General features: G+C 43.7%; 1 protein-coding gene across 1 annotated transcript; it reads left to right on the top strand.

The window, feature by feature from the left end:
- The first annotated feature begins 73,312 nt into the window (after positions 1–73,312).
- Positions 73,313–126,311, top strand: LOC129324893 (cholesterol 24-hydroxylase-like). The gene is made up of 15 exons (XM_054972334.1): positions 73,313–73,449; positions 75,566–75,643; positions 79,611–79,692; positions 91,682–91,755; positions 93,152–93,238; positions 97,906–98,044; positions 98,706–98,816; positions 104,372–104,528; positions 110,052–110,114; positions 114,551–114,623; positions 116,269–116,353; positions 117,839–117,949; positions 118,666–118,754; positions 121,990–122,056; positions 126,063–126,311. The coding sequence occupies exons 1-15, from the start codon at positions 73,313–73,315 to the stop codon at positions 126,213–126,215; spliced, it is 1,506 nt and encodes a 501-aa protein (XP_054828309.1). The 3' UTR covers positions 126,216–126,311.
- The last annotated feature ends 17,868 nt before the right edge of the window (positions 126,312–144,179 follow it).

Here is a 144,179-nt window from a genome sequence, read left to right as displayed (position 1 = left end):
AGATAATTAAAGTAGAAGAAGTTTTATACATTCCTGATTTAAAGGCAAACCTACTAAGCGTACCTGTACTATCACAAAAAGGATTTTCTATACACTTTGGGAATAACAAATGTACAGTTTCTCGCGAAGGAGAGATATATTCCACAGGTAGTCTCAGAAATGGAGTCTTTGAATTGGACTGCCAAGAAGAAAAGGCCTACAGGGCAACAACAGCTACCACAAAAGGAGAACCAATTGAACTCTGGCATAGAGGATTTGCACATCGTGATATGCAAGCCATAAAGGAGCTGCAGTCTAAGGACTTGGTAACAGGTATTAATTTAAGTGCATGTGGCAATAATGATGAATTATGTGTTTGTTGTATAAAGGGAAAGGCAACTCGACCTTCAATTCCCAAACAAAGCCAAAGGTGCTCAAGGCAACCACTTGAACTAATCCATACTGATTTATGTGGTCCTATTAAATCAGCATCAACAGGAAATAACCTTTATATATTGTCTTTCATTGATGACTTCTCAAGATATACAGTGTGCTATTTGCTGACAGAAAAATCGCAGACTGAGCAGAAACTGCGTGATTATGTTTCCATGGTGTCTAACAAGTTCAACAGGAAACCTCGAGCTTTTCAAAGCGACAATGGCGGTGAGTACATTTCTCATGCCGCACAGATATTTCTTAGGGAAAATGGAATTCAACATAGATTCACTGTTCCTTATAACCCCGAACAGAATGGGGTAGCGGAGCGTAAAAATCGTTCTATCATGAATATGGTCAGATGTATGCTAATTGATTCAGAACTTCCCTACAGACACTGGGGAGAAGCGGCCATGACTGCAATCTACTTACAAAACAGATTGCCCACTAAAGCTACAAACAAAACTCCTTATGAGTTACAGCATAATAGGAAGCCAAACATAGAACATCTTAGAGTATTTGGATGCAAAGCATATGCGCATATACCAGAAGAAAGAAGATCCAAACTAGAACCCAGAGCCTTAGAAGGCATCTTTGTAGGATATGCTCCAGGATGTAAGGGATATAGGATTTTAAACCCAGAAACTAACAGTGTTACTACAAGCAGAGTTGTGCAATTTGATGAGCGACAGAGGAGCGACCAGAATGCTGCTACACGTGACCCTTCAGAGGGAGAGGATGATGACAGCCAGCTGCTGCTGTATCAGCCAGATGACATCGCTACGCAAATGCGACCAGATATCCAACCTGGTGATGAGGCAATGGGTGCAGCCACTGAACAGATGCAACCAGAAGCCCGACCAGGTGAGAGAATAAAGGTGGAAATTCCCAGGCCAGTAGATGTGCCTGAGGAGCCAGAGCCCACTGCAGAGGCAGAGGTGATTCAGGACCTTAGGCGCTCTCAGTGCATCAACAGAGGAGTTCCAGCCGAGAGACTGACCTACCTTGCAAGGTCATCGCCACCACAAGAACCAACTTCATGGGCCGAAGTTCAACAAATGCCTGAACCAGAAGCAAAGAAATGGAAGGAAGCAGCACAAGAGGAAATAGATGCTCTACACAAGAATAAAACATGGACTCTCACAAAACTACCTAAGGGTAAGAATGTTATTGGATGTAAATGGGTTTTTAAAGCTAAGAAAAATGAGAATGGTGCAGTTGAGAGATACAAAGCTAGATTAGTAGCCAAAGGATATTCTCAGATTTATGGAACTGATTATGATCAAACTTTTGCACCAGTTGTAAAATATTCCACAATCAGGATGCTTTTAAGCATAGCAGGTTCTAGAAACATGCAAACAGAACACCTGGATATAAAGACTGCATTTTTACATGGTGAAATTGAGGAAGAATTGTATATGAGTCAACCTCCAGGTTTCATAGATGAACAGAATAAACACTTAGTATGCAAACTTCAGAAAGAACTTTATGGTCTTAAGCAAGCTGCCAAATCTTGGAATGATAAACTGACCAAAATGTTACTTGATCTAGATTTTAAACGAGGCAAAGCTGACCTCTTGTCTTTACAGTAGATACAAGAATGGGAGATGGACTTTTATTTTGTCTTATGTTGATGATCTTATCCTTTGTTATGAAAATTCAAGTGATTGTGCTGAAATTATATCTCATCTAAACAAGGAAGTTGAGGTGAAACGCTTGGGCAATGCTAATTTTTATTTGGGGATCCAGATCGAGAGAGAACCAGATGGCAGTTACCTTCTCAGCCAAAGACAAAAGATACTAGAACTACTGGAAAGTTTTGGACTAGAAAATGCCAATCCAATGCCTACACCAATAGAAGTAGGTTTTCTGAAAGAAAAGGAACCAAATGAGCCTCTACCAGAGAACAACGGGTACAGAACTGCCATAGGCAAGCTTCTTTACCTAGCAATGGCAACAAGACCTGACATTGCAACCGCTGTAGGTATTCTATCCAGGAGGGTAAGTAAACCCACTGTGAATGATTGGACCAGAGTAAAAAGAGCAATGAGATATTTAAAGGGTACTGCAGATTCTAAAATAAGGCTGCCAGCTAGTAAAAATCCCACACTATTGGGATATGCTGATGCAGATTGGGCTAAAGATAATTCAGACTGGAAATCCACTACTGGTTATGTGTTTTTCTATGGGAATGGACCTGTAACTTGGGCCAGTCGTAAACAAGAGATTGTGGCCCTTTCATCCACTGAAGCAGAACTTGTGTCAGCTTCAGAAGCATGCAAAGATTTACAAATGCTTTTAATGTTACTTAAAGATTTTGGCATTACAGAACCTTTACCAGTTAATATGCTAGAAGATAACCAGAGCTGTATAGTCCTTTCTCTTTTAGAAGGAAATACTCCATGTACAAGACATATTGGGACGCGACAGCAGTTCATGAAGGAACTTCAAGCACAAAGAATTGTGAAGCTGCACTACTGTCCCACTGAAGAAATTACAGCGGACATCTTTACCAAACCGCTGCCCAGAGACAAGTACCAAGGTCTGCGAAGCGACCTGAACGTTGTGAATGCTGATGACATTCTGAGTCGAGAGGGAGTGTTGGAATAGGCGACTCAGCCTGCCTTTGGACACTGGGGGGCGCTGCATGTCTCTTTGAATGTAATATATACTTCTAGCAATCTGCCACTCTCTTGTCTAAGGTGGGAACGCCTACTGACTCCTCCTCTCTTGCCTCTATGCCTCTTGGGAGATTTCACACCTTCCCTCATGCTCTTCCAAGAGAAAAGATGTAAAGCCACCATGCTCCTCATGGAGCCCTTCTCTTTGTCCACAAACCTGCACCTACAACCTCGCTGCCTAGTTTCAGGCCGTGGTATTAGACTAGAAAATGTAACTCTTTAGAATAGGATCTTTCCCTTGTTATTACCAGAAGATATTGCTATGGAGAAATCTGCTACAATAAACTGTAAGTTCTATCTTTCTATGAATTTTGTCTGAGGATTAATTAATGCACATTTGTGAGGGTTTAAACGCTTCTGACTAAATAACTCTGCTATATTACTCTGCTAAGTTACTAAACTAAATATATAAAATACATAATCTCTAACACAAAAGGCTACAGAAGGAAGGCTGGCCAGACAGTTCACCCACACCTCAACCACAGCCATAGGCCTGGTGGAACATCTCCATTTTACAAGCCCGGCAGAACTAACAGATCCTGCAGGGCCTGGAAAAGGCTGGGTAACTCTTAATCTGGTTGTAAGTGTGCTTTTAAGAGACTCTGAACTCCTCTTCAGAATTTCCTTTTACCCTTCTGGCAAAAGATACACCTGTAATGTCTTTAAGTTGTTCTGGGACTTGGTACCAAGTACATAGTCTTAGAGAACCTTGCCTTTCTGTGGAGAAATGTATTTTATTTTGAGGACTGGGCTCTGCACAACCCCCACACTTTGTTTTTAAAAGTGTTTTTTTCTCTCAGAACAGAAGACAGGCTGGAGAAGTGTAGTTTCAGCTGGGGCTGAGAAGAGTGGCTTATCCAAGGCCACCCGCAGAGTTCATGGCAGTAGTGGGAGTTAAACCAGCATAGCGCTGGCTCAGAGCTTAGCCCCTTAACTGCTATGCTACCACAGCTCTCTTTTGGGTTTTGTTAGCTCATCTTCAAGCAAGTTTTCGTCCCACTTTGGATTATTTTTTCACTGGAATCTCTTTAATTTCTCTGACCTTTTCCAGATTTCTTCTTCTTGCAAAACTTTCTCATTTTCTTTGCAGTCTTTCCAAGAGAAGTTTGAGAAGTAGAGATAACTATCTCCCCTAACGGACTTAATTGTTATGCAAAGGCTGAAAAATAAAGAATTTAAAAGACAAAGACCTAAAAGCAGAAAACATTTACTAAAAAGTGGAGTGTTAAAGTGTGACTTTTAAATCGGGTAAGAGTTAAAAAGAGCAAAAAGAAAGATTTGTTTTGCATACCTGTGGTCGGGGAGATAGCGACGCAAAGGGGAGGATCATGGGAAACAGTGGAAAGCTCGCGAGAAGAGATCTGTTTACAATACCAGTGAGGAACGGACAGAGCAGCAAGAGGCAGGTCAGGAAGAAGCAGAAGGAAAACAACATGGAGAAGAGGAAGTGGAAAGCCCGTCATTTAGACCATAGAGAGGAAAGGATATGACGTCACTACCATAGAGAAAGATCGCCTGACATTTTGAAGTCAGAAAGAAGTGTAAATCGCCATTTTGTGTGAGGGCAGACTCATTGACTATACTATAAAGAAAAAACGCCCGACATTTTGGAAAAAGGAAAAAACTTTTTTATTTTGTTTGTACCTTTTGAAACTTATTGGACTTAAGCTAAGTAAGTGAGTTAAGAGTTACAAAGTGAAAATGGAGTTAAGAAAGAGAGCAGACTCATGGGGTGCAAAAGTAAGCCCAATGACTTCAAAAAGGGAGAAAGTTAAGGACTGGCAAACTGCCATTGAGAATCTTGATAAAAAAATAACAGAAGGTAACAAAGAGACCCAAGAAATGGTTAAGCAATTACAACAGAATTTAATGAAGGAAATTAGAGAAACTATTAAAGCAGAAGTGGCGGAGATGAAGTAAAAATGGATGAGTTAAGAATGGAGCAACAAGTTACACAACAAAAGGTACAAGATGTAGAGAAGAAGACAGAGGGATTAAAAACAGATATGACGGGCATTTGTGAGAAAATGGTAATGATGGAATGTAAAGCAACGGAAAAACAACTGTGTTTTAGGGGCATTCCGGAGAAAATGGGTGGATCAGCCCTGAAGCAAATTGCAGAAATAATAGCAGAATTCCTGGACCAAAAGGAAGATGAGGTGATGCCGTATTTGGATATAGCATATAGAGTCAACTCAAAGTACGCGCTGCAAAACGATTTGCTGAGAGAGATAATTGTCCAGTTAACTACAAAGAGAATGAAGGAAGAAATTATTAGAAAGCACTTTGAGTCCCCACTGGAAATTGATGGGACACGGATTCGGATAATGAAAGAAGTACCGAGGAAAGTGCTACAGGAGTGGAAAAAATATAGAGATTTGACGCAGAAATTGAAGGCAGCAGATATTAGGTATAGATGGGAGCTACCTGAAGGTTTGAGTTTTGAATTTCAATCTGCGAGACACGTGATTAAGAGAAAATACGCAATGGATGTGTTTTTGATGGACAATGAAAAGGACTTGCCCAGTACAAGTAAATCTTAAATATGGAGTACAAATTAATATCATGGAATGTTAATGGACTTAATTCTCCCTCTAAATGAAAAGCAATAACTCATTGGCTGGCCAAACAAAAATGTAATATGATTTGTTTACAAGAAACCCATATAAGGGATCAGGATGTGAAATATTTATTAAATCAGAAATTGGGGAAACAGTTTGTTGCGGCAACAAAGAAAAAAAAGAGGGGAATTGTGATTTATATTAAAGAAGAATTGCAACCTAAATTGATAGCCTGTGATAAAGAAGGTAGATACCTGGCAGTAGAATTTCAGTGTAATGCTAAGTGAGCGCTTATACTTGGAATTTATGCGCCAAATGGATCAAAAGAACAATTTTTTAAGGAATTAATGTGTCAAATGGAACAATGGACTTATGAACAAATAATTTTAACAGGGGATTTGAATGGCGTTGTGGATTTACAAATGGACAAAAGAATGGGAGAGACAAGAAAAATAAAGAAATGAGACTTAAAGAAATTCAAGGAAAAATAATGCAAATAGAACAGCAATTGAAGAAAAGACCAGGTAAAAAGAAATTGTTATATGAGATCAAATTATTACAGGAACAAATAAAAACAATGGGAAATAAAGAGGTGGAATGGGAATTGAAAAGACTGAAGCAAAAGTCATTTGAAGGAGCTAATAAACCAGGAAAATACTTAGCATGGCAATTGAAAAAGAAAAGAGAGAAAAGAGTAATAAGTAAAATAAATGAAGATGGAAAAGAGTGATATGATCAAAATTTAATTGAAAGAGCATTTTACAAATATTATGCGAAACTATATCAGAAAAAGCCAGTGGACTGTAAAAAAATAAAGGAGTATTTTGATAAGCTGAATATACCAAGTGTGCCTATGAAATTGAAAGAGAAGTTGAATGCTGAAATTACAACAATGGAAATTTTGGAAGCAATACAAACTACTAAAGTGGGTAAGGCACCAGGACCGGATGGACTTAACAGCAAAATTTTACAAGGTAATGGCTGAAGACTTAAAGCAGTTGATGCAGAAAGTAATGAATTAACAATTTTTTTATTGGATGGGTTAACATATACAAATCATAATACCTAATATCAATCTCCATCGCATTATATTATTCCCCCCCATTCCCCCCCTTTTTCATAGACTTCCAACAGTTTTCCATTCCCTTCATATCCATTACATCACATTACATCTCTATCTCCTATAATAGTAATTTCTATAATATTAGTTTCTACATTATCCTGTATAATATATAGCATAACATATCCATCTTCCTCTACATTACATAGCTATCTCCTAAACTTAATACAATTTATCCTTTATAATATAAACTTCTAATTTATATATTATATATTATATATAATATAGTGTATGCTATAACATACCACTATCTACAACATTTAAGCCTGCTTTCTACTCTTATTATTAAATTCTAATTTATAATATGTAATATAGTACCTTATTTTAACCTCTAAATAAAATAAAGACCTATCTTTCCCTTAACAATTATCCAAAGACCACATCTTCCCTTTCATGTCCCACTTTTTTCCCACAAAATTCTTGAGTTTCTCCGAACTCATAATGTATTCCTCTGTATCTTGTTCTTTAAGCTTCCTTGTGAGCTTATCCATTTCTGCCATATTTAATAGCTTCAAAATCCAATCTTCTACCAATGGTATTTCTTGTGTCTTCCACAACTGTGCATATAATATTCTAGCCGCAGTAATCATATAAAAAACCAATACTCTGTCCATTCTATCAAATTCTTCCAGGTTCATACATAATAATAACAATTCTGGGTTTTTAACAACATTTTTCTGTAAAATCTCTGACATAACTTCTACCATTTCCTCCCAGAACTGTTTAGCTTTTTCACAAGTTCACCACATATGATAAAATGAACCTTCATATTTCTTACACTTCCAACACTTGTCTGACATTTGACTATTACCATTGGCTAACTTTTTTGGTGTTAAATACCATCTATACATCATTTTATAAACATTTTCTCTTATAGTGGTACACGTTGATATTTTCATAGTATTTTCCCACAACCTCTCCCAAGCTTCCATCGGTATATCTTTATTACAGTTTATTGCCCATTTTACCATTTGCACTTTAACTACCTCATCTTCAGTAAACCATTTCAACAAAATCTTATATACTTTAGATATCATTTTTTCCCCTCTTGATGTAGACACTCTTCTAACTCCGAGTTTTCCATCCTAAATCCTACTTTTCTTCGGTCTGTATCATACAAATCTTTTATCTGTCTATATTGAAACCAACCATACTGAAATAACAACTCTTCATTAGTTTTGATAGTATATACATTCTGATCCACTCTAAGAAGTTCTTTATATGTCAACCACTTCTCCCGCTCATACTCGGTCTTTGGGTTCACAACTTCTGCTGGAATAATCCACATAGGAATCTTCTCTTCTAGGTATTTCTTGTATTTTGTCCAAACCGCAAATAAGCTCCATCTCACAAAATGGTATAGAAACATAGCATCAGCTTTAGTCTTTCCATACCACAAGTACGCGTGCCACCCAAAAAGTTTATTATATCCTTCCAGAGTCAATAGTTTATGGTTTTTCAGTAACATCCATTCTTTCAACCATACCAAACATATAGCCTCATGATATAATTTTAAATTTGGTAATTGTAGTCCACCTCTTTCCTTGGCATCATATAATACCTTCATCTTCACTCTAGGTTTTTTCCCTGCCCACACAAAACTCAACATCTTTCTTTGCCATTTTTCAAATTGCTTATTGTCTTTCACAATTGGTATTGTTTGCATTAAAAACATAACCCTCAGCAACACATTCATCTTAATAACAGCAATACGTCCCAGCCATGACAAATTCATCTTGTTCCAATTCAACATGTCCTTATCAATTTGTTGCCATAGCTTATCATAATTATTCTTGAATAAATCAATATTTTTGAAGTCAACTCAATACCTAGATATTTTGTTTTGTGAACTACCTCACAATTCGTTATCTCCATTAGTTCTTGTTGTTGTTGTTTAGACATATTTTTACATAATATTTTAGATTTGTCTTTATTAATATAAAATCCTGCCAGATCTCCAAATTCTTTTATTTTCTCCGTCAGTCTTGACATATTTTGAATAGGATCTTCAATTATAACCATCACATCATCTGCAAAAGCTCTAACTTTGTAGGAAAGACTCTTAATTTTCAAACCTTTTATCATGTCATCATCCCGTATTTGTCTAAGTAGAATTTCCAACACCATCACAAATAACAATGGAGAAAGTGGACATCCTTGTCTCGTTCCTTTTCTTATCTCCAACTTTTTTGTTATATCACAATTTACAACTACAGCTGCAGATTGATTCTTATATATAGACTTCACTGCTTGAGTAAACATTTCTCCCATTTGCATCTTTTCCATCGTGGCAATCATAAAATCCCAATTCAAGTTGTCAAACGCTTTTTCTGCATCCACAAAAAAGAATCCAACTTCCTTCCCTGGATTCTTATCATAATACTCTATAGCATTCAAAACTACTCTTAAATTGTCTTTTATTTGTCTATCCGGCAAAAAGCCCGCTTGTTCTTCTGCAATAAATTCCACCAACCAGGTTTTGAGTCTTTCAGCCAAAATTCTGGCAAAAATCTTATAGTCATTGTTGGTTAACGATATCGGTCTGTAATTTTTAACATTCGTTAAGTCCTGTGTTTCTTTCGGTATCAATGTAATGTTGGCTTCATTCCATGTTTCCGGTATCTCTTGTCCTCTCAAATTGCATTCATTACTTTTTGCATCAGCTGCTTTAATTCATCAGCCACTACTTTATAAAATTTAGCTGTAAGTCCATCTGGTCCTGGCGCCTTCCCCACTTTCGTGCCTTGTATCGCATCCATGATTTCCATTACTGTAATTGGGGCATTCAACTTGTCTTTCAGTATCTTAGGCACTGTTGGCAAACTCAATTTATGAAAATATTCCTCTATTAATCTTTTATCCACAGATTTTTTCTGATATAATCTCGCATAATATTTGTAAAATGCTCTCTGAATTAAGGTTTGATCCAATAACTCTTTTCCATCTTCAATTATTTTACTTATTATTTTCTTCTCTCTTTTTTTCTTCAGCTGCCAAGCTAAATATTTCCCCGGTTTATTGGCTCCTTCAAATGACTTTTGTTTCAGTTTTTTCAATTCCCATTCCATCTCCTTATTTTCCATCACTTTTATTTGTTCCTGTAGTATTTTAATTTCATATTGCAATTTCTTTTTGCCTGGTCTTTTCCTTAATTGCTGTTCTTTTTGCGCTATTTTTTCTTGAATTTCCTTCATTTTCATTTCTTTATTTTTCTTATCTCTTGCATTTAAATCTATAAGCACTCCTCGCATAACCGCTTTATACGTATCCCAAACTTTATGGATTGACACCCCTTGATCCACATTATATTGAATAAAGCATTTAGTCTCTTTTTTGAGAACCTCTATATTCACCTGACTACTCAGAAGGTCTTCATTTATTCTCCATCTTAATTTTTTCCTCTTCATCCCAAATCTCCATAACATAGGATTATGATCTGAACTAATTTTGGACAAAATGTCAGTTTCTTTTGTACAAACGACCAACTCTTTTGATGCCCAGATCATATCTATTCTCGATAATGATTGATGACTTGCCGAAAAAAACGTGTATTGCTTAGCCTTAGGATTATATTTTCTCCAAACGTCCTCTAATTCTTCTTGCCTTTGCAACTCAAAAAAAGACTTCGGCAATTTTCCCACTTTGTTTTTACTCGAACATGTTTTTTTTAACTATTTGTAAATCCACCACTCCATTAAAATCCCCTGCCACCACCACTTGATCACATGTCACTTGTCCCAGCTGAATCATAATTTCATTAAAAAATTGTTCTTTTGCTCCGTTTGGCGCATAAATTCCCAAAATTAATACTTTTTTTGCATTACACACAAACTCCACTGCCAAGTATCTACCATCCTTATCAGTAGCAATCAATTTAGGTTGCAGTTCTTCTTTAATATAAATTACAATTCCCCTCTTTTTTTGCTTTGTTGCTGCTACAAATTGTTTTCCCAATTTTTTATTTTGTAGATATTTAACATCTTGATCTCTTATATGGGTTTCTTGCAGGCAAATCATATTACATCTTTGCTTGGCTAGCCAATGAAATATTGCTTTTCATTTTGAGGGTGAATTAAGTCCATTTACATTCCATGATAATAATTTGTACTCCATAATTACAGCCTAGTTGCTTTAGGTAAGTCCTTTTCTTGTTCTAACAAAAACACTTCCATTGCATGCCTTGATTTGATCACTTGTCTTGTGGATTGGAACTCAAAGCTCAAGCCTTCTGGTATTTCCCGTCTATATCTTATGTTCATAGTTTTCAGTTTTTGCGTTAGATCTCTGTATTTCTTTCTCTCTAGCAAAACTCTCCTTGGTAGCTCCTTCATGATTCTGATCTGTGTCCCTTCAAGTACTAATGGGGATTCAAAATGTTTTCTGATAATCTCCTCCTTCATTCTCTTTGTAGTCAGCTGGACAATAATATCTCTTGGTAAATCCTTTTGCTGTGCATACTTTGAATTTACTCTGTAGGCTATATCCAGATTAGCTAACACCTCTTCTTTCTCTTTGTTTAAAAATTCTGCAGTTATTTCTGTGATAAGTTTCAAGGTTGATTCAGCCATTTCCCCCAAAACTCCTCTAAATCGAAGTTGTTTTTCCATTGCTTTACATTCCATCATAACCACCTTATCACTCAACACTGATGTTTCTACTTTTAAACTTTCCATCTTCGTTTCCACCTCTTGTACCTTCTGTTGTGTAACTTGAAGCTCCATTCTTATCTCTTCAATACTTTTCGCCGGCTCAGCAACTTCTGATCTTATAGCCTCTTTAATATCCTTCAATAAATTTTGCTGTGACTCTTGAATTTGCTTTTGTGACTCCTGCACCATTTCTTGTGTTTTTTGTATGGTTTTTTGTATAGTTTCATTTATTTCTTTATTGCCCTCTGTTACTTTCTTATCTAAGTTCTCAATCACTGTCTGCCAGTCTTTGTCTTTATCTTTTTTTGCCATTGCTGGGCTTGCCTTGGCACCCCACAAATCCGCTCTCTTTCTCAGCTCCGTCTTCTTATCTGTCTCTTTTTACTCTTGTATCAAACTTTAATTCAATAATGCCCCCCCAAAAAAACAAAAAAAGAAATTTACCACGTTCATAATGTCGGGCGTTTTTTCTCTATGGTACAGCCTACAGTAAAATCTTCAGCTTTTCCTACTCAAAATGGCAAATTTCACTTCCTTTTCAAAATGTCAGGCATTTTTTCTCTTAAGATATAGTCTATAATGAAGTCTTCCAGCTTTCCCACTTTCAAGATGGCAAACTTCCTTTTCCTCTCCAGATCCTCTGTCCCCTGTTGTTTTCCTTCTGCTGCTCCCCCAACAAGTTTCCTGCCCTTCTATCTGTGGCTCACTGCTATTACAAACAGACTACTTCTCGCAATCTTTCTGCCGCTTCCCACACTCCTTCCCTTCACATCGTTATCTCACAAACTGCAAGTATGCAAAACAAAAAGTTCTTTTCACTCTTTTTCAACTCTTTAGTTCAAATGATTCACAAATTTCCACTCCCCACCACTTTTTAAATTCTGCCACTTTAGGTATCTGTCTCTTTAAATTAGTAAACTTTGATCTTTATGTAGTAATCAAGCCCATTAGGGGAGATAGCAATCTTTACTTCTTTCATTCTTCTTGGGTTGTACTCACTGTTTCTTTTGATTAATTCTACTTAAAGTCTGTTTCTGAAGCTTGGGTACAACGGTCCTGTGCCAATTAAATGACTCCAAAATCTGCTGCAGAGATAATAGCCGCCCTTCTACGAGGGGACCTCAAGCCAGAAAGGGAATCCTTTATTCAGAACCCCCCCTCTGGTGAGATCACACACTCTTGGGGCTGTAAAAGCATTCCTGCCTGATTTCTGCCTGAAATCAGGGGGCTGCAGGTGATCAAAGCACCTCACCAGCCAAAAAACAGCACCTCGGATGATCCAGCTCCCTGGATCACTTCAGATCTGCCATAATCCGAAACTTCCAAAAGTAATGAATGCAATATTGGAAGGACAAGAGGTACCAGAAACATGGAATGATGCTAATATTACATTGATACCAAAATAAACTTTGGATTTAAGTAATGTTAAAAATTATAGACCGATATCATTAACTAATAACAATTGCAAGATTTTTGCAAAGATATTGGTGGAAAGACTTAAATTATGGTTGGTGGAATTTATAGCAGAGGAACAAGCTGGGTTTTTGCCTGATTGACAAATTAAAGACAATTTGAGAGTAGTATTGAATGCTATTGAATATTATGATAAAAATCCAGGAAAGCAAGTAGTTTCTTATTTGTTGAAGCGAAAAAAGTGTTTGATAATTTGAATTGGGATTTTATATTTGCAACGATGGAAAAAATGCAGATGGGAGAGAAATTTATACAAGCGATAAAAGCAATCTACAAAAATCTAACTGCTAATATAATTGTTAACTCTGAGACAACAAAAAAATTGGAGATAAGAAAAGGAACAAGACAAGGATGTCCACTACCCCACTGCTGTTTGTAATGGTATTGGAAGTTCTGCTTAGACAAATACGAGAAGATGAGACGATAAAAGGACTGAGGACGAAAGGGTTCTCATATAAAGTTCGAGCTTTTGCAGATGATGTGATGGTTATAGTAGAAGACCCTATTCAGAATATGCCAAGACTAATGGAATGAATAAAGAAGTTTGGAGATTTAGCAGGATTTTATATAAATAAAGAAAAATCCAAAATACTGTGTAAAAATATGACCAAACAACAGCTGCAAGAATTGGTGGATAATATAGAATGTGAAGCAGTTCATAAAGTTAAATACTTAGGTATAGAGGTGACAGCTAAAAATACTGATTTGCTAAAGAACAATTATGATAAACTATGGCAACAAATAGATAAGGATATGGTGAAATGGAATAAGATGAATTTGTCATGGTTAGGGCGTATTGCTGTGATTAAGATGAATGTACTTCCAAGGATAATGTTTTTACTACAAACAATACCAATTGTTAAAGACAATAAGCAATTTGAAAAATGGCAAAGAAAGATTTTGAAATTTGTTTGGGCTGGGAAAAAACCTAGAGTAAAAATGAAGGTAATGTATGATGCTAGAGAAAGAGGTAGACTGTAGTTACCGAACTTAAAACTATACCATGAAGCTATATATTTGGTCTGGTTGAAGGAATGGATGGTGTTGAAAAATCATAAACTCTTGGCCTTAGAAGGCTATAATAAACTTTTTGGATGGCATGCATACTTATGGTATGATAAGGTGAAAGCAGACGGTATGTTCTTACATCATTTTGTAAGACGAAGTTTATTTGCGGTATGGACAAAATATAAGAAATATTTGGAAGAGAAAACTCCAATGTGGATTATACCCGCAGAAGTTGTGAATCCAAAAACGGAATATGAGGGGGAAGAGTGGCTGATTTATAAAGAAATTCTTGAAATTAGTCAGAATGGGCATGTTCTTAAAAAGAATGATGAATTGCCATTTCAATATGGTTGGTTCCAATGTAGACGAATAAAAGATTTGTATGATGTGGATCGCAGAAAAGCAGGTTTTAGGATGGTAAACTCAGAATTAGAAGAATGTTTACTCCAAGGAGGGGAAAAGATGATTTCTAAAGTTTATAAGATTTTGTTGAAATGGTTCACAGAAGAGGAAGTTGTGAAAGTTCAAATGGTTAAATGGGCAATAAATTGTAATAGAGATATACTGATGGAAGCTTGGGAAAAGTTGTGGAAAAATACAATTAAGATTTCAGCATGTACCACTGTGAGAGAGAATGTATATAAAATGATGTATAGATGGTATCTAATGCCAAAGAAATTAGCCAACGGTAATAGCCGAATGTCAGATAAATGTTGGAAATGCAAGAAACATGAAGGTTCATTTTATCATATGTGGTGGACATGTGAAAAAGCTAAACAGTTCTGGGAGGAAATTACAGAGGTTATGTCAGATGTTTTACAGAAAAATGTGATTAGAACACCAGAATTGTTGTTATTATGTATGAACCTAGAAGTGTTTGACAAAATGGATAGAGTAATGGTGTTTTATATGATTACTGTGGCTAGAATGTTTTATGCTCAACTATGGAAGACTCAAGAGATACCATCAGTGGAAGATTGGATTCTGAAAATATTGAACATGGCAGAAATGGACAAACTAACGAGAAAATTGAAAGAACAAGATACATTGGAATATGTTTTGAGTTGGAAGAAACTTAAGAATTATGTGGAAAAAAGTGGGACATGAAGGGTAAAATGTGGTCTTTGGATAGCTGTTAAAGAGGGGAAGATAGATCTTTACTTGATATTAGTTAGAGATTGAATTATGATATTGTATAGCTGAGACTGATATAGTATATTTTATAGTAATGTGGAAATCTAAATAAGAGATGTATTATAAAATTAGTAGATATAGATGTGCTATAGTACATTAAGTATATGGATATGTTATAATCATAATAGGTTATGGTATACTATATATTATAATATAGAAATAGGTGTTAATAAAATAGGAGATAGGGAAGTAGTATATATAAGGGGAATGGAAAACTGTTGGAAGTCAACTGAAAAGGGGTGGGGAATGGGTGGGATTATTATAATGTGATGGATATTGAAGTTATGTATTGTGATTGGTGTATTTTGACCCATCCAATAATTTTTTTTTTAAAAGGACTTTCAACTGACACTGGCCCAACATTCCACCAGCTCTCATTGGCTGTTTCCCAGGAGACGCAGAGCTGAAATTATTCCTGTCACAACCTGTCTGAGATTCTAGAGAGCCACTGCCAGTCAGATTAGACAGTTCTGCCCCTGATAAAAAAATAGTCTGACTCAGAGCCAAAACACACGAGAAGAAATACCTAGGTTCAGCACGTGTTCTCTTACCTCAAGGTTTGCCGGGATCTGTAGGCGTCCTGGAAGCTTAAAGTTTAGCATTTACAGAGCAGCAGGAAGGGAAATACAGGCGCCTGTATTTCCCTTCCCCTTCCTGCTGCTCTGTAAATGCTAAACTTTAAGCTTCCAGGACGCCTACAGATCCCGGCAAACCTTGAGGTAAGAGAACACGTGCTGAACCTAGGTATTTCTTCTTGTGTGTTTTGGCTCTTTGTATAAGTTAATTCCATGAGTTCATGTCAGACAATGATGGAACAGCCACTAGGGGCACAGGAGATGTAATGAGAAGATTATCCAAGGACACTGGCCCTCAAATTCAGTTTCTACAGAGAATCTGAGCTACCAGCCTACTACCATAATCATTAGATCAGTGTTTCTCAACCTGTGAGTGCAGGTCTCAAACCCTGTAAATGTGGGTCATAGGCTTTTGCAGTTTTATTGATTTGGGCATGTGGTGTTTCTTTTGTTTTTTTCTTTTTAAGTGGGTCACAATACCAAGAAAACTGGGGCTTGGGGAGTCATCATACCAAAAAAGTTGAGAACCCCACTTCCTTAGATGATAATGAGTGATTTTGAAAGGAAGAGGAACTAAGCTTGAGAAGCCGCATACCATAATCTCTAGAAACCCTTTGAAGGCCCAGGTTATGTTGTTGGCATGCTTTCCTCCCTAATAATGAGGGCTAACTCCTATCTATCTATCCATCTTTACCTTTGCAAGAAACTACGTGAGCTGATATTCTTCTTGGCATAAAATTTGCAGATACGTAAACAAAGCAAAGCCAAGTAGTGGAATATATATCAGCCCCTACCTCACCCTACCCCATGAATTCCAATCTCTGAGCAATCTTCTGATTTTTCTCAATATTGTCAGTTGGGTTTTGACTTAGAACTGAACACTCTGTATTTTTATTTATTTATATTTCAATTTATATACCGCCCATCCCCAGGGGCTCTGGGTGGTGAACAGTTAAAAATCGATAAAAACAAGAACACAACAAAACTAAAATCAATATACAAACAATGAAACAAATTAACAAAGTGCAGTGGTGGGGAGAACCCTCCCCCACCCCAAAGATGGGAGGCCGACATGGCACCGCCCCCTTCAACCACCGAACGCCTGGCAGAACAGCTCCGTCTTACAGGCCCGGCGGAACGATAATATGTCCTGCTGGGCCTGGGTCTCCATTGACAGAGTGTTCCACCAGGCTGGGGCCAGGACTGAAAAGGCCCTGGCCCTGGTTGAAGCGAGGCAGGCTTCCTTAGGGCCGGGGACCACAAGTAAACATTTATTCGCTGATCGAAGCGATCTCCCGGGAACGTACAGGGAGAGGCGGTCATCTCCCTGTACGACCAAACACCTTTCCCACATGAAGTGACTATGATCATGGAAGGAGTTTCAGAGGCACACATCCCTACTTTTGAGGTCAGTGCAGCCTTTCTTCTTATGAATTCTTTCCCTATACAGCCGCTGCATTCTTGTGTGTGTGTTATGTGTCTTTGAGTTGCTTCAAACTTAAGGCAACCCTATGAATTAACGGCCTCCAAAATGGCAGCCTTACAAAGCCATTTAATAAAAAAGAGTCAAATGGAGGGAGGATCACTTTTAATTGGTAAAATGTTAGAAGTGTTTTATGACCCTGACCCAAAGCAAGGTCCTGTGTAGCTGGCATTTCTCTTTAAATACACTGGGGAGAGCCATCCACATTTTCTTTTGCCCTCAGTCTGAGCTGCTTATTGACTGCTCATATCTGTATGCCTGCTTGCCTCCAGTCCACAAGCCTTGGCCTGATGTTGGCCAAGAGTTCATATACAGTACATAACTCTTAACAGGAATGGCAGACCAGAACCAATGGGTTGAAATTAAATCAAAAGAGCTTTAGGCTAAACATTAGGAAGAACTTCCTGACAGAGCAGTCCCTCAGTGGAACAGGCTTCCTCAGGAGGTGGTGGGCTCTCCTTCTTTGGGGTTATTTTAAGCAGAACCTAGATGGCCATCTGACAGCAATGCTGATTCTGTGAATCTAAGCAGATCATGAGAGGGAGGTCAGGAAGGGTTATATCAGTGCTTAGTTCTCGTGGCCCCTTCTTATCCGCCCAGGATAATGCCAATTGCCACTTTGGGGTCAGGAAGCAATTTTCTCCAGGCCAGTTTGGCTAGGGATCCTGACAGAGTTTTGTCATCTTGTGGTCACTGGGGTCACTGGGGTATGGGGGGAGGTAGTTGTGAATTTCCCGCATTGTGCAGGGGATTGGACTAGATGACCCTGGAGGTCCCTTCCAACTCTGATTCTGAGCCCCTCTGTACACATGCCCTGGATTCTTAAGCTGTATCTGGCAGTGGTCCCATGCCTCATTTCAGGCTGACAGATGTGACATTTCTAGGGGGAAGGGCTGTAGCTCAGTGGGAGAGCATCTGCTTTGCTTGCTGAAGTTCCCAGGTTCAATACCCAGCGTCTCCAGTTAAAAGGATCATGAACCCATCCCTACCTCATGTCCCAAATAAGTTACTTGGTTCAAACCTATCTGGCACTTTTTTGCCTTTAAGGTAAATCCAGCTTCCTTGATTCTCTCCAGCACCTGGTGAAGATAGTCCAAATGCTGCTCCCAGGTTTGAGAACACAGCCACATCATCCAAATAGGCCACAGCAAACCCTTCCAGCCCTCTCAAAAGGTTATTAATAGCCCTCTGGAAGGTTGCTGGGGCATTTCTGAGCTCAAATGTAAGTACATTAAATTAATACAGCCCTTTGTGAGTCACAAAGGCAGACCGTTCCTTGGCCTGGTCATCAAGCTTCAGCTGCCAGTAACCTCGGGTGATGTCCAAGGTGGAGATGTACCTTGCTGGAGCCAACTGGTCAAGCAGGTTGTCAATGCAAGGCATTGGATATTGATCAGGCCTTGTTATCTTGTTTAGTTTCCAGTAGTCAACACTGTCTAGCAGAGCCCCTTTAAGTCCATTGCCTGTATTGGTTCAGGCTTCTAAGTTTCCACAGGCCCAGTTCTAGCTTAGCATCCTGGGAGCAGAATGTCTGGCTCAGCTAATTAACTGCACCTGCAAGCTGTTGCCGAGAGAGGGGGCCTTGAGAAACAAGGGAGTCTTATCCCAGTTCCCGCCTAGCAACACGGATTGCACGCACCTCTGATTGGCTAGGAATCTGAGAGGGGAAGGTTGGCTCCTCTCAGCCCAGAGATTGCTCGAGACTTTTTTTCCAGCAGATGAGGGAGATATTTTGCTCTATGCCAGGCCTGACGACCAGACCTGCCTGGTATAGTTTAAGGAGTATGTTAATGACTATAAGCCTCAAGTTTTCCTCAGAGAAATGTTAGTCAGCTATAGTTAATATAGACAAGCGTTATTTTTTTTAAATGCCCTTTGCTTGTGCCTGAGTAGAGTGATTCCTGCTACTTGCATACATTCTTTCTGAGGTAATAAATACCTTTTATGTAAGCCTTGTGTCTGTGAGTGTCTGACCAAGTGTGTGCAGAGTCCCCCAGGTTGGAAAAGAACCCAAAGACTGATGAGTCTCAACAGGAGGGGTAAGGGCTATTCTTCCAGGAAGCCTGCTAGGGGTTTGAATGGCTGTAAGCAGCACTTGAAACGGCAGGCGGGAGGTACCCCTTGGACCCCTGTACCTGGATAAACACAAAACCAGATCTCTCAATTCGGTTTACTCACAAGCACCACCGGCGATGCCCAGGCGCTTTCGAAAGGCCTGATGATTCCTGAGGTCAGCATCTCTTCTAGCTCCCTCTTGATGGTTTGCCTCTGGGTTTGGGGAACTCTGCGAGCTCTTTCAGCCACGGGTGACTCATCTCCTGTGAAGATGGAATGTTTTGCAATCGCAGAGCAACCTGGTCAAGAAGAGAATTGATCTGCAAACTCACCACACAGTCGCCTAGCCTCTTCCCACTGGTCCTTAGACATTAAGAGAGAGTAGGTGAGCTCTTCAACCCCACCATCACTGGGAAGTCCCACACACATGTCCTCAGGACTCCCAAATTCCTCTGTCAGCTCTGGGATAAGATGTCAAGCAATAATTTCCCAAGAATGATAGGGCTTCAAGGAGTTTGCATGATAAACCCGGGGAGGAAGGTCTGTGTCTGGTGACTGGACTACATATTTCACCTCCCACATGCGGTCCTTGATCTGGCAAGGCCCCTCCCAGGAAGCATCCATTTTAGTACTCTTTATAGGCTTCAGCACCATAACTAAGTCACCAGCTTAGTAAACCCGTGCCCTGGCCTTTTTATCATACCAGGTTTTCTGTCTACATTGGGTTTTTGCAGCTGATTATGAGCTAGTGTTAAAACTTCTTTTAGGTAGTTCTGAAGCTTGTCCACAAAGTTCAAAACATTAGTCTCTGGGGAAGGTAGGGAACCCTCCCAGTGGTGTTTCACCAATTCCAAAGGTCCGTGGACTTACCTTCCATAGACCAGTTCAAACGGGGAGAATCCCAAGCTGGGGTGTGGAACTGCCTGGTAGGCAAAAAGGAGCTGAAGCAAAGCCAAGTCCCAGTTGTTGGAATGGGTGGTTACAAACTTCTTAATCATCTCCTGGAGGGTCCCACTGAACCTTTCCACCAACCCATTTGATTGGTGATGATAAGGGAGAGTCACTAAGTGCTGAACCCTGTGGCTGCGCCACAGCTTCTCCATCACCCCCAAAAGAAAATTGGTCCCAGCATCTGTGAGAACCTCTAGGGGCCAACCCACCCTTGCAAATATATCTGTCAAGGCTTGGCAAATAGTGTTGGCATTGATACGGCTAAGAGCCACAGCTTCTGGCCAGCAAGTTGCAAAGTCTACAATAGTCAATATATATTGTTTTCCCCTCGGGATTTTATTTGGCAAGGGCCCAACACTTCAACAGCCACTCTCTTGAAAGGGGTGCCAATCACAGGTAGAGGCTGAAGTGCGGCTTTACCCTTCTCTAGGGCCCTCCCCACAGTCTGTCATACCTCGCAGGACTGGACAAACCTGGCAATGTCCTTGCCCATCCCCTCCCAATAAAACTGCTGTCTCAGCCGGTCTTTGGTTCTTTTTACTCCTGAATGGCTGCCGGGGTGATCATGGGCGAAGCTCATGAGTCAGAGGTGATATTGGACCATTACCACCAACTGACGATGCAGCCTCCATCCACTCTGGTCACCTGGTAGAAGGGACTCACGATGCAGCAGGCCTCTGTCCATCATGAACCGGGATCAGGTGACTGCACTGAGGGGAAGGTCCCTCTTTGCCTGTTCACAGGCTTCCTTGAGACTTGTGTCTTCCTCTCGCTCCTTCTGAAAAGCAGCTGAGGGCACTGGAGGAGACGCTACCTCTTTAGGTGTTTCCACAACATCTGGAGGAGTCAGTGGTGCAGATTCAGCTGGCTGCAGTGTCGTGGCCCAGTTTGAGAGCGAGGTCTCCTCTGGAGGAGAGGAGCCTCATGTAGCCAGCCAGGACTCCTCAGGAGAAGAGGAGTTCTGTGTAGCCAGCCCTAGCCCTGACTCAGCAGAAGCCGGCAATCAGGAGCAACAGCTGCTGGCTGATCAGAGCTTACAGCCAGCAGCTGAGACACCAGCACCCTCTAACCCCAGTACCACAGGGAAAGCTCAGCCAGGGACATCCCAGGCTATGGGTGCAGTGCAGCCAAGGACCTCCACACCCCCCAGGTTCACAAACGCCCAAAGAATGCCGCAGACAGCGCCAGAGACTGGAACTGCAGGAGAGATGGCGCAGTGCTCACCTCCTGAGCCAACGCCAGCTGCTGGAGAGCGACTATGAGTAGCATCAGGATGGAGCCCCAACAGCTGGCTGAAAACCATGCCTGGCTATAAAAGCCAGTCTGGAGGAACTGCCAGGTGTGGAAGGAATGTGTTGACTACCTGCAACCACTCTGTGTTCTGTGTGCCTTGCTCGTGCCTGCTTTTGGACCTGATGCTATCAGTAACCGATCTTGGACTGTACTTGACCTAGCTCTTGGACTCTGGACTCACTCCTGGAGTTATCTCGTGCTCTGATCACCGTTCTGACTTGGCTCTTGCTCCTGGAACTCCCCATTGGACTTGGTGATGAGGTTTGGACTTGAACCACCCTGCTTGGGCTGGCCCAGCCCGTGACAGATTGCTTCCACCAAAACTTCCCGGCATGGACGTGGCAACGCCCACCCCGGGGAGCCTGGCAATGCTGCAGGACCAGGTACTGCAATTAACCCAAGCACTGGTGACTTTGCAGCAGCAGATTGCTACTCTCCTTGTTGCCCCTGCTGCACCTCTGCCTGCAAAATGCCCAGTGAAGCCTCCTGACGGTTTTGAGGGCAATGTGGAGGAATTCCCAGCGTTTCTTGCCCAGTGCCAGCTGTATATTAAACTCTGGGCCAGAGACTTTCCCACGGATAAAATCAAAGTTTGCTCCATCCTAAATTTGTTAAAGAGGCAGGCAGCTAGATGGGCCACGCCCTTGTTACTGGCCAAATCCCCTCTGCTGGGGGATTTTCCAAACTTTGTGGCTCACATTACCGCTGCGTTTGTGAACCCCCTGAAAGCTGTCAAAGCAAACCAGAAAATATGTGCCCTCACCCAGGGGGAGGGGACTGTGGCCCAATATACCACTGAATTCCAGTTACTGCCCCAGGACTTGGACTGGAACGAATCGGCCTTAGTTGACCAGTACTTGGAAGTGCTGTCTGACGCAGTATTGGACGAAGTGGCCCAATCCAAACGACCAGGAGAACTGGAAGCGCTCATTCTCCTAGGCCTCTGTATCGATTGCTGACTGGAGAGCCAGAGACGAACGCGTGTGCTAAGCCATCCGCCTCCGCCCCAGATCTTGCCCGAGAGGACAGCTGAACCCGCACCATTTGCCGTGCCATGTACCTGCCTGCCTCCAGAGGAAAAGGAGAGGCATCACGCCCACAACCTCTGCCATTATGCTGATGGCTGCCCTGCCAAAAGAAGGACCCTAGCTATAGGCCGGGAGCAGAAGCCCACTAAACAACTTGTAGGAACGGCCAAGGCCTCTGGTGATCCTCCCGAACCTTTCCTGGTGCCAGTAAAGCTGTGACTGCCCGACAGCTGATGGCTATTTGTGTATGCTATGATAGACTCAGGGGCATCCCGCTGCTTCATGGATGCCAAGTTCGCTGCACAGCACCGGATTCCCTTGCGGGCAAAGAAAACTCCCACCATAGTGGAGGCCATTGATGGGCAGCCACTGTGTTCTGGGCCAGTGGTCAAGGAGACCCAGGACCTCCTCTTGCAGATCCAGTGTCACCGTGAGCGGCTCTGCTTTGATGTTGTAGGCATCCCCCATTTTCCGCTGGTCTTGGAACTTTCCCGGCTTTGCTGCCGTGTTCCGGATATTCGGTGGGGCCAGTTGGACCTTCGCTTCCAGGAACCATGCCCACACAAAAATCCATGCCCGGGTCCAATGGCAGCTGCTGCACCGGAGGCCTCTGCACTGCCGGAGGAATATGCAGATTTTGGAGATGTGTTTGAGGAAAAAGGAGCAGACCAACTCCCCCCTCATTGGCCATATGATTGCATCATTGTCTTGATTCTCGGCACCCCTCTGCCAGTGGGACGCCTGTACTCGTTGTCAGAGCCCGAGTTGGCTGCACTCTAGGACTTTCTCACCACCAATCTGCGGCAAGCGTTCATCTGCCCCTCTACCTTGCCTACCTCTGCCCTAGTCCTCTTCGTCAAAAAGAAAAGTGGAGAACTCCGGCTTTGCAATGATTACCGGGCCCTGAACAGAATCTCCATCCGAGACCGGTATCCACTGCCTCTGATCTCCGACCTCTTGGAGCAATTCAAGAGAGCCCAGATCTACAGCGAGCTGGATCTTCGGGGAGCCTACAACTGGTGCGTATCCGAGAAGGTGATGAATGGAAAACCACCTTCAGTATCAGATATGGACAATACGAGTACCCTTTGGCCTGACTAACGTGCCAGCAGTGTTTTAGAGGTTGATGAATGACATCTTTTGTGACCTCCTGGATCAGTTTGTCATCATTTATTTGGATGATATATTAATTTATTCCCGAGACCCATCTCAACACACCTGGCACGTACGCATGGTGCTGCAAAGACTCGGGCAGCATGCCTGTTTGCTAAGCTGGAAAAATGTGCGTTCCACCTACCTACCATAGAATTTCTTGGCCATGTGATCTCGCCCAGGGAAATCCAAATGGACCCAGCTAAGGTCGAAGCTGTACAGACCTGGCAAGCCCCCTGTTCTCGGAAGGATGTGCAGTGATTTCTGGGATTTGCCAACTATTACTGGCAATTCATTCCCCAGTTTGCATCCATAGCTGTCTCTCTCACTCAATTTCTCTGGCCTCGAGAACCTTTCCATTGGAAGACAGCAAGGCATTCCAGACCTTGAAGGCACGCATCATCACGCTACCGGTACTACGATACCCAGATCCCCAGCTACCCTTTTTAGTCGAGGCAGATGCCTCCAGCACTGCCATTGGAGTGGTGCTCTCACAACGTGCAACCCCCTCCAGCATTCCACAACCCTATGCCAACTACTCTCACCAGCTTACCCCTGCAGAAGGGAACTATACCATCTGGGAGAGGGAGCTGCTGGTGATAAAGGCAGCCTTTGAGGTTTGGCGGCATCATCTGGAGGGGGCTCGGCACCCAGTCCAAGTGCTCACCGACCACCAAAACCTCGAACACCTCCAAACTACCCACCGTCTCAACCAGAGACAGATTCGCTGGTCGTTGTTTTTCTCCTGCTTTGATTTCAGGATCACATATGCCCCCAGTTCCCAGAATAAGAAAGCCGATGCTCTGTCCCGAAAACCAGAGTACAACTCATCCCCCGGCCTGGAACAACCTCCAATGACCATCCTGGCTCCAGAAACTTTCGCCAGCACGCAACCCTCCCAGGGGCTGGTTGAGGAGATACAGGTTCAGCAATTACTGGACCCAGTTGCCCAGAAATACCTCCAGAACATCCAGGAGTCTCACCAGCCCCAGGCGGATGGATTCACAGAAGAAGAGGGGCTACTGACCCACCGAGGCCAGATTTATGTACCACCAGGCTCGCTGCGAACGCAAGTCCTGCAACTGATTCCAGACCCGCTGGGCACTTCGGCCGCCACAAGACAACCCATCTATTGACCCGTGACTTCTGGTGGCCCCAGGTGCAATCAGATGTGGCCCGGTATGTGGCAGCCTGTGAAACGTGTAGGCAGGCCAAGGATCCCCCGGCAAACCCTCTGGTCTTCTGCATCCGCTACCCACACCCACTGGCTGTGGAGGACTATTTCCATAGATTTCATCACAGATCTACCCTGCTCCAAAGGCCATACCTGCATCCTGGTGGTGGTGGACTTATTCACAAAAATGGCCCATTTCATTCCCTGTTCTGGACCCCCCACTGCTCGGGATACCGCACACCTGTACCTTCAGCAGGTCTTTTGAATCCACGGGCAATCGGATCATGTAATTTCCGATCAGGGAGTTCAATTCACCACGCGGTTCTGGTGGGCACTGCACTCCCTTTCCGGCACCCAAGTTCACTTATCCTCAGCACACCATCCCCAATCCAATGGGCAAACGGAGTGCACTAATGCAACCCTGGAGCAGTATCTGAGATGCTATACAAACCATCAACAGGATGACTGGCTAGCCCTACTGCCTTTGGCCAAGTTCGCATATAATAATACAGTGCATTCCTCCATCCAGCAGACCCCCTTCATGGCAAACTATGGCCATCACCCTAACTTCTTCCCTAGCACGGCACCCTCATCAGGAATCCCAGCCACTGACAATCGCCTCCAGGAACTCCAGTCCATGCATGAACTGTTGCGGGAGCAACTACAGCTCGCCAAGGAAACTTACGAGGCTGCAGACCGGAAACAGCAACCTGGCCACCCCCTGACTGTGGGTGATCAGGTCTGGTTATCTACCCACCATATCCGCAGCCAGAGGCCCTCTAAAAAACTGGATGCTCGGTTTCTTGGATCCTTTGTGATCATGGACCAGATTAACCCCGTAGCCTATTGCCTGTAATTACCGCCAACCCTACCGATTCATCCTGTGTTTCATCTGTCCCTTCTAGTCCTGGCTTCACCCCCAGACCCGCATCATCCTGGGCCACCCCCCCCTGCCTGCGATCACCATTGAGGGGCAAGAGGAATATGAGGTCGCCCGGATCCTAGACACCCATCGCCGGCAGGGGAAGGTGCAGTACTTGGTGGACTGGAAGGGGTACGGGCTGGAAGACCACTCTTGGGAGCCTGCTGAGAATATCCACGCCCCCCGCCTCGTCCGGCAATTCCAACAGGCCTATCCTCAAAAACCTGGGCCACCCAGGCCGCAGAGGAAGGGGGCCTTGGGAGGGGGGATGGTGTCATGGCCCAGTCTGAGAGCAAGGTCTCCTCTGGAGAAGAGGAGTTCTGTGTAGCCAGCCCTAGCCCTGACTCAGCAGAAGCCGGCAATCAGGAGCAACTGCTGCTGTCTTATCAGAGCTTACAGCCAGCAGCTGAGACACCAGCACCCACCAGCACAGGGGAAGCTCAGCCAGGGACATCCCAGGCTACGGGTGCAGCACAGCCAAGGACCTCCACCCCCCCCAGGTTCACCCACACCCAAAGAACGCCGCAGACAGCACCAGAGACTGGAACTGCAGGAGAGACGGCGCAGCGCTTGCCTCCTGAGCCAATGCCAGCTGCTGGAGAGTGACGATGAGTAGCCCCAGCAGCTGGCTGAAAACCACGCCAGGCTATAAAAGCCAGTCTGGAGGAACTGCCAGGCATGGAAGCAATGTATCGACTACCTGCAACCACTCCGTGTTCCATGTAGCTTGCTCATGCCTGCTTTTGGACCTGACACTATCGGTAACCGACCTTGTACTGTACCTGACCTAGCTCTTGGACTCTGGACTCACTCCTTGAGTTATCTCGTGCTATGACCACCATTTTGACTTGGCTCTTGCTCCTGGAACTCCCCATTGGAGGTGGTGTTGAGGTTTGGATTTGAACCACCCTGCTTGGGCTGGCCCAGCCCGTGACATGCACTTTCTTAGTCTGGTTGCGGGTTAACACCCCTACGTAGTTTCCGGCACATCTGCCAAGTTCCTCTGGAACGTCTGCAAAGTCTTTCAGAAACTATGTGTACACATCTCCCTCTTGGTCAGCCTCAGGTTCTGCAGACTGTAGCTCGTGTTCTTTTGGTTCCTGGAGCACATGCTCTGCTAAGTCTTCTCCCACAAACATGGCCACTGGGGTATAATTGTGCAACTTTCCAAAGTCCATTCCAACCGTCATAGGTAATCGTTACCTGGACGACGGGCAGCACAGTACCTTCTGCTTCATGCAGGCACCTTACCCTCCTTTCTTCTCCCGGGAGGAGGTACTTGGGATCGATAAGAGAGAGATGGATGGTAGTCAGGAGAGAAGCAGTACCTTGCCAAGCAGCAACTTCACAGCCATCCACCATTATCTTCTTCCAGTGGTGCTGGGGAATATACTCGGGATCAAATGCAGGCGAAGTAGTCTGAGGCCTCTCTGGGATCATGTGGTGCATGTCAGTCCTGACCTTGGGGCACTGATTCTGAAAGTGGCCCAACTGGTTGCACGTAAAACACCGTGGCACCTCCTTCTCCACCGTGGGCAACTTCCCACTAGCACTTGGGAAAACAGGTTGCTGTTGTTGGGATGGCTGTACTTTTTCTTCTGGCTGCTTTCTGGACTGGGGTGGGGATTTAGGAGACTCCCTCTTATGACAGTCCTGATGAATGCTGTACCTCTGCCCTCCATAGGCTTCAGCCAGTCGCTCCGCCCACTGGCCTGCTTCTTGAAGGGTAGAAGGACTCTTGTCCACAAGTGGGCATCGAATGTGCTCGGGAAGAAGATTCAGGAACTGGTCAATGCACATCAGAGCCTTGACATCAGCCAGGGTCTTGGCTTCTGCAATTTCCACCCACAAGTCATAGGCTTTTCCCAGTATGTGTATTAACTGTGGGTAGGACTCTTTACCTTCAAGCCTGATCTCTCTGAAGCACTTTTGGGGCCCTTCCTTGGTGAATCCCTCTCTCTCAGTCTTTGCTTGAACAGATTGTAATCTGTTCTCTCTTCGCCTTCCATCTGGCTGGATACTGAAGCCAGGACACCACTCAAGTGCGATCTCAGCTTTTCCATGTACTGCTCTGGGGGGACCTTGTAGTCAATGCAGACTTGTTCAAAATTCTGCAGGAAGGCCTCAATGTCCTCTCCTTCCTTGTACAAGGGATACTTCCGACAGTCCTCTTTCACTGGGGCCTCTGGAGGAGGCAGACCCTTTGCGAGTTTAGCCATCTCAAGCTCATGCCTCATTCTCTCTGTTTCCAGCTTCACTTTCTCTTTTTTGAGCTCCAAGTGAGCTTGATTCTCTTCTTTCTCAAGCTTCATTTTCTCTTTTTCGAGCTCCAAGCGAGTTTGGTTCTCTTTCTCTAGCTCAAGGTCTGCTTGCTTAAGTTGCAGCTGAAGATACAAGACCTCTTTCTGGGGAGAAATAATAGAAGTTATGTCAGATATTTTACAGAAAATTGTGAATAAATCCCCAGAATTGATGCTATTGTGTATGAACCTAGAAGAATTTGATAAAATGGACAGAATAATGGTGTTTTATATGATTACTGCGGCTAGGATGTGTTATGCACAACTATGAAAGACTCAAGAAATACCATCAGTGGAAGACTGGATTTTGAAAGTAATGAATATAGCAGAAATGGACAAGTTAACAAGGAAGTTAAAAGAACAAGATACTTTGGACTATGTTATGAATTGGGAGAAATTTAGGAATTATGTGGGAAAAAAGTGGGACATGAAAGAAAAAATGTGGTCTTTGGATAATTGTTAGAAGAGGAGAATAGATCTTTACTCGTTTGCAATTAGTGATGGAAATATGATAGTATATGTTAAGAAGAATATAGTAATACTGAAATCAATATTAGAAATCTATTTGGAATATGATAGATAGAGATGAGTATATTATGGTTATATTATATTAGAGGTTAGGTTATGTTATATTATATAGTATACATTATAATGTAGAAATACTTAAGTTTATATAGTAGGAGATAGTGATTTAGTATAAATGAAGGGAATGGAAAACTGTTGGAAGTCAACTGAAAAGGGGCGGGGGATGAGTGGGAATAATGTAACGTGATGGTTGTTAAAAAGTTTGTATGGTGATTTATATATATTGACCCATCCAATAAAAATTCTTTTTTAAAAAAATGAAGATACAAGACCTCTTCACTCGGGGGCTCCATTGTTCTGGCTGTCTCTTCCTTCTCAGACATGGGCCCAGCAGCCCTTGCTTGGGTCTTACTTCTAGGAACAGGCGCGTCCTCTGATTTTGTCTTCCCAGTTCGGAGGAGCATGCACTACCTATTCTAGCCTCACTATCTGGTTGATCTGACAGCTAAAACATAAACAAAAACCCCTTTCACCACACCTTTCTGAGACCTTTACTTGGTCTCGCAAGCACCTTCAGCAAATGTGGCTTCCTTAAGCCAAAAGCAAAAAAAAAAAAGTGTTTTTTTTCCTTCAAAGCCAATTGTCACTCTGCCTTACCAGGGTCCAAAATTAGTCCATCCGACCGCTGCCACCATGTCATGCCTCAGGTGGGGTGAGCCACCTTACGCTGCCACCACTCTGGGATTTAGGGTCCCTTGGGAAGGCCCAGAGTACCCTCCCAACCCTTCTGACCTCGGTGGCTTGGCCAATAAACAGGCATGAGGACGCAGCAGAGTAACAACAAACAAAAGGATTTATTTACAAGGAGGTCAGTTAATATCAAACAAACAAAGAAGCAAGCAAGGTGCATTAGCAAAAATAGATGAGTGAAAGTAAAATAAACAAAAGACCCTAGCATGACTGAATCCACTGTCCCTCTGTCTGCTAGGCCTGTCTTCTCACCCTACCTGGATGAGGGCCTCTCTCCCTAACAGAAATCTCCTGTGACCTGCTCTCTAGGAGAAAGAACGCAGGCTTTTTTCCTTCCAAACTTATATAGTACTAGCCCCCTGTGTTCTGATTGGCCAAAAAGGGTGCCAAAATGGCCCAGGGGCTCCTGGGAATTGTAAGCAGGCCTACTCCCACTGCTAACAGGCTTCTGAGGCCTTGCTAGGCCTTCCTGGCACAGCCAGATCATGACAGTGATATAAACAGGGCTCATTTCAAGGGGGAACGCACTAGAACAGTGTTCTGGCAGTTCCCCCAAGTCAGGTGGCCCTGCCCACCTGACTTTAGGGCCATTTAGGCCTTGATTGGGGCCAAAATGGCCCGAATCTGGGCCAAAACAGCCTGGATTTGGTTGGTGCCGGACGGGGGAACCCGGCACTGACCCGATCCCATCTGTTTCATCCCTGATCTGAGCTGAAACGGGCCCATAATGGCCATTTGGGGCCATTTGGGGCCTATTTCAACCTGGATAAGGGCCAAAACAGCCTGGATTGGGTTGATGCCAGGTGAGGGAAGCCTCCACTGCCCAGCACCAACCTGGTCCTGGCCATTTCAGGCTCGATCTGGGCCAAAATGGGCCCAAAATAGCCATTTTCAGCCCTTTTGGGTTCAGGTTTGGCCCAGATCGGGGCCAAAATGGGTCAAAAATGGCCATTTCTGGCCAGTTTAGGCACATTTCGGCCTGGATAAGGGCCAAAATGGCCTGGATTGGGGCGGAAATGGCCTGGATCAGGTTGGTGCCGGGTGGGGGAAGCCTCCTCCACCTGACACCAACCCAGTCCCATCCATTTCAGCCCCCAAACGGGCCCAAAATGGCTATTTTTGGCCATTTTGGCCCATTTTGGGGCCGAAGGTGCCCAGGTTGGGGCCAAAATGGCCGTGATCGGGATGGTGCCCCACAGTGGAAGCCTCCCCCACCCAGCACCAACCTGCTCCCATCCGTTTCTGCCTTGGTCCGGGCCAAAACAGGACCAAAATGTCCATTTGGGGGCATTTTGGGCCCATTTCGGCCAGGATCGGGGCCAGGATCGGGGCTGAATGGGCCCGGATCAGTTCAATGTCGGGAGGGGGAAGCCTCCTCTGCCTGGCAGCAACCTGCCTCCAGTCATTTTGGCTCTGATCCTGTCCCAACAGGGCCATTTTCCGCCCTTTGGGGCCCGGATCAGGGCCAAAACAACCCAGACTGGGTCAGTGCCAGGCCAGGGGAGTGTTCCTCCGCCCGGCTCTGACCTGATCCGGGCTGTTTTGGCCCTGATCAGGGCCTAAAAGGCCCGAAGTGGCCACTTTTGGCCATTTGGGGCCATTTTCTGCTGGGATTGGTACAGAAATTGTCAGGATTTGATTGGTGCCCTGCGGGGGAAACCTCCCCCTCCTGGCACCAACCCAATCCCAGCCATTTCAGCCCTGATCCAGGCCCAAAACAGGCTATAGATGGCCATTTTTGAATATTTTTACCTCATTCCCGCTGGGATCGGGGCCAGAACTGCCAGGATCAGGGCAGTGCTTGTTGGGGGAATCTGCCCCTGCCCGCCACTGACATGGTCCTGGCTGTTTTGGCCCTGATTGTGGCCCAAATGGGGTCCAAATGGCCATTTCTGACCATTTGGGCCTGTTTCGGCTGGATCAGGACCATAACTGCCAGGATTGGGTCGGTGCCTGGTGGGGAACCCCTCCCCTTCCCAGTACTGACCCAATATGGGCCCTTTGGGGCCTGATCCAGGCCAAAACCTGCCCAAAAGGGCCATCTTGAGCCATTTTGGGCCTGTTTCGGCCTGGATTGGAGCAAAACGGACCCTGATCGGGCCACTGCTAGGTGGGGGAACACCCCCCCATCTGGCAGCAGCCAATTCCCATCCATTTCAGCCCAATCAAGGGGTGTTGCATATGCTAACAAGGTATGCTAATGAGTTCCTGCAGCTCTTTTTCTATGAAATGACCCTTGGATATAAAAGACCTCCACGAAAGACACAGAAGTGCTGCTGCTGCCAGTCTGGGTAGACAACACTGAACCTTGGTTGTTGTGGGTTTTCCGAGCTGTATTGCCGTGGTCTTGGCATTGTAGTTCCTGACGTTTCGCCAGCAGCTGTGGCTGGCATCTTCAGAGGTGTAGCACCAAAAGACAGAGATCTCTCAGTGTCACAGTGTGGAAAAGGTGTTGGCAGGTCATTTATTTAACGTCAGGAACTACAATGCCAAGACCACGGCAATACAGCCCGGAAAACCCACCACAACCATCGTTCTCCAGCAGTGAAAGCCTTCGACAATACAACACTGAACCTGATCGGCCCATACTCTGAGAAGGTTTGGGAAGGTGGTGCTAGGGGACTATAGCTCAACCACTTAACCTCTGGCCTCGGCGGGCCCCCAAGGTTCCATTTTATCCCCTAAGCTCTTTAACATCTACATGAAACTGCTGGGTAGGGTTGCCAGCTCCATGCTGGGAAAGTCCTGGAGATTTGAGGGTGGTGTTTGGAGAGGGTATGGGCATCAGCAGATTATAATGCCATAGAGAACACCCTCCAAAGCATCCATTTTCTCCAGGGGTATTGATCTGTTGTATGTTCAGTTGTAATTCCAGGAGTTCTGCAGTCCCCACCTGGAGGTTGGCTACTTACTGCTGGGTGATGTCATCTGGCCATTTGGGCTGGGTTGCCAGGCTGGCAATGGGTGGGAGAGCTGGGGGCAGGAACAAGAGGGCATGTAAATGACAGCACTAGCATCACTACATCACTTCCAGGTACAACTCAAAAGTGACAAAGGGTACCTTTAGGATTCATTGGAAACCATAGATTTAGATGAGGTTACTACAGTGAGCACTATGTGGGGCTGCCCTTGGGAAGTGTTTGGAAATTTCAATTGGTGCAGAAGGCTGCCATCAGGATGTTGAACTGGACCATATCACTCCAGTCTTGGCCCATCTATACCGGCTCCCAGGTTGTTTCCAGACACAATTCAAAGTGCTGGTGCTTCCTTGAAAGCCAGATACGGTTTGGGACCAACATACTTAAAGGACTGCCTACTCCCTTATGAACCTACCCAACCACTGAAGTCATCTTCAGTTCAGAGGCCCTGCTTCAAGTGCCACCACCTTCTGAGATCAGGTGGCTGCCAATCTGGGAGAGGGCCTTTTCAGTAATCACACCAAAAGTCTTTCTCTCTCTCCCTAGGAAGATTTTCCTATCCCCTTCTCTTGCTATATTCTGCCAGTGGGTGAAGACTTTGTTTTGTTTGGCATTCCCTGTGTAACCCTCTCGTCCTGTCTGAACAATTGTTATGTCTTTGTATGCCTCTGATTTTACTTGTTTTAGTGTTGTGGGTTTTTTTTAGGTTAGTATGATTTTACTTGTTTTAGTGCTGTGTTTTTTTTAGATTGGTATGATTTTTTTTTAAAAAATGTGATTTTATTATGTATGTTTTAATTTGTTAACTGACCTGACTTGAATAGCCCAAACAAGCCTGACCTTGTCAGATCTCAGAAGCTAAGCATGGTCGAACTTAGTTAGTAATTGGATGCAAGATGAAATGACAAACCACCTTTTTTACTCTCTTGTCTTTTCAATCCCAACAGGGGTTGCCATGAGTCAGCTGTGACTTGACAGCACTTACCACTATTGCCAACCTTGCTGGCACTTATGAAGGCAGAAAGGCGGGGTATAAACATTATAAATAAATAGTAAAATATTATTCATTTAGTACATGCCAGGGAATAGAAAAATGGTGAAAAAGGTTCAGGAAAGCTTGAGGCTGATACGTCGTACTGGGAAGGAGTGTATCGAGCAGAGGTGCAAGGCCATCCAGAATGGAGAGGAGACCCCTATGGATATTCTTACTCTGATCTTGAAGAATGCAGGTAGGAGAATTCCTGTGGAAGGCAACCAGTAATTGTTCTGTGTCGTACTGAACGTAAAATGCAAAGTATTTTACTGGTCCAAACTATAAGATTGTGAATTTGGCCTACAAGTTAAGGAAAACCTTGACTATAAGAGTAGTTTCCATTCAAACAGGATACTCAAGGAAGTCATGGACCGTTCTTACCAGGAGGCACAGAAGAAGAGATTGGACTTAAACATCAGAGTTGTTTTAGACATTTTGGCTGTCTGTGATCTACTGGATCTGTTCTTTAATTAGAGTGAGGGAGATAAGTCTGGCAATGTTGTGGGCTGGACTTAGTGGAATTCCAGACCCAAAAATGGGGCTGAAGAAGATTCTTGGTGGTCCATAGGTGGGCAAGTTCCACTATGCTGTTAGGCGGTGTCAGGTGGTTATCTGAAGCAACGGGTTTTAGACTTTGTTAAAGGCTGTAGATCTATGCACACTTCTTAGGGAAATACAACCTTCTCATAGTCTGACAATCTTCTACTAACCGACTTAAAACATTGGTCCCTACAATTACTGGTACTGCTGCTTTAGGCTGTTGGTCAGGACAGACGAGAGCAAGAATCTGATGTGTTTTGTCACTTCCACAGTGCTGTTTATCAAATTTTACAGATACACATATATATCCTAAATAAGGAACCTCCTGCCCACCTGCTCCTGCGACCTGGAGTACATTCTGCAAGGGCTGCAGCAAAACATGAGAGAGGTGTTGGGAATAAAATTCTTTTGTTATGCAAGTAACTTGAGATCCTATGTCAACAAGACATTCACACTGCACTCCTTCTACATAAATAGGAGAATAACACGGATCTCCTACTAATTCTTTTAATATCTGGTCCACACCCAGCTCAGTTGATGTAATAGCTGCAATCCTCTTTTGAGTCTCAGCCTGTTTGACATCTATTTTCCTCCTATTACTGGAAAGTTATCTTGTTTGCACTAATTCTGGATTACATGGGGAAGTACACTCAATTTGAGAATGTCCATCCTGACCACACTGATAGCAAAAATACCATTCACTTAATTGCTTCTTCATTGGAGCCTGAGTAGAGCGATGGGATAAAGGTGGTGTATTTTTCATAGGACAGTTAGCTTCCATTTTAGTATCCTGTATTTGGGCTTCTGGTCTGGAGAAAATGGAGATCTGATGTTGTTCAGCTGAGCTCGACAATCAGGGGCTTCTGTTTAGGCAGGTCAGGCACATATAGATACCTGCCGCCACTCTTCTTCAGGTGGAAGAAGAGCTGGAATGCTACAAGCCCTAGAGAGTGTGTGACTTCCACACATGGATTTTCTCCATGTCTTGAGGTCTGCTCTGAGACGGGGGGGCTTCATCCACTACAGAGCCCTTTTTGAGCCAGGATCTGGCATAAGATCTACATAATCCAGGCTTCTTTAAAAGAATTTGAACTACATTGATCGTAAGAAGCAGCACTGAAACCCACAAGGAGCAAAGCAAGGTAAAGATGGCTATCTGACTTTTTGGGACTAAAGTAACAAAAAAGAACATTAAAAAGTGGGAGTAACTTACTGATATTGCTGTAACCTGCTTGCTTGAAGAATTGTTTGGAGAAAGAGTGGAGATTTTGCATGGAATTTGGAGGTTTTGAAGAGGAAAACAAGATTGTTTATGCATGCCTGTGGTTTCTGAGTGCTGATAAGAATTGAGCTGGATGGGAGGGGCACTGAGGAGAGAGCAATCAGAAGACATCGCGAGACTGAGAAAACCACAGAGAAACATGAATTGGTGCCTAGAGAGGATTCGGAGGCCGGAAATTAACAGGAAGTGAATAGCAGCCATTTTGGGAGTGGAAAAGAAGAACCATAGAGAGCTACCATAGAGTTTTCGCATCAGACATTTTGGGAAGGTGATTTTTGAACTTTGGTAAAAGAAAAGAAAAAGAAACAAATAAAAATTAAAATATTGCAGCGATTTAACTTGCAAGTTAATAACTGATTGAATTTATATGAAAATAAAAGGATTGGTGTTGCTGATTGAAAACCTATTATAACAACAGAACTCAGAAGTAGGGCTGCGACTTGAAGCGGATCCAAGGCTAGTCTAAGAATGGCAAAGAAACTAGAAAAAGAAAAACAGGAGTGGCAAGCAGCTATGGAAGTTTTGGAAAAAAGAATGTTAGAAGGCATGCAAAAAATGAAGGAAACTCAAACTGAAAAAATAATTAAAAGCATGAAAGAACTAATGCAAGCAGAGATGACAGAAGTAAGAAAGGAGCTGGGTGAAATGAAAAAAGAACTACAGGCAACAATGCAGAAAATACAAGAAGTGGAACAAAAGACCATGAATCTGAGTGGTGAGAACCAACAGTTTCAAGATCGTATGATATTGATGGAATGCAAAGCAACAGAGACCCACCTGAGACTGAGAGGAGTGGCAGAATCTCTAAATGAAAATGTACAAGAACAAATCGTGAGAGCTTTGGCAAAGCTTTTAGGAAAACAGCCAGAAGAGAGAGAAGACAAATCTGACCTTATTTACAGAGTAAATTCTGCTTATGCTCAACAAAAAAATTTGCCAAGAGACATAATTATACAACTATCAACCAAGAAACGTAGAGAAGAGATCCTGAGGGAACACTATAAAGACCCACTGAAAACTGAAGGGAAGAAAATTAGAATTATGAAAGAACTTCCCAGGAAAGTACTCCAAGATAGAAAGAAATACAGAGAATTGACAGAGAAATCGAGATCAAAGAGCATCAGGTACAGATGGGAACTTCCAGAAGGTTTAAGCTTCAACTTCCAGGCTACAAAAGTTAATATCAAGACAAAGGAGCAGATGATAAGGTTTTTGTTTGACAGCCAAAAAGACTTTGGAGAATTTGGTAAAGAGTAAAATACTATGGAGTACAAATTAATTTCTTGGAATGTGAATGGTCTTAATTCACCCCAGAAGCGTAAATCAGTTTTTCATTGGCTAAGGAAACAAAAATGTAATATAATTTGTTTGCAAGAAACTCATATCAAAGAACAAGACTTTAGGTTTTTAAAAAATGGATTTTGAGGAGAAGAATTTTTTTCATCAGCAAAACAAAAGAAGAGAGGAATTGTGATTTATGTAAAGAAAGAATTGGAACCCAAAATGGCCTTTAGAGACAAGGAAGGAAGATTTGTAGCGGTTGAAATTATGCTGAATTTTAAGAAGACTTTGGTTTTGGGCATCTATGCACCTAATGGTGCCAAAGACGTTTATTTTAAGGAACTAAATCAGAATTTAGACAAAGTGACTTATGACCAGATAATGTTGATGGGAGACTTTAATAGGACTGTAAATTTGCAATTAGATAAAGAGTAAAAAAGGATTCAAAGTAAAGAAGGGAAATTACCAAGATCTTTTTTTGATTTAGTAAAACAAGAAAATTTAGAGGATGTTTGGAGGAAATGGAACCCTAAAACAAAAGACTTTACTTTTTATTCAGCAAGACATCAATCCTTTTCAAGGATAGACATGATCTGGACAACAAAAGACATTAGTTTACTAACCAAAAAAATTGAAATTATGCCCAGAGTGAGCTCTGACCATAATCCGTTAATGTGGAAGGGTTCAATGGGTTACAAGAAATTTAGATGGAGACTAAATGAAGATTTATTTCAGAGGCAAATTAATGTGGACTATATTCAGAAGGAAACCAATTTTTTCTTTCAACTCAATATTGGTAAAGAGGTACCAATACAAACAGTATGGGATGCGTACAAAGCGGTGATCAGGGGTAACCTGATTACGATAAATAGCAAAGAAAAGAAAAACAGGGAAAAGAAATTTCAGGAAATCCAGGAGAAAATAGCCAAGAAAGAATAAGATTTAAGGAAGAGACCAGGAAAAAAGAAAATTATACGGGATATTAAAATGTTGCAGGAACAATTGAGTGGTTTTGCAAACAAGGAAGTAGAATGGAATTTTTAAAAATTGCAGCAAAAATCTTTTGAAGGGACTAACAAGCCAGGGAAATTTTTAGCCTGGCAACTGAAGAAAAAAAGAGAGAGAAAAATAATTGGTAGAATTTTGGAGAAAGGGAAAGAAGTTATAGACCACCAAGGAATAAAAAGAGCTTTCTATAAGTATTACGCTAAACTATTCCAGAAAAAGTTAATTGACAAAGAAGATATTGATCTTTATTTGGATAAGGTTACCTAAGATTTCAGACTATATGAAGACAGTTTTGAATACTCCAATTACAGAGGAGGAAATTTTAAATTCCATTGATTCAATGAAATTGGGTAAGGTGCCAGGCCCAGATGGGATTTCAGCTAAATTTTATAAAGTTCTGTAAAAGGACTTGGTGCCGGTTTTACAAGTTTTGATGAATGATATTATGAAAATGGAAATACCAAATTCATGGAATGAAGCTAATATTTCGCTGATCCCCAAGGAGGTACAAGACCTAACCGATGTTAAAAATTACAGACCCATCTCCCTCTTAAATAATGACTACAAGATTTTTGCGAAAGTTATGGCTGAAAGATTGTCAGTGATGGGCCGTATATCTGTGGTGAAAATGAATGTATTACCAAGGGTAATGTTTTTACTGCAAGCAATCCCAATTGTTAAAGAGGTGAAACAATTTGATAAGTTGCAAAGGAAACTCTTAAACTTTGTTTGGGTGGGCAAAAAACCAAGGGTTAAGATGAAAGTACTGTGTGATGCAAAAGAAAGAGGTGGTTTGCAAATGCCAAATTTGAGATTATATCACGAAGTGATTTGTTTGACATGGTTAAGAGACTGGGTGAATCTATCTAATTGTAAGTTGCTAACTTTGGAAGTGCACAACAATATTATTGGTTGGCATGCTAAAATGGATGGTATGTTTTTACATCATTATATAAGAAAAAATATTTTCTCTGTATGGTTGAAATATAAAAATTTTTTGGAAGAAAGAAGACCTTCGTGGATTGTTCCTGCAAAAGTTATAAAACCGCATTCAGAATATCAAGGGAAGGAATGGTTAACTTACAAAGACTTGTTGTTAATGCATGGAGATATAGTTAAAATGAAGAGAGAAGAGGACTTAACCTTTAAATATGGTTGGCTACAATACTGACAAATTAAAGACTTATATGAATCAGATAAAAAGAAATTTGGTTTTAGAAAGGAAAATTCAGAAATGGAAGAACTGTTATTAGGAAATGATAGAAAAATGATTTCGAAATTTTATAAACTATTACTGAAATGGTATACAGAAGATGAAGTGGTTAAGGTTCAAATGGTGAAATGGGCATTGTATTTTAATAAAGAGATTACAATGGAATCATGGGAGTATTTATGGAAAAATGCTTTGAAAATATCTACATGTATTAATTTGAAGGAGAATTGTTATAAAATGATGTATAGATGGTATTTAACGCTGAAAAAATTGGCAAATATGAATAATGTTATGTCAAATAAGTGTTTGAAATGTCAGGAGCATGAAGGTTCTTTTTACCATATGTGGTGGACTTGTGACAAGGCAAAACAATTTTGGTCTTCTATTTATGTTGAAATATTAAAAGTTTTGAAGTGTAATTTGCAGAAAAATCCTGAAATGTTTTTGTTAGGACTTAATATGGAAACTGTAAATATGGAGGATAGAACACTATTATGGTACATGATTATAGCCACAAGACTGTTGTATGCGCAATATTGGAAGCAAGATAAGATACCAGAAGTTGATGAATGGATACAAAAACTTCTGCACATGGTAGAAATGGACAAACTAACCAGAAAGCTAAGAGAACAAAGTTTAAATGAGTTTTTGATGGACTGGAAAAAATTTAAAGATTATTTGGAAAAGAATTGGGATGTAAAGGACCAACTGTGGTCCATGGACAACTTTTGACAAGCATTATGTAATCTGCTGAATTTTATATTGACTGTAACTTTATCTTAGAAGAATATGAGAAATAATAGAACTGGAGGGAATATTATGGGAACTAAATGGTATGTATAGGTGCTGTTGGAGGTCAGAAGGGAGGGGAGGGGAAGGGTGGGTTGGGATGAAATATGTATTTTGTAGGAGAAAGAGATATTGAAGTGATTATGTTTTTCAATCCAATTTTATCCAATAAAAATGTTTTAAACATTTTAGTATCCTGTATTTGACTGTCCACTTGTTTGACAAATGCACTCTCAAGACAAGCTAATCTGCTACTTTAGGGAGGCAACATCTTCTTTCTCTTCCATACTATCTTCCTCAGTGCTCTTAGGCTGCACTGATTGGCAGAAACTATTATGTACCTTAGAGGATGATCTACCCAACTGTTTTGCTTTTCTGCATGCTTTAGCTTCATTTTCTTGTTCCATAGACCAAATTTTATACAATATCTTTGAATAAGAGAGAGAGGTTTTTTCTCCATTACTTAAACAATCCCTCAAATGGAGTTGCATAATAAGAACTTCATCCCAGTATCCACAGATAAATTGTTTTATCAGGGGCAAATCACTTTTGTCCCGCCAATCCTCTCCCTTCTCTACTATTTTCCTCCAGCAGCAATTCAGTCTATATAAATATTCTGAGGACTTTTCTGCATTCTTTTGATAAGTCTCCAAAAACTGTGCGTATAAATCATCTGCAGTTGCAATACCCCCAAAAGTGTCCTCTAGTTCTGCTAAGCAATTCTGTACTGTGGCACAATTTCCTGCATATAAAGCATATAAAGCTACATTCAGAGCAGGAGGCAATAGGCTCTCCGATAATTTGTGCTTCTTCCCAATGGCAGATATCTCAGAATCCTCTAATAAGTGTTGGATTTGCCATCTCCATGTATCAAAATCTAGTTCTCTTACAGGTTTTAGCATTTTCCCAGAAAAACATCTTAATCTATAAGAAGAATGCTTGGCGGAATGTTGGACAAGTGACAGTTGAAAAGTCAATTGGACAGCAGTCGGAGAGCCAAGCTGCAAGACCAGGATGCCCACATTTCCCATCAAAACTTGAGGGAAGCTGGCAAGTGTCCAACCTGTGTCATTTGTCACTTGTAGCTTGGCCCTTTGTTACTTAAGGAACATTCCAAATCTGCATCAGACACCATTGACAATACTCCACTCAGCCTAACAGAGCAATCTGGATCGAATGTGTACAGTTTACACAGTTCCATTATAGCTGAGATAATACTGCAAGTTGCTTAAGAATAGTAAAATATATAAATGCTAAGATCACAAGGCAGCACTGTCCCATGTTTGGGCACCAAAATATTTCTGTAACCTGTTTTGTTCAAGGAGCAATACCAAATAAATAGATATATCTGATTTAAGAACTGGGAGACTTCATGTCTATGACAGCGTGATCCCACCTTGTGACACTTGCGTTTATAAAAGATAACAATGAACAAACTTGAAAAACAAATCTTATTTGGAACAATACAATAATAAAGTATATATAACAACAATCATGTAACAAAACGGGCCTGCTTTACTCAAGCAGGCCCAGGTCTCAGTCTTTCCGACTTCTGTATGGTGGTCAGTCCCTTGAATTGCAGCAACTTGTTGCTGTGCTCTGCATTGGGATGCCATCTGTTCTTCACAGGAGTCCTAAAACATTAATAGAGAGTTCATACAAAGGACTGCTTCTGAGGAGAGAATGCTTCTCCCTGCAGTTTCAGGCCCTCCAGTCTCTCAAAGAAAACTGTGGCTTTTTTTCCTTATAAGGAATACCCTAACACTTTATCTCCCTCTAGTAGACAAGGGTTACACAAGCATGCATAAATGACACCCAATCTAGTTAGCTCTCAGAATATAAACTGGGTAAGGCCCTGGTTAGTGCTTGGATTGGAAACCAAGGAAGTCCAGGGTTATACAGAGGCAAGCAATGGTAAATCATTTATGTTCGTCTCTTGCTTTGAAAATCCTATGAGGTAGTCGTGGGGTGGCTGTAACTCGATAGCACACATACTCTTAGGAAATGTGTGTGGCACCTCTCCAGACTCCTAGGTAGCTTACAGGATATTATCAAATGATAAAAACAGCAAAGAAGTCATTTAAACCAACAAACCGTTAAAACCAGCCATTAAAAACATAGCAGTTCCTTATTGTTTCCTCAGAACCTGGTAGGCATGGATGCTTTGGTGCAGTAGGGATGGGTCTGATTTGGAAAGGGCTATTTCTTGTGCGGCAGTAGACTCATCACTGGATGGGAGGACAGGACAGAAGATGGCAACTGCCTGGGAGTGAATGACTGAGAAATTAATATTCACCGAAAAAGAAAAATTTAAGAATGTAAGAGCCCTAGTGGACCAGTTCAGTGGCCCATCTAGTCCAGCATCCTGTCTAACACAGTGGCCGAGTACTCTGGAGGGTCAACAACTGGGTTTATAGGCCAAGGCCTTCCCTTGATGTTGCCCGTACTCAGAGATTTACTGCTTCTGATTTGTAGAGGTTCCCTTTAGTTACAATGACTAGTAGTCACTAATGGCCCGTGAATTTCTGTAATCCCTTCTGCTTTTTAAAGATCCGCTCTTTAATGGCTTCTGTTTCATCATCCTTCCCTTATACACTGTTCTTTGCGGTGCTCTTTCAAAATGTGTGTCCTAAGAAACTGTCTAACTGCCACTAGACGGCGAACAAATGCTACTCTGCTTAGGAGTAGACATAGGCACGAACAGGAAAAAAAATCCGAACATGGTGTTCGTTGTTAGTTGCCATCCACGAACAATGAACAATGAACATCGACGAACATGACCTGTTCACGAACATGTTCATTGTTCATTGTTTGTGGGGGCCAGCAGGCTCTCCTCAAGCCATCAAGATCCCTACCACACCACTGCCAGAAACCCTACCTGAGCAGGCAGCAGGAAATGTACCAATAATAAATAATAGCTTGGCCCCAGAGCCTGGCAGCAGCCCTGGAACTTGAAGGGGTAGAATCCCTACCACACCACTCCCAGAAACCTTACCTGAGCAGGCACCAGGAAAGGTACGAATAATAAATAATAGCTTGACCCGGAGCCTGGCAGCAGCCCTGGGACTTGAAGAGGTAGATCCCTATCCTACCACACACAAAGAAAATTCAAGCTCCAATGCACTCTCCCTGTCTCTCTCGCAAAATGCCAACAGCAACTTTCTCTCCCTCACTGTCTGCAAAAGCAGAGCTGGGAGCCCCCCTCCCCCCTGCTCTTTGCTTCCTTGTAACAAATTTGGAGCTCCACACTTGAAAGGAAGACCTGCCTATCAAGCTAAATTGGGCTTAGATTGGGGTTTCCAGGGCAACAGCAGGAGTTCAGACAGAGTTCAGGCAGTCCCTGCCTCCGGTTGCCAAGACAATTGATTGTAGGTGCCAGACTGTCTGACTTGACAAACAGCGAAGAACCAGGCTTGCAACGAACACCTGTTCATTTAGAGTTCATTTAGAATGGGGCCTCATGAACTGCTTGTTTGTGAACAGCTGATTCATGGCTTTTTTAAGTTCGTATTGCTGTTCGTGCCCATCTCTACTTAGGAGTTCACCTAGTACTTTGCCTCTTCTTCCCAACAACAGAGTTTTGAGGCATATATATAAGACTAACAGATTTATTTGTGTGGGAAGCCATGTTAGTCTGAAGTCAAAGAGCAAGATCCAGGTCCAATAGCAACTAGATTTCCAAGGTATAAGCTTTTGAGAGTCAAAGGGTCTGAGGAAAGGAAAGCTTATACTTTGGAAATCTAGTTCTTCTTTAAGATACTATTGGGCTCGGATTTTGCTCTTTAACAGATTGATTGTGAGCAGAGCCGGCCCACCCATTGAGGCCGGTGAGGCCGCCTCCTCAGGGTGCTAAGGCGCCAGAGGGGTGCCAGCCCAGGGGCAGGGGTGCACACCACAGAGCTGCCGCCACCGCCGCCAGCCAGGAGTACATGCTGGTAACGGCAGCATGGGGCAGCTGAGCGGGCAGCTTCCCATTCAGTTGCTCTGCGGGCAGCTTCCCATTCAGTTGCTCTGCGGGCCAGGCACTGTGCCTGGCCGCAGAGCAACCGAGCGGGAGGGCTGGAAGGCCCCCATGCACACACCAGCCCCTGCGTGATGACATCACCTGCAGTGACATCATTACACAGTCCAGTGCACACATGCGCACATGCACAGAAGCAGCATTAAGCTGCCTCAGGTGCCGGCGACCCTGTGAGTGACACAAGAGTATTTTGCAGTTCATATTGTGCTTAATTCATGGTTCTAGTTCTTTGGGGGGGGGTGAGATAGAAGCAAGTGAGAGGAGAGGCATGGTCTTTTTCACACACCGAAGAACAAAAATCTCTGTTCCAGCTTTTAGTGTTTTCATGCTTGCCACCTTGGGGACCCTTCACTAGGTGGAAAGGCAGCATAGAAATGGTTTAAATATAATAATTAAATAAACTCTGATAGAAGTAAGAGCTCTGTCTTAACAGGAATCCTTTGAAAATGGATGTTTAAAATGGGGACTTCCGCCCAACTGGACATGTTATTCTCTGGGGGCACAGAGTATCCTAACTGATCTACTGTCCACATAGGTGTAAACTACGGGGGGGCTGAGGGGCTCGAGCCCCCCTGGATTTGGCCAGTGGGGGCTGAGCCCCCCCTGGGCAGCCAGTGAACTACATAGGGGCTAAGGGGCTCAAGCCCCCTCAGATCTCACATGAGGGTCTCAGTTACAATAGCTGATGAAGCACAGGATTGTCCCCCCCTTCCTATTATATCATATTATAATTTCTGTAATTCTTTGGGGCTTTGTTCCTGTTTTTTGCTTGTATGTATTTGTCAGGCGGGAGGGCGCCCCCTGGTGGCAATGGTGGCGGTGGGTCAGAACGGGATGCCCCCGGCGGGTCCGTGCTGGGTCCCCGGCGGTCAGGCGGGTGGCCTGGTGGGCGGGTGCCGGGCTGGCCGATGGAGAGTGTCCACCTCGAGGCCTCAGACAGGCAGCCACCATCTGGTCTGGCGAGGCCATCCAGCAATTGGCTCCACCCGGCCAGCCGTCCCTTCAGCGTCAGGGGTGGCTCAAACGACACACTCCTCCTCGGCCCGGGGTTGAGCTCTCCTAAATACCCTTCTTCATTAGAGCCACCCCCACCCCTTCTTTCCGGTGCCCGCCCCCAATGTCATTCCCACCACCTGAGCCAGGTGCGGCCACATCCTTTGGCCCCACCTGCCCTTGCCCCATTGGCCGTTTCGCTCCTGTTCCCGCCCCTCTTCCTCCTTGCCCCTCTCCCCTCCAATGGCCTGCCCTGGGAGATGGCTGTGTGGGCTGTCCGTATGCCTGCTGCGCCCGCCTCCTCCCTTGGCCTTCTGGGGGCTGTAGGCCCGGCTAGCCCTCTGCGCCAGCGCGGACGTCCTGCCGCGGCTCGGCCTCCCAGGCAGTCACTTCTCGCCCCTCCCGCGGATTCGGCGCTCTTCCCGCGGGCACCCTGGCTGCCGGGGCCTAGGGCCTGCCCCTGCCGACGGCCTCCTCCTCCTCCTTCAGCCACGCACCGCCCGGCGTCGGGTCTCTGGCCATGGCGGGTCAGTGGCTGTGGCCGTCAGCTCCAGCTGGCTGGTGGGCCTTCCCTCCGGGCTGGCTGGCGAGCCCGCGGTGCTGCCGGCGTCCCTCCCGGCGAGACTCCCGGTTGGCTCCCAGGGCTGCAGGTGGGTGTCGGCTGGGATGAGGGCGCCGGTGGGGGTGGGGGTGGCCAAGTCCGAGGGCGCGGCGCCGCCACCCCTCGGACAGTATTAGTGTGTTTACTAAGAATTTATCATTTTTAAAGATATTGCAGTTTGTATAAACCATTTACAAATAAATGTTACAGAAGAATTAAGAGACTCTGATAGAAGATATTTGATTTTGAAAATCAGGCTCCTGTAAGGCAAGATTCAGGCTCCTGTAAGGCAAGATTTACACACTAGCAACAATATATACACCAAACAATGCAAGAGAAAGTTTTTATGAAAATGTTTTCCAATCCATTTTCAATTTTCAAGAAGATAATGATCTTCGGAGACATGAATGGGGTAATGGATCTAAGAAAAAGATGGGGGGGGGGAACAAAGAAGGCAAACTCCCCCAAAATGTGCTCTCTCTCCCCTCCTATCAAGAAACTATTTTTTGAAGTAATATCTTAAATAGTATATGGCTTCAGTGGGTTAAATGTCTAAAAGATTTTTGATCCTACAAAGGGAACACAAAGCTTACAAACTATCAACCAAGCTTGTGTGTCTTTTACACTGTGGGCGACTGAAGTGGTTTACATAAATAAAAGAAAGGACTGGAGAGCATGTGAGATTTTGACAGCCATAAATCCAGAGAGCATTTACCTCAGAAGTCTCTCCCCTCTCTTCACTTCCCCCCATCTTCTCCAAAATGTGTTTAATTATACAGAAATATTACAATTGGAAGATGCTTGTAGGATCAAAAATCTGAATATCGGAGACTATACTTTCTTTTCTAACAAACACATTCAAGGATTTATATGTGCTGGATATAAAAAACATGAGTTATTTATATTGTTTGTTGTATTATGTTTACTCTTTTTCTTTTGACATAATTATAATTGTGCTATTGTTTTTATTTTCTTTTTTTCTGTACTGCTTATATTTATAAAAATAAATTTCATATAAAAAAGAATGTATACACTGCCTTAAAATACCTTTGACTATGACACAGTAATTAGCTTAGCCCATTTTCAATGTAGGAACAGTCAGATTGCAAGACCTCTGTTGGATATAAGTGCAATATAAGTGCATGGCTACAATTTACATTCAGGGAATGTTAGAAAATTCCACTAATGCTCAGGTTTCAGAGAGGGAGAAACCAGAGAGTTAGAAAGATAGACAGGTCAGAGCATTTGTTTACTGTTTATTCCTTTACTGCCCTTTGATGTGTAGATTACTACTCAGGAGTAGAGATGGGCACGAACCTAAATACGACCCCAAAAACCCCACGAACCAGGGTGGTTCGGGGTTTGCGAACCAGGGTTTGTGGAATCTCCTTTCCAAGGAACTTCCACAAACTGTATGCTGGTTCGTTGGGTCGTATTTACAGGGGCAGTTTAAATGGCCATTTCCCCAGTTAAATGGCCATTTAAACTGCCCCTTTAAGGGCCCTGCTGCAGCAGGCCCCCCCCTCGGCTGCCTGCCAGCTGATAGTTTAAAGGGACCTGCCTGGCAGGACCCTTTAAACTGCCCAAACCCCAGTGGCCTTCCTGCCCTTCAAGAGGCTGAAAACGGCCTTCCTGCCCTTCAAATGGCTGCTGCTCCTGGGAGGAGAGGAAGGATGCTGCACTGCAGGATAAGGTAAGTTTGGGGCTGGGCTGGGGCTGGGGGGATTAGGGGGCTGGGGTTTGGGCAGTTTAAAGTGCCCTGCCAGGCAGGTCCCTTTAAACTATCAGATGGGAGGCTGCGGAGGGGAGGATCCCCCCTGCTGCCTGCCAGCTGATAGTTTAAACGAACCTGCCGCTTGCAAGGCCGGAAAGAAAGGGCCCTTTAAACTGTTAAATGCCCCTTTCCCTGCCACTGCTAAGTCCAGAAAGGGGCATTTAAACCCCATGAACCATGAACTGGTTCGTAACTGGTCCAGTTCCATGGTTTGTGAAACCCACGAATCACGAACCTTCTGGTTCGTTGTGTTTTTTTTGTTCCATGTCCATGTCTACTTATGAGGATTTCCTCCTCAGAACAGATCTGTAAGTAGGAAGCTCTCTTCACTTTCCTATCAAAGTATGGAGTTTCTATAATAAAGAACTCTGACTTCTTTTTTAAAACTAAAATTTTTCTAAAACTGCTTCCATTTAAAACTTATACACTCACACCAGCCAGCATGCTCCACCCACCCATCATCACGTTTTCTCTGCACTCAATGCTACTCTGTTAAGGACCAGTTTCTATTCCTTTTAACAGGGAAAAAAGTGAGTATCTATTTTACTTTCCAGTAACCTTATCATTACATTGTATTTTGGAAATGGAACACTGGGAAAAGGTAGGCCTTATGTTTCCTTGTTGAAATAGCTTTATTTGCTTGTTTGTGGCTTTTTTTTTTGCTGGGTGTGGGAGAACAGTTAGTTTTTTTCATGGTAATATATTGGGGGGACTACTTCAGCCACTCCTAAACTCCTCTTTCAATTTCCATTCCATGTTTAAATGGAGAGGTGGTATCTATTGCAAAAAAGGACAATTCCCAAAAATGAGTGCTCTCTCTCTGAAGCAATGAAAAGCCCTATCTGCATGAACAAGATTGGAAGGGGGTGTGTGTGCAGATCAGAGGCCTTTTAAAAATTTCTTTTTGCCCTGTGTCCAGGCTGTGATTTGGTTAATAATGTCTTTTAAGGTGGAGTTTAAGTAGTGTGCTAAGAAAGCAAGGTATATAAAATCCTAGGTAGTATAACTGTGAGTTTTCTTTGGGGTCATGACTAGCACTGTTCTGAATTGCCTCAAAATGTGCTTGTACTCACTTATAGGATATGAGTTTGAAGTGAGAAGATGGGAGTTTGCTAATACTTTGCACTCTGTACACTGCTCAGAAATCGAGTGCACGGCAACTGTTTTGTATTCTGCCCTGGTTCAGACTTCAACCATGCATTTACCAAACAAAGGCATCTGCAATGCCATAATTTAGTAAATTTCAGTACTAAGTCGTCCTTATGAATAAGGCAGAATCAAGACTCCTGTAAATGAACGTCCAGGAAAACTTTTAAAATGTTCCCTTACAGGCTTTTCTGTGTTGCCTTTCTTAGTGTCAAATTTATGACCATTAGTTTGTCCTATATACATAGTATGTATAATTATAGATCATAAAGTGACTATCCTAAGTGAATTTCGAAAACAGGACACAGCAAGAGATCACTGAGATAGCACTATAACCACTGACCAACTCCCACATTTTCCTAGGTTTAGCCCAGCTCAGGGACATTGTTAGGGGGCGTTCCCATGGGTGGCTGAGTCCTCCTAAATTTGTGCAGAGCCCCTCCCTAAATCTCCCATGGCCCCGCCTCCATAGATGGTAGCAATGGAAGCCCCTCCCTGTGATGTCATTGGCTCCTCCCTGTGATGTCACTGCCATAGCAATACCTCTGGCCCAGCCCCAGCCCCCCCCCCCGGGAAATTGGAAAGTCCACGTCCCTGACTGTCCATGTAGAATAGGGGTGCTGTAATACCCACCAGTTCAGCTCACACCCTGTTTACCAAGCAGCTGATTTTTCAGTAGACTGTTTCTCTGTTCATTGACTTCTTCCTGGCTGTTCGGCATGCTGCTTTCATTGTTTCATCCTAACAATACATCACAATTGGCTTTTTGCACATGCACGTTCTTGTACAGCTTAATGGAGTTCTACTCCACCCCCCCTGTCTTTGGCGTGCTGTTGCCCTGCACAGCAGGTGCATGTTGAAGCAGCAAAACTAGTCACAAATCATATATATTGGGCATAAATAAACGCTGTCTTACTGTCCCATTCATTGTTCATTTAGGTAGACTTCAGTGATGTTAATGGCTGCTCGTCTGTTTGGCTCAAGAGTGTTTTCAGGGATGCATTATTCACTGCTGATTCACCTGGCAACCAGCTCATGTCTGAACATCACAGCTGTACGCAGTAAATCTGAATATTGAACACTTTTGCAGCAAAATTGATGGCATCCCTGCTATGGAGAGAAGGTAGCAAAACCACTTGTGGCTTCAGCAGATAGCGATTTGACTATGGAAAATCCCTTAATTCTAACCCCCTCACCAGAAGCTTGCTCAGTATCAGAAACTAGTTCCAGGGGTGTGCCCTTTTTCAATTGACGGTTCACCTCCTGCAAGTAATCTTCAGTGTTAAGGATCACAATCCTTCCCCCTTTATCAGCTGGTTTTATAATGATACTAGAGTCATCAGCCAGACTCTGTAGTGCTACCCTTTCTGCTTTAGTCATGTTGTTCCATCTCTGCTTCTCCTTGCTCTCAAGGGTTGCAATCTCCCATTCCAATGTCTCTATATTTGCATCTTGGATATTGGGAACAAACCATGACTCAGGTTTGAAAGGTACTCTTAAAGAGGCATCTACATCAGGATGCTTAGAAAAATGTTTTTTCAACTTTATTAATCAAATTAATTTGAATATGTCAATGTGTGTTTGCCAAGCTTGATACGAAGGGGTGAGGATGAATCCCAAACCTTTATTGAGGACCCAACATTCAAGGGGACTCACAGTCATCCATGACAAGTTAAATATAAGGTCTACCGCTTCCGTTTTGGGAGCCTCGACCTAAAAAACGTTCCCTATAACTGGGCTGAGTGTCTCTATTCCTTAATAGACATGGGCATGAACAGAAAAAAACCCCGAACATGGTGTTACTTGTTCGTTGCCATCCATGAACAATGAACAACAAACATTGACGAACATGACCTGTTCACAAACATGTTCGTTGTACGTGGGGGCCAGCAGGCTCTCCCCCAGCCATCAAGATCCCTACCACACCATTCCCAGAAACTCTACCTGAGCAGGCAGCAGGAAATGTACCAATAATAAATAATAGCTTGGCCCCAGAGCCTGGCAGCAGCCCTGGAACCTGAAGGGGTAGATCCCTACCGCACCACTCCTAGAAACCTTACCTGAGCAGGCAGCCAGAAAGGTACTAGTAATAAATAATAGCTTAGCCCAGAGCCTGGTAGCAGCCCTGGAACTTGAAGAGGTAGATCCCTATCCCACCAAACACAAAGAAAATTCAAGCTCCAATACACTCTCTCTGTCTCTCTCTCAAAATGCCAACAGCAACTTTCTCTCCCTCACTGTCTGCAAAAGCAGAGCTGGGAGCCCCCCTCCCCGCTGCTCTTTGCTTCCTTGTAACAAATTTGGAACTCCAAATTTGATAGGAAGACCTGCCTATCAAGCTAAATTGGGCTTAGATTGGGGTTTCCAGGGCAACAGCAGGAGTTCAGACAGAGTTCAGGCAGTCCCTGCCTCCGGTTGCCAAGGGAATTGATTGCAAGTGCAAGATTGTCTGGCTTGATGAACAGCAATGAACAGCAACAAACAAGGCTTGCAACGACCACCTGTTCGTTTAGAATGGGGCCTCAGGAACAGCTTGTTAGCGAACAGCTGATTGGGGTGTTCATGGCTTTTTTTAGTTCGTATTGCTGTTCATGCCCATCTCTATTCCTTAATACATGAGAAGAAGAGGGTCTCTCATCCCCCGAAGTATCAGGATTGGAAGGGCCAGATGTAGAATATCATATATGATATTGCATGTCCCACCACTGGTATATAGAACTGGCAGCATAATCCCTGCAGTCACAGCAAAAAATTTTGAGTTTATTATCCCTAAGGCTAGACTTAGGGGGAGGGATTGTGTGATCCTTAACACTGAAGATTACTTGCAGGAGGTGAACCTGCTATTTATGGGTTCCTAGTGAACAAACATCCCAGAATCCACACCTTTTATCTTTTACCAAAAATTTATAACGGTGGCTTTCCACCGCAAGGTAGACCTATTCTATCAGGATCCAGCTCTATTTTGGAGCCTTTAGCCCAATACCTTGAATATTTTTTGAAACCTTTAACTAGAAAGACAACATCCTTCATCCAAGACACTGGGGAATTCATTCAAGCTATTGAGAACTTTCCTATTCCCCCACATGCAGCTCTGGTGACTATGGATGTTACTGCTTTGTATGCATCAATACTACACAAAGAGGCTCAGGATGTGGTAGAGGAGGCACTTATTTCTAATCAGATTCCTTCTGTTTCTTTTCTTATGAAGTTACTAGACATTATCTTAGAAAAGAATTATTTTTGTTTTGATGAACAGCTTTTTCCCAAACAAAAGGGGTAGCAATGGGGTGCTCAGCAGCACCCAGCATTGCAAATTTATATATGATCAGACAGGAATTTTTGTTCATCATGAATGAAGAACGCAATCCATTTTTTCATAACATCCTCTTTTTTAGGAGGTGCATTGATGACTTGTACTTTGTACATAAAGATTTTGACTCAGTGGAAGTCATGGGTGATCGGCTAAATTCTAGGAATCCCTCCATTCAATACACGTGGCAGTACAGCAAAACCAGTGTTAATTATCTAGAGGTAGTAACATATAGAAGTGAGTAGAACACCATCAACATTAGACCATTTCATACGGGTACAGATAGGAATTCATATTTACAGTATAATTCCTCTCACCCTCTTCATCTTAAATAGAACTTACCATATGGGCAGTTTTTGCGGTTCTCCAGGAATGCTTCCAGAATTAGTGATTATGAGAGGGAGAGGGATAGACTTAGTAAGGACCTGCACGATAGGGGCTACCCTATGCAGGTTTTAGAAAGGGCAGCCTTGAAAGTGTCTGAGATACCTCCAGAGACTCTTTTTGGTACCGGGGAGAGAAAGACGGATACCAGACTTCATTAGTCCGTAGACTTCACATTCTTAGCGAATAACATCTCCAACATAATTAAGAAACATTGGTACATCATTAATGACATTCCAGGTTGTGAGATTCCACCTTGTATTGGGTATAGACGCACCAGAAGACTTCGTGATTCTCTGATGTGTTCTCAGTTCAGATCAAAGTTGGCACAGAAGGGTATTATTAAGGGCCATTATAAGTGTGGCAGATACAATGTTTGTAATCTATTGCTAGCTGGTAAAGAGTTTGTAGACAACACGACTGGAAAGGCTACCCCTTTAAAAGCATGATTCTACCTGTAGCACAGCAGGGGCCATATATGTAATTATTTGTAAGTGTCCCCTATTGTACATTGGTAGTACTAGCAGACCAATCAAGGTAAGAATTCAAGAGCATATCTCCCAAATAAGAAATAAAGTAACAGAAGCACCTCTGGTTCAGCATTTTTTGGATAAGCACCATGAGCCGAGAGAGTTTAGGTTTTCTGTGCTGCAAGTTTTGAAAAACATTAAAAGTCAGGACTGGCAATGGGAACTCCTAAGGAAAGAATCATTTTGGATTTTTAAGTTGAATACAGTCACCCCTAAGGGACTTAATCAAGTGTTAGATCTATCCTGTTACTTGTGAGTTTTTTTGCCTGCCTTATGTATTGTTTTTTTAAGGCTGCTGCCTTGTATTAATGAGTTGAATTCCTTGGCTCTTTAAAGTTAGTAGGACGCAGTCCTCATTACTAGGGGTGTGCAATTCGGTTATCAGATAACCGAAAAAATACCGAAACAAACCTGTTTCGGGTTGTTTCGGGTTTTCCAAAACGTTTCATGATTCCCAAAACATTTTGGAAAACCCGAAACAGTGATTACCGAAACATTTCGGGTTGTTTCGGTAATCGTTTCGGGTACCAAGAATCGCCATTTTGTTTTTGCTAGGCGTTTGCGTTTGCAAGCGTCTAGCAAAATCCTGCTGGAAACTAAAGCTTCCTGCAGGCTCTTAGAAGAGGGGAGTGGGGGAGAAGGAGTGAGTGACTCACTCCTTCTTTCACCCCTCACCCCTCTTGCAAAGGAGGGAATCCTTTGCTTTGCAAATGCAAGGTGCATTGATAGCATTTCACTTTGCATTTGCAAAGCAATGACAGCAAGCAGAGATTCCCGCCAAAATGACCAGGTAGGGGAGGGGGAGCAGGAGGGAGGGTGACTGTAGGAGTGTGTGGGGGGTAAGGCAAGGGAGAGGGGACTTTACGAGTCACCAATCCCACTGCTGCATCCTTCTGCCAGCCAATAGATTCAAATCTTTGGCTGAGGCTGCAGCAGGGGATTTAAATTTGTGGCAAGACTTGGACAGGTCAGTTGCGACTGAAAGAGGAGAGAGACTGCACCTGGAGGACATCTGCCTGGACTTGAGGATCAACTGTGCTGGACATCCGGAGAGGAGGCCTGGTAGGAATCTTTTTTTTAATTATTGTAAATTTATTGATGCTGGGCCAATGTGCTGCTGTGGCCTGCCTCTGCAAAAAGATGTTTCAGTTTAGTCTTGGCATGGTCTGGGGGGACATTTGCAGTTTGGGCAAGAGGACAATGTTTGGGGGTGGGGGGGGTTCAATGATGCTTGTTGTGCTTGCTAGATTTAATGTTTCCTTTGTTATGCTTGAGTGTGGGCTTGATCTAATGTTTCTCAGGCCTAAAAAATGAGTGTGCCAGCTTCTGGCCTACACAGGCCAGAAGCTCTGTGTCATGGCCCAGCCTGGGCTCAGTGAGAGCGAGGACTCCTCCTCAGGAGGAGAGGGGCTTCGTGTAGCCAGCCAGGACTCCTCAGGAGAAGAGGAGCTCCATACAGCCAGCCCTGACTCAGCAGAGGCTGGTAATCAGGAGCCACAGTTGTTGGCTAATCGGAGCCTACAGCCAGCAGCTGAAGCAGAGCCATCAGTACTCTCCAGCCCCAGCACCACAGGGGAAGTGCAGCCAGGGACTTCCACAGGGGAAGCTCAGTCAGGGACTGCCAGCACCACAGGGGAAGCCCGGCCAGAGGCTTCCACCCCCCCAGGTTCACCCACACCCAAAGAACGCCGAGGACTCCTCCTCAGGAGGAGAGGGGCTTCATGTAGCCAGCCAGGACTCATCACTCTCCAGCAGCTGGCGTCGGCTCAGGAGACGAGCACTGCGCCGTCTCTCCTGCAGCTCCAGTCTCTGTGCTGTGATTAGATGATAGCTGTACACTCGGGGCAGAGTGAACTGCAGCTTAATCAGAGTGCAGAAGGAAAGGGTCCAGTCAGCCAGCCAATCTGTCTGTGTGGAAGCCAGAGTCTGTTTATGTCTGTGTGGGTGAGAGGAAAGAGTTATTCTGGAAGTAGTTTGTGTGTTTATTTTGTGTATGAAATCAGCCTATATGGCAAGTGAACTTCTGGGAACACAGAATTCTGTGTTCAGCTATTGTGGAGGGGGGGCAGCCAAAACGGCTGCCCCAGAGGTGTAGCTAAACCCAAAATGGCTTCCACAGTAAGTGAGGCCAAACACAAAATGGCTGATTCAGGATATAGTGGCAAACACTATACCTTCCTCTATGTTTTGCAAAAGAATTGCAGAGGAAGAATAAAAATAAATGAAGAAAAGCCTAGGGGGAGGAAGGGAGAAAGAGAAGGGGGAATCAAAACGAGGAAGGGCGCCAATAAAAATCTCTGCCTTACAATGGCCCTACGCACTTTCTAAAATGTTTGGCAGGCACCAGGGGGAGTACCAGCAGGCACCATGGTGCCCATGGGTGCCACATTGGGGAATCCTGAAGTAGAGGATATCTAGAGGTGACCCTGTCTATCATCTGGCAGAGCCTATCATTGCAATATCCCAGCAGTCTTTCCACAGAGTTAGCAACTGGGCTCCCAAAGTCCCTCAGCACTTCTTGGAACCTCATAGTTGTGGGGGAAGACTAACTTAAAAGGTCCACCTGGGATGATCGGTATGCCAAGCAAATGCTGCATTCTAACAGCACTCTGTGCCCCATCCAGGACATTTCTGTCTTTTAAAAAGCTTGTGTACCTAGCATTGGGATCATGAGACAGGAATGGGATTCTATTGGTATACCACTCATCCCGCTATCTAGCAGTCTTACTACCTGAGTTGGAGGAGGTGGTCTCAGAGGTAGCGTTAAAGATTCCTGGGCTCGTCGTCCTGTGGAATTTCAGCGTTCATGCCAATGCTGCCTACTTATTTGGGAGCAGCTCAAGATTTCATAGTCTCTATGATAACCATGGCCCTGTCTTAAGTTACTGATCAACTGATATGGTCAGTGTTCCTGTCAATGCTCTAATTAACCTCTGGGATGAGAAAATGACCAGAGAGATTGATACGATTGCTCCTAAATGCCCTCTCTCAAGTGCTAGAGTAGCTCCCTGGTTTACTGAGCCAGTTTGGTGTAGTGTTTAATAGACATGGGCACAAACAGCATTACGAACGCAAAAAAGCCACGAACAGCCTTTGGTTCCAGGGCTGCTGCCAGGCCCTGGTGCCAAGCTCAGTGGGCACCTCGGCTGAGGGCTCACACTGATTATTATTATTATCAGTGCCTGATCTGGTCAGGTTTCTGGGAGTGCTGGGCTAGGGCTCTAGCCCCTCCCTCTGGTTCCAGGGCTGCTGCCAGGCCCTGGTGCCAAGCTCAGTGTGCACCTCGGCTGAGGGCACACAGTGTTCTCTCCTTTTCTCTCTTCCTCAATTCTTGTTCGTTGGCAGTATGAGATTTCGGCCGGGGGCAAAGTGTGGTCATGGGGGGGAAGTACAAAGATTGCCCCAGTTGCCCCACGGGAATCAGTACTGGGCAGGGCTTTGGGGCAGCAGAGACTCCCACTCCCCAAAAATCACCTGTGGGGACTGTGGAAGAGGCCAAAGAGATCTTGCCGCTGGTGGAAGAGGAACTCTTTAAAGGGTTTGAGGAGGAGGAGGGTGAGGGATCCATGGAGGAATGGTTGGGGTTCGATGAAATAGCCAGCTCATCCCCATCTCAAACTCCTGGTGCTGCCCCTGCCTGCAGTCTACCCCTCACTCTGTCTTCCGTTTCCAGCTCCGTGGCGCAGCATGTGACCCTTCGTCCTCCGTCCCCTGGAACAGTTAGTGGGCCATGGTTCAAACTCTCTGTATAGAAGCACTTTCGGGTCCTTCCAAATGACCCCTGTGTGGTGCGGTACAGTGTGATGGCCTGGTGGGCAGGGGAAATGACCCGAAGCACCTGTCATCGACGGTCTTGACTAGGTACCTGAAGATTCACCACCCGAGCCTGTGGTCTCCGTCCTCATCCAGAAAAACATCCGGCGGGGGGAGACAGAGATCCACCAGCTCCTCTGAGCTGGGATCAGTGGGAGAGTCACCGGAATGCACCCCAAGCAAGAAGCCTTGCCCCGAGGGTGCTGCTGGTGGGAGCGGAACGGTCAGGCAGGCCGCCCTTGGGGAAGTTGTTCCATTGGGGTTGGGGATAGTGCCATTGAAAATGGTGAGGTCAAGGGCTCAGGAGGCGGGCATTCGTGTCGTGGCAGAGACGATTGCCCTGCAAGGATTCCCCCTATCCATCGTGGAGGGTGTGGGCTTCCAAAGGCCCCATGGTTCTCCATGCCATCACGGCACACAGTTGGGCGTCAAGTCCTGTTTGCCCTCTACCAGTCTGTGCGAGACATGGTGCTCATCAGCCGCAAAAGGCCAAACAGTACACTTCATGACAGACCTCTGGAGTGGCTGCCATCATGGCTACCTTGCCATCACCGCCCACTGGTGGCAACCAGAGGACCTCTGCCGTCCCAGGCCAAGAACTGGCACTCGGAAAAATGTGCCATGCTTGACACTGGGCTACAGGGTAGTTCTTCTCCAGACCCGAGGAATGGACAATGTCCATACTGGGAAGATCATCGCCACCACTGTAAAGGCGACTCTGAGGGAGTGGATGGCTGCGGGGGGGGGGAGGGTTTGTCTGTGGCTTCATGGTGATGGATGTGGGAAGCAATGTTGGCAGCCCTGAAAGAGGCATCCCTCCCGGGCCTGGTGTGCCTGGCGCACAAAATGTATCTGGTGATGAGGGACATTTTCAGGCTGGGGAGCAAGCCAAGGGTCAGCTGGTACAAGGGAATGTTGTGGACGCATAATCTGCTGGACAGCTTCCATCGCATCGCTTACCACTTCTCACGCAGCATCAACTCTTCCCGCAAGCTGTTCCAGAGGCAGGGGAAGGGGGGACCCCGAGCACCAACTCTTTCAGGACCTGCCTACCCACTGGAACTCCACCACTGACATGATATGTCATCTGGTGGACCAGAGGGCCCTGTTGCAGGACATCCTGTCATCTGTGGACATTCTGAGGAGGGGAGAGGAGCTGAGCCTCAGCTCCATGGAATGGAGAATCCTTGCCCAGATGTTCCGGATGCTGAAACCCTTTAAGGATGCTACTGAGCTCTTGTGCTCGTACAAGGTCAGCCTGGGTCAGGTCATCCCCCTGATCCACGGGCTCAACCAGTTCCTGGCCAAGGAGCTTGAGCACGAGAAAGAGCTGCTCCTCAGGGTCAGGCACTTTGTGAGGAGGATGCAGGCATGCGTGGCCATGTGCTTGCATCCTCTGCATCACGAGGTGCCGTACCAAATGGCCGCCCTCCGTGACCCCTGGATCAAGGGTAGCATCGCCTGCGGGCGGGTCAGATGCAATGCTGGAAAAAGGAGCTCCACACAGCAGTGCTCTGTTTCCAGAAAGAGAAGGCAGGACGGAGGGAACTGGGCAGGGGTGAGAGGCTGGCAGCAGAGAAGGAGGAGGAGGGGGGAGGAGGAGGGGGAGGAGGAAAGAAGAGAGCCACACCAGGAGAGACCCACCCAAACGGCCTCACTTGATCTCTGGGCCTCATCGGTGGGCTGTGTGATTGGACACAGCACAGTGGGCACGTCTTTCACAGTGGAGGATTTGGCCGGGGCCATGTTGCAAGAGTACCTTGCGGAGCCCACTGAGCCCCCCCATTCCAACCCGTTGGAGTATTGGGCAAGTAAATCTGCCGAATGGCTGGACCTGTCCATCGTGACAACCAACATCCTGCCCTGCCCTCCCTCCAGCGTGCAGAGCGAGCAGGTGTTCTCCCACCTAGGAGACTTCCTCCGTCCCCACCACACATGTCTGCACCCGGACCTGGTGGACATGTTGACCTTCATCAAGGTCAACCTCAACCTACTTGGGTATCCCTCCATGGACCTGGACCTACCTGGGCTCTGAGCCACCCCAGTCTACTATGGTTCTAGGCCAAGTTCCTGTGCAGTGGGCTCTAGCCCCCCTCAGTTCTTGGGGCTGATTCCACGGCTGGTAACCCTTTGTCCTTCTCTCCCAGACAAGTTCCCGTTCCCTCTTTCAACCTCTCCCTCTCTGGATGGCACCAATACGACCCTTCCCCACAACTTGTCATGCACATCGTGTCGTCTCCTTGACAGGGTCCTGGAAGTTCCCTCTTTCAACCTCACCTCGTCTGGATGGAACCACTATGACCCTTCCCAATGACCTCTCCTGTCCTGCCCATCCCGTTCTTTCCATGAAGGCAGGTAGGTGGGCGATGTCAGCTGCTGCCGCTCGTGTACACAAGGGACTACCATGGCACTGCTGCCGCCTTTGGGCCTTCCTGGTCCCGCTCTGCAACGCAGCTGGTGACAACCCTTTGTCCTCCTCCCCCTGACAAGTTCCCTCTTTCAACCAAGACGTTCCCTCTTTCAACCTCTCCCTCTCTGGATGGAACCAATATGACCCTTCCCAATGACCTCTCCTGTACTTCCCATCCCGTCCCTTCTGTGAAGGCAGGAAGGTGGGTGCTGTCAGTTGCCGCCACATTTTGCCATGAGGGACAGCTCAGCTGCTGTTGCAGATGTGGTTGTATGATACCGCATGGTGCCCCCTGTCCATGGCACCTTCTTCTGTCCCCTCTGAGCAGGGGGGAATGGGTCCCGTGCTGTTACTCACATCCTTTCTGTGAAGGCAGGAAGGTGGATCATGTCGTCTGCTGCAGCTGCCCCACAACTCAGTGGGTTTCTCGGCTCATGGCTCACTAATGAAGGAGTCTTTCTGGTCCTGCTCCTCGATGCGGCTGGCAACCCTTTGTCCCCCTCTCCCTGACAAGTTCCCAGACAATCTCTCTTTTATACTGTCCTTCTCTGGATGGTACCCAAACGACCCTTCCCCACGTCCTGCCCATCACGTCCTCTCCCTGACAAGTTCTCGGATGGCCCCTCTTTCAACCTCGCCCTCTGTGGATGGAACCAATATGACCCTTCCCAATGTCCTCTCCTGTCCTGACGTTCCCGTCCTTTCCGCGAAGGCAGGAAACTGGGTCATGTCAGCTGCCACTGCTGTCACATGACTCAGTGGGTTTCTTGGTTCACAGCTCGCCTATGAAGGGGCCTTCCCGGTCCTGCTCTTTCAACTCTGCCCTCTCTGGATAGAACCACTATGACCCTTCCCCACAACTTCTCTTGCCCATCTCGCCTTTTCCACGAAGGTGGGAAGGTGGGTTATGTCTGCAGCCGCCAGTAGGGATGTGTGTTTCGGCTTTCTGAATGCCGAAAGAAAGCCGAAACAAGTGTTTCGGCTTCTTTCGGGTTAGCCGAAACGTTTAGGAGAAAGCCGAAACGTTTCGGCTAGCCGAAGGAAAAAAAGCCGAAACGTTTCGGCTTCTTTCGGCTTTCTTTCAGCTTTTCAATGGGAAAATGCCTCCGTCTTCCCGGACGTCTGGGGGAGGCATTTCCCCACCAAATCAGCCCAAAATTGGTGGGGACCTTCCTCTAACCCCTCTCTAAAAACCCCCCATGTTATGGCCCCCCAAAGCAGGTCCCCCTATCCTCCCATAAGAAAGCGAAGGAGCAGCATATTGTTTTTTTTTTTAATTTTTTTATTGGAATTAGAAATATTTTGTCATTTATAACAATCAAATTACTTTAATATTCCAGTTCTAACCCCCTCCCTTTCCCCCCCCCCCCCCGTTTGTTGACTTCCAACAGTTTTCCAACCCTTTGTCTATTCTTCCCCTACTCATTTCAACTTATTTTGTCAATTAAACATATACTTTCACACTCTTCTAAGCTAGTCTATTATAACACAGTGCTAAGTCAATTTCCCTTCACTTATCAACTAACTAATACATTCCTGGCATGTTATTCAATAGTAATAATACTGGTAATATTCTCAATATCCTGTACTCTAACTTATTCATTCTAATGTCATCAATATGGGACAAACAATTTATCCCTCCCTATAACTTGAGTACTCATAAGTGATGAATACATTTATAAGTCAACCAATTTAACTTATACTCTATATGTTACTCTTTACTTCCTCTTATATCTCTTATCTTTATAACATAAAGTCAATCAATTTGACTCGTGTTCTACACATTTCTAAATATACCTATAAACACAATATACATTCGACATAAGTCAATCAATTTAACCCATGTTCTGTACATTTCTAAATATCGCTATAACCAAAAATACCTTCAGCATAAGTCAATCAATTTAACCTATATTCTATATGCTACTTCTCATTCCCCCCCTTCTTGTATTCATGAATTTTAATTCTGTTAATTCTCAATTACACCCCTATCTGCCAGCAACATAATTAATTAATTAATTTCTATTCTTATATATCACATAATAACTATTACTTAATACTGTATAGAATAATCAAATAGAATAATTGCTTAGTAATTCTTCTTTAACTCTCCTCCCCCCGGTATAGTCACTTCTCTCTTCTTTTGTTTTTCTTCAATAATTTTCAAACTGCCACAGTTCTCCTCCCACCTCCCATTTTTTCACCAAATATTGTTTCAGCTTCTCCCAATCTGTGTTAAACTGTCCTGGATCAAGGTCTCTTAGTTTTCTTGTCAGTTTATCCATCTCCGCCATGTACAGCAATTTGTGAATCCAGTCCTCGATAGTTGGCACTTCTTGTACTTTCCACTTTTGCGCATACAAAAGTCTAGCCGCTGCTGTCATGTAAAAAAGCAATGTCCTATGTTGTGCTGGAATATCTTCCATTCCCAAGTTCAGTAGCAGGAGTTCTGGGTTCTTATTAACTTGAAACTGTAAAATCTCACTTATTACTCTTATTATTTCCCCCCAGTACTGCCTGGCTACCTCACAAGTCCACCACATATGGTACAAAGATCCTTCATGCTTTTTACATTTCCAGCATTTATTAGACGTGTTCACATTCCCTAGCGCAATTTTCTTTGGTGTCAGGTACCAACGATAAATCATTTTATAGACATTCTCTTTAATGTTAGTGCATGTCGTAATCTTCAAAGTATTTTTCCACAAATATTCCCACGCCTCCATTGTTATTTCTTTATTAAAATTTATAGCCCACTTCACCATTTGCACCTTAACTACCTCTTCTTCAGTATACCATTTTAACAACACTTTATAGACCTTTGAAATTTCCTTTTTGTCTTCTTGTAAAATTACTTCCTCCAAGTCCGAGTTCTCCATTCTTATCCCTCCCTTGGCACAATCCGATTTATAAAGGTCTCTGAGCTGTCTATATTGAAACCAGTCATAGTTTGGAGACAACTCTTCTTGTGTCTTTATTCTTAATTTAGAAAATTCTATTCGTGTTATCTCCTTATACGTTAAACACTGTTGTTCATTATCAACAGTTCTCGGATCTATCGCTTCATAAGGAACCACCCAGGAGGGAATTCCTTCTTGTAGGTAATCTCTGTACTTTTTCCATATTGTGAAGAGGCTTCTCCGAATGTAATGGTGTAAAAACATAGAGTCCGCTTTTACTTTATCATACCATAAGTATGCATGCCATCCAAATATTTTTTTGTATCCCTCTAAGGCCAGCAATTTGCGATTTTTAAGCATCATCCAGTCCTTCAGCCAAACCAAGCAGATTGCCTCATAGTAAAGTCTTAGGTTGGGCAGTTGCATTCCGCCTCTCTCTTTCGCGTCCTGTAACACTTTCATTTTCACTCGAGGCTTTTTGCCTGCCCAAACAAAGTCCGATATCTTTCTCTGCCATTTCTCAAACTGCTTAGAATCCCGAATAACTGGTATTGTCTGTAACAAAAACATCACTCTTGGCAGCACATTCATCTTGACTGCTGCAATTCTTCCCAACCATGACAAATTCAATCTATTCCATTTAATCAAGTCTTGTTCTATTTGAGTCCACAATTTCTCATAATTGTTCTTAAATAGATCTATATTCTTTGCAGTCAGTTCAATTCCCAAATATTTCACCTTATTTGTTACTTCACAGTCTGTTATTTCCATAAGTTGCTGTTGTTTTTGTTTAGTCATATTTTTACACAGTATCTTTGACTTCTTTTTGTTTACAAAAAAACCTGCCAAATCTCCAAATTCTGTGATTTTTTCTATTACCCTTGGCATGTTTTCAATTGGATCTTCCACAATTAACATTATATCGTCTGCAAATGCTCTGACCTTATAGGAAAAGTCTTTTATCTTTATTCCACGGATTGCATTATCTTCTCGGATCTGTATCATCAAAATTTCCAAAACCATTATAAACAACAGTGGAGACAACGGGCAACCTTGTCTTGTACCTTTGCCTATAGTCAATTTCTTAGTCACCTCGTCATTCACCACAATTGCTGCACTCTGGTCTCTGTAGATTTCTTTTACTGCTCTGATAAATCTTTCTCCCAACTGTAGCTGTTCCATAGTGGCGAACATAAAATCCCAGTTCAAATTGTCAAATGCTTTTTCAGCGTCCACAAAGAAGAACCCAACCTCCTTATCACAACGCCTATCATAATATTCAATAGCATTTATAACTGTCCTTAAATTGTCTCTGATTTGTCTATTCGGTAAAAAACCAGCTTGTTCTTCCCCAATAACTTCAGATAGCCATCTCTTTACTCTTTCCGCTAAGATCTTCGCAAAGATCTTATAGTCATTGTTAAGTAAGGAAATAGGTCTGTAATTTTTGACGTTAGTCAAGTCCTGTCCTTCTTTAGGGATCAATGATATATTAGCTTCACTCCAAGTATCTGGAATTCTTTGGTCTCTCATAACACCATTGATCACTTCTTTTAGGAATGACACCAGTTCATTGACCATTACCTTATAAAATTTAGCTGTGAGTCCATCAGGCCCTGGCGCCTTACCCAGATTTGTTGACTGTATTGCCTTCCTTATCTCTTCCTCTGTCACTTCACTATTCAATTTATTTCTCCAATCTTCCGAGATCACTGGGAGCCTCATTTTCCCCAGATATGTCGCTATTGAATCTTTATTCACCTCTTTTTTATTATACAATTTAGCGTAAAATTTGTAGAAGGCTCTACTAATAGCAGTCTGTTCCAGATATACTTTATTATCCTCACATATTTTATTTATTGTCTTCTTCTCCTTTCTCTTCTTCAATTGCCATGTCAAATATTTCCCAGGTTTATTTGCTCCTTCAAACGACTTTTGATTCATTCTCTTCAGATTCCATTCCAGTTCTTTATTATTCATTGCTGTCAACTGTTCTTGTAAAATTTTAATGTCTTGGTAAACTTTCTTCTTCCCTGGTCTTTTCTTTAGTAGTATTTCTTTGGCTTTTATTTTCTCTGTAATCTCCTGTCTCTTCTCCTCTTGTTTTTTCCTGGCTCTTCCGTTTAAGTCCATTAGTATGCCTCTAATTACTGCCTTATAGGTATCCCATACCTTGTTGGTTGGTACTTCTCGATTCATGTTGTATTGTATGAAGAACTTAGTTTCCCTTCTCAACATCTCCAAGTTTTCTCCCTCTTGCAACAAGTCCTCATTTATTCTCCATCCTTTCCTCTTAGTTCTTTTCCCAAACTTCCACATAATTGGATTGTGATCTGAGCCTACCATAGGCATTATTTCCACCTCTTTAGTCCATAACACTAAGTCCTTTGAGGCCCAGATCATGTCGATTCATGATAAAGTAGAGTGTCTTGCGGAGAAAAATGTGAATTGTCTGCCCTTGGGATTCTGTATTCTCCATACATCTTCCAAAGTTTCCTGCTGCATTAATGCAAAAAAAGTTTTTGGTAGTAGTCCTCTTTTCTTTTGTGCAGTTGCTGATTTCTTGTCCTGCTCCAAATTTGTAACTCCATTGAAGTCTCCTGCAAGAATTATCTGGTCGTAAGAAAGTTCATCTAATTGCTTCCTCAAATCCTCGAAGAAGCTTTCTTTTGCTCCATTAGGTGCATAGATTCCAATCACCAGCACTTTCTTTAAATTCCATGTACATTCCACCGCTAAAAATCTGGCTTCTGGATCCTTAAACACTAACTTTGGCTGCAGCTCCTCTCTAATATACAAGACCACTCCCCTTTTTTTCTTTTTTGTGGCCGCTGCAAAATGAGTGCCCAATTTGCTCAGTTTTAGATATTTTACATCCTGTTTTCTAATATGAGTCTCTTGTAAACAAACAATATCACATTTCTGTTTTAATAGCCAGTGAAAAGTACTTCAACTCTTATTGGGTGAATTAAGTCCATTTACATTCCAAGATATAACCTTACATTCCATATTCATAGCCTTGTTGCTGGTAAGTCCTTTTCATTGTCCCTCATAAACTTTTCCATTTCAAATTCAGATCTGATGCGCTTTTTCACTCCTCCAAACTCAAATGCCAGTCCTTCCGGTAATTCCCATCTATACCTTATTTTCATGTCCTTCAAAATTTGGACTAAGGCTTTATATTTTTTCCGATCAAGCAACACCGATCTAGGTAACTCCTTCATAATAATCACCGTCTTGCCATCAACCTCCAATGGGTCTTGGAATTGCTTGCTCACAATCATTTCTTTCATATTTCTGGTTGTAAATTGCACAATCACGTCTCTTGGTAACTTCCTCTGGGTCGCAAATCTTGAGTTTATACGATACACCACATCTAGGATAGCCACGATTTCTTCTTCTTCCTTCCCCAGGTATCCAGCTAACACTTCAGCAACTTGCTCTTGAGCTGTCTTTCCCTCCATTTCCGGCAAACCGTGAAACCTTAGCTGCTTTTCCATATACTTGCTCTCTGCAATAGCCATTCTACCCCTCATCGTCCTCATATCTGTCTGTTGTGTGTCTGCGAGATTCTCCATCGCCTTCTCCACCACGTTAACTTTTTGCTGTGTTGCTTCCATTCCCTTTTTCATTTCTGCCAATTCACTTTTAACTGTCTCTTTAACTTCTTTGATCTCTTTCACCAGCTCCTGCTGGACCTTTAACGTTTCCGAAAATCTTTTGTCTAAATTTTCCATAGCCGTCTGCCACTCTTTTTTCGACATCGTGGGGCTTGACTTGCCTCGCTCCCACGAATCTGCTCATTTCCTTAACTCCGTGGCGCTTGGCTAAGTGTCCCTTTAATTTAATTTAATTCAAATGTCCCGGTTTCAAAAGGAAAAAAAAAGCACTTACAAAATCCAAAGTGCCGGGCGTCTTTTCTCTATGGTTTTTCTATATTTTTGTAATCCAATATGGCATACTTCCTCTTCTGCTGAAGCCCGTGCCCTTCCCTCTTCAAAGATGGCGATTGCCCTCTTCCTGTCTGCCTTAGGGCCGTCTCTCTCCAGCAGCTCTATCATAATTACGTACTTCCTGTTTCCCGTCTCCTCACAGCAGCTCTCGCGATGGTAGAAGCTTTCTCACAGTCTATTATCTCCTCACAACCACAGGTATGAACAACAATCCTCCAATTTCTCTAATTACTTCTTTTAGCTTAGTCCTTTTACTAATCTTTTTCTTGCCGAGTCTTCCTCTACTTTTAATCAAACTGTTGCAGTTTAAAAGTCCCCTTTAATGCTTCTTTACTTTAGGTAATTCATCCCGTTTCAAGAGATAGTGATCTTTACCTTTTCAAACGTCTTTCTGGGTTGTAATCACTGCTTCAAACTCAGGTTCTCTTTCACCTTCTTTCCTCCTACATGCTTGGGCATGTAGATCTTATGCCAGCCGTCACTGGCCCCAGAACTGCCGCAGAGATATAGGCCGACCTGTCTTAGGGTGGGACCTCAAGGGACGGGGGAGAGTCCGTTGCGCAGAACCCCCCCTCGCCCGAGATCAACGCGCCCTGAGGTACTTGAGCGTTCAAAGCCTGTTCTCCGCCTGAGAACAGGGGACCGCGGGCTTGTTTGCCCCCGCCGGTCACTAAAAACGGCAGCCCAGTCAGCTCTGCTCCCAGAGCTGTGTTAGACCTCCATGGATCCCAAACAGGAAGTCCCGAAGGAGCAGCATATTGTTAGCATGCTGCTGCTCATCTTCTTCATTATTTCCTATGGGGAAAAATGAAGAAGCAGGCTTCCTTTGCCAGGGGTGGCATTTTGCATGCAAAATGCCCCCTTACCCTCAGGGGCCCTTCTCCCACCCTTCCTCCCACCCCCACCAAGGCTCAGCCTGCTCCCACTTGGGGGGGGGCATTTCATGGCCTCCTCAAGTAGGTGCTCTAATCTCTACCACTGACAGCTGGGGGAGGCTTGTCTTGCCAGGGGTGGCATTTTGCATGCAAAATGCCCCCCAACCCTCTGGGGCCCTTCTCCCACCCTTCCTCCCACCCCCCACCAAGGCTCAGACTGCTCCCACTTGGGGGGGCATTTCATGGCCTCCCCAAGTAGGTGCTCTTTTCTCTACCACTGACAGCTGGGGGAGGCTTGTCTTGCCAGGGGTGGCATTTTGCATGCAAAATGCCCCCCAGCCCTCAGGGGCCCTTCTCCCACCCCTCCTCCCACCCCCCACCAAGGCTCTGCCTGCTCCCACTTGGGGAGGCCATTTCATGGCCTCCCCAAGTAGGTCCTCTCAGCCCCTAAAGTCCACCCCTTACAGCCCCACACAAACCCAATTCCCCCCCAGCTGCCACACACAGACCCAAATCCCCACATTAGCCCCTCACAGACCCAAATCCACCCCCACCTGCCCCACACCCATAACCCCAGGAACAGGCTGGCAAAAGCCAGCCCTCTCCCTTTGTTCCCTATGCTGGGAACTTCTAAACTCTCTTTCCCTGGGCAATTCTGCACAGCCCAGGGGTGCCACAATGGTGGGCACACTTCTGAGTGCCAGCTGGTCCCTGTGAAAGAGCACCTGAACCACAGACACCCTCCCTCAAATTCCCCCACCACCTACAGAGATGGCTGGCCAGCCAGCCCCATTGTTCCCTATGATGGGAACCAACTGCACAACAAAGAATAAAACACGAACAACACAAAATAAAGTTTTTTAAAAATTATTTTCTCCCTTTCAAAGTACAAGTAGGCAAAGCATTATGACACATTACACCAGCAGTCCCCCACACAGAAAAATTAACACAACTCACTTAACATCAGAGAATCACAAAACACGATTCCTGTCAAAAACACTTTATTTCTTGAACAGCTTTAGGTTACACAGCAGGGGGGCACACCTATCTTACCCAAAAATAACACAACTCACTTAACATCAGAGAATCACAAAAACACAATTCCTGTCAAAAACACTTTATTTCTTGAACAGCTTTAGGATACACAGCAGGGGGGCGCACCAAAGGGCATGATAGAAGTGTACTACACAAAATAATACAACCCACTTCACCGTTTTTGACAGCAGTTGTGTTTGTGTGATTCTCTGATGTGAAGTGAGTTGTGTTATTTTTATGTAGTACACTGCTTTCATGCCCTGTTGTGCCTTCCTACTGTGTAACCTAAAGCAGTTAAGGAAATAAAGTGCTTTTGACAGCAATGTTTTGGGGTGATTCTCTGATGTTAAGTGAGTTGTGTTATTTTTGTGTAAGATACAGCTGCCATGCCCTTTGGTGTGCTCCCCTGCTGTGTAACCTAAAGCTGTTCAAGAAATAAAGTGTTTTTGACAGGAATTGTGCTTTGTGATTCTCTGATGTTAAGTGAGTTGTGTTATTTTTCTGTGTGGGGGACTGCTGGTGTAATGTGTCATAATGCTTTGCCTACTTGTACTTTGAAAGGGAGAAAATAATTTTTAAAAAACTTTATTTTGTGTTGTTCGTGTTTTATTCTTTGTTGTGCAGTTGGTTCCCATCATAGGGAACAATGGGGCATCTCTGTAGGTGGTGGGGGAATTTGAGGGAGGGTGTCTGTGGTTCAGGTGCTCTTTCACAGGGACCAGCTGGCACTCAGAAGTGTGCCCACCATTGTGGCACCCCTGGGTTGTGCAGAATTGCCCAGGGAAAGAGAGTTTAGAAGTTCCCAGCATAGGGAACAAAGGGAGAGGGCTGGCCTTTGCCAGCCTGTTCCTGGGGTTATGGGTGTGGGGCTGCTGGGGGTGGATTTGGGTCTGTGAGGGGCCAATGTGGGGATTTCGGTCTGTGTGTGGCAGCTGGGGGGGAATTGGGTTTGTGTGGGGCTGTAGGAGGTGGACTTTGGGGGCTGAGAGGACCTACTTGGGGAGGCCATGAAATGGCCCCCCCCAAGTGGGAGCAGGCTGAGCCTTGGTGGGGGGTGGGAGGAAGGGTGGGAGAAGGGCCCCAGAGGGTTGGGGGGGCATTTTGCATGCAAAATGCCACCCCTGGCAAGACAAGCCTCCCCCAGCTGTCAGTGGTAGAGAAAAGAGCACCTACTTGGGGAGGCCATGAAATGCCCCCCCAAGTGGGAGCAGTCTGAGCCTTGGTGGGGGGTGGGAGGAAGGGTGGGAGAAGGGCCCCAGAGGGTTGGGGGTATTTTGCATGCAAAATGCCACCCCTGGCAAGACAAGCCTCCCCCAGCTGTCAGTGGTAGAGATTAGAGCACCTACTTGGGGAGGCCATGAAATGGCCCCCCCAAGTGGGAGCAGGCTGAGCCTTGGTGGGGGGTGGGAGGAGGGGTGGGAGAAGGGCCCCTGAGGGCTGGGGGGCATTTTGCATGCAAAATGCCACCCCTGGCAAGACAAGCCTCCCCCAGCTGTCAGTGGTAGAGATGAGAGCAGAGCACCTACTTGGGGAGGCCATGATTTGGCCCCCCCAAGTGGGAACAGGCTGAGCCTTGGTGGGGGGTGGGAGGAAGGGTGGGAGAAGGGCCCCTGAGGGTAAGGGGGCATTTTGCATGCAAAATGCCACCCCTGGCAAATGAAGCCTGCTTCTTCATTTTTCCCCATAGGAAATAATGAAGAAGATGAGCAGCACCATGCTAACAATATGCTGCTCCTTCGCTTTCTTATGGGAGGATAGGGGGACCTGCTTTGGGGGCCATAACATGGCCCCCAAAGTCCAATCGGTCTGAAACTTGGGGGGTTTTAGAGAGGGGTTAGAGGAAGGTCCCCACCAATTTTGGGCTGATTCGGTGGGAAAATGCCTCCCCCAGACGTCCGGGAAGACAGAGGCATTTTCCCATTGAAAAAGCCGAAAGCCGAAACAAAGCCGAAACAAAGCCGAAAGCCGAAAGCCGAAAGGGCTGGCCGTTTCGGCTTTCGGCTTATTCGAAAGAGATTCTTCTTTCGGCTTTCGGCTTTAGCCGAAATTTTTTGGCTTGCACACCCCTAGCCGCCAGTTTTGGGCACGAGGGGCAGCTCAAATGCTGTTGCTGATATGGTTGTGCTGCACAGTGCCCCCATTCCATGACACCTGCTGTCCCCTTTGAGCAGGAGGGGAATGGGTCCATCTTTCCCTTTCCATGAAGGCAGGAAGGTGTGTGCTGTCTGCTGCTGCTGCTTTTGGACACGAAGGGCAGTTCAGGAGCTGTTGCACATATGGTTGCTCAGCATGGTGCCCCCTATCCATGGCACCTGCTTTCCCTTCTGAGCAGGGGGGAATGGGTCTGACTCTCACCCTTTCCATGAAGGCAGGAAGGTGGGTGCTGTCTGCTGCTGCTGGTTTTGGGCACAAGGGGCAGCTCAGGAGCTGTCATTGATATGGTTGTGCCGCATGGTGCCCTCCATTCCCTGGGACCTGCTGTCGCCTCTGAGCAGGGGGGAATGGGTCCCATGACTCCTGTCCTTTCTGTGAAGGCAGGAAGGTGGGTGCTGTCTGCTGGTGCTGGTTTTGGGCACGGGGCAGCTCAGGAGCAGTTGCTGATATGGTTGTGCCGCACGGTGTCCCCATTCCATGGCACCTGCTGTGCCCTGTGAGCAGGGGGGAATGGGTCCCATGACTCCTGTCCTTTCCATGAAGGCAGGAAGGTGTGTGATGCGGGGGACAGCCTACACTACTTATTAGTAGTGCCCGTACTGCCTGCACAGGTAAGGTGTGGTGTGGTGTGGATTCTGTGGAACTGCCGTCTTCTGTAGGGTGTTGAATAGACTGCCATGTCTGTGACGGCAGGCTGGTGGGTGATGTGTGTGTGTGGGGGAGCCCACAGCTCCCTATGTGGGCACCTACCTGTCTGCCCACAATCCCCATTCCTAGGGGAACCTATGCCTCCCCCATGATGGGGGGGGGGAAGGCATCCTCCACTGCCTCAATGGCCAGCATATGAGCCTCCACTTCTACATGTTACGAGCAGGCCCCACCTCCCACCCTTGGTTCTTTACTTCCAACTTTCTAATGACTGGATAATGCAAATATTTATGCAATCCATCTGTCTCCATGGTATCTGTCTCTCCTGTCAATCCAATTCAGGTATTCCATGTATCCATGCATCCCTCTATCCTATACACCTATCCCATACAGCTATGCACCTGTCTGTCGAGAAACCTATCTATCCCATGTACCTAAACGTCCAATGGGTGAGAACTGTCTCTGCACCATGCGAGGTGTGGACAACAGTATTGGTCCCAATGCCATGATGTCCCCATCTGGTGGACGTATGTTGGTGTCTCTGACCTCTAAGAACTTTTCAACATGTTCTACATCCAATGTAATATACATTCACATTCTTAAATGCATGTGCACTTTAATGCATATCGGCAGTACCACCCACCCAATCCGCACCCGAATACAAGAGCATCTCTCTAAAGTACGTACTAAAAATAGAGAGGCTCCTCTAACTAAGCACTTTGAATGACATCATAGACACAAAAGAGAATTTCAATTCTCTGTCCTTGAAGTGATGAATCCGTCTGTTAATAACGATAAGATCTTACTACAGTCTGAAGCAAGATGTATTTTTAGAATGAATATTCTGACTCCAGAAGGACTCAATAATGAAACTGATTTTTCAGCATTTTTATAACATCACCGGTTCTTTATAACGTCAATGGTCTTTCAAGAGTCCACATATATATATTTTGGTGCAATGATTTTTATAATAAGTATTTTTTTTACCAAGAATATTTTTCTATATAATGTATTTTTATACAAAATATTGTAAATGGCATATACTATATATTGAATGTATTTATTTATTTATTTATTGATAATGGTCTTTCATTTTGACACTGTGGTAACCACATAATTAGACAGGTCGCTTTAAAAATTTGTTCTCTGCTCATGAGTCTAGAGATAAACACCCAATTAACTAAAGCAGTGCACCCCACACCGGTAACTGAAATGGTTGAGAAAGTGTCTGGTGAAATGACGTTGAGTGCAGATCACAGAGGCATGGACCTGCGCCTATGAGCATGGGGTGGGCAAAGGGAGAGAATAAGGCCTCCTGGCACAAGGAGAAAGGTTTCTTTGGCTGACTTGAGCTGGAAGCTGAAGGAGCTGAGAGCTGGCCCCTTGCAGGTGGTGGCCATTGACCACGTGGAGGCTGGAGGCCTGATCCAGGAAAGGTATGAGGACAAGCTGGAACTTTCTAAGACAGAGAGCCTGCCTAAACAGAAGATCTAAGTAAGGCATGTACAGTCTGAGGGATAGAGGAACTGTAAGAACTTTTTACCAGCTTCTTTTTGTTGTTGCCATGCTTAAAGTGAGGGTGAACATTTTTTCTCTTCAATTTTTTTTAAAAAAATTCTTAAATGCAGGTAGCTCTTCTCTGTATGACATAGACTCCCACTGCTCAACATGCTACCTAAAACAGGTGCCATGAGAAGGGGGTGGTCTGATGGCAATTGACTGATCCCCCCAGTGGTGCACAAGTGCCGTACACCATCCCTGCGGTAACCAGGTGCTGGAGAGCAGGAGACTGGGCACAAGGCAGGATTCAGAGTGGTAAGCCTGTCCAAGGGAATGGGGAGTTTCTGTCTTGACCCTCCCCACAGGCAATTCCCACAGTGGCCAAGTGGTGGCAGCAGGTGCAAGAGAGAAGGCGCAAAAGCCCCTCTGAGGGTTGGGGGTGGAGACTTGGACTGCCACTGGTGAATTCCAGACACCCCAGTAGGCAAGAAGGGGCAGGGGGGTGGAGACTTGGACTGCCACTGGTGAATTCCAGACACCCCAGTAGGCAAGAAGGGGCAGTGCCCATGGGTCAGTGGAGGTTGACACATCCCGAAAATAAGCGGCCCTGGACAATTTGTTACCCTCACCAACTGAATGTAGGCTACCTGTATAGACAGTTCGGGGGGGGGGGGCTAATTTATTGTCTTTATATCCCCACTTTTCTCCCCAATGAATGCTCATTCTGCCACTAAAACTCACTGGGTGATCTTGGACCAGTCATTCCCACACAGCCTAACCTACTTCACAGAGTGGCTGTTGTGAGGATAATATGGAGGCCAATATTATCAGCCTTTTAAGTTTGTTATGCAATGTTCACAATGTGCTTTCACCATGAACTCAATACATTAAAAATGAGGTACACACCTCAATGAGGTCTTTGAGATGGAATTCTGTGTTCTTGCTAAGTGCCTTGTTTCCCCTTTCTCAGGCATGCAGCAGTGCCAGTTTGGTGTAGTGGGTAGTGTCAGAATAAGATCTGAGAGAGATAATAATAATAACATTCAATTTATATATATATATATATATATATATATATATATATATATATATATATATATATATATATATACACATACCACCCTTCAGGACAACTTAACACCTACTCAGAGCAGTTTACAAAGTATGTTATTATCATCCCCACAGCAATCATCTTGTGAGGTGAGTGGGGTTGAGAGAGCTCCTAGAAGCTGTGACTGACCCAAGGTCACCCAGCTGGCTTTGAGAGGATGAGTGGGGAATCAAACCTGATTCTCCAGATTAGAGTCCTGCTGCTTTTAACAACTACACGAAACTGGCTCTCAAACTAGCCTCCATATAGTGGTACTCTTAAGAATTTTGCTTAGTCTCTGATAAAGACCAAAGAGGCTAGAGGAGGCAGCCTAGAGCATCACCCAAAAGTGACATTGCCCCCGAATTCCATGCTCAGTAAACCAAGGAGCTACTCTAGCACTTGAAAGAGGGCATTTAGGAGCAATCAGGACACTTGTGACCTGCCCCTGGTTATCATAGAGGCCATGCAATAATGCAGTTCCACATTAACTGGATCCTAGTTCCAATTTGCAAATAATAATGAAGGCAGGCTCCTTGGCATGTACCACATGGCAAATTTGTCTCTCCAGCTGCTTTGGAGTCCATGCCCTGGATTTAATGAGGCTGAAAACAAGCAGAGACCTTCATGCAGATTTCTCCCTGCCTATCTCCACCCAGTATACAAGTGCTTTCTCAAGAACTCCACCATGCCAATCTTCTTCTAGAAACAAACAAAACCTGAGAGAAACAGAGAGAGACAGACAGACACAGACGGAGACGGACCTTGGCATTGCAATGGTCAAAGGGAAGCTCCTGGCAGCTATGGAAGCACAGGAGGTGATCAGGGGTTTGCTGCACCTCTTGCTTGCTGTGGCCCTCCTGGCTCTTGTGCTTTACTGCTGCTACATAAAATATATCCACATGAAGTATGACTACATCCCTGGCCCTCCAAGGGCAAGGTAAGTAGAGCTGCAGGGTCCAATACTACTGCAAGTTACTGCATAAATATTAAGATAAAATGGAGGAAAAAGGAGCCCCATGTATACCACCCTGAGCTCCTTGCAGGAGACTGGAATAAAAATGTGATAGAAGAGTGTAAGCTCAGCCTCTTGTCTCCAATGTATGGATAATAATACTGGCCTACCTTACAGTTCTGTTGTAAAACTTACTAATAATACCTCCAGCACTTGCATGCATGGGTCCAAAGAGGATTAGCCCTCCAAATGCCTTTCCTGATTAGTGGGTGGTCTTATGCCCTGGTAGTACATATTCTAATTTTGTGGCCTACAGTTTGAGCCATGGTGTTTGCTGAGGTTTGCTGCTTCCTGCCATAGTAAGGATCCCACAGAAGGATTGCACACTTTATAAATAGCTTGTTTTGGAGCAGAGGCCATCTACCTACTCATAACTTTGGGAGAAAGACCCAGAAGTTGGTGCTGTAAAATAGCTGTTGGAATTGTTTTAGGGCCTCTTGGCCAAAGTTGTGTAATATTAAAATAACCATGTGTGACGAACAGGACTGGATCCATCTCCACCTCTCCTGAGAGGCAACCAATGGGAATGGGTAGAATGCTGGGTCAATCAGAGTTAAGAGTCTGTTGGAGGGGGAAAGAGGCTCTTGGGAGAGGCTGAGGGAGAAGGGTTTGAGACGCTGCTAAGAAAGGCAGCAGAAAGATAACTGGCTGTTAATCTGTCCTTTTACTTTGAAACCTTTCCTGTTCAGCCCCAGTATGTTTAATAGTTTAAAATCTGTTCGTTCCTATATCCCATCATGTAAATAAAGTTTATTTTTATTTTGTTTATCCCTGGATGGCCTGAAGTTGTTAGCTGAGGGGAAATAATACACACAGACAAACTCTCTGGTCATATTAGATGGGCCTAGTCTAAATGGTGGCAGCATATATTGAGGGTAGGGATCCCAGGTGCCTACCAGTTTATCAACTTGCCCACTGGTTGCTGGCGACCGGTGGGCGGTTTTGAACCACCTGGAGATTGCTCGCTACTGGTATGCACCCCGGGAATACATGTGGTGTGTGTGCACTCTCCCAGTGGACACAACAATGTCATTTCCAGAAGTGATGTCATTGTACCGGCTGCAGAAGTGCTCCGACACTTTGTTTGGGGCTGATTTTCAAAGAATCAGCCCTGTGTGGAGCGGAGGAGCACTCCTGTGGATGGCGTGATGACATCACTTCTGGAAGTGATTATCACATTGGTGCTGGAGCATGTGCATGCAAAGAACACACTCCTGGTCAGAACCATACCCCTCCCCACCTGCCACCTGGAGGGTATAAGGACGTGGGTATCCTAATTGAGAGAAAGTAACTTCTGAGTTCCCTTTTCCCCACTAGCCCTCAATTGTAGCTGGGTGAGGGGAGGTATATATAGGGAACAGAGTGCCTGTCTGGTAGAGCCTCTGGAAGAGGAAATGGGACCTTGTGAGGATTTGGGTCAGGGCTCTCTGCCTGCTGCAGTGGAAGTTAGATGATAGGTTGGGAAACCTCAAACCTCTGAAGGGAGGTTTGGGTGGTGACAAGGAGTATGAAAGATCATGTGTGTCTGTGAGCTGTGGGGTCACACGTACCTACTCACCTATATATATGCACTTGCCATACCGTGTTAATTTCCTTCATAAGAGGAAACTTGAAGGAACGTTCTAAACTCCATTACAACACCCTGCACATTCCTCCTGAAGTTCAATCTCATGCAATTCAGAATGCTTATAATGCTCCTTGTGTTATTGCTGTTTCTTTTGCTATGGTTCTTAACTGAGTAAGGTTGCCAACTGTAGCTTGAGAAATTCCTGGAGATTTGGGGGCAGTGCCAGGGGAAGCCAGAGTTTGTGGAGGGGAGCTCAGCAGGGGTGTAGAGCCAGAGTCTGCTGTCCAAAGTTGCCATTTCCTTCAGGGTGACTTCTCTCTGTAGTTTGGAGATCAGTTGTAATTCCAGAAGGACTATAAACTCCAGAAGAGCTACATTTTAGTGTAGAATTTTTAAGGGAAAGATGTAAGAGTTCCTGCTGTTTTTGAATGTTTCCTATTGTCATTTACCTTTTAATTTGTTTTTCAATTGCAGCTTTTTCCTTGGTCATGAGCCAATCCTCTTGAGAATACTTCTAAAGAATGAAGTCTTTCATGAATATTTTCAGGAGTGGTAAGTTATTTTTCATTAATAAAATAGCAATGCCAGTAAAGACACTAACCTTTTCTCTGGTAGGATGCATTAGAAGATTTTTTTAAAGTCAAATATTAGCTTTTTGGTCATGCAAGAATTGGCATGGGAGCTTTTGATTCAGTGTTTGCAGAACAGGATAGGATTGACAGATGTCAGAATTCACTTTGCGTATTCATATCAGGCTGTCTTATATTTTTGGCAATCACAGTATCAATGTAGCTATAGTTACCTTTGTTAGCTGGAAGAAAATATTATTTAAAAATATTATTTGGAGCCATGGTGAGGAAGAATTGATGGAGTTTTTAAACCATCTCAACAACATCCACCTGAACATACAATTCACAATGGAGAAAGAAATTGGGGGGAAACTCCCGTTTCTGGATACCTTGGTCATCCGCAAAGCAAACTTTCAGTTAGGTCAGAAGGTCTACAGGAAACCAACTCACACGGATCGGTACTTACACAAAAACTCCAATCACCACCCTTGACAGAAAAGAGGCATAATGAAAACATTAGTAGACCGTGCAAGACGGATATGTGAGCCGCACCTTCTCAATGAGGAAATTAATCATCTAAACCATGCACTTCGAGCAAATGGCTACTCCAGAAATGAAATCAGAAGAGCAATTAATCCCAGGATAAATCAAACAACTAAGGAAAAACAGTCTCCTACAGGAAAAGTGTTTTTGCCATATATCAAAGGAATCACGGATCAGATGGGAAAGCTTATGAAAAAGCACAACCTACAAACTGTATTCCGACCCACCAGAAATATACAATAGATACTACGATCAGCAAAAGACAGTAGAGACCCTGTCACCTCTGCAGGAGTATACCGCATACCCTGCAGCTGTGGACAAGTTTACATTGGGACCACACAGCTCAGCATCCAGACAAGAATAAAAGAACATGAAAGACACTGCAGACTTGGACAACCTGAAAAATCAGCAGTGGCTGAACATAGCCTAACTCAAACAGGACACAGTATCTCATTCCAGGAGACCAAAATACTGGACAACACGTCCAACTACTTTGTCAGATTGCACAGGGAAGCCATTGAAATTCACAAGCATAAGCAAAATTTCAACAGGAAAGAAGAGACTTTAAGAATGAATAGAGCATGGTTTCCAGTTCTGAAAAACACCAGGCTAACAAAAGACTCTACAACCCACAATAGCCCTGCAGAGAAGGTTAGCATATCAAGCACTAATCCATATGCAAAAGAACCTCCTCAGGATACAGTGAAGCATTAGCACTCCATTAGCATTCCACACCATGGGAAACCCTTACAGGATGACACAACCCAACCCGCCTTTCTGAGTAGATATAAATTACTTGCAAACATCTCCTCCACAGTTTGACACTGTGAGATCCCTGTCTTGTGGTGCTACACCTCTGAAGATGCCAGTCACAGCTGCTGGCGAAACGTCAGGAACTACAATGCCAAGACCACGGCAATACAGCCCGGAAAATCCACAACAACCATTATTTTAAGTATTTATATGTCCATCTTTCTCCCAGGCATCCTAGGATACAAGGTGGTTAGGTATGAAATCTAGAAATAACCATTACCCTAGCAGTGCAATCTGAAGAACACTTTCTAGACAGTAAAAACCACTGAGTAGACTTCAGTAGGATTTTGAGTTGACCAGTTTTAGGATTCCACTGTGTTTTGCTGATGCATACAGTCCCCTTACACTAAGGACAGTGAAGTAAAGAGCCACTGTGCAGTCAGCCAAGGATCTCAGACTGTTTCATGGAACACAGTGAAGTTATCTACTCTCAAGCTACCTCTGCTGCCCTGGGAGAATCAGTAGGGTGTGCTCAGCTACCTCCCCCAGAAGTTGTCTGAAGGTCGGTGGTTTCTACCCCAGAGCTTCAGGTCAGGAGGGAGGCCTTACTGGTCCGTGTTTTTTTGTTCAGCTTCTCTTGGGATTTCCCCATCCTTTGAACCCCACCCATATCTAGCTGTCTATTGGTCCAACATTTGCTGTGCTCTTTCAATTGCTCAGGTCTCAGCCAGTTTTCCAGGCAAGCGGCAACAATAGGATGCTTTAGAAGCAGGGCTTTTTTCTGGGAAAAGACGTGGTGGAACTCAGTGGGTTGCCAGCACAGGGGGCAACTTTTGGCAGGAGGTGGTGCCCCTGGTACCACATGTGCGCACACAAAGTGCACACATGCTCCTAGGGCCAATGACGTCACTTTGGGTCAGTTGGAACAAGGGGGGAATTTTTAAAAGTTTAAATTGTCCTCAGTGAAAATGGTCATATGGCTGGTGGCCCCGCCCCCTGATCTCCAGACAGAGGGGAGTTTAGATTGCTCTCTTTTTTTTTAATAAAATTTTATTGGTGAGAGAATAAACAAAAGAAAAAAAAATTCCCCGAATTTAACACATCCAATCTCATTATTCCTCCTGCTCTATCCCCACACCCTTTTCCTTCCCCTCCCTATTGACTTCCAACAGCTTTCCAACCCTTAACCCTTCTTATTGCTTAAATCTAATTCATTTTTATTTTCCGACCGCCTCTAGATCATCGTATCTCTTATTCTAAGCACATTCTTATTTTTTTACATAAACTCTATCAAGCATACTATCAATATAATATATATCATATCCATATAACACAACAGTATGGTATAACCAGGTTCTCAGTATCTCTTACTTTAGACATTTTCTATTTCTCTTCTTTTAAATATATATTCCATCAAATATACTATCAATATAGTATATATCACAAGACTTAGATTGTATGCTATGCCACCAATGTAGCACAGCACACAACCCAATATAGCCCAACCACGTAACATATTGTAATATAATGTCTGATTCGCTACCTTATTGTTTTATACTATATACTACACACTGTATACCTCATTAATATATCTGTTTAACCATTTTCGTTGTCCCATATGTTCAATGTAAAATTCCCTTAAATATTATATTTGCTTAGATTATAGTTACATTCCCCCTAAGTGGCAAGATCCCTTCTCTCTTCCCATTACAACGTTATTCTTTTAAAAATTTTCAAACTGCCACAGTTCTCCTTTTACATCCTATTTTTTTTCCAAAAATTGTTTCAGTTTCCCCCAGTCAACAATATATTGTCCTAGGTCAAGATCTTTAAGTTTCCTTGTCAATTTGTCCATTTCCGCCATGTACAGCAATTTATAAATCCAGTCTTCTACAGTTGGTATTTCTTGTGTCTTCCATTTTTGCGCGTACAAAAGTCTTGCCACTGCAGTCATGTAAAATAACAATGTTCTATACTGCACTGGAACTGCCTCCATTCCCAAGTTCAGTAACAACAGTTCTGGGTTCTTATTTATTTGTATTTGTAAAATTTTGTTAATTGCATCAATTATTTCACCCCAGTACTATTTGGCTACTTCACATGTCCACCACATATGATATAATGATCCTTCATGCTTTTTACATTTCCAGCATTTGTCTGACATATTAGTATTGCCTAGCGCAATTTTCTTTGGTGTTAAATACCATCTGTAAATCATTTTGTACACATTTTCTTTAATGTTCGTACAAGTTGAAATCTTCACTGTATTTTTCCATAGGTACTCCCATGCCTCCATTGTTATTTCTTTATGAAAATTTATTGCCCACTTCACCATCTGGACTTTTACTGTTTCGTCCACCGTAAACCAGGGAGTTTAGATTGCTCTCCATGCCACTCCACTGGTACGGAGGGCAATCTAAACTTTCCTCTGTCTGGAGATCAGGGGGCGGGGCCACCAGCCATGTGACCATTTTCAAGACATTCTGGAACCCCGTTCCACTGCATTCCAGCTGGAAAAAAGCCCTGTTTAAAAGAAATGGTGTTCGATCTGATTTTGGCCAAGAATGACTTCAGCATGTCTTATGTCTTGTACTTTCTTTGTTTTCTTTTAAAAACAAACCTTTAAAATATTCTTTGGCTGCTTCTCTTTGCAGGGCTGAAGAATATGGACCAATTGTGCGGTTTAACATTTTACACAGAATTGCAATATGCGTATTGAGTCCTGAGGGTGTAAAGGTATGTTATGAAAAACTGTAGAATAAGACAGCTATAACCTGGATAGCTGAGGCAAGCTCAATCTCGTCAGATATCCTAAGGTAGGCAGGGTCAGCCTTGGTTAGTAATTGGATGGGAGATCTCTAACAAAGACCAGGGTTGCAAAGGCAGGCAATGGCAAACCACCTCCGGAAAGAGAACTATAGACCTGGGTGCTGTCAGCATATTAATGACACCCAGTTCCAAATCTATGAATAATTTCTTCTAATGTGGACAAAATGATGAGAAAGTTGAGAGAACAGAATCCGGAAGAATTTTTTAATGACTGGGGGAAACTAAAACAGTATTTGGAAAAGAAGTGGGACGTAAAGGGAGAATTATGGTTGTTAGATAACTATTAATTTTGCAGAAAGGAGGAGATACTGATCTTTACAAGAGAAGAGAGGAGATAAGTTAGAAATATAATGTAACTGATAGTTTGTTGTTAGGTTTTGTTTAATCTAATATATATTATCTATTTTAGTAGTGTATTAAGACAGTTAAGAATAGAAAAGGGGATATAAGTAGTAGATTTAGACAGCGGGTTAGAAAACTGTTGAAAATCTTAGATTAAGGGGGGAGGGGAAAGGGTGGGAGAACATGGAAGTGAGGGTTTTAATTGAAAATCTGTAATATTAATTTTTACTCACCCAATAAAAAATTCATTAAAAAAAATTAATAATTTCTTCTAAGGTCTTTTGTGATAGGGTCTTAAATTCTGTTGAAATAGAAATAGGGTTCCATAAGGCTCAACCAGTGATCTCTCTAATCCAACCCTCTACCTGATAGACTTAACATGAGTGGCTTCCAAATGATATAAATTCAACACTCATGAGGGAAACAGAAAAAGAACAACAAGAACAACAAAAGTACTACTAATAATAACAACATTTGATTTATATACCACCCTTTAGGACAACTTAATATCCTCTCAGAGTGGTTTACAAACTGTGTTGTTATTATCCTCACAATAATCATCCTGTGAGGTGGGTTGGGTTGAGAGAGCTCTAAGAGAGCTGTGACTGACCCATGGTCACCCAGCTGGCTTCAAGTGGAGGAGTGAGGAATCAAACCTGGTTCTCCAGATTAGAGTCCCACCCCTCTTAACCACTACAGCAAAGAGTACCTTTTATTTGCTCCCAGGGGTAAGGGAACAAAGTGGTTCGGAAAAAAGAACAGAAATATTAACAGGCGTATCACAGACTTGCTAGGCTCATTTATTTATAAAGTTACAGTCAATAATCTAGGAGCAGGTAGTAGCCAAATTTGTATTCTTGCGATAAGGATTCTCACAGCTTAAATGTGAGCTCCTCTCAGAAACCATAAACGATTCACTAGAGATTTTGAGATGACTACTAGAGGTGTGCAACAAAAAAAGATTTGAGTTTCCTGCTTTGGAATTTCCGAAGTGGGAAAAAGAGTCAGAAATAAGCGATTTCTGAAGTGACAAGCTGCTTCAAAAATCACTTATTGACCCGCTTCGGTATGTTCTGTAAAGATTCAGAGCACACCGACAAAGTTCCTGCCCCACCACTTATTTCACCTGATAGGAGAGGGACGAGAGGGTTCCCTTCTCCTCATCCCATCTGGTGAGGGGGAGGAGGAGATTCCCTCCTCCTCCTCCCATCGGGTGAAATAAGCTGTGGGGCATAAGTTTGGCCTACACTTTACCATGTGCTGCTTGCTTCAGCTGACCAACAGGGGAGCCTCCTCCTCCACCTATCAGCTGAAACAAGCTGTGTGGGGTCTGAAAGTGCCCCTTTCCATGCCACTTGCAAGTGGCACGGAAAGGGGTGCTTTTTAAACCCTGTACGGCTTGCTTCAGCTGACAGGCAGTGGAGCTCCCTCCTCTGCCTGTCAGCTAAAGCAAGCCACGCAGGGTCTGAAAGTCCACGTCACCAAAAAGGGCGATTTCACATGCCCTGCCTCATGCATTACCTGAAGCCAATGTGGGTGTTGAAACTGACACCACAACACTCCATTTATATCCCTGCAAACAATAACTTCTCCTTCTTGGAAATCCAACAGTTTATCAAAAAATTTCTCGTAGAATTTTTCCTTGGCAGTGTTCGGTGCATAAATTGTAGCTAGAGTACTAATCTTCCCCTCTGAGTGTTTAATTTTCAATAATATATATCTTCCTTCTGAGTCTTTCATTTCTTCCATTATATTAACTTGTTGGTTCCTAACATAGACCACCACTCCTCTCTTCTTCTCTTCCGCTGATGATATGTAAACGTTACCTAGTTTTTAATTCTCTAAGATATGTTCATGCTTTTTCTTAATATGGGTTTCTTGAAGACATATTATATCTGCTTTTTGCTTCTTTAATAGATTAAATGTTGTAGATCGTTTTGATGAGGAGTTTAAGCCATTGATGTTTACTCATAGAATACTAAAGTTTCCCATATTGTTAATATGCTGCTGCTTGATCTAATTTCCCTTCCTTGTCCTCTGATGATTTGTCTCTTTGCACCTGCTAATTGTCCAATGTATGTTCAACTGCCAGTTCCTCAAGCAGTTGTTTAGCTTGTTCAGTAGTTGATATCAGTCTTCTCCTCTTTGGTAACAAAACTTCAAGAGCAAATGGAATTCTCCAGTAGTATCTTATCTCTTTCTTGCATAACAGTTGCCTCAGGGAATCAAAATATTTCCTTTTTTTCAACACGCTTTGTGGGAGATCTTTTTTTTTTTTAAAGAAATTTTTATTGGGTGAGTAAAAATTAATATTACAGATTTTCAATTAAAACCCTCACTTCCATGTTCTCCCACCCTTTTCCCTCCCCCCTTAATCTAAGACTTCCAACAGTTTTCCAACCCGCTGTCTGAATCTACTACTTATATCCCCTTTTCTATTCTTAACTGTCTTAACACACTACTAAAATAGATAATATATATTAGATTAAACAAAACCTAACATCATATCAGTTACATTATGTTTCTAACTTATCCTCTCTCTTCTCTTGTAAAGATCAGTATCTCCTCCTTTCTGCAAAATTAATAATTATCTAACAACCATAATTCTCCCTTTACGTCCCACTTCTTTTCCAAATACTGTTTTAGTTTCGCCCAGTCATTAAGAAATTCTTCCGGATTCTGTTCTCTCAACTTGCTCGTCATTTTGTCCATTTCTGCCATGTACAGCAATTTTTGTATCCAGTTTTCAATAGATGGTACTTCTTGCGTCTTCCACTTCTGAGCATATAAAATTCTTGCCGCTGTTGTCATATAGAATAATAAAGCTCTTTGTTGCCTGGGAATCTCTTCTAATTTCAGATTTAGCAACAACAGTTCTGGGTTCTTATTTATTGGAATTTGTAAAATTTCAGTCATAACTTCTGTAATATCTCCCCAGAACTGCTTTGCTACCTCACACGTCCACCACATATGATATAATGAACCTTCATGGTTTTTACATTTCCAGCACTTGACTGACATTTTGTTGTTCCCATATGCTATTTTCTTCGGCATTAGGTACCATCTATATATCATCTTATAAACATTTTCTTTAATATTGGTACAAGTCGATATCTTCAATGTATTTTTCCACAAGTATTCCCATGCCTCCATTTTTATGTCTCTATTACAATTTATGGCCCACTTCACCATCTGGACTTTAACAGTTTCATCCTCTGTATACCATTTTAACAAAATCTTATAGATTTTAGAAATCTTTTTCTTGCCTTCTTGTAGTATACTTTCTTCCAATTCAAAGTTTTTCCATTTAAATCCCGATTTTAAACTATCCTTGTCATATAAGTCTTTAATCTGTCTGTATTGGAACCATCCATAGTGAGAGGATAATTCGTCTCCTGTTTTATGTTTAATCATATTTTGCTCCATTTTCAACACCTCCTTATATGACAAACATTCCTCTCTGTTGTAAATTGTTCTTGGGTCAATAACTTCTAATGGCACCACCCACGTCGGAATACCCTCATCCAAATATTTTTTATATTTTTGCCAGACCGTGTAGAGGCTTCGTCTAATGTAATGATGCAGGAACATAGAGTCCGCTTTAATTTTATCATACCATAAGTACACATGCCAACCAAAGAGTTTCTTGTATCCTTCAAGTGTTAAGAGTTTAAGATTCTCTAACGACATCCATTCCCTGAGCCACACCAAACATATTGCTTCATGGTATAGTCTTATATTTGGTAATTGTAGTCCCCCTCTTTCTTTGGCATCACATAGCACTTTCATCTTCACTCGAGGCTTCTTTCCTGCCCATACAAAGTCCGATATTTTCCTTTGCCACTTATCAAATTGTTTATTGTCTCTTATTATTGGTATTGTTTGCAATAAAAACATAATCCGTGGTAGTACATTCATTTTAATTCCTGCTATTCTTCCCAGCCATGACAAATTCAGCTTATTCCATTTGATTAAGTCTCTGTCTATTTGTTGCCATAGCTTTTCATAATTGTTCTTGAATAAGTCAATATTTTTAGCAGTAAGTTCTATTCCTAAATATTTTCCTTTATATGTTACCTCGCAATTGGTAATTTCCATTAACTCTTCTTGTCTTTGTTTCACCATATTCTTGCACAATAGCTTAGATTTTCTTTTATTAACATAAAATCCAGCCAAATCTCCAAATTCTTTTATCTTATCCAACAATCTTGGCATGTTTTGAATTGGATCTTCTACAATAACCATTACATCATCTGCAAAGGCTCTGACTTTAAATGTAAATCCCTTAATCTTCATACCTCTTATGGCATCATCCTCTCATATCTGCATCAATAAAATTTCCAATATCATGACAAACAACAGTGGAGACAATGAACAACCCTGCCTTGTGCCCTTCCATATTTCCAATTTCTTAGTTAATTCATCATTTACTACAATTGCTGCACATTTGTGGGAGATCTTGAAAGACTTGTATTTCTGTCCCCAAAACTTTAAGCAGATTCGCTCTTTGTTTCTTCAAAATCAGGTCTCTCGTTTTCTTATGTGTAAATTTTACCAATATAATGCATGGTTTTTTAAATCTTGCCCCGAATCTTGAGTAAATCCTATATATTTGATCTATCCCTAAGCAATCTCCCTCAATCTTGAAATGATCTTGTAATAACCTTCTGAATTCCTCCTCCAAATCTTTTCCCCCTAAATCTTCAAACACAAATTGAAATGATAAATTCCGAATTCTGCTTTGTACTTCAAGAGTTTCTATCTTTTGTTCTGCTAATTCCAATTTCTGGGTTAAGCTGACTCAGTTTGAGAGTTTTATATTATTCTTTGACTATCTCAATATCCTGTGTTTTCTTCTGTACTGTTTTTTGAACTTCTCCCAGTCCTGCTGCAAATTCTTGCTTCAGAGCTGAGATGTCTTTCTTTATCTTATCATATGCAGGGCTCATTTCAAGGGGGAATGCACAGGAACGCAGTTCCGACAGTTCCCCAAAGAGGTCACATGTCAGGTGGCCCCGTCCACCTGACTCTCAGCTATTTTAGGTCCATTTTGGCCTGGATTGGGGCCAAAACGGCCTGGATTGGGCCTCTGACGGGTGGTGGATCACTCTTCCGCTCAGTAGCAGCCCAATCCTGATTATTTTGGGCCCCTTTTCAGCCCCTTTTTGCCATTTTGGGCTCAATATCAGCCCTGAATGGCCAGGATTGGGTACAAAACAGCTAGGATAGGTAATGTCAGGTGGTGTGGCATATGTAAATCAGTTATGCTAACGACACACTTCTGGTGATGGCAAGGGGTGTGGCATATGCTAATGAGTTATGCTAATGAATTATGCTAATGAGTTCCTCCTGCACTTTTTCTACGAAATGACCCCTGATCATATGTATTCTGACCTTCAAATTTAATATTTTTTTGAGTATGTTCCTCTGTTTTTTAAAGCAGATCTTCTATTTGGGATGTAACAGTTTGAGAGTATACTACTAGGTTCTGTTGGATTTTATCCATAAGATCCTGAGAATCATACTCATCCTCGCTGTCCTCCTCCTTTTTCTCTTTCTTTTTCTTAGTGGTCATTTTTTACAACCTCTTTGATCTGCTTTCTAAAAATATTTCATACAGACTTCTCATATATCCCTCAGAGGAACTTTGCGATATGACTTGTTGACTTATCTAAATTAATCTTCAGGGCTTTGACAAAATAAAAAGAGATAAACTGCAAGGGAAAGGTGTTAATTAAGAATGAACAGGAAAAAAATATCAGTATGATGTAAAAATAGTAAGAAATTAGGGCCACATGATAGAAAGAGAATAAAAATATTAAATATAGAAGGAGAGGAAAAAGAGTGAAAGAGCAGCTTAATGGAAATTATTAATGTATTAATATTATTAATCCAAATATCTTATATACATGAATATATAAGATTAATCAATTAAACCATTAGTATTTCAATTAAAAGATTAGCTTCTTATGCACTCCCATAAATATTTTTATTCTCTTAGGCTGTATCAATTGTCTTGTTCAGGAACTGGCTGTGAAAATTCTCTTGTTCACTAGATGGCAGCCATGTGATAAACAGTAAAAAAACCCTCTTCTCTCTATAAACCCAGCTGGATCAAAAAAAAATCTATTCCATTTCTGTTTTCTTCAAAGAAAGAGAAAATTAGAGCAAGAGAAGAGAACCATGGAGACAGTAAGCGGAGTGCCCAGTTTGAAGCTCATACACACAAAAGGGAAAATTTTCCAAAAAAAGAACACAGCCACATTCAGTATCTTTTCTTTCTTTTTTCTTGTAACAACACACAGTTCAGTACAGCCAGTTGTGATTCCAAAAGGGAGGAGAGCAGGGGAAGCAAAATGACAGTTGCAATATACAGTCAGATCCTGCAGGCTTTGGAGACCTTTAATTTAAATGCAAAGTTTCATATCTTCTGGTCTCTTCTATACACCATTTCTTTATCTCCCTTCTCAAAATAACTTTCTCCATCTCAGCCACCCCCATCCTCGGAGCATAATCAGCAAGAAGAAGGTAGCGAGGGGGGAGGGGTGAAGGTGATTGAAACTCTGTATTGCTAATTGTTCTTCTATTTTAATCTTGTAGTGCTTTGATCTTGTAGCACATTAAATATTTCTTAGAAAGTAATCTTCTTGATAGGGGTGGGAGGTGGGGAAAGAAGTGGAAAATAGGAGGAAAAGAAAAATAAACAATGTGAGAGCCAAGCTTATAGCTATTCCAAGCTTCTCCACTTACTCAATTCAAGCTGTTAAGAAGCCACATGAAGAATCCCACTCATTCCTTCATTTCTCCATTCGACCACCTTTCATTATTCTTGTCTGGGAGGTTTTAACTCCCCTGGCATTATAAGTAATGCCTCTGGAACGTAGAGAGTTCAGGAGCTGATGAGAGCTTCTTTTCAGCTCAGGGTCTTCCCTGGAAATCCGGTTCACTTTCAAACTTCCCGCCCCACTGCTTTTTTTCCCCATGGGAGGGAGAGGAGGGAACCCTCTTCCCCCTCCCATCGAGGGTAAAAAGTGGGGTGTGTGTGTGTGTTGAAAGTAAGCAGCACTTTTCTTGCTGTTTGCAAAGCAAACAACTAGAAAAGTGCTATGGGAGCAGCTGCTATCACTTTGCCTGAAGCTTCCCAAAGCTATATGAATTACTTCGGAAAGCTTTGATCAGGCATTTCTGAATCGGCCAGCAATGCTGGGCCCGATTTGGGAATCCCAAATCTTTCCTAATTGGGCCCGATTTGGGTTTTTTTTTCAAATCAGAATCCTGAATTGCACACCCCTGATGACTACAGTCTCTTCAAAGAAGCCTGCTTTATTCCAGAAGACAGGTTCTGAGACTTCCAAAGTCTCCTGAGAAACATTGCCTCCCAGCTAACACTCTGGAAATGTAAACCTTATCTTGACATATTTAATTGTTCAGCCTGCTTACATACATGGGAGACTATGAGACAAGATCCCTATGGTCATTTCAACAGCATGGTTTTGAATCCCACCAGTATCAGCAACTTGTAATTGGCCTTTTCTTTCAACTGAAGGAACCCACACAACCTCCCATAATTTTGGAAACTATGCTTCTTTCAAAATGTAAACCTTCCGCTCAGTTGCTGTATGTTCTTATGGTAGCAAGTGTAAAGGCTTTGAGTTTGCTGCTGTGAGGAATGTTTTGTGGTAAGAACTCAGAGATCACTGAAGCAGGAGGTTTATAAAAATAACAAAGAATATTTATTTATGTGCATTTTTGTTTTAAAATAACAAATCAGCAGCCCAGAAGAAACTCAACCATGACTAGTTACAGCCTTAGATTGTGATTTTAATTCCCTTTAATTCCTTTTAATGCTTTCAAACAGGCTTTCACTGACTAGCCACCAGGTTGGCTCCTTTCACACATAGGATTTCACTCATACTGCCTTGCTTTCCCAAGACAAAGTAAAAAATTGTATTCCAATGAAGAATTAAACACCAATTATAAGTAATCAATAAACAATACGCAAACAGTGCAAACTCAAGCCGCTGTTGTAAACCAATGAAGTAAAGTTTCCTTATGGTCAAAACAACATATTGCAATGAAGTCCACAATAGGAGAACATCCCATAGGTAAATCTCCAGGGTAAGTAGCCAACAAGTCCTTATATCAGTAAACAGGGGTCATTTCATAGAAAAAGAGCTGGAGGGATTCATTAGCATAACTTATTAGCACAACACATTAGCATATGCCACACTCCTTGACATCACCAGAAATGTGTCATTAGCGTAACTGATTTGCATATGCCACACCTCCTGACATCACCTATCCTGGCTGTTTTGGACCCAATCCTGGCCATTCAGGGCTGAAATTGGGCCCAAAATGGCAAAAGGGGGCTGAAAATGGCCAAAAAGGGGCCCAAAATGGTCAGGATCGGGCCACTGCTGAGCGGGAGAATGATCCAGCACCCGTCAGAGGCCCAATCCGGGCTGTTTCGGCCCCAATACAGGCCGAAACGGGCCCAAAATGGCCATGAGTCAGGTGGGCAGGGCCACCTGACATGTGACCTCTTTGGGGACCTGCCGGAACTGCGTTTCTACGCGTTCCCCCTCGAAATGAGCCCTGTCAGTAAATAATGTCTTGTGTATTCTTTTACAGCTGGTGTAATGAAAGCTGGGACACCCCTACGGACATAACCTGTCTGCCCAACAATCAGGTCCCTGATGGTTTCCTTCATATGTAGTGCTCTATTTGTGTCTATTCTATCGTTCCTTTCCCAAGAGTAGGATTAAGAGTACAAGGTCTGCTCATTACCAGAGATGTGCTTCACAACTCTGTCCTCTCCCAGAGGTAGAGTCAAACCACTCTGCCACAATACCAGGCAGAGCTCTACATCAACTGTCTGCTCTTTTCCTGAGGTAGCCCTGAACCCTGTCTCAAGCTAGCCTGCTTTATCACAGGCAAACATTGAGGCAGGTTTCTTCAGTCTCTCTTTCTCTGAAATTTCAGACCCTATCTGAGCTGACAGTATAACAGCTTTTCCCCTCTCACTTACTGCTCCTCCAGCCCTTCCAGGGATCCTAATTGGCTGCTAGCTGCTCCACTCACAGACCAATCAGGACTAAAAAGGATTAGTGTTTTTACTGTCAGGGGCAGGACAGCCTCCTGTCCATCATAGCATTTCATAGAGTTTGCGTTAGAAGAGGAGACTGAGAGTCTCTACAGACAAGACATCTTACATGAGGATGCTCAAGTGAAGAGAGATGCAGTGTTAGCTGGGAAAGGTAAATGACAGAGTAGAACCAGAGGAGTTAGCCATGTTAGTCTGTAGTAGCAAAATAGTAAAGAGTCCAGTAGCACCCTTTAAGACTAACCAACTTTATTGTAGCATAAGCTTTCAAGAGCCACAGCTCTCGAATGCATCTGACAAAGAGAGCTGTGGCTCTCGAAAGCTTATGCTACAATAAAATTGGTTAATCTTAAAGGTGCTACTGAACTCTTTACTATTTTGACAGAGTAGAAGGCTTCGTCACTTTCACCTCTCTACAAAGAGCCGGGAGATCCCTCCTGAGAGAGTTTATTAATTTCCCCTTCCCCCTTCTTTTCCCTGAATGCTATGTTAATTTCACCTCTGGATCGGGGAGGCAAAGAAGAAATAAATACACCCTCCGAGGATCTTTGTACAATAAACAATCTCTTACTTCCTTTCTAAATATAAACAAGTGTATACTTTGTTATTTTCTCTCCTGCGCACACACCAGTCAGCATAACCAGCTTATCATCACCTACAATCATGCTTTCACTGCAAATGATAGACCCTGCTGATTGGCCCAACTATGGAATCCTTCAATCAGGTTTCTAGGGCCAACATATGATTTATTTATCAGTTTGAATAGTAAGGGGGATGAGGTTGCACCCTGTGGATCCTCATGGAACAAACCCTGCACTGAAGACATCTCTGATAGCAACGCTTTGAGAATAATCTATAAAGAACAATTTAAACTAGTTCAAAGGTCATCCCCGATACCTACTTCAGTAAGAAGCTGCTGTAGCATAGTGGATATGTGGCTGGGCTTTGAGCCGGCATGCTGCTGGTTCGACTCACACTACTACCATGAACTCTGCAGGTGGCCTTGGTAAGCTTTCCTCTCAACCTCAGCTCCCCAGCTGTATTGTGGGGGCAATAATAACGCTGATTGTTCACTACTCTGAGAGTGGCACTAATCTATCCATAAGGATGGCATATAAGCACACTGTTGTTGTTCTTGCTGCTGCTGCTGCTGTTGTTGTCAACGAAGTAGTAGTAGTAATATGACATGAACCACTGCTGATAAATCTAGTAGGAGACGTGGCATTTGTGGGCATTCAGATACAGATCATTGACTAAGGCCACCATTGTAATCTCAGTCCCATAGCCTGGCCTGAAATTGGACTGAAAAGGGTCCAGAGTAGAGATGGGCATGAAATGAACCACGGAACAAAATTCCGGACGGAACGGCTGGTTCATTTGCAGAGAAACACGTGTTCCGTGGGACCGCGTTTTTCCTGAACAAACAAATTTTTCCAACCATTCCATGGCCGGTTTGGAGTTTCACAGACCCCCCTGCTGGTTTTGGTCCATCAGCTGAACCCAGTGAGGGATCTGTGAGACTGACAGCCCCTTTCTCCTACTGCCGTTTACAGACCCCGCACCAGTTCCAGCATGGAGTCTGTGAAACTGACAGCCCGGGAAGCAGGAAAAGAGGCAGTCAGTTTCACAGACCCCGCTGCTGAACCCAGTGTGGGGTCTGTGAAACTGACAGCCCCTCTCCTGCTGCTCTGGCAGCAGGAGAAAGAGGATGTCAGTTTCACAGACCCCACACTGGGTTCAGCTGATGGGCTGAAACTGGCGCAGGGTCTGTGAAACTGACAGTCAAAGCGGGAGGAGAAAGAGGCTGTCAGTTTCAGCAGCCGGTGCGGGGTGGTTGAAATGCCACGAACCACGAACTGGGAAAAGGTCGGAAGTTCATGGTTCGTGGAATGCTATGAACCACGAATCATGTGGTTCGGGTTTTTTGTTTCGTGCCCATGTCTAGTCCATAGCACCAGAGTTATCCAAAAAGACATGGAGTTGGCCCACCACTGGTGTCTCAATGACTTTGCTCAAAAAAGGGCAAATTTGAGACAGGGTAATAATTGGCCACCCATTTTTTCTATAGTGATATTTTTTTAAAAAAAACAGTGAGTAAATAACTGCCTCTTTAAGTTGCTAAGGGGATGTACCTTGAGTTAGTTACTGATTTATGATGGACACCAAAGTCTCATTAATGTGATTCTTAAATGATTTCAACCGCCTGAATGGGCAAGAATCCTGAGTGCAAATGGTGGCCTTTATAGATAGATCCCATTACAGTAACTGGGTCAAAATGGTCAATAAACAGGCCAGACATTGCATGAGGCATATCTTCTAAATTAAGTAAACGAATCTTGCTGTTCTATTTTAATTTTGAAAGCTGTCCATAGTACTTTCTGAGTAGGTCTATAAATAATAACAAACATTAAGTATATTTAAATGTGAACTGAGCAGAGGATTTTATTTCAGGAGTTCCTCATGTCACCCCAATGTCCAAAGGACCGAATTGTGTATGGGACAGCTGCTTATATGTTTGGTGTAAGGTAGGTATATTTAAAGGTCAGGTAGACATGATGTGTGAAATTTTTAAAACAAATTAGGGAATTTTAGGGAAGAGTTTGTGTCCAGGCCAGTTTGTCCCCATGCTACTTTTGTAACTTTTGGCTGGGATTAACCTTGCTGCTAAGTCTCTTCCCCTCCTGCTGGGAGGGTACAGGGACCTGGCAAACCTAGCGGAAATCCATCTCTCTGTAAAACTGCTTCAATAAATCCAAGCCTACAGCTAGAGGAAACCAGGAAATAGCAAAGGGATCAGATTGTAAGAGAAGAAGAGGTGGAATATATGGTTTGTTCACAGTCCTGGGTAGGCCACAATTTGGACTCCTGTTTTATAGTATTGCTTATTAGACATGGGCACAAACCAAAAAAATTTAATGAACTAGCAGTTCATGGTTTGGTGCCAATGACGATCCCAAAGTCGCAAACTGCGACAATCATTTTCCGTTGCCGAACCGGTTCACGGTTCGTGGGCCGCAGAATGGCCCTCATTGCACTTAGAGAGCCCATATTCCCAGGGAGTGTTTTGCAGGCTCTCCTACAGCCATCACCCAAGTTTGGACAAGATTGCAAAAGGGATCTTGGAGTTATACCCTCTCCAATACAAGGCCCCCAGGAAACTCCCACAAAAATCCAAGCTCAATTATACTCTCAGTCTCTCTCCCCAAAGGCTAGCAAGTGGCAAGCAAGAGCTCTGTCCCACTCCACTGCTTGCTGAAAGTGAAACCCAGCCTGGGAACCCACAGCTATTTATAAGCACAGGTCCCACTGAGCAACGCAGGAGGTTTGTCTCTGGCCGTCAGAGCTGCCTATCAGGGTTTGCAGGGATGAGATTGGAGTGCCCATGGCTACAGAACACCCCCTTCCCCCTCCCTCCCCTGGGTGTCTTCTCCCAACTTGTAACCGCTTTGCAGCTCCATGATTGGAAGGAAGACCTGCTGATCAAAGTAAGCTGGGCTTCCATTCGGGTTTCCAGGGCAACAGAAGGAGCGCAGACAGAGTTCAGGCATTCCCCCGGCTCCGTTGCCAGGGGAATTGATTGCTGACGTCTGAGTGTCTGGCTTCCCGAACCGTGGCGGAAAGGACCGAACCAGGCCTCTCCCAAATGCTGGTTCGTTGGCCATGGACAATCACGAACCGTTGGATCGCTATCGTGTGATTGCCAATTTTGTGTGTTTAAGTTCGTAATGCGGTTTGTGCCCATCTCTATTGCTTATTGTATGTATACTGCTCTCATTTCATTGTTTTTACTTGTGTACTCCATATCTGAATTTCAGTGAGAAAGGTAAACTGTAAATGAAGTAAGTAAAATAGCTAGATAAGATCAACATCTGAGGGTTGAATGGTCCCTAGAATAAGGCTGTTTTTTCTCTACTTTTTCAGAGTCGTTGGGAATGGTTTGGCAACTGATTGCGATACCAACCATTGGCACAAGCAGAGAAAAATTATGGATCCAGCTTTCAACCGAATGTGAGGCAAAAATAGATATTTTAATTGTCCATATTTAAAGTCCATTTCTAAAAGTGTTTATTCCTTCGAAGGCCCCTTGATTTCTGGAAATTATATTTAGGATTCTGGTCCTCCAAAGATTAACACCATTTCTTTACTAGATGCATCCCACTTTAGACCATTTTACAGCTATATTGCAGATGGAAACCTATCTACCTTTTTAGTGCTTCTTCTGCATTAATTGAACTAGATTTTTCGACACTTATCACATTGAATTATCTCTCTTATTGAGTGATATTAACTCTCTCCCATACTACTTACTGTCTTTGCTTGTTTCCCTCATTGTATGTAAAAGTAAATGTCTGGACTAGGTGCAAGATTTTCTCTGATCCTCAATATTGAAACAGTTGGAGAATAGGTTTCAATATTGAGGAGGTCTGGCAAGAGGAGATCTATATCCTATTTCCAAACTTGGTTAATAACTGTGTGTGGATAACAAAGGAGAAAAAATAAAAGAGAGAAGGTGGGTTTTTTATTTTGATGTAATTGATATTCCTTTGGGAAAATATTCCTATAGGGAAATATCCACCTCACCACATTCTTGGCTGTGTTGTGCAGAAACACTTTCAGCATGACATATTGTGCTTGTCCTGTTCTCTAACAGTTACATCTGTTGGCAGGAGCAGAGAAACTCATAACTCATCACATATAAAACTCACATCTCATTGCATATTGATGGCAATCCTCATAGGGAGAGCTAGTTTGCTGTAGTTGTTAAGAGCAGCAGGACTCTAATCTGGAGAGCCAGATTTTATTCCCCAGTCCTCCACTTGAAGCCAGCTGGGTGACCTTGGGTCAGTCACAGCTTCTCGGAGCTCTCTCAGCTGCACGCACCTGGGCCGTATGCAAATAGAATGTTATTATTTATTATTAAAGTGTAGTTCAGTTCATAGCCAGTGCTCACCATGCACAGGCATGGAGAACTGGGAGGAGGGGCTTTGGGGGCTGGGTGTTGGCTCTGTGGCATGATTTACCCCAACTAGAAGTAAACACAGCTGGGCCAGAAGTAATGTGATGCCACTGGTGGCAGATCAGGCGCCTCCCTCCCTTACCTGAGGATAATGAAAAGTCCTCACCTGAAGTGGTTGGGACTTCAACTGCAGATGTGGGGCTAAGGGAGGCCTCTGCAGAACTCTGGGCAGCCAGCCTCATCAGCAGTGATGAACACCTGAAGCCATAGAAAGCAATGGGCTCTGGAAGGTAATAGACTTCTGCCTCTGAGGTCAGTGTATGGGAATAAGGCACATGGGAAGAAAGCAAGAGTAAATGATGCAACCCTCCCCCTTAATCAGAGACTATTTCTTTTCATATAAGCCGGTGTTAAATGAGATCCTTTACCAGGAACATGGTCAGCAAACATGGTCAGCAATAATTCAATGTAATAAACAAGGAATCTGCCTGATCTCTTTGAGGCTACCCAATACCTATCTCTCAGTGGACGTGCCACAAAAATATCCTCTTTTTTCCTATTTCTAAATTTTATTATGCCATATGTAAAAGATGAAGGACACACACCGGAAGAGTTGGATAGGTAATGATAAATATTTTGTACTGTTACCAGAACTGCTCTTTTAAATGGGGAAATTAGCTCAGCAGTCTGGAACTAAAATTAGCGCGGATCTAACCAACATTTATGGAGGTCCCGATTCTAGACACTCTAGTGACAAAGAGGCAGACTACAAATAGATTCAATAAACACGTGTATTTACTAATAGTGTGGCATAAGCCTGAACTTGCACATACATACAAGAAAGCATACAACAACTAGGAAATGCAGAGTAAGAAATACAGAGACGGTCGCATGAGCAGGTACCCACGATGATAAGGGCGATACTTACAATCGTGAAGCGGAGCAGAGACATGACAGCGGGGTGGTCCAATGCCAGCACTGGATCCACAGACAGACAGCAAGGGGTCTGGACAGGGAAGGTGTACGCACCATATGGTCTGAGGGACCAGCTTAAATACCCCAAAACGTACCCTGGGGCTGGTGCTGTACTTGGTGGTTCTCACAGATTAAAACAAAAGCTTTAATGGGTTACTGAATGTCTTAGGTGGGCCACTTTAGGAATCTGATTGTGTTATAGTGACACCTCAGGAAGAGGGGACAAAGGAGGGAGGAGGAGATCCGAGAGTTCTAAATGGATGTTCCAACGGACAGGGCTTGTCCTGATGTCATCAGCTCTGGAATGCGGAGGTTTCTTTGAGATGCATTCTGTAAGTGCTTGGGATGGTCGGCACTTACCTTCTTCTCCAGGGTGGCTCCTAAGATATGCAGAGCGGGGCGAGGTTCTCTCGCTGTGGATATGGTGTGTCCGCTTCTCCAAAATGGCTTCCCAAAGCAGGCTTTTCCTCTAGGTTTTCTGGCTGCCAAAGAACATGGTCGCCGGCTGGGCATGGCGGGGGCTGGTTATCAGGTTGCCCGATAGCGAGGGCAGGCTCGGGGACCGGCCCGCGGGAGGCTCCAGGCGGGAACTGACCAGGGAGCGCTTGGCCAGGCTCGCTGGAGGTTTCCCCGGTAGGCGCCTGGCTGCTAACCAGCTTGGGCCCAGATGAGGCAGGCTTCCATGGAGGCAGGGAGACAGCACGTAAAACACAGTTCATAACAGGGAACAGGCGCGGTCCATGGTGGATGGCAATGCAGGCACGGGGCACACATGTAATAAAGTCCAAACACACACACACTGGGAGGTCCAGATATAGGTCTGGGCAGGGCTGCCCAGGAAGAAAGTCCTTTGTGGAGTTATCCAGACATGGAGTCAGGAAACTAACACAGTCTATTGCAGCAGCAAGGTAATTAACAAGCAGGCAGGAAACTGACACGTGTATTAGAACGCACACGTGCAGGGCAAACTGGGTGTAACAGCAACACAGGAAACTCTGGCACCGTCCATGGCAGGCCTTAAAGCAGGAGAGGGGGCCTACTTGGCAACAGTACTCTTGCTGGAAAAAGGGTGTCAGTCTTCAAATGAAGCTTCAGCCTTACTTGCTCTGGACCAATACGTGCATGGTTTATTTTATTTTACGTACAGTATTTATGAACTGTTTAACTGGGGACTGTTCACAAGGTGGCTTATAGCCACTTAAATACAAATATCGATACAAAATAGAGAAAAATAATGCAGCTACTAAATTTTTAAAAACTGTATAAGAATAGTGAGATTCTTCCTTCAGGTCCAAAAGCTTAATTAGAATTAGAAAGTGTTCTCCCATATCTATGAATAGAGATTGGGAAGGAACAAATGAAGACTTCTTAGAGGAGAATATTCCATCACTTCAGGGCTAAATGAGGCCTTAACTACACATTAAGAAGTCCTCATGTGCAATGGGTGTTTGCTGCCTCCCACACCAGCACACCAACTACCTTGAGTTTGTGACCAAAGCAGATAGGAAGATGCAGCTCTAGCCTCTCCACCCCTGCTATTTTCATATTTGCAAACCACTTGTGGAGCCACTGTTGATTACTTATGTGGCAACACATTAAGTTTCGCAACAGAGCCAAAAGCTGCTCTGCCAGACAGTTTGCAAATGCAAAAACAACACGTGGTAGGTAGAAGCTAAAGCGCGTACTCCCGGCTGGCTTTGGCTGCAAGCAGAATAAAAGCTGATATGTGTGTGGAAAGCTCCCATCGCAAGTCTGATGCAAAGTCCTTGTGTTGTTCCCTAGAAAATACAAGGACCTTGTATGTAATGTGTAGATGGATCCTGAGAAAAGTCCCTTCTCCTAGTAGATGACATCCTTCAGCTCCATGACAGTATCTGGGACCTCTCTGGCAAGTCTTGTAAGACCATAGGAGGAGGGGGCTCCCACCACAGACATTTATTTTGGCAACCCATTGTGTCAGTGTCAGAAAGAGCAGGAATACGAACTCCTCTTCAAACTACAGCAATCTGCTTAATTCTCCACTCCACTGTCTATTTGAATGTCATGAGAATAGTTTGGATTAACATACTGAGCTGATCCATATGACCAGGACACACGGCCGACAACCACTCTGGGGTTCCTTCTTACCTTTCTTGTCACCATGTCAGTCACTGGGAAAATATGCAGGAGGAGAGCAAAGAAAGTTAGGGAGTTGGGGGCAGGAACGGGAGAAGAAACTGTAATGTGTATGGGGCCTACCCAGGTATTCCTACCTATAGCACAGGGAGAAGAACAATGGGAAACTTGCTAGCCCCATCCTATTCACCAGACCTGTGTTTGTGTGTAATGGTTAGTGTATATGCATTTGTGCTTGAGTGTTTTCTCATGTGTATATAAGTATGTGAGATTTTATGCACACTTATATGTGTACGTGTGTGTCTTTTGTTCATATTGGGGTGGATGTGTCTTCCAAGGAGCCTTCCTCCTGTCTAAGGAGACTCCCTCCAGCTTAAGGGGCTCTTCCTCCAGCAGAAGAGAAACCTAAGTTGGAGGAAGTGTCCCTTAGGCTAGAGGAAGTCTTTGGACTTTGCTCTGTGTAGTGAGAGGATAGGGGTAAGATCCACCCTATTGGATGGACTTATTGTGCCTGTCTTTTATAATTACATAATATATAAGAACCTCTTTTTCACACATATAATAACTAAAGAGAATACCTAGTCCAAATGCAAAGTTCTTTCTTCAGTGACTTTTATTAATTGCCCAGTTACCTAAGCAGCTTGATGGGAGTCTTTAATGACAAAGCAGAAGACCTTATGAAGGTGTTGGAAGGAAAAGCCAATGGAGAGACAGAAGTGAATATGATGGACCTCCTGAAACGGGTAGTTCTTGACATCATTGCAAAGGTACTAAGTAGATGAATGTCCTGTTTCCACTAACACTAAAGAGTAAGAGACGTCTGTCTGTTTGTCTCTCAAAAGCTTATACCTGAAACCATCTGTCATTACGTTTATATCTTCTGCAAGGAGCTGAGGGTGGCCTACATGGCTGAGTGGTGGTTTGAACCCATATCTCCCCATCCTAGTCCATCATGTTAAGCACTATATCACACTGGCCACAGGGAAAGCCATAGCATATGGCCACTGGGCCACAGCAAAAGGGCAGCACACGGCATATATGTGGGAACCAGGGGGGAAGGGGCTGGGGTCCTTCATGCTCACCACACTGTTGAGATTTGCACATTTGGTACATTACGATAGTGTCTCTGAGGACTCTGAACGGGTAGCAGACATGCTTGGAGAACTGCAGACCTTGAGCATTGGAAGCCCCTTTGAAGGCCCCTGTTCAGCAAACAGTATCTTAAAGCTTTCCTTCCTCCTTAACACTGAAAGTTCTCAAGAGGTCAGATTGCATGTTAGATCATGTTATTTACATAGGTGCATAAAATATTGAAAGCCCAGATCATGTAGCAGTCCCCATGAATAACAGTGTATAACTACCACCTTACCTTCACCCCTGGCATTTGGTTGCTTTGATCCATCTCTACATTTTTCACAATTTTACCAGGCAGCTTTTGGACTGGAACCAAATACTGTGTGGGATGACCAGTCCCCTTTACTACGTGCATTGTCTATGACCATGAAAGCGCTAGATGTCATACGGATTCCTTTCTTTCAGGTCAGTGCCATAAACACTTGTTGTGAACACTCTCTCCCTCCCTAACCAAAGCGCAAAAGTGTATGTATGGCATGGTGGGAAAGATAAGGTCCGACAAACACCTGGAAGCATCTGGATGCATAGATAGGGAAGCAAAGGTTAAGGAGTAAAGAAAAGGAAGCCCAGAGAACATAGCGTCTCTGTTTTTCCCAGCTCAAGATACCACATCCCTGGCTAACCATTGGGTGAGCTGGGGTGGACCAGTTTCCTAGCAGTTTAATCAATTCATTTCTTCTGCCTCACTTTTCAGCTGAACTGGTCCACAAGGCAGCTTACAAAGTGCAATCATAACCAGCACTCTTTTTGTTAAAAAGAAAAGTGCCCGTACTCGTATAGAAGCTGGTGCCAATTTCCACCAACTCCTCCTTTCTTTACAAATCACTCCAGGCTCTTCCTGAGGGTCTCTTTCCTTCCCTGGTTGAGTGGGGCAGGCCAGCACACCAAAATCAGGACTTGGGAGAGCCCTGAAAAGAAAATCACCAGTGCTCAGTAACCCCGAGTACCGTCACAAAACAAGCCCCGGTTCCTTCTGATATGATTCAAATGGCAATCGGGATGCATGCATGAAATGACAAAAGGATAACAACTGTAAGCATTTCCCACACCTGCAGCACTGTTTTACAGAAGGTTTTTAAAAAAACACTTTTAGCAGCTTTCTAAATGTGAGAAGTGAGGAGGCCTGGCAGTTCTAGATGTTACCACTTGCTAAACAATAATTGTTGGGGTTGGGAAAGGGGGGAGGTGTCTTTCCTTTCTAGGAACATCCTTAGACCAAGGTTTCCCTGGAAAGCACTCAGGTAGTTGCTTGCCACGCCTCAGTACCTCCTGAGAACAGCTAGACTGATCTGCTGGGAAGCAGCCCTTCCAGCTCAGCCCTAGCAAAATAACCAAATAACAGGGTGGAAACCTTGAAAACTATCTTATAGCAAACTAGGTAACGCCCAAACAGGCTGACATGTAGGGAAGAGAGTCAGAGAAATATCCCAGAGAAATGGATGTACTAAGGAAGCCAAAAATGCCTTTATAGAAAGAAGGTAAAACACAGGGGAAAGCACACTATCATACAGCACAGTCTATCAAATAAAACAATAATGTTGAGCGAACTCAATGAAGCATACTTTACTTAAGTTGTAGAAGATTCCTCAGAGCATATACAGAGTTCCTTGTAATACCAAGATAGTGGAGGAGTCCTTAACCCCTGGCGCACTGGTCTTGGGATCTCCAGATGTTCCAAATTGGGGACAAAGAAAAGTCCAGAGCTCCCAGATATTTATGGGCAGTGGAGCCTGACCTAAGACAGTCTAGGGTTGCCAGTTCCCTGCTCCCACCTCCACCCCCTGCCTCCACTTACTTGGCTGGTGGGGAGAAAGGCAGGGGAACTCATCTCCCACGGCGCACTCCTGGGTGGCACAGCGTGCTCCTGCACGCTGCAGTGACCCAATCTAGGCCAAATTAGGCTGCTGCAGAGGGCAGCAGTGCTCCTGCATTCTGCAGCAGCCTGATTCAGGCCAAATTGGGCCCGATTTGGTCCCCTGTGGACCGCGGGAGTGCTCCAAGAGTGGCACACAGTCTACACAATGATCACTTTCCAGAAGTGACAACATCACACAGGCCGGGAGTGCGAACGCATGCACACAAGAACACATAAGTGCCAGGTCCTACAACCTTCCACCTGGGGAGGGGGGTTAGGGGGACCTGGCAACCTTAGGTCAGCCTCCTTGGTGAGATTGCCCAATCTAACCAATCCCAAGCAAAGCTCCATCTCTGATGTCAGAAACTATTTCCACCAATCAGAGAGTTACTACAGGATGACCTCACCATTTAATGGTTCTGCACTAACATGACAAAAAGGGAATCTGGCCCAAGCCAGTTGCCCTTTGTCAAAAAAGAATTAAGTTGGCCAGGTAGCTCTAATGTGGAATGGTTTATAAAGCATTATTTTCATGTAAGCTCGAAGGGTCCAAGAATCCAGACGCTCTAGGCGGCACTCCTGAGCTGTATGGAATCTTAGGGTTCTATCACAATTTTTAATGCAAACTATTTCCATATAGAACTATTTCCACATGAGTGATTTGCCTTGTATTCAATGCTGATGGGAAGTGGGGCTTTTTTCTGTGCACCACCTGGGTTTTCCTTGATCTTTTTGCAATCTTTCTCAAATCTGCTTTGCTCTAATGTTTTATGAAAGATTACAGCACACCCAGGATGGCTCTCGTGTGGGTGGGAAAGGCTGGATTTTCCTACTCCTGCCCACATAGGTCCTATTTTCCCTGTCCCAGTCCACACGCAATTATGTGCTAGGGGGCTTCTTGATTTTGTTTTAATTGACAATTGGTATATCGATATAATGGTATTAATGGTATCAATCCTAACAAAATAGAGGTGTAATGGGGGGGGCTTACCCCACAAATTAGGACATCATCTGTTCCAGATGGAGTTGCACTTCCCCTAAAGGAGCAGGTTCGTATCTTGGGCCTGCTGCTGGATCTAAGCCTCCTGATTGGAGAAGCAGGTGGCAGGTGTTGCCAGGGGTGCCTTTCACCAGCTTTGTCTGATGAGCCAGCTGTGAGCCCTTCCAGGGCAGAAAAGATCTTGCTGCTGGAGTGCATGCCATGGTAACATCCAGGGCCGGCCTGCCCATTGAGGCCGGCCTGGCAGCCGCCTCAGGGCACTAAGTCGCCAGAGGGGGTGCCAGCCCCGGGGCAGGGGTGTGTGCCACGGAGCTGCTGCCACCACTGCCACTGCCAGCTAGGAGCATGTGCTGGCGGCGGCAGCGTGGGGCAGCTGAGTGGGCAGCCTCCCGTTCAGTTGCCCTGCAGGTCAGGCACAGCCAGTGGCCAGGGTGGCCGGCTGCCCCTGGCCCACAGAGCAACTGAATGGGAGGGCTGGAAGGCCCCCCATGTGCGCACCCAGCCCTGTGTGATGACATCACACACAGTGACGTGCGTGTGAGCACACACACAGAGCTGCCTCAGGTGCCAGTGACACTGGAGCCGGCCCTGGTAACATCTAGACTGGTCTGCTGCAATGCACTCCATGTGGGATTTTTCCTAAAGAGTGTGTATAAGCTGCAGTTGGTACAGAATGCTGTGGCCAAAATGTTGCCGGGAGCGGATTGTAGGGAGCCTTTCATTCCAGTCTTGTTCCACCTAAACGGGTTTTCAGTTTGTATCCAGGCCCAATTCCAGTTGCTGATATTGGCCATTAAAGCCATATAAGGCTTGAGGCCTAAGGCCCGCCCACTACCATATGCATGTACCTAGGTTATCTTCAGAGGCCATGCGTCAGGTAGCCCGGTCATCTGAGGCTAGATGTGTGAAACTAAACATGGGCATGATTGGGGAAAAAAACCCAAACACCCTGTTCGTCATTCGGTGCCATCCATGAACAATGAACAACGAACATGGACAATCATGAACTGTTCCCGGACATGTTTGCTGTTTGTTGTTCATGGGGGCCAGAGCCCCCCCACCGCCAACCCCAACCCCCCACTTAGCCCTCCTTCCCCTCAAACCCCCTTACCTGGCCCTTTAAAGATTCCTTTAAACTATCAGCTGGCAGGCAGTAGGGGGGAATTCCCCCCTGCTGCATGCCAGCTGATAGTTTAAAGGGCCCTTTGCTGCCACGTGCAAGGGGCAGGGCCCTTTAAACACCCCACAAACTGACCTTCCCAATGTCCAATACCCACTAAATTTGCATGGGACATAGTCCTCACTGTCCTCCGAAGACCCCCCAAGTTTCAGAGAGATTGCACCTTGGGAAAGGCATGATCCACGGGTCTCTCCATTGGCTGTCATTTTCTCTTCACAGTGGCAAAAACGGGACTCTCTGCTGGAAGTACTTCAAAGGGTTAAAACCAAATGGAAAGCCGGAAGGAGTTCAGACAGAGTTGTCCCTCCTTGGCCTCAGTTGCCAAGGGGATTGATTGCAGCAGGTGCCTGAGTGTCCGGCTTTCCGAACGGCGGCCAAGTGCAATGAATAAGGCTTGCGCCTACCACCTGTTTGGCTGGAATGGCGCATCATGAACAGCTCGTTTGCAAGCAGTCGAGCGGCCTGTTCATTGGTTTTTTTTCCCGTTCATAATGCTGTTCGTGCCCATGTCTAGTGACAACCTGAGAAAGGCCTTCCTAGTTGTGGCATCAAAATTCTGGAATTTCCTCCCCAGGAAATTCTCTCCCCCCACTCTCCCAGTATCATCGTCTCCCAAACCCACAGGTGAAGACTTTTTTGTTTTGTTTCACATTCCCTCACTAACTCTCATTTGTCCATTTATCATATTTGTGTGTGTTTATGTTGATTAGAAAGATAGCATACAAATGTTGTAAATAAAATAAATATATTGGTTATGTCCACTGCCTTTTTAAAAAGAACACAGAAAGAGCACCTCCTCATAGTGCTGGGGGGGGGGGAGGGTATGGCTGCCATGGGGACTGGGGCAGGGTATGGAGAAAGCTGCCATCTGGAAACCCAGCTGCCACTCCACTGGACTGGCAGCTGCAGCGACACTGGGGCTTCCACGGGGAACTGTTGCCATGTAGAAAAGGCCACAGAGCAGTCTTCAGTATAATTGCACATTCCCAAATCCAGTGGTTTTAGAGAGGTGTAACTCTGCTTAGGACGGCAAATATATACCTTTTCCCCTCTAAATTCTCTAAGGACCACTGATCAATGTGTAAATTTAGGCACAACTAGATGTTATGCTGTCCCAGGGGACAATGCAGGGATGTCGCTGCCATTTAAAAATGCTGCAAGGGACCAGGCACCTTTGTTTCCCTCTCCTCTTGCACTTTTTCATGTGGCAAAAGAGCCCCTTGCATCCATGGAAAGGGGTGGGGGACAACATATTTAAATGGTTTGCATGGTACAGCGTTTGCTGTAGCACAGTGGTTAAATGGTTTAGCTGCGAATCAGCACTCTACTAGTTCCCACTACTACCATGAGCTCAATTGGTGGCCTTGGGTAAGCCACTCCTCTCAGCCCCAGCTCCCCTGCTGTATTGTGGGGATAATAATAACACTAAATAATAACAACACTAACTTGTTCACCACTCTGGGTGAGGCACTGATCTGTTTAGAAGAACCGTGTATAAGCGCAGTTTTTATTAGTTACTATTATTAAAATGGTGGCGGGGTCCCTGGGTTATGCCCAGGGCACCATAATATCTAGTTGTGCTCTTAGAAAGCAAGAATGCAGAATAAGGATGTCTTAAGCACAACTGATATGCATAAAGGAATGTTGAAAATGCACTTTTGCTTAGCAAGAAGTACCTTATTAAATTAGTCCAAGGTGCGCCTAGTTCCACATTCTTTGCAAAATGCAGCTAGCTAGCACAATACAACTAGCAGGCATAGTCCTGTCCTGTGGAACTTGGCTAGTGGTTCACCAGTCACCTACCTTCTGCTCTGCTCCATCTTTGCAGAAAGGCTATGGCTCTGCCAAATCCATGCTCTCCATAGTTGCAATGGCTTGATTTTATGCTGCCATGCTCATGGCAACCTCTGATATCTTTTTTTTAGTACTTTCCAAGAAACAGAAAAGTTGTGAAAGAGATTCAAGAAAGCGTGAGAGTATTACGTCAAACTGCGAAGGAGTGTATTGAAGAGAGGCTCAGGGCTCTCAGAAACGGAGAGGAAACCCCTTCGGATATTCTCACGAAAATACTGGAGAATGCAGGTAAGAGAATCTTGTTTTAGGAAGGCAGCTTGATCATTTGAATGGGTCACTTTGCAGACAGCTTTAAAGAACTGAATAGCCCTGGGTCTCTCGGTGGTGCCAATAGAACAATTTAATCACTATCAACACATATGTCATCACTTTCTCTTTTTACCAGCTGCAGTCAATGTGGTATAACAATAGACCTCCGTTTGTTTCTTATCTTTACTGGGGATATCTAGCTAGCTCCACACAGACAACAAAGCCAGCAAACCACAGATTTTTAAATTAAAAATTCCAGTGCACACTGTACATCTGGGGAAGGGGGACATACAGTAACATTCAAGAAGAGTGTGATTCTATGCATTTCAAGACAGATTAGAGAAGCTCCACACAGACAACAAAGCCAGCAAAATACACCGGGGGTGGGGAGGGAAGATATACTCACCTCAGTTTGTTCCTTATCTTTACTGAGGATGTCTAGCTAGCTATTCCATTTGCCCTTCCTCCGAGGAGTACAAGGCAGTGCTAATTTCTCCTCCACTTTGCCCTCATGGCAGCCTGGATTTGAACCCAGGTTGTACCCCCCCAAACCAAGGGACCCTCTGCCACTACTTTTGCACTCTCTCTCAAATGGAACCCTCTCCCAAAAGCGCATCAACGATATGTATTTGAAAGAGCCCTTTTGCCCACTCATTGCTGAAACTAGAAGTGATCTTTTGTATTCATGAATGACCACCAAGGTAGCAGGCAATTGCTTGACAAAATAAAAGGAGGTACCAGTCCAGGGAACGCTGGATCAGAGTAATACTACCACAGTCACCCCAAAATTTATTCTCCCCTCTTAGCAATTCCTTTTTTACACACAATTTTTCAATTATTTTATGCAAGGTGATCAGAGCCCAGAAAAATCGTATCTGTATCCTCAGCCCAGATTCTTCCTCTGCCGCTATACTTCATTTGAGTGTTACATTTGCACGACAGGTGTACATCAAACTGAAAAGAGAGCTGGTGTTCAGCCTTGCTCCACTTTTTAAAAGAACGATATGCAGCTCCTACCTCTTTTCCACGGTTCAGTCCAGATAGGAAAAAATTGTTTAAACTGAATACATTGAGGGTACTTCTAAATCTCCTCGTTCTGTTTTTTCTCTTGGCAAGTTTTATTCAGATGTAAGCTGCCTCTAAACAGGAAAGTTCCAGTTAGTCCTCTTGGCTTATAGTACTTGATAAATTTGGCCTTTAACTCCCCTTTAAAAAGCCATCTTGAGATATAAAAGCTATTATTATTATTATTATTATTATTATTATCCAAAACACAATCAACAATAAGCAGAGGTCACGTTATTATTGATTGGCCTTGCTAAGATGATACAAGTTTCTGCAGGAGACCTAAATAAGTATCAACCAGATATCAGCGTACTATGCATGCTGTTCCAAGTAGCGCCGTCTTTTGCAGTTTTGTAGGTGTTATGTCAGAAAGCTGCAGTTTTTCCATATGAACTGCAAAGTTTTTTGAGATGGTTCCAAGTGCCCTGATGACAATGGAGACTACTGTTGCATTATTCTTCCATGGACGGGTGGTTTGTAGGGATATGCAGCCCCAAAATATTTGGGTTTCCTGCTTCGGATTTACCCAAAGAGGAAAAACATTTTGGAAATAGCATAATTCCGAAGCGGCAAGCTGCTTCGGAATTATGCTATTTTACTCGCTTCGGTATGCTCCGTAAATATTCGGAGCATACCGAAGAGAGTGGGGCAACTCCCTCACCTGCACCCCCACCCCCCTGGGGTGACCCTTCCACCCCCCCCACAACCCCTCAAACCCCCTACCCACTTACCTGGTTGGAGGGAGAGCGAGAGGAACATCAGCTGGGTGGCAAGGTTGCTGCGGTCGTGGTGGTGGTGGTGGTGGCAGTGGCGGAAGCCTGGAGCCTGGAGCCCTCTGTCAACACACCAATTCCTGAGGAGCATGCTTAACCCTGCATCCCCACCACCTCTGTTTGCCCGCTGATTTGGGGGGCAATGTCGTTCTCCTGACTTTGGCGGGTGAACGGAGCACCTGGAGAGAGGGGGGATTGCAGGCTTAAGCCTGCAATCCCCAGCACCTCTGTTCGCTTAGTGATGTCGGGGAGGAGGCGCTTCTTGTCCATGACATTGCTGGGTGAACAGAGCACCCGGAGAGAGAAAGGGGGGGTTGCAGGCTTAAGCCTGCAATCCCCGCTGCCTCCGTTCACCCAGCGATGTCGGGGAGGAGGAGCTCCTCCTCCCTAACATCACCAGGCAAATGGTGAGAGAGAAAGGCTTAAGCCTGCAGGGAGAGAAAGGCTTAAGCCTGCAATCCCCACCACCTCCGTTCACCCAGCAATGTCGGGGAGGAGGAGCTACTTATCCCCAAAATCACCGGGTGAACGGAGCACCCAGGGAGAGAAGGGGGCGGGTTGCAGGCTTAAGCCTGCAATCCCTGCCACCTCTATTCACTTCACGATGTCGGAGAGGAGGAGCTCCTTGTCCTGGACATCGCGGGGAGAACGGAGCACCCGGGGAGAGAAAGGGTTTTTTTTTTTACAGGCTTAAGCCTGCAATCCCTGCTGCCTCCATTCACCCGGCGATGTTGAGGAGGAGGAGCTCCTCCTCCCCGACATCGCTGGGTGAATGGAGTGCCCGGAGAGAAAAAGGAGGGGGTTTGCAGGCTTAAAACTGTAATCCCTGCTGCATCCGTTCACCCGGTGATGTTGGGGAGGAGGAGCTCCTTCTTCCCAGCATCGCCAGGCAAATGGAGTGCCTGGAGAGAGGGGGGGTTGCAGGCTTAAGCCTGCAATCCCCGCTGCCTACGTTCGCTCGGCGATGTTGGGGAGGAGGAGCTCCTCATCCCTGACATCACCAGTCGAACGGAGCATCCAGGGAGAGAAAGGGTGGTCACAGGCTTAAGCTTGCAATCCCTGTCACCGCTATTCGGCCAGCGATGTCAGGGAGAAGGAGCTCCTCCTCCCCGACATCGCCGGGCGAACGGAGAGAAAGGGTGTGTGTGCAGGCTTAAGCCTGCAATCCCCGCCACCTCCGTTCACCCACTGATGTCAGGGCCGAGGAGCTCCTTGGCCCCAACATCGGCGGGTGAACAGAGCACCCGGCGGAGGGATGATAAGCCTGCATCCCTGCCACCTCCTTCTTCTGCCAGTGTCAGGCCGAGAAGTTTCCTGGCCCCGACAGCACAGCACCGGCACTCAGCTGCTCATTGGGGAAAGCCCCCAATGAGCAACTGATTCAGGGGTTTAAATGCTCCTTTCCCGAAGCACACACCCCTAGTGGTTTCTATTGTCAGATCTCTATATTTAATCATTTTTTCTTGTTTATTATTATTATTATTATTAAAATGTCACACAACACAATCAATAATAAATAAAAATCACATGTTATCATTGATTGGCCTTGCTGAGCTGATACAAGTTTCCACCAGAGACCTAAGTATCAGCCAGGTATCGGTGTAAAATGTACGGTGTTCCAAGTAATGTCATCTTTTGCAGTTCTGTAGGTGTTACATCAGAAAGCTGCAGTTTTCCCATATAAATTGTTTTTCGAAATAGTTCCCAGTGCCCCAATGTCAATGGAGACTACAGTTGTATTCTTCATCTGTAGTCGGGTGGTTTCTATTGCCAGATCTCTATATTTAATCATTTTTTCTTGTTCTTTTTCTTCAACTCTGGCATCTCCCAGAATTGCAATGTTAACTGGCCAAACTTTTCTATTTTTTTTCACAACTGTTATGTCTGCTGTATTATGTTCAAGGTGTCGATCCGTTTGTATTCTAAAATCCCCTAAGATCTTGGCTTGATCATTTTCTAGCACCTTTTCCACCTGATGTTTCCCTGAATTCTTTGATACTGGCAGATTATACTTTTTACTCAATGACCAATGAATCCTCTCTGCGACCCTGTCATGTCTAGCTTTGTAATCTGTCTGTGCAATTTTGCTGCATTCACAAATAAAGTGGGACACAGTTTCATCTTTTTCCTGGCAAAGTCGACATTTTGGATTTTCACTGATTTTCTGAGTTTTGGCTTTCATAACATCCGTTTGCAATGCTTGTTCTTGTGCTGCAAAGATCAGACCTTCAGTTTCTTTCTTGATTGTACCCATCTTCAACCATGTCCAAGTTAGGCTGTTGTCACTTTTTCCTTCGATGTTTTTTAGATGTTGCCCATGTAAGGGTTTGCTCTTCCAGCCATTTAATCTATTCTCAAACTGTTTCTTCTTGTATTCAGCTTTTGTTTCGGTTGTTTTAATATGTTCTGTTTTCATGTAATTTTTTTGTACTTCTACTGATGGAATCATTCAGACCTCTCTTTTCTTTCACTACCTGATGTATTTATTTATTTATTATTTATTTAATTCATTTATTTATTTGATTTTCCTTTTTTTTTCCAAGTTCAATATCTTTATTAAAAAAAATTATAACAATGAACTATTAAACTATATACAGTCATGAATTTGCAGTCATACAAGAAGTTAATACTAAAATCTGTTAATAAATACATACATCAAGATTAATAAACACATAACATGTCATAATAAGTAACAATTGAGTGCATTTTAAAGCAGTTTAGAGGGTTCTATCTGATCATATATCTGAACAAATATAAGGAGAAAGTACTTCCTGACAGTTGAAGTGGTTCCTCAGTGCAGCAAGTTTCCTTGGGAGATGGTGGGGTCTCCTCTTTTGTAGGTTTTTAAGCAGCAGCTATATGGCCATCTGACAGTCCCCTGCTGGGGGTGGGGGATCCCCCGCTCACACCCTCCACCCCCTCCCTCGCTTACCTGGTCGGTGGGAGAAATGCCAGGGGAATGCAGCTCCTGCACTAGCACTCCTCAGTGGGTCAAGTTGGGCCCCAAACAGGCCAAATCGGGCCTGTTTGGGGCCTAAATTGGCCTGCTGTAAGTGCAGGAGCTCACCAGGGCCCTCCTGGCAGCACTCCTATGCTCTCTGCAGCGGCTGGGCCAATTTCAGCTCCAAACGGGCCTGATTTAGCTGCTGCGGAGCATGGAAGCACTTATGGGAGGATCCTAGAGAGCTCCTGCGTTTCACAGCGGGCCAATTTAGGTCCCAGATGGGCCAGATCCAGCCCCAAATGGGTTGAAATTGGCCCGCTGCGGAGCGTGGGAGCTCTCCCAGGGGCAGCACGAGGCCCTGCACAATGATGTCACTTCCCAGAAGTGATGTCATCTCTAAGCCTGGGAGTGGGCGCATGAAGACATCAAAATTGGTGAGTGCCAGTCCTCGTGCCTCCTGCCCAGAGGGTGAGGGGACCTGGCAACCCTATCTGACAGCAAAGCTAATTCTATGACTCATAATGAATTTGAGCAGATGAGCTTGGCACCCTCAGTTTTGGGGACCTTAATTAACTGGGCTGTTTCTTAGGCGCTTCTGGGGGTTCTCCTTTGTTTTGTCCTGGAGGCATTTCTCTGACCAGCACAGCTGCTCAGCTGCCTGATACTTTTGTCCCCTTTGCGTGGAATGCCAACCTTGTTCTTTGTTTCTTATTTTAACAGTGCAGGAGGGGCTGTATGATGAAGAAAACATGATGGACAATTTTTTGACCTTCTTCATTGCAGGTTTGTAGGTCTAGTAGTCCTTTAAGATACTCCAACACACAATAGAAGATCTTATTACGGAAATAGGCTTCTGTGGTTTCAGCTGATGCAGACATACACTGAAATATTCATCTGCTGGCATATTAAGGTGGAGCATTGCAGCTAAGGGCCAAATTGCATGTGACAACGGGTGTAATATGCAGCCTCCACTTTATGCCATTTCCCCATCCCAAAATGGCCCCGAGGGTGCTATTTTCCCTGTTGGAGGTACTGTGCCTCTAGATAGCCCATCCGTGCAGCCCTAGTGGGGCAAATAGTGCCCCCTTGAGCCATTACTGGTTAGGAACACAGTGTGTGTGGGTGGGTGGGGGAGGGAGGCTGAATCCTCTTTTCTCCTGTGCTGCAGTCCCAGTTCCTTCAAATCTGATGTCAAAATCAGGTTGGTGGAACTCACACTGCATGTTGCAAACAGTAATGTGTAGTTTGCCTTCCAGATCTGTGATTTGGAAGACTTTTGTCTCAAATGCTGGCTTGTCATCATCAGAGAATCACAAAAGCACAATTCCTGTCAAAAACACTTTATTTCTTGAACAGCTTTAGGTTACACAGCAGGGGGGCACACCAAAGGGCATTCCAGCATTCCAAAAATAACACAACTCACTTAACATCAGAGAATCACAAAAACACAATTCCTGTCAAAAACACTTTATTTCTTGAACAGCTTTAGGTTACACAGCAGGGGGGCACACCAAAGGGCATTGCAGCAGTATCTTACAAAAAAATAACACAACTCACTTCACATTAAAGAATCATCCCAAAAAATTGCTGTCAAAAGCACTTTATTTCTTTAACTGCTTTAGGTTACACAGTAGGAAGGCACAACAGGGCATGAAAGCGGTGTACTACACAAAAATAACACAACTCACCTCACATCAGAGAATCACCCAAACACAATTGCTGTCAAAAACGGTGAAGTGGGTTGTATTATTTTGTGTAGTACACTGCTATCATGCCCTGTTGTGCCCTCCTACTGTGTAACCTAAAGCTGTTCAAGAAATAAAGTGTTTTTGACAGGAATTGTTTTTTTGTGATTCTCTGATGTTAAGTGAGTTGTGTTATTTTTCTGTGTGGGGGACTGCTGGTGTAATGTGTCATAATGCTTTGCCTACTTGTACTTTGAAAGGGAGAAAATAATTTTTAAAAAACTTTATTTTGTGTTGTTCATGTTTTATTCTTTGTTGTGCAGTTGGTTCCCATCATAGGGAACAATGGGGCTGGCTGGCCAGCCATCTCTGTAGGTGGTGGGGGAACTTGAGGAAGGGTGTCTGTGGTTCAGGTGCTCTTTCACAGGGACCAGCTGGCACTCAGAAGTGTGCCCACCATTGTGGCACCCCTGGGCTGTGCAGAATTGGCCAGGGAAAGAGAATTTAGAAGTTCCCAGCATAGGGAACAAAGGGAGAGGGCTGGCCTTTGCCAGCCTGTTCCTGGGGTTATGGGTGTGGGGCAGGTGGGGGTGGATTTGGGTCTGTGAGGGGCTAATGTGGGGATTTGGGTCTGTGTGTGGCAGCTGGGGGGGAATTGGGTTTGTGTGGGGCTGTAGGGGGTGGACTTTGGGGGCTGAGAGCACCTACTTGGGGAGGCCATGAAATGCCCCCCCCCAAGTGGGAGCAGGCTGAGCCTTGGTGGGGGGTGGGAGGAAGGGTGGGAGAAGGGCCCCTGAGGGTAGGGGTGGCATTTTGCATGCAAAATTTCATTTTGCATTTTGCATGCAAAATTTCATGGCCTCCCCCCCAAGTGGGAGCAGGCTGATCCTTGGTGGGAGGTGGGAGCAAGGGTAGGAGAAGGGCCCCAGAGGGTTGGGGGGCATTTTGCATGCAAAATGCCACCCCTGGCAAAGGAAGCCTGCCTCTTCATTTTTCCCCCATAAGAAATAATGAAGAAAGATGAGCAGCAGCATGCTAACAATATGCTCACCCTTCGCTTTCTTATGGGAGGATAGGGGGACCTGCTTTGGGGGGCCATTACATGGCCCCCTAAAGTCCAATCTGTCTGAAACTTGGGGGGTTGTTAGAGAGAGGTTAGTGGAAGGTCCCCACCAATTTTGGGCTGATTCGGTGGGAAAATGCCTCCCCCAGGCGTCTGGGAAGACGGAGGCATTTTCCCATTGAAAAAAGCCGAAAGAAAGCCGAAAGAAAGCAAACGGCTAGCTGTTTCGGCTTTCGGCTTTATCCGAAAGAGATTCTTGTTTCGGCTAAAGCCGAAACAAGAATGCCAAAAAATTTTTCCTTGCACACCCCTAATTGGCAGTAGTTTCACTCTCTCCATTCTCTTCCCAGCATTAATCATGTTTTCAGCTAAATGTGAATTATAGCTGAGCTCTTAGTGCCAATTATTGCCTCCCATCTCCAGATTACATGTACAGGAGTTACCACAAACAAACATGCATAGAAGAAATCTTAGAAGCGGCCATATACCTGCAATATGGCACACTATCAGTTAGGCAGGGGTTAAGTGATTTGCATCTCATCATACAATTAGTCATTGTGGATTTAATTAGTGCGCCTGTGTACTTTTCTGAGGAGATGTCGCCAGGCATAAGACTGTGTATCAGGAGGACTCCAAAGGGTGTTGGGAAAACTGGGGACAGGGGAAATGGCATATAATGAATGCTTCACTTACTAAAATGGGAGTTTCCTAAGTTACATCTGCTTGCAAGCAAATCACTCCTCCCAACCAAGAAACGTAACCCCCTAAAACTAGATAGGGAGATGTGCATAGTTACTGAGTAGTGAGAGGAAAGCATCTCCACTTGCACAGATTGTTGACAGTCACTGCATGCAGAGAAGAGAATATTCTTGACTAAAATTTATTTACTGCCTCCCAAAGACCATTTTCCCGCTATAATGAGAGGTGATAAAGCTTAAGGCTGCTTGGATATACATCAGTACCACCCTCATCCCATTGGCCTTCCTTACTTAAGTACTTCTTGTTCTTCAAAGAGAGCTTCCGGAGTTTAAACCTACCAGAGCATTATGCTTTGTCACTCCTAATGCCAAATGTGGAGGGAGGTGAGGGTGGGAACTTAACAGTGCTTATTTATTGGTGAGCAAAAGGTGTTAAGTAGCGGGTTCTGTAGATAGAAGGTTTATTGTATACAGCCATAGGCCATTACAAGTCACAAACAACAAACAGAACAGAAACATAAGTTTGAATAAAATTGATGTGACATGGTCAAAAGCATTAAAATTTAAAAGTAGATACATGGTCAAATCATTAAAATTTGAAACTAAGTAGTGGGTTCGGACTCTGAAGTGATTTCAACAAGCTCTTTATTCAGCAGGAACATCTCTGAAACACAGGCAGCAAGCTGCAGATATTTATACACAGCTTCAACCCCCAAGCCACGCCCCAGCTTTGTTAACACCCAATAAGAATCACCTAACTAGAAGCCCTTGTTTGCATCAACTATATACATTGTAACTTATTTACAGCATAGTGATTGGTCTTTATTGTGCTGTTATGATTGGCTGTTGCTGGCACTAACAACCAATGACAATGCAGACTTCAGGAGCCTTGTTTGTGATAGAAACTTGACCAATACATAACAAAAGGCATTCTGCACATGCTCAGAAGTGTACATGCTTTCATAGGGACAAGTTACAGCAAGGTGGTTTGCAATTCCTGATTAGAAGCGGGTTCTAGGCTGAAGTGTGTCCCCCCCCCCCCGCAACTTGCCCCTTCCTCTCATGGCCCCACCTACTTCTGAGACAAATTTCCCACAGCAAACAGAGAAGGAAATCCAAAAACTGTATCAGTCTCCCTGCAATTTTCTGTCCAAAGTTCTCACTGATCACGGTGGATTCTAAAGAGGAGAGAAACAAACAACAAAGAAGCAGAGTCTAGGGATTTGGTAAGGGAGATGGATAGGGAGATAGATAGCTCCAGCTATCTTGCCACTCTCCAATTCCTTTCCAGGCTATCTGGACAAAAACTACTTACACTCTTTCCCCTGTATGTCTACAAGGGAAAGGGCCAGTGATGTATTTTTTAGAAGTGAAAAACTGGGAATTCAGAAAGGGGGACATGGCACAGCACCCTCTTCCTGCACTGTAGTTGGTTGCCAGGTTGCCAGACTTCAGTTATTATTTTCAAAACCACCTCATTTAGGTTCATTTTCTTGCTGCTTGCACTTAGGACAGAGTATCATTAACTGATGGAGGAAGGAAAGAATGAAACTCCTCATGTGGATGGAAGCCAGACTTGCTTTCTCCCTGCGAACCCATCAGCAGAATCTGTGTTGAGGGGGAAATCATGTATTAAGTTTCCTTTGCTAACTTCTGTTATGGGCTCTTTTTATCACCCCTCAATATACATATTTTGGAATGACTACGTCCAAGAAGTCTCCAGTTTGTTGCTGTGCTTTTTGACCCCCTAAATGATATTCTCTAACCTTCCAGGTCATGAAACCTCTGCCTACCTGTTGGCTTTTACTATAATGGAACTGGGACGGCAACCTGAAGTATTAGCAAAGTCAGTGAGCTGGGGACCATTTTCTACTCACTCTGTTAACTTGTTTGTTAACTAGTTTGTGGCTATAAAATCCTCTGATTACATCATGTCATGTTTTAAAAATGTACAGCTGAAGGGGCCACATGAAGCTGCCTTATACCGAGTCAGACCTTTGGTCTCCCAAGGTCAGTATTATCTCGTCAGGCCGGCAGCAGCTCTCCAGGCTCTCAGGTGGGATCTTTCACATACCTATTTCCTTATGCCTTTTGAACTGGAGATGCCGGGCACTGAACCTGGGACTTTCCTCATGCCAAGTGGATGCTCTGCCACTGAGCCATGGCCTCACCCCACAGCCATGTCACACAATGCTTTATTGTACACACAAGCAGTCATGATCATCTTCTTGTTCATTTGGATGAACCTAACAAGGTCAACCTACTAGTCTTGCATGTAGCCTTCAACAATGACTGCAACCTTTGTGGCACTTTTTCTTGATTGTGTAATCAGAGGTGTGGCTATTAAGTAGGTTTTCTGGGATTGGCTCATTGACACATTTGTATGTTTGTTCCTATGAATTTATGTCCAGGGATAAAACAGAAGTCTAGTGGTACCTTAAAGATGAATTCCATGTCTTCCAGCCTGAGCTTTTGTGATTGAGAGCTCACCTCTTCAGATGAAGAAGCTGTACTACTATTTTTCTTTCCAAGGAAAGCTCTATTCCTTATCACATCTGAAGGAGTGAACTCTGACTCACAAAAACTCATGCTGAAATAAATGGTGTTACTCTTCTGTTTTGTTCTGCTACAGCACACTAACATGGCTACCCCTCTGGAATTATCCAAGGAAAATCAGGATGGTTTCTGTGAACGGAACGATAATCTATGAACTTGACATCTATGACAATCATAATCTTCCAACACACTGGGTAGGGTTGACAGCACATCTGGAGCAAAATGTCCAGTCCCTTCAGCAGAGGCTTAATGTGCAAAATGAGCAGCTGAAGCTTTTCATGGCATGGAAGTAAATAACATCACCTGGTAAATAACATTACATTAAGTCTCAGTTAAAGGGACAGGACTTTCTTTTCTTCCGGGAGTTGACAACCCAACATAGTGACCCCCAGTCCGGCACCCAGTTATGCAGCTGAAGCCTAAAATTTCAGTGGCCTTTAGAATGAAGATAGGCATCATATATAAAAGGAAGTCACCGCTGGATCTTCACCTGCGGTACAAACTCTACATCTCTGACTTTACACTTTGCATGGCAGATGTACGTTATAGGCTATCTCAAGCCTTGCTCCACTTCCATTTTCCAAGAACCCTGGCTGCTTTTTAATTTTTTTTTTAAGAGCCACGTGCAGATTTTTGCATGATGCAGAAAAAATAAGCATGGCCTCAACATGATGAAGGTGCTTCCAAAACTGCTCCACTGCTATAAATGTTACATCTGTCTTCAACTTAGGTTGCTTAACTGTTTGTCAGATTATAACCATGGGGTATGTGGATTCAAATCTCAGTCCCTTGACAACAGAAGCACTGAATATTTGCCTGTATAAGGAAATTATAGTCCTAGGAAAGTAAACCTAGATATTTCAAATATAGAAGTATGCATCTCACTTTAAAGTCCGTGGGCAATTAATTGAAGTTTATCTGTCTTCTGTTCTTAGACTTCAGGCTGAAGTAGACATGGTGGTTGGTGTGAAGAGAGACATTAACTGTGACGATCTTGGCAATCTCCACTATTTATCACAGGTACAGCTGAAAAATGAGGTCCCAGATAACTCAGAGCTAAGGGTGTGCACCCCAAAAATATTCGGGTTTCCTGCTTCGGGTTTACCCAAAGCAAGAAAACAATTTGGGATAACCCAAATACCAAAGTGCTTCGGGATTTGGGTGTTTAAATGCTTTGGTATGCTCTATAAAGATTCAGGAATCTTTACAGGAATCTTTACAGAGCATGCTGAAGCTCAAAGTAGCACTTCTCTTGCCATTTGCAAATGTCAAGAAAAGTGTTGCTTTTCAAATGTCTGCCACTTTACAGCCAACAATAGGGGGATTCCCCTCTCATCAGCTGAATAAAGCCCTTTAAATGCAGGCTGCTTTTTTCAGCTTATGAGAGGGGAATCCTCCTGTGGGATGAAAAAAGCAGCCAGCATTTAAAGTGCCTTTTTTCAGCAGATGAGAGGGAAATCCCCTCCCATCATCTGCAGCAGCTTGTTTTTAATTGCTTTGCCTCTTTCTCAGGCGAAAAAAAGGGACAGGAGAGGCAGGTGACTTTCAGAGGTGAATGGAATCACATGTTAAGGCGAGCTCAACTGCCTGTCCAAGCATAATAATTCTCTCATAGATCACATAAGAGATGCATTATGGTTGGACAGACAGTTGAGCTCTCCCTAACATGTGATTCCATTCACCTCTGAGAATTGCCTCCCCACTCTCCTTTTTGCCTGTAAAACCTGCAAAGCGGGGGGGGGGGGGGGAGGCAGAACTGCTGCAATCTGCCAGTTCCCTTTATTTTCAAATATTTTCAGGATTAATTGGGACCAGAAATAGTAGCATATCCAAATATCACAATATCAATCAGGATTTTTAGACTAGGTATATCAAATTGCATGCCCCTAATTTGAAATGCTGCTCCCGGGGGAGGTCTGTAGCAGGAGGGGGAAATCAATGAAAATTGCTTCCTGTTCCATCAGTGGAAATTGGCTAGAATATCCATGCAACTTCCCATGGTAGTCTTGTTTCTGTGGTGGGATATGACATTTTGTAAGTTCTCCTAGAACAATATTTTGAATTTGGAGAAAATATTTGGAGAAAATATAGTCTTTCCTCCAGATGGCACACCTGTTGATTTCATGAAGTTTTGTGAATGTTATGGGATGGGAGAATACTGAATCCCTCTAAAGATAACTCTCCCTTCTCTCTTGAAGCCTGCACAATCTTGTGAAATTCTGCCTGACTTCTGTTTCACAGTTTTGAAAGCAACGCAGAATTTGGTCCTCCTTCTGCAGTGTTATGTATGGAGCAACATCAGCTTGCAGCAACCAGATGTGACAGGCCACTACTGGGGAATTAATGCTGCGATGTTTTACTAAAAACCATCCCATACATTCACAGCTGGCCTAGAGTTTTAACTAAGGTGTTCCACATGCAGGTCCGTGTCATCTCATGCTAGATGTTAAAGAAAGACATGGCTTCTCTGTCTAAACTGAGTTAAATTGATCTTCACTATCTCAGGTTCTCAAAGAAGTCCTACGATTGTACCCACCGGTTCCAAACATTCTACGCTGGACAGGAACTGAAACCATCATTGAAGGAGTCAAAATTCCAGCAAATTCTGTCCTGATTGTATGTTGAATGGGCTGCTGTTTCTGGTTATCTGTCAGAGTCTCATAAACATCAAACTGCAAGCAGTCCAGTTTCAGGGCTCAGGGAAACTGGCTGTCAAGCCAGTGGAGCCAGTGGTGAGAAGTATTGTCCAGGACAAGCAAGGGTCACATTTTCTATGGCTGCTTACCACTGTTCGACAGCAGTCCCTCCCCCATTCAGAGTAGAATGCAGCAGACTTTGATCCAGTCACACACTCTCATCCTAATCTACCTCACAGAGTTATTGTGAGGATAATATGGAGACAAGGAGAGTGATGTACACTGCTTTGGGTCCCCATTGTGGAGAAAGGCAGTATATCAATGAGATAAATGATTAAATATAAGTGAAGATGGTGAGCAGATAAAAGGTAAGGTTTGAAGAACAGAAGGATATAGGGAAAGATGGAGGTGGCCAGGAGGAGGGAAACAGGAAACGTTGGGAGGGAGGCGATACAAGGAAAAGTGACGTGCCTCCTCAAGTCCTTGTAAGTTCTGGGCCTGGCTCAGCCAGCACCACACAACTGGGCCATAGATGAGAGACAAGGGAGCAGACAAAAGGGGGCAGGAAGGGGAGAAGAAAGCAGGAAAATGGGGAAAGGCAATTGGGGGCAGGGAAGGGGAAGAGGACATGGTGGGGGAGATCCTTGTGGGTCCCCCAATTGCATATGCTAATGCCAATTACTTTTCTTTTGGCAGTTCAGCACATCTGCCATGGGACGCATGGGAAAGTTTTTCCAGAACCCACTCATATTTGATCCTGAAAGATTTAGGAAAGACCGACCGAGGTGCGTATATTGTAATGTATGTAAAGAATGTAAGAAGTGAAGTACGCTGTCCCTTGTCTCTGGTTACAAAGGGGAACATACTATAGAGATAGAGAGGTGAGGATATGTGCATGTCATCTCTCCGCTCTATTGATGCTGTCCCTTTGATCTGCAGATTGCTACTCTCAGGGAACATCCTGTTTGCACGCACACACACTCTCTCCATCTTACCACTGTAGAGGATGCAGAACTTGCCTCCTACATCCACTAGTATCCCTGAGAGTAGCAATCTGCAGACCAAAGGGAACAGCTTAGTTAGTATTCCAAGCTCGGTATCTGTCAGTAAAGGGCAGGGGAAGGGGGCAGAGGAAGGGGGCAGGGCCCTTTCCAGGGTTGTTTTGGCCTTTGAGGGAGAACTCATTGGGGCCAGGCCCAGCAGCAACCACCAGGCAACTTGATACCAAATAACTTGCATGTCTTACCCAAACATGGCTGCTTACTACTATTCAACAGCACCCCCTTCCCCCATTCAGAGTAGGATGCAGGAGACTTTGATCCAGTCACACACCCCTTACAGACCCTCCAGTCCAACCCCCTGTCCAATGCAGGAACAGCCTAAAACATCCCTGACAAGTATTTGTTCAGCCGCTCCTTGAAGACTGCCAATGAAGGGGAACCCACCACATCCCTAGGCAGCCAATTCCACTGCTGAATTACTCTTAATATGAAGTTTTTCCTAATGTCCTAACGTACCAGTGTCTAAGTGACAGCCTTTTCAGTACTTAAAGAGAGCAATCATGTCTCCCCTCAACCTTCTCTTCTCCAAACTGAATGTTCCCAAGTCCTTCAGTGTCTCCTTGTAGGGCTTGGACTCCAGGCCCCTGATCATCCTGGTTGTCCTCCTCTGCATCTGTTCCATCTTGTCCCCATCCTTCTTGAAGTGAGGCCTCCAGTACTGCACACAATACTTCAGGTGGAACCTGACCAATGTGGTATAGAGTGAGACAACGACATCTAGTGATTTGGATGTTATACCTTTGTTGATACCACTCCAATATTGCATTCACCTTTTTTGCTGCTGCATCACACTGACTGCTCATATTTAGCTTCCCATCCACCTGTACCCCGAGATCTTGTTCACACACATTGCTACCCAGAAGTGTATTCCTCATCCACTATGCATGCTTTGTATTTCTGTTACCTAGGTGCAGAACCTGGCACTTATCCATGTTAAATTGCATCTTATTCAAATCTGCCCACTTTTCCAGTGTGTTCAAATCTTGTTGAATTCTATCCCTGTCTTCAAGGGTGTTTGCTACTCCTCCCAATTTGGTGTCATCTGCAAATTTAATGAGTAATCCTTTCACACCCGTATCCAGATAATTTATAATATTGAAAATCACTGGGCCCAGAGTCGAGTCTTGTGGCACTCCACTGGACATCTCCCTCCAGTCAGACCTGGTGCCTCTGACAACTATTCTTCGGTTGTGGTTATCCAGCCAGTTCCCCATCCACCTGAGGGGAGGCAGCTTGCCACCACCTCCCCATGCCTGCCAGGTCCAGTGGCTGCCACCAGTACCCACCTTCCTACATCGCTGGGAATACCAGCGCACTCCTTTTTGGCCTGGCGGGCAGGCACATGGGGGATGCTGCTGGCAAGCGGCCAGACCCTCCGCCCCCTGAGGAGAGGCGGCTCATCGCTGCCTCCCCATGCCCGCCAGGCCCGGCAGCCGCCGTCAGCACCCACCTTCTGTACAGTGGGCCAACATCAACCGGTGGCTCTAATTGTATCGAGTGGGAGTTTCCTGGGGGCCTTGGATTGGAGAGGGTATAACTTCAAGATCCCTTTTGCAATCTTGTCCAAACTTGGGTGGTGGCTGTGGGAGAGCCTGCAAAAGACTCCCTGGGAATATGGGCTCTTTAAGTGCCATGGGGGCCATTCCATGTCCCATGAACCACGAACCGCAAACCAGTTCGGCAACAGAAAATGTTCGTTGTTGTTCGCGACCTTGGGATCATTGTCAGTACCGAATCACGAACTGCTGGTTCGTTAAATTTTTTTGGTTCATGCCCGTGTCTATTCGTGCTATTTTATACCAGTAAAAAAGTTTACGAAGGCCTCACAGAGAATTGTCTCTTCTTGAAAGTTTATTAGAACATTTTTACTCCATCTTTCTACCCAGTTCGGGCCCTCAAGGCAGCAAACAATGAAAAAAGCATTAAAAACAATGCATAAATATATAGAAAACAATTAAAAACATACAAAGGGTTAATAAGGGAATGTCAAATGGAACAAAAAGGTCTTCACCCACTGGTGGAAGATTATTATAGAAAGGGTGAGACAAATCTTTACTCAGGTAGGAGGGCTGTATTGTAGGAAGAGAGTCTCAGATGCTTTGCTATTGAGTTAGGGACCATAGACTTCACCACTATGTTGCCTTACATATTATTTGTTGCTTTAAATATGTACTCCTATATACTACCTGTGCTTCATGTTGCCTAATGTCGGTCCTAGAACTGATTATGTTCTGTTTTCAGCATTTCTTCAACTCCATATTGGATCCTTGCTAATGCTATATCTTTATACATTTGTATTTATTTACCCTATGGCATTGTTTATGGAAATGTCCTTGATACTGATTGTACTAATCTCACACTATGTAATCCGCCTTGAGTTTCAGGGAGAAAGGTGGACTATAAATGACATAAACTAACAAATGCCAACGCTCAGCAGGATTGCAAGCTTTTAAATGGGACCATCTAGCTGTCCCTTTAGTGTCAGTTTTGATCTGAAGCCAATACCAGGGGGGTGTTATTTACCTTGGTGCCATGAAAAGCTCTGATGGCCCATTCTCACACATTAAAGCCTCCGTTAAAAGGACAGGGCATTTTTCTCCAGAAAGAAACTTGGCCGAGCCTGCTCTTAGGGCTTTAACAGCACCTTCGTCTGTAGAAATCAGCAGGGGAAGGTTTTTAGCAGTGTGGATATAAAGGTTATCATCACCTACTAAAATGCAGGAGATGGTGAGCAAAACAGGTTCTTCTTAGCTCTTGGGGAACTGAGAAGGGAATGATGGCTATTGGTGATCCTCATTGTACAGGAAGAGGAAATGAAGCATCGCTTTTGGGAGACCAAATTCCTGGCCAGCTGCAATACATGCCTGGGTTGTAAACTGATTGCTTAGGAGGAAGCCTATCCATTTTGGACCAAGCCAAGTAAATGACTGAATGTCTTTCTTGATTTTTCTTCTTTTAGGCCATACTTTTCCTTTTTCCCATTTGCTCTGGGACCCCGTTCCTGTATTGGGCAGACATTTGCACTGGTAAGGCAGCTACTCTTGGGTCTCCCCAGGTATTCCTGGGAGCTGAAGTATAGCAATGTCTTGTGTACAAAGAAGAAGATCCTGCATGCAGCAGCAAGCTCTAGTTAGACAGGCCTGTAGGTGGCGTACTTTCTTCTAAGGGGTTTTCTCCCTGCCTGCCTGCCTGCAGAATGCTACTGTCTCAGGGCAACCTTTTCTTTTGTTCTGAGAACTTTCTACAATGCTCTCAACTAGCAAGGTAGCTTGATTCACTTCCTCTCTTTCCTATCTGGTTTGTTAGTTCTATAAATAAAGCTTTTGTTACCCTTAAGCTGCATAAGCACTCTGCCAACACATATCCTTCAATAACAACAACAACTACGCTTATATATCATTCTTCTAGTCAGATGCCTCACGAGGCAGTAAACAATGTTACTGTAAACAATGTTAGTGTTATTATTATTCCCACAATAGAGCTAGGGCTGAGAGGAGTGGTTTACTCTACCTACTGAGCTCCTGCCAGTAGTGGGATCTGAACCACCAGAGCGCTGATTCACATTCCAACCACTTAACCAGTATGCTACAGTAGCTTTAAAAACCTGAGGCACTGAGAGAAGATGTTGTTCTTGCACTGCCCTCAAGAGTTCTCCTCAGATTCCGTTATGGTTGTTATGAGGCAAAAACAGACACTTCTTGCTATAGTTGGTGTGGGGGTCAGGAGGGGGTCACAGAGGGGCTGGTGGAACACCAAGGCAGGCTTTACAGGCTGCGCCTCAGAGCTTGTCGTGGGAAAGGAGCCAACTTCTAGCTGCTCCCACCATCGTCTTCAGTATTGGGACAGTCCTGAGAAATGAAGAGACAGCTTGTTTCTGCATAATCTAATCTGGGGAACCAGGTTTGATTCCCCACTCCTCCGCTTGAAGCCAGCTGGGTGACCTTGGGTCAGTCACAGCTCTCTCAGAGCTCTCTCAGCCCCACCCACCTCACAGGGTAATTTATGGGGATAATAATAACATACTTTGTAAGCCTCTTTGAGTGGGTGTTAAGTTGTCCTCAAGGGCAGTATATAAATTGAATGTTGTTGTTGTTGTTGTTCTACGAATGGAATCTGTGGCTTCTGCGGCCTGTTAAGCCTGAAAATTGGGTAAAGAAGCTTCACAGAAATAAATTATAAGTCAGATATGGCCATAATTAATAAAATGATGGCAAAAAGCAAGAACATGAAAAAAAGATCAATAGGGTTTATGTACATGCTGAATAGAAACTGTGGGAAGAAGGTTTTGATTACACTATTAACAATAATACTATCTGATGAAGGGAGTTTGACTCACGAAAACTTATAGTCTGGAAATCCTGTTGGTCTTTAAAGTGCTACTGTGCTCAAATCTAGCAATAATTCCAAGGCTCATTTTGAGGGGGAACGCACAGGAACGCAGTTCCAGCAGTTCCCCAAAGAGGTCACATGGCAGGTGGCCCTGCCCACCTGACTCTTGGCCATTTTGGACCCATTTTGGCCTGGATTGGGGCCAAAATGGCCTGGATCAGGCCTCTGATGGATGGTGGATCACACTCGCGCTCATCAGCAGCCCGATCCTGACCATTTTGGGCCCCTTTTCAGCCATTTTCAGCCCCTTTTTGCCATTTTGGGCCCAATTTCAGCCCTGAATGGCCAGGATTGGGTCCAAAACAGCCAGAATAGGTGATGTCAGGGAGTGTGGCATATGCAAATCAGTTATACTAATGACACACTTCCGTTGATGGCAAGAGGTGTGGCATATGCTAATGAGTTATGCTAATGAGTTATGCTAATGAGTTATGCTAATGAGTTCCTCCAGCTCTTTTTTCTATGAAATGACTCCTGAATAATTCTAAAATACATTGGAGGGAAGTATGTACATTGTGATCTAAAAGAATATAATTCATCTCCAAATGCAACCTCTAATGTTCCAAATAGATATTAGAAATACGTAAAAACTTCACGATGCCAACAGCAAAGTTTCTAGAGTCAAGAAAAGCTTTTGATAGTCTTGAACAGGAGAAGTTGTCTTAGATCAGTGATCGTCAATATTTACAGACCCAGAACAACAGTAAGCATGGGGCCCGCTGAGTTGCCAGCATGTAATATCACAAAAACGTAGCACCACAAAAATGAGTAGTGGAGATATACTCTTTAAGACAGTATGAGGGATGGCTACTCCCGGCAACTGCTAGGGAATAAATATTCATGGGAGCAACCTGATCGACTTCTAATGTCATTAGAGAGGAGGGGTGTCTTTGTATAATCTGCATTCCCATCAATATTTTTTTTGTTCATACTTGCATTGCAGTATTTTTGAAACTGTGGTAACAAAATATTAACAGTGCGGTCTCAAACAGAGGTACACCCTCCTATGCCCATTCATTCCAATGAACTTAAATGGGTAATTCTGTTTATGCTTGCACAGTAAAGGAATTGAGAACCAGTACAGAAATGGTTACTGGCGGTGACTTCACATTTGTATTATAAGGGACATTTTTCTTCGGAATCCTATTTGGGTGGAAAGGCAGTTACAGAAATGTTTTAAATTAATAAACAAACACATTTTTGCTTGTTCTTTGAAGCCGAACACAGGTAAGCAAGAAATGCCTAGGAACTGAAGGAAATAGCTAACACTAATCAAACACACAAACAAATCAAGGAGACAGAAGAAATGACAGAATATCCACCTTAAAGAACATGAAAGATGCATCTTAAATAAAATTAAATAGAGGAAAAAAGAACGTGGAATAATGTATTTGAGACAAAGCAACTAAAAGAACTAACCTGTATCATGGTGGCAAAATGGCTATATTACAGCAAATGACAAATGACATTCTTTTTCCTCCTGCTGATCTAGTTAAGAAGCTGGCATTGGAGGAACCAAACTCACCTTTCTAAATTCCAGCTTCCCGGCAATTCATAGCTCCTTGTCCAGCTAAGGAGTAAAGTTGTCTGGTTCAATAGCTTGGTCACTGTGTAGACAGGAGTTAACAACACTCAAAAGAAAGACTGGAGAATAAAACGGTGGATGGGAAAGAACCACAAAAATGTTAATGTATCAAGAGAACAGATAAAAGTGCAGGGAGAAAGTTATACTCTAACACTTTTAATACCAAAACAAATGTGACATTTATGAATGGTTTTGTCCTACATGCTTGAATTCTGCATACTGTGGGATAATTCTGTCCCACACAATAAGAGACAAAGGGAATATTACGCTGTAGCTGCAGTAAATAGACATCCCACCAAATGGGCCTTACTGGCTCACTTCAAAGATACATCAGAGCTGGCTTTCCCCACCTAGCTAGAGGGATAGAGCAGATGGGTGACTGTGGAAAAGAATCAAGTTTAGATATGGGAAGAAACAGAGATGAACAGAGTGTACTTTTGAGTTAGCTGAAAGACCTGAAGAGGGGGGTGCAGGATCTCTCAACAATAGTTTTGGGGAGGGACTCACCGGTGATATAGTGATGTTGCCAGCAACATGCTGACATCATTTGTGCCCAGAAGTGATGTCAGCTCTATGACCATATAATTCTGCCCAAATGCTGATGTTCCCAGCAACATGTGCTGATGTCACTTGCAGGTGCACACCGGGTGATAGTAGCATGTTGGGATGGTGCCCCCTGCCTCTATTTGGACTGGCTGAATTTCTCAGTGCAATGCTGTTGGTGCATCAAGCCATCATTGACAGATTTCTTGCTTAAAACTAAGTTTATCATAGTCCCATCTCTGACAGATTCATAGGTGTTCTTCAAGGCCACCCAGCAATGTTCTTTAGGGTTCAACATGAACAGAGTAACAAAAGAAATCATGACATGTGACTGACATTTTTTCTGCTCTCACAAATTCAAAGCACCCTATGAGGAATTTTTAAAAAGACTAACCTGAGTTTTACCTCATATTCTGAATGACTGTGAATAAGTACACAGATTTTATGTAGAACTTCTGTTGTGTGTCAGAAACTGTTACCACCAACTCACCAGTTTATTTTTGCTTTTGTAACAGATGGAGACTAAAGTGCTGATGGCCAAATTTCTGCAGAGGTTTGAATTCCAACTGGTTCCACCACAAAGCTTTAAATTTGTGGACTTTGGGTTCTTGAAGCCATTGGATGACGTAGTATGCAGACTGATGCCACGCCAACCCTCTTGCATTTGAAGAAAGTTAAACTGAATGTGGATATTGGGGAACTGTGCATTGTGTTCTGGGATTGCCTTTGGAACATACTGAAGTCCATTTAATGGTTGTGGAATCTGGCTGGTTTTACTGATGCCATTAAAATTATAAATTCCAGAGAGGCAGTTAATGCCAGTCTGTTGCAGTCCAAACAAAAAAGACACCAGACTTGGGGCACCTTAAAGACCAACAGATATGTGGAAGCATAAAGCTTTTGAGGACTGGACCTACTTTAATGTGATGAAAAGTGGGTGTTTGAATACATTACCTCCTGCTGGTCACCAGCAGCTGGTGAACAGAGGCTACAATCACTGGGAGATTGCCCACCATCAAGAGGAATGTGATTTGATTTATTAGACTTTTAAACGGCATCCCCAGAAGCGGGCTCAGGGCGGGTCACAACTAGAGATGGGCACGAACAGCAATACAAACTAAAAAAAGCCATGAACAGCCCAATCAGCTGTTCATAAACAAGCTGTTCATGAGGCCCCGTTCTAAATGATCAGGTGGTTGTTGGAAGCCTCGTTCATTGCGTTTCGTCCTCTGTTCGTCAAGCCAGACAGTCTGTCACCTGCAATCAATTCCCCTAGCAACAGGAGGCATGGACTGTCTGAACTCTGTCTGAACTCCTTCTGGCTTTCCTTCTGGCTTGTATGTTACCCCTCAAAGTAGCTTCCAGGCAGCAGACAGTCCAGTTTTTGCCACTGTAAACAGAAAATGACATGAAATGGGGAGACCCGTGGACCATGCCTTTCCCGGGGTGCAATCTCTCTGAAACTTGGGGGGGGGGACTTCAGAGGACAGAGAGGACTATGTCCCCTGCAGATTTGGTGTGTATTGGACATTGGGAAGGTCTGTTTGTAACCCCTCAAACTAGCTGCCAGCAGACTGCTGTTTTTGCCACTGTGAAGACAAAATGACAGCCAAGGGGGAGACCCGTAGATCATGCCTTTCCCGGGGTGCAATCTCTCTGAAACTTGGGGGGGGGGGTCTTCAAAGGATAATGAGGAATATTTCCCATGCAAATTTGGTGAGTATTGGACATTGGGAAGGTCAGTTGGTAACCCCTCAAACAAGCTGCCAGCAGACACTGCTATTTTTGCCAGGACAGGGCCCTTTAAACTATCAGCAGGCAGGCGGCAGGGGTGAATCCCCCCTGTCGCCTGCCAGCTGATAGTTTAAAGAGATCTTTAAAGGGCCAGGTAAGTGGGTTTGAGGGGGGGCTAAGTGGGGGGTTTAGGGTGGGGGTGGTTCTGGCCCCCACGAACAACAAAGAATGAAAATGTTCGGGAACAGGTCATGTTCATCCATGTTCGTTGTTCGTTGTTCGTGGATGGCAATGAACGACGAACAGGGTGTTCAAGTTTTTTTTCCATTCATGCCCATGTCTTGTCACAACATCAAAATCCAGAATACAATAAAAAGATAAAAACATACAACAAATATAAATAAAATATAAGCACATACAGTTGCAGAGATGGTTAAAACCAAACTATTCCAAGATGCGGCGTTTGATATTATTTAATCAGTACACTCAAGCACTGTGGAGTGGGATAGGGCAGGTCACCAAGACTGAACTAGCAAAAACAGGGCGGTCCAAAAGGCTACAGAAGGAAGGCTGGCCAGACAGTTCACCCACACCTCAACCACAGCCATAGGCCTGGTGGAACATCTCCCTCTTACAAGCCTGGCAGAACTGTAACAGATCCTGCAGGGCCTGGAAAATGCTGGGTAACTCTTAATCTGGTTGCAAGTGTGCTCTTAAGAGGCTCTGAACTCCTCTTCAGAATTTCCTTTTACCCTTCTGGCAAAAGATACACTTGGTACCGAGTACATATTCTTAGAGAACCTTGCCTTTCTGTGGAGAAATGTATTTTATTTCGATGCTTGGGCTCTGCACAAACCCCACACTTTGTTTTTAAAAGTGTTTTTTTCTCTGCTAACAGAAGACAGGCTAGAGGAGTTAGCCATGTTAGTCTGTAGTAGCAAAATCAAAGAGTCCAGTAGCACCTTTAAGACTAGCCAATTTTATTGTAGCATAAGCTTTCGAGAATCAAGTTCTCTTTGTCAGATGCATGGTACAGAAACTGGTCAAATATAGAAGAGGAGGGGGAGGAGGGGAGGAGAGAGAAGATGCAGTTAGGGGGGGAGAGGGAGGATGCAACCAAAACATTCTAGCAAAGGAATTCTAGCAATACTAGCAAAGGAATGTTTTGGTTGCATCCTCCCTCTCCCCCCCTAACTGCATCTTCTCTCTCCTCCCCTCCTCCCCCTCCTCTTCTATATTTGACCAGTTTCTGTACCATGCATCTGACAAAGAGAACTTGATTCTCGAAAGCTTATGCTACAATAAAATTGGTTAGTCTTAAAGGTGCTACTGGACTCTTTTTGAGAAGACAGGCTGGAGAAGTGTAGTCTCAGCTGGGGCTGAGAAGAATGGCTTACCCAAGGCCACCTGCAGAGTTCATGGCAGTAGTGGGAGTTAAACCAGCAGAGCGCTGGCTCAGAGCTTAGCCCCTTAACTGCTATGCTACCACAGCTCTTTTTGGGGTTTTGTTAGCTCGTCTTCAAGCAAGTTTTCATCCCACTTTGGATTATTTTTTCACTGGAATCTCATTTCTCTGACTTTTTCCAGATTTCTTCTTCTTGCAAAACTTTCTCTCTCTCTCGTTTTCTTTGCAGTCTTTCCAGGTTAACCTCTGGCCTCGTTCATTACCAAGCCACTCCCACTCCACCCCTGCAGCTTCTCCATCAGCATTCTTGCCATTCAAAGCTCAAACTTTTCTTCTCAATAAAACTACTTTTCTATAATTCTCCTAAGTCTACATTTCTCACTCAGCTCTTGAATTATTCTTCTACGGTGATCTTACCTGCCACTTTATCCAGCTCTAAGTAACTCTGTTTGAACTTTTTGTACGTGTGTGTTTTCACACCTTTTAAAGTGTCCGGTGCAACTTCCCTATTCCACACCAGAAATGCTAAGATTTCTTTGCTGTACTATATTATTATTGCTCAGATTGTTTTATTGAAGGATCACGGATGAGACATCCAATCATCAGGACAGGTCCTATGGTCTTGTTCCCACACCCACATATTAACACTTAGGCACAAAGATAAACAACATTAATCCACAAGGATCTAAACGCAGTTCTTTGGTGTATGATAGAATCTATCTGACTGTTTCATGGAATACATTCAACTTAATGTCCCAGAATTTGTATTTGCTTTATTTTATGTGTCTCTTACTTTTTGCATAAGTACTGTGCCTTTGATGTTGTATGTATTGCTGACCTGGCCTCATGTAAAATCTCAGAGACTGGCAAAGGTGATTACATTTCTTTCAGTAAATGGGAAGCTGTACTTTGATCTTCATTGTTGTTGTTTGGTGTTAGTGTGGGTTGTAGTCATTATGTTCATTGTTATTCCTCCTTATGTCTATTTTCAGCTAGTAAACATTTTCCTGATTGAACCTCAGAATTTGTCTATATGCTTTCTTTGAAGTCAGACTGATGAAGTTAATTTCCCATAACATTTAGCGTAACTGTGAAAAATGGTGAGATCTCTCTATTTTTCAAGTGGCGTTTTTCCCGACAACCAGAGTTAGTTAGTTAGTTAGTTATATTCAATTTATATTCCGCCCTCCCCACATCAGCAGGCTCAGGGCAGATTACAATTAACATACCATTTAAAATTACATTACACAGTTTATACAATTTAAAACCATAAAACTTTTAAATACCATAAGTAAAAGGCATATATAAATACACAGCGGCACAATGATCCAGCCGACCACCTTTTAACCATCTCTAGAGCATTTTGGCAGAGAAATATGTGAGAGATGGAGGGTGTCACTAGTAGGGAGGGCATGTGTTATGCTCACCTTGCCAAGGGGCACCGCCTAACATTGAGTATATGCCTGGAGGAACAGCTCTGTCCTACAGACGTGGCGGAAAGATAACAAATCCGGCTGGACCTTGGTCTCATTGGACAGAGTGTTCCACCTGGCCGGGGCCAGGACCGAGAAGGCCCTGGCCGATGTCAGGCGGGCCTCCCTGGGGCCAGGGATCTTTAACAGATTTTTATCACTAGAACAGAGAGGCCTCTAGGGTTCATATGGGGGGAGGCGGTCCCGCAGATACGCTGGTCCCAGTCCGCACTGGGCTTTATAGGTTAATACCAAAACCTTGAACCTGATTCAGTACTCCACCGGCAACCAGTGCAGCTGACACAATACCAGCATTATATGCACATACGTTGGCATTCTGCTGATGACACATGCCGCTGCATTCTGCACCAGCTGTAACCTCCGGATCAGGTTCAGGGGAAGCCCAGCATAGAATGTATTACAGTAGTCTAGCCTAGAGGTGACCATTGCCTGGACCACTGTAGTCAAGTCGCGGGACAAAAGATAAGGGGCAAGCTGCCTGGTCTGTCAAAGATAGAAAAAAGAAGACCTGGCAACTACAGCGACCTGGTCCTCCATTGTCAAGGAGGCATCCAGGATCACCCCCAGGCTTCTAACTGTCAGAGCTAGTGTAAGCACCGCCCCATCGAGTGTAGGAAGCCAGGGTCCCGAATCCACATTTCCGCGACTCAAGTACAAGATCTCTGTCTTCGCAGGGTTTAATTTCAGCTGACTTTGCCTCAACCATCCAGCCACAGCTTCAAAAGCACGCTCCAGGACATCCGGGGCCAATCCAGGCCGTCCGTCTGTCAGCAGATACAGCTGGGTGTCATTTGCATACTGGTGACACCGAAGCCCGAAACTTCGCATCAACTGGGCGAGGGGGCACATATAGATATTAAACAATAATGGGGAGAGTATTGCCCCCTGCGGCGCACCACATATTAGTCTCTGCCCACTGGACCTTGGTATATATAGAAACAAAGATACTGCTTAGTGCCTGGTGGTGTTGTATTTGCACTTTGGATGTGCTCAGAAAGCTCAAGTAAAAGATCTTACACTTGTTCTCCCATTGTGGATTCACACTTGAATAGAAGCTCACACAGAAAGTCACTTGAGCACCCCTGCGTGAAATGCTTTGTGTAGAGAGAGTTCCCAAGCCTTCGAACTGGACTTCCTTAATGTCATTCCAGCCTTTTCTGCAATTGGTCAGCAGCAAGAGGCCGGGCTGGCAGGGAGCCTGACCAGTGGAACGAAGACAGAGGCGCTTCCTTCGCATTCTTTGCACCCCGTTATAATTGGGGAGCAATGGACGCTCTGGTCAAACGGAGGTGGAACTGGTAGAGAGCGGGCAATGAAACTAATCGTGGACGTGGCCCAGGCACCGTTGCCCGAGGGACTTCTGAACTCTTTTTGCTTTTCTGCCACCACAGCAGGATCCCCTGCAGGACCACTTTAAGCAATGGTTCCTGCCCCAGCCAGGCTCCGCCCCACCTAAAGAGGCTTCCTTTGCCAAACAGACTCTCTTGCTGACAGGCAAAAAGCCAGAAAGGCAGAGAGCAAAACCAAGGAGTAGCAAAAGTGAAAAATGTATTATAATACAGTAAGGTGCAAAGTAGTACAAAGTCAAATAGGAATTCTCGTACAAAATATCATTATAAAGTATTTAGTCAGTGGCAGCAAAGCAAAACAACTGTGAAAGTTTCACTCACCAGTTTGGTGTAGTGGTTAAGAGTGCAGGACTCTAATCTGAAGAGCCAGGTTTGATTCCCCACTCCTCAACTTGAAGCCAGCTGGGTGACGTTGGGTCAGTCACAGCTCTCTCAGAGCTCTCTCAGCCCCACCCACCTCACAGGGTGTTTGTTGTGGGGATAATAATGACATACTTTGTAAATCGCTCTGAGTGGGCATTAAGTTGTCCTGAAGGGCGGTATATAAATTGAATGTTATTATTGTTGTTGTTATTAAAGCAAAGCAATAAGCCAGCAGGCAACAGGTAAGTACAATCATTTAACAATAGTGCTAAAGGTAATTTTCTTTCTCTTATGGTTACTTATTACAGGTGTAACAACAGGGAGGGTGCCAAGACTAGGCGACTCAACAAGAAGCCAGCAAGTAGCTTGTTTTATGGAACCTTCCTCAGGAGTCACACCAGCACATACACATGAAAACAGAGACGACCACAGTGTGATTCTCTAGTGGTACATCAGACACCTGAAAGAGGCAGCCGCTGGCCAAAAACGGACTCTCTTGGCAGCAGTTTCGTGAATTCTGATGCAGGAACAAGGGAGAGTTTGGCTGACACTGGCGGTCCAGAGGGACTCTTGGCTGGAATGGACGCACTGGAGGCCATCTGGGGCCTGCTGCGCCTCTTACTGGTGGTGGCCCTCCTGGCCTTCGGCCTTTATTGCTGCTACATCAGTGGTTTATGATCTTTTGGCACAGTGGTAATTTACTGACAACTTGAAATAGAGGATACAAGCTGACATGCTGGTTGTGCCTGATAATCTGATATTGCCAAGGAAATTGGTTGGGATGTTTCATATGATTTCTGCAAGAAATTTCATGTATTAGTTTTTTGGTAGTGTTTTAGTTTGGATGTGAAATCCATTATTATTCCTCATTCTGACTAGCTGTCTACAGGTTAAGCAGTTCATTAGAAAAAATGAGTGAGAGGCATCTGAGAGCTGTGTGAGGGCTGATGAAAGAGCAGAAAGAGATTCTTGAGGGAAACTCTTATAGGAGTAGCCTATATGGGAGGAAAAGAGTGCTGTGGGCGCATGTGTGAAGGAGCTCTTTGAGAGAGCTTGAGGGGCCTGTTTCCAAGAGAACCTTCAGAGAGTGCTAAGGAAGCCTGCATGATTAAGGCACTGAAAAACAGAGCTGGTAGTTTAGCACCCGGAGAACAGAAACAGACATCTTGAGAGGATTCTGTATCTAATTCTCAACATGGTCCCATTTGTGGATATTTAAATTCATCAATTGGGGCCATGAACAGAAAAGAGAAAAGCCCTAGGTTTGCCGAAAAGTCTGAAGTCTAAAAAAACCCATTGGGGTGTTAACCCTACAAATAACAGAAGGAACTCCTGTACCTTTAATAAATAAATGCAGAGATCTCAGTGATCGTTGTGGGGGTTGCTGGGCAACCACAACCATATTGCAATATTGCCAGCCTTTAGATCTTGGTTTCTGCTCATAAAAAGCAGGGGAAGGGAATTTTCGGGGGCCATTTTGGCTTCCAGTTCACCCCTTCTATTCTCCCTCTTTCTCTAGAGGGAGGACACATCAGGGCCAGGCCCATCAGCAGCCCCTGTACTGTACAACTTGATATCATGCAATTTGCACAGTTCACCCAAGTGAGGTGGTGGCTACCAGACTACCTGACGCCACACAACTCGCCTGGTCCCAATGTCAGCCTCCACCCAACTTGTACAACTTGGCTGGCAGTGGCTACCACAGAAACCACCTAAATGACTTACTACTGCACAGCTTTTGCAATTTGGCCAAACTTTTTTATGTCTACTACCAGGAGGAGGGAAGCAGAGAAAGCTGAGGGTCAGTTTGGTATCATGATTAGAGTGTCAGACTAGGATTTATAATAATAATAACATACAATTTATATGTGGGGAAGGAGTGGGGAATCGAACCCGGTTCTCCAGATTAGAGTCTCGCGCTCTTAACCACTACACCAAACTGGCTCTCTAGAAGAACCAGGTTCAAATCCTCACTCTGTGGTGGAAGCTTGGGACAGTTACTCTCTCTCAGCCTAATCTACCTCACAGGGATGCTGTAAGGATAAAATAGAGGGATGTGAATGGCATAAGCTGCTTTGGGTCTCCATTACGGGGGAAAGTAGGGTATAAATGAAGTAAGTAAAGAAATAATAAATAAAGCTGAAGACTGGGTTGGCAAGTTGGTTAGTAAGTGGAATAAAAGAGGTCATGGGGACTACCTGATAGACAGGTAGTCCCCGCTTGCGAGGAGAGTGGGTTATAAATCTAATAAATAATAAAAAATAATTCAGTCAGAACTCTGACCTACTATCTGAGTTGGCACTTTTACAGGTTGTCTTATGCAGAAATCTAAGATCTTTTTCATGTGATAGCATAGATAAACTGTGATTGGTTTAAGGTTTAATAATTCATCTTTTCAATTGCATAACATCCTAATTAGCCAAAAAATATCCAGCTACAAGATAAAACTATAAATCAGTAAAAAGGACAGGAAAAATTAAGTGTGTAGGTCATACTGGTCCATTCTATGATCAGGGGACATTAATCTAGATACTGTCCACTAAGATGAAAGTATACCTGAGTTGTTATGTAACAAGTTAGAAAAAACTACAGCAGAGTTCATGTAGAGTTCAGAAATTTCACTAGAATACATGTGTATTGTTTAGTATAATGTGCTCTGATCCATCTATCTGTGACAAAGGGATGCTCTTGATGCATTATGCCCAGAAACAAATTACCCATTTGCTAGTCTTCAGAAACATTAAAAGAAGTTCTAACCTTAGCTCATTATGACTCCAAATTTTTGTCATTTTTTCATTTTTAGGGCTGAAGAATATGGACCAGTTGTGTGTATTAATGCCTTTCACAGAGTCTCAGTGTTAATATTAAGTCCTGAAGGAGTAAAGATATTTTATTAAATATATATCTCAGCCTATGTGAGGTGTGTGTGTGTGTGAAGACAAGTGTAATAATATAAATAAAAAATAAGCTCATATTACAGCCCTTAGACATAGCATAAACCCAGCATTGTAACTTATAACTACTGATACCCGTACTATGTTGGCTCAGTTTTTCCCTTCTCTTGAAATTGACTATCCACCTTTAAAAACAAAATCACTACAGGATTATTGATGCACCAGTCTCTTTACTTGTCCACTATTAATTGTTTAAAAGGAAACTAGGATCGTAAAATGTAAAACTACTCTTTGGGATGGGAGGAGGCCCATTTGATGTCATCATGGGGGAGCTAGCCAATCAGCACAAAGCTTAGCATAATAATATCAGAATAATCGTTTCAGAGGTCAGACCAGGACAGGAAAATATTTCAACTGGATGCAATGAAAGCACTTCCAGACTGTTTATGTTATCTTAAAAATATTGTATGTCTCTTCCCCTAAGTATGAAATGTAATGATTTCATCTGAAAGATCAAGGCAACTTTTCCTATTGATTCTTGAACTGTGGAAGTGTAGTAGATGGATCTGAGAAAGTTACTCTTTCAGGGAAGACATTTCCATCTTTAACACAAAGGAGCAATTTACAAGATTATCTTGTCTCTTTAACAGCAGAGTCCAAAGAAGAATTACACCCTTCTAAGCATATCAACTTCAATGGATTTAGAAGGATGTAACTCTTCTTAGGACTACACTGTAAAACATGCCTTGACAACTGATCATGAGAATTGCTTATTGATGTGTATAATCCTCAGCATGCTTGTTCGGAAGTAAGTGTCATTGAGGGCAATGGTATCAACTAAACAAGTTTAGAACGGAAGAAAATGGCTGGCTGTTGCTGATATCTGCTCCTTTCACTTTCCTTTGGAGCATGAGTCTCTTTCCTCAAAGCTGTATGATCTTCACAGAAGATCCATAGGCCAAAATCCAGCCTTGTTTTCCAACTTAATACATCTGAGACTTCTCTAAATTAGCATCTCATCATCACCTCTTTCACATCACTTAAGTGAAAAAGATATACTGAGGCCTTCTGTTTGGTAACTACCCTTGGCGTGACACTTCCCAATACCCACTAGTAAAAAAAAGAATGAAGCCCATTCAATAGCCAGACTCTGAAACTAAGTCCAGAACTCTGACACGGGAAGGTTTTCTTTATGATGGACACCCGCTTCAGTCCCCCCACTCTGAGGTAGATTTTCCTGCCCCAAATCCAGGGTTGCCTGTTTTGACTGAGTGATCCCAAGTAGTGTGTCTCTATTTGTTGTTTAAAATGGTTTTTTGTGTCTTACTCTGATAAGCAGTTATAAGTTTTCCTTTTTAGCCCAGTTCAGGAACTTAAGGGGCGGGCGGAGAAAGAGCCCTCTTCTTCTGTCTGGGTTCCCCAGCCTGGCACTGACCCAGTCCTAGCCATTTCGGCCCCGATCCAGACCATTTTTTGGCCTGTTTCAGCCTGGATTGGGGCCGGAATGGCCCGGATTGGGTTGGTGCTGGGCAGGGGAAATTTTTCCTGCCCAGCACTGACCTGATCTGGGTTGTTTCAGCCCCAAACCAGGCCCAAAAGGGCCACTTTCGGCCATTTTGGGCCCATTTCTGCCAGGATTGGGGCCAAAATGGCTGGGATCAGGTTGGTACCAGGAGCGGAAAGCCTCCTCCACCCGGCACCAACCGGTCCTGGCCTTTTTGGCCCCGATCCAGGCACAAATGAGCCAAAACTGGCCATTTTGGGACCATTTCCACTGGGGCTGGAACGGCCGGGATCCGGTTGGTGCCGGGTGAGGGAACCCACCCCTGCTTGGCACTGACCTGGTCCAGGCTGTTTTGGCCCTGATCTGGGCCCAAACGAGCCCCAAATGGCCATTTTTGGCCATTTGGGGCCCATTTCGGCCAGGATCAGGGCCAAAACTGCCAGGATTGGGTTGGTGCCTGCCGGGGGACCCCTCCCCTGCCTGGCACCAACATGATTTGGGCTGTTTTCAGCCCAATACAGGCTGAAGTGTGTCCAAAATGCAGGTAGAAATTACATTCATTGTCCTATTCAAACAAAATGGCGACTGCAAACAATGGGAGGATCACAAGTATTTTTTTTTAATAAAATTTTATTGGTGAGTGGAAAAAAGAAAAGAATTTTCAAATTTAACACATATAATCCCATTTCCCCCCTCTATCCCCCACACTTTTCCTCCCCCCTCCCTATTGACTTCCAACAGCTTTCCAACCCTTAGCCCTTCTTATTGCTTAAATCTATTTCATTTACATTTTCCTACCCTCTATAAATCATAATATCTCTTACTCTAAGCACATTCTGATTCTTTTACATAGACTCTATCAAGCATACTATCCATATGATATATATCGTGTCAATAAAGCATAACCATATAGTATAGTATATAACAGGGATCACAGTGTCTCTTACTTTAATCATGTTCTATTTCTTTTAAACATATACTCCATCAAATATACTATCAATATAGTATATATTATAAAACATATATTGTATGCTATGCCACCAATGTAACACAGCACACAACATAGTATAACACAGCAACCTGATATTGTATTAAATCTGATCCACTAACCCATCGTTTTATATTGTATATAACATACCTATGATATATAGTAGTAATAATATACATATATAGTAATAATATATCTATTTAACCATTCTCATTATCCCATATATTCTATGTAAAGTTCCCCTAAATATTGTGCTAGCTTAGATTGTAATTACATTCCCCCTAAATGGTAAGAAGATCCCTTCTCTCCCTCCTTTCCAACATTATTCTTTAAAAATTCTCAAACTGCCACAGTTCTCCTTTTACATCCCATTTCTTTTCCAAAAATTGTTTCAATTTCCCCCAATCAACAATGTATTGCCCTAGGTCAAGATCTTTGAGTTTCCTTGTCATTTTGTCCATTTCCGCCATGTACAGCAATTTATAAATCCAGTCTTCTACAGTTGGTATTTCTTGTGTCTTCCATTTCTGCGCATACAAAAGTCTTGCCGCTGCAGTCATGTAAAATAACAATGTTCTATGCTGCATTGGAACAGTCTCCATTCCCAAGTTCAGTAGCAACAGTTCTGGGTTCTTATTTATTTGTATTTGTAAAATCTCATTAATTACTTCGATTATTTCTCCCCAGTACTGCTTAGCTACTTCACATGTCCACCACATACGATATAGTGATCCTTCATGTTTTTTGCATTTCCAGCATTTGTCTGACATTTTAGTATTTCCTAGCGCAATTTTCTTTGGTGTTAAATACCATCTGTAAATCATTTTGTACACATTCTCTTTAATGTTCGTACAAGTTGAAATCTTCACTGTATTTTTCCATAGGTACTCCCATGCCTCCATTGTTATTTCCTTATGGAAATTTATTGCCCACTTCACCATCTGGACTTTTACTGTTTCGTCCGCCGTAAACCATTTTAGAAGTAATTTATAGATCTTAGATATTTCCTTCTTGCCTTCTTGTAGTATCACTTCCTCTAGTTCCGAATTTTCCAGTCTTATACCTCCTCTCAGGCAGTCCGCATTGTAAAGATCTCTGATCTGTCTATACTGGAACCATCCATAACAAGGAGACAATTTTTCTTCTGTCTTTATTCTCAGCTTTGAATACTGTATTTGTGTGATCTCCTTATATGTTAAGCATTGCTGTTCGTTATCCACAGTTCTCGGATCTATTACTTCATACAGAACCACCCATGAAGGAATTCCATCTTCCATATACACCTTGTATTTCTTCCAGACCGTGAAGAGGCTTCTCCGAATACAGTGATGCAAAAACATAGAGTCCGCTTTTACTTTATCATACCACATGTAAGCATGCCATCCAAATATTTTTTTGTGTCCCTCCAGGGCCAGCAACTTGCGGTTTTTTAACGTTATCCAATCTTTCAGCCATACAAGTCATACTGCCTCATGATACAGTCTTATGTTGGGCAGTTGCAAGCTGCCTCTTTCCTTCGCATCTTGTAAGACCTTCATTTTCACTCGTGGTTTCTTGCCTGCCCACACAAAGTCTGAGATTTTCATTTGCCATTTATCAAATTGTTTGGAGTCTCGGATAATTGGAATAGTTTGCAACAAGAACATCACACGTGGTAGGACATTCATTTTTACTGCTGCTATTCTTCCCAGCCATGATAAATTCAGTTTGTTCCATTTTATTAAGTCTCTCTCTATTTGTATCCACAGTTTCTCATAGTTATTTTTGAACAAGTCTATATTTTTCGCAGTCAGTTCAATACCAAGGTATTTTACTTTATTAGTTACCTCACAGTCTGTTATCTCCGTTAGCTCTTGCTGCTTCTGTTTAGTCATATTCTTACATAAAATCTTTGACTTCTTTTTATTCACATAAAATCCAGCCAAATCTCCGAACAGTTTTATTTTCTCTATTACCTTTGGCATATTTTCAATTGGATCCTCTACTATCAACATTATATCATCCGCAAAAGCTCTGACCTTGTAGGAAAACTCTTTTATTTTCATACCTCGAATTGTATCATCCTCACGTATTTGGATCATCAATATTTCCAAAATCAAAATAAACAACAATGGAGACAAAGGGCAACCCTGCCTAGTTCCTTTGCTGATTTTCAGTTTTTTAGTCAAGTCCTCATTCACTATAATTGCTGCACTTTGATCTCTATAAATTTCCTTAACCACTTGTATGAACTTTTCTCCCATTTGCAACTTTTCCATGGTGGCAAACATAAGTTCAGATTGTCAAATGCTTTTTCCGCGTCTACGAAGAAAAAACCAACCTCTCTATCACAATGCTTGTCATAATATTCAATAGCGTTTATTACTGTCCTCAGATTGTCTTTAATTTGTCTGTTAGGTAAGAATCTCGCCTGCTCTTCAGCAATGAATTCCGACATCCATCCTTTCAACCTCTCTGCCAACACCTTTGCAAATATTTTGTAATCATTATTCAACAGCGAGATTGGTCTATAATTTTTAACATTGGTCAAATCTTGACCTTCCTTTGGAATCAGCGATATGTTGGCTTCATTCCATGAATCAGGAATCCTTTGATCTTGCATCACTCCATTCATTGCCTCTTTCAGGAAGGGCGCCAGTTCGTTAGCCATCACTTTGTAGAACTTTGCCGTTAGTCCATCTGGTCCTGGTGCCTTTCCTATTTTCGTTGATTGTATAGCTTCCTTTATTTCTTCTTCTGTCACTTCCTTATTTAGTTTCTCTTTCCATTTCTCAGAAATTGTCGGGATTTTCACCTTCTCTAAATATTCCGCTATTGACTCTTTACTCATTTCTTTTTTTTGATACAATTTTGCATAAAAGTTGAAGAAGGCTCTACTAATGGCCGCTTGGTCCATAAACACCTTGTCATCTTCTAAAATTTTACTTATAGTTTTTTTCTCCTTCCTTTTTTAAATTGCCACACCAAGTATTTCCCGGGCTCATTTGCACCTTCAAACGGCCTCTGATTCATCCTCTTTAAATTCCACTCTAGTTCTTTATTGTCCATTGCCGTCAATTGCTCCTGCAGAATTTTAATATCCTGGTATATTTTCTTTCCCCCCGGTCTTTTCTTAAGTTGTACCTCTTTGGCTTTTATTTTATCCAAAATTTCAGATCTCTTTTCCTCCTTTTTCCTCCTACTTCTTGCATTCAAGTCCATTAGTATGCCTCTTATCACCGCCTTATATGTATCCCATAGTCGGCACTTCTTTGTTCAGATTATATTGTATAAAAAATTTGGTCTCCCTTCGCAGCAACGCGATATTTTCTTCTATTTGTAACAAGTCCTCATTTATTCTCCATCCTTTTCTTTTATTGTTTTTCCCAAACCTCCACGTAATTGGATTGTGATCTGAGCCTACCTTTGGCATTATCTCCACATCTCTAGTCCATAGTGCCAGTTCTTTAGAGGCCCAGATCATGTCTATTCTTTTTTAAAAAAAAATTTTTTATTGGATTAGAAATCACTATAATATTCATTACAATCAATTTCCTTTAAATATTCCAGTTCTAACCCCCTCCCTTTCCCCCCCTTTTGTTGACTTCCAACAGTTTTCCAACCCCTTATCCATTTTTCCCCCTACTCATTTCAAACTTATTTTATTCTATTAAGCATATACTTTCACTCTCTTCTAAGCTTATCTATTATAACACAGTGCTATCTCTACTCCCTTTCCCACTTAACTTATCAACTAAGTATTACATTCCTGGCTTATATTATTTAATAATAACAATCATTTGTCTAATTTTGTACTCTATAATCTATTTTATTCATTCTAGTCTCGTCAATATGGGACAAACAATTTGTCCCTTATTCTACATAACTTTAAGTACTTCTATAAACATTGTATACATTCAATATAAGTCAATCAATTTAACTTGTACTCTATATGTTACTCTTTACTTCCTTCTATCTTATATTCATTCTATTTTGATTATATAATTTCTATACAATAATACAATTGTCTGCCAGAGATAATCCATCAATTTGACCCATACTCTACATATTTCTAAGTACTTCTGTAAACTCAATATACATTTGGCATAAGTCAATCAATTTAACTCATATTCTATATGTTACTATATATTTCTTCCCGCCTTTCTTATATTCCTTCTGTTTTAGTTATATAATTTCTCCATTATGCAATTATCTGCCAGAAATAAAATTAGTTAGTTTCTATCCTTATAATTCTTATAATAACACCTCTATTACTTAATACTATATATAGTAATCAAATAAAATAGTTGCTTAGAATTTCATTTAACTTTCCTCCCTCCGGTAAAGTCACTTCCCTCTTCTTTTGTTGTATTTCAGTAATTTTCAAACTGCCACAGTTCTCCTCCCACTTCCCATTTTTTCACCAAATATTGCTTCAACTTTTCCCAATCCATGTTAAACTGTCCTGGATCAAGGTCTCTCAGTTTCCTTGTCATTTTGTCCATTTCCGCCATGTACAGCAATTTGTAAATCCAGTCCTCGATAGTTGGCACTTCTTGTACTTTCCACTTTTGCGCATACAAAAGTCTAGCCGCTGCTGTCATGTAAAATAACAATGTCCTGTATTGTGCTGGAATATCCTCCATTCCCAAGTTCAGTAGCAGGAGTTCTGGGTTCTTATTAACTTGAAATTGTAAAATCTCACTTATCACTCTTATTATTTCCCCCCAGTACTGCCTAGCTACCGCACAGGTCCACCACATGTGGTACAAAGATCCTTCATGCTTTTTACATTTCCAGCATTTATTAGACATGTTCAAATTCCCTAGCGCAATTTTCTTTGGTGTCAAATACCAACGATAAATCATTTTGTAAACGTTCTCTTTAATATTAGTGCATGTCGTGATCTTCAATGTATTTTTCCACAGGTATTCCCACGCCTCCATTGTTATTTCTTTATTAAAGTTTATAGCCCACTTCACCATTTGCACTTTAACTGTCTCATCTTCTGCGTACCATTTTAACAACACTTTAAAAGTCTTAGAGATTTCCTTTTTATCCTCTTGTAGAATTACCTCCTCTAATTCCGAATTCTCCATTCTTACCCCTCCTTTCGCACAGTCCGAGTTATAAAGGTCTCTAATCTGTCTATATTGAAACCAATCGTAGCTTGGAGACAACTCATCTTGCGTCTTTATTCTTAGTTTAGAAAATTCTATTCGTGTTATCTCCTTGTACGTTAAGCACTGTTGTTCATTATCGACAGTTCTCGGGTCTATTACTTCGTAAGGAACCACCCAGGAGGGAATTCCTTCCTATAGGTAATCTCTATACTTCTTCCAAGTTGTGAAGAGGCTTCTCCGAATGTAATGGTGTAAAAACACAGAGTCTGCTTTTACTTTATCATACCACAGATATGCATGCCATCCAAATATTTTTTTGTATCCCTCTAAGGCCAGTAATTTGCGGTTTTTCAGCGTCATCCAGTCTTTCAACCACACCAAACAAATTGCATCGTAGTAAAGTCTTAAATTGGGCAGTTGCATTCCACCTCTCTCTTTTGCGTCCTGTAATACTTTCATTTTCACTCGAGGCTTCTTGCCTGCCCAAACAAAGTCCGATATTTTCCTCTGCCATTTTTCAAACTGCTTAGAGTCCCGAATAATTGGTATTGTTTGTAACAAAAACATCACTCTTGGCAGCACGTTCATCTTAACTACTGCAATTCTTCCCAACCATGACAAATTCAATCTATTCCATTTAATCAAATCTTGCTCTATCTGAGTCCACAGTTTCTCATAATTATTCTTGAATAGATCTATATTCTTCGCAGTCAGTTCAATTCCCAAATATTTCACCTTACTTGTTACTTCACAGTCTGTTATTTCCGTTAATAACTGTTGTTTTTGTTTGTTCATATTTTTACATAATATCTTTGACTTCTTTTTGTTTACATAGAATCCTGCCAGATCTCCAAATTCCTTAATTTTCTCTATTACCTTTGGCATGTTCTCAATTGGATCTTCCACAATTAACATTATGTCATCCGCAAATGCTCTGACCTTATAGGAAAAGTCTTTTATTTTTATTCCACGGATTGCATTATCTTCTCGAATCTGTATCATCAATATTTCCAAGACCAAAATAAACAACAGTGGAGACAACGGGCAACCTTGTCTTGTACCTTTACCTATAATCAGTTTCTTAGTCACCTCATCATTCACCACAATTGCTGCACTCTGGTCTCTGTAGATTTCTTTCACTGCTCTTATGAATCTTTCCCCCATTTGTAGCTGTTCCATAGTGGCAAACATAAAATCCCAGTTCAAATTATCAAATGCTTTTTCAGCATCCACAAAGAAGAAACCAACCTCCTTGTCGCAACGCTTATCATAATATTCAATAGCATTTATAACTGTCCTTAAATTGTCTTTGATTTGTCTGTTTGGTAAAAAACCAGCTTGTTGCTCCTCAATAACTTCGGATAGCCATCCCTTTACTCTTTCCGCCAATATCTTCGCAAAAATTTTATAGTCATTATTGAGTAACGAAATAGGTCTATAATTTTTAACGTTAGTCAAATCTTGTCCTTCTTTGGGGATCAATGATATGTTAGCTTCACTCCAAGTATCTGGAATCCTTTGATCCCTCAAAACACCATTGATCACTTCTTTTAGGAATGGCACCAGTTCATTGACCATTACCTTGTAAAATTTGGCTGTAAGTCCATCAGGTCCTGGCGCCTTTCCCAGATTTGTTGACTGTATTGCCTTCCTTATCTCTTCCTCCGTTACTTCACTATTCAGTTTGTCTCTCCATCCTTCCGAAATTACTGGGAGCTTCATTTTCCCCAAATATGTCGCTATTGAGTCTTTATTCACTTCTTTTTTGTTGTACAGTTTAGCATAAAATTTGTAAAAGGC

This window comes from Eublepharis macularius, chromosome 2, assembly GCF_028583425.1.
Source record: "Eublepharis macularius isolate TG4126 chromosome 2, MPM_Emac_v1.0, whole genome shotgun sequence".
NCBI classification, from domain to species: Eukaryota; Metazoa; Chordata; class Lepidosauria; order Squamata; family Eublepharidae; genus Eublepharis; species Eublepharis macularius.
The sequence above is the reverse complement of the archived record's forward strand: the minus strand, read 5'-3'. Positions and strand labels throughout refer to the sequence as shown.

Bases quoted from the DNA above. Each gene is read 5' to 3' on its own strand.
- LOC129324893 (XM_054972334.1), top strand. From the start codon at position 73,313: ATGGAAGCACAGGAGGTGATCAGGGGTTTGCTGCACCTCTTGCTTGCT. The intron at 73,450-75,565 runs GTAAGTAGAGCT...TTTCAATTGCAG, and splicing joins CCTGGCCCTCCAAGGGCAAG to CTTTTTCCTTGGTCATGAGC. The intron at 116,354-117,838 runs GTACAGCTGAAA...TCACTATCTCAG, and splicing joins ATCTCCACTATTTATCACAG to GTTCTCAAAGAAGTCCTACG.